Source organism: Pristiophorus japonicus, chromosome 1 (genome assembly GCF_044704955.1).
Source record: "Pristiophorus japonicus isolate sPriJap1 chromosome 1, sPriJap1.hap1, whole genome shotgun sequence".
NCBI lineage: Eukaryota > Metazoa > Chordata > Chondrichthyes > Pristiophoridae > Pristiophorus > Pristiophorus japonicus.
The window spans coordinates 479,152,330-479,296,508 of NC_091977.1; the positions used below are offsets into that span (position 1 = coordinate 479,152,330).

General features: G+C 48.3%; 1 protein-coding gene across 2 annotated transcripts; it reads right to left on the reverse strand.

Moving 5' to 3' along the window:
* Positions 1 to 25,449: 25,449 nt before the first annotated feature.
* Positions 25,450 to 87,584, reverse strand: LOC139276705 (myosin light chain 4-like). 2 transcript variants are annotated; one of them, XM_070894692.1, is made up of 7 exons: positions 87,391 to 87,584; positions 81,729 to 81,756; positions 79,355 to 79,504; positions 67,161 to 67,334; positions 32,586 to 32,663; positions 28,443 to 28,487; positions 25,450 to 25,705 (listed from the first exon to the last, which is right to left on the reverse strand). In XM_070894692.1, the coding sequence occupies exons 1-6, from the start codon at positions 87,496 to 87,498 to the stop codon at positions 28,459 to 28,461; spliced, it is 567 nt and encodes a 188-aa protein (XP_070750793.1). In that variant the 5' UTR covers positions 87,499 to 87,584; the 3' UTR covers positions 25,450 to 25,705; positions 28,443 to 28,458. The 2 variants fall into 2 exon arrangements, with proteins under 2 accessions (XP_070750793.1, XP_070750784.1); XM_070894683.1 differs by having other exon boundaries at positions 25,450 to 25,719.
* Positions 87,585 to 144,179: the final 56,595 nt, after the last annotated feature.

Below are 144,179 nucleotides of genomic sequence, written 5' to 3' on the forward strand. Positions count from 1 at the left end.
AACAACTTCACCTTCATCTGTGTCGGAGCCCCGGTGATCAGCCAACTCATCAGAGACGCGGTGAGTACAGCTTTTGCTGCACATCCTTTGAAGGTGCCTTTTCTCTTTACATGCATTGACTTTGTAGCGGCACTGGTGGGCCCTGTGGTTTGCTCCACAGCACCAGCACGAGGCTAGCCGGTTTGCCCATGTGGCAGACTCAAGGTTGCGGGACTCGGGGCAGCGTTTCTGCCCTTAGAAGTATCAATGCGGTGCATTGCTCTCGTCGGTTTAGAATTCCTTAGTGCTTCATTTAGGTGGTCGCCAAAGTCGCACGGTGCAGCCAGTCTCCTTAAGTGTTCCAATCTTTCTACAAAAGCGTCCCAATCTTCCCCATCGGTAAATTGCTAAAAGAGGCTGAGATTCAACATGCTGAGCTTGTGGTTCGTGACCTCGTATTCCCGTCACCAGTTGTAGTGTATGTAGGCACCTTTAGTAATGACTCCACGAGGCAGGGTATGATACTTAAACTGTGTAGACCTGTAGTCCTTTATTTGCAGCTCCTGAGTGAGGACAACAAGCTGTGTTCCTTTTTATACTGGATTACCTGCCGTGTGCAGGTAACCCTTAGGTCTCCAGCAGCAGCACCCTCTGGTGTACCGGTAAGGTGTGTACAGTATAAGGGTACATTCAGTGTGGCATAACAGTGTTACAGACATCACACAATAAACAGGCATGCATACACAACAGGGCCGATGATCACCTCCGCAGTGCCAACAGGGTATTAACTGCATTAACGATTGATGACGGACTCTGGGTTATCTGAGGTCGGGCTGCAGCAGCCAGCGTGTATATTCTGCCCTGTACATTTCTGCTCAAAACCGACGTTATTTTATGCACAGTACTGGCTGAAACTTCTTTATTCTGCGAAATCTGCTTGGTGTTGTCGCTGGTGGACATAAATGCCTGGGCTATCGTTATGGCTTTACTTAGATTTGGAGTTTCTACAGTCAACAGTTTGCGAAGGATTGTCTCATGTCCAATGCCCAGTACAAAAAAGTCTCTGAGCATTTGTTCTAGGAATCCCTCAAACTCACAATGTCCTGTGAGGCGCCTTAGTTCGGCGACATAGCTCGCCACTTCCTGGCCCTCCGATCGTTGACACTTGTAGAACCGATATCTCGCCATCAAAACACTTTCCTTAGGATTTAGCTGCTCCCAGACCAGCATACACAATTCTTCATTGGATTTCTCTGTTGGTTTTGCCGGGGCCAGGAGATTCTTCATAAGGCCATAGGTTGTTGCCCCACAGACAGTTAGGAGGATCGCCCTTCGTTTGATAACATTCTCGTCCCCTTCCAGCTCATTGGCCACAAAGTATTGGTCGAGTCTCTCCACGAAGGCCTCCCAATCGTCCCCTTCTGAGAACTTCTCCAGGATGCTGACAGTTCTTTGCATTTTCGTGCGGTTGTTCGTTACCTCGTCGCCAATTGTTACACTCACAATAAAGGGAGAAACTGAATACTGTGTGTAATGAGCAAGTGTGACCTTAGCTCCTTTAATAAGACTCTAGAGTGCAGGTACCTCGTGGGTGGCCTGCTTATATACTGTGCTCCCAAGGGATGCTGGGATCCATTGGGACTCCAACAGGTGTGCCCTCTGGTGGTCAGGTGTCATGCAGGTTACAAAGGGTTAAATACATAACAACTACACTTCAAAAAGTACATCTTTGGTTGTAAATTGATTTGGGATGTCCGGTGATCGTGAAAGGCACTATATAAATGCAAGCCTTTCTTTCTTTCAGCCGGGGATAGGCATAACCCTCAGAGATATGTCGTAAATGGCCAATTCTAACGGTCTCTCCGGGTGTGTCGCCCATCTCCTTCCCAAAATCCACATATACGAGCTGATGTAGAAAACACAGATGTAAACAGCACGCTTCCATTTTATTCCATCTAATACCTGTCAAGAGTCATTCTGACGATAATTTAATTAAAAGAAAGTCTAAGCATAGGCCTGGGAGCAGTAACAGTGAATCAATCTATACTATAGGATATTATTTTACATTAGGGACCCTGAGTACCAGGTATTACAGCACTAAAAATAGCTTCTGTATAAATGACTCTTAATCAGTCATTCCTCTTCAGCAAATACAGTTCAATTATAGGTCACAGGCGCCACCTGGTGGAAAACAGCTGAAGTTTAATTCAAACAATATTCATTTATATAGGACCTGTAACATAGCGAAACATCCCAAGGCGCTTTCACAGGTAATCAGACAAGCCAAAGTAGAAGATATTAAGATGGGTGATTAAAATCTTGATCAAAGATATAGATCTCAAGGAGGGTCTTAAAGGAGGTGAGTGTGCTGTAGAGGGAATCCCAGAGATTAGGGCCTAGACGGCTGAAAGCACAACTGTCAATGGTGGGGCATAGGGAGTAGGGGATGAACAAGACAACAGAGTTGGAAGAACCGAGAGTTCTAGGAGGTATATAGGGCTGGAGCAGGTTACAGACATAGGGAAGGGCGAGGCGATGGAGGGATTTGAACACAATGATGAGAACGGGCTAAGTTGAGAGGAAAGGAAAGTTGCAAATGCTGGAAATCTGAAATAAATTTAGAGGTCACGTAATTCGAATACGTAGCGCGGTAGTTTTGACCGGTTTTGAAGGAACCGCCCACTCCCACTGAACGGCATCTTGGTAAGGGCGATACTGCAGGCAGTATGAGTCATCATCCTCATAGGCAGTCCCTCGGAACCGAGGAAGACTTGCTTCCACTTCCAAAGTGAGTTCTTTGATGGCTGAACAGTCCAATACAGGTGGGACAGACATTCGTCGAGGGAAGGGGTGGATGGGGCTGGTTTGCCGCACGCTCCTTCCACTGTCTGCGCTTGACCGCTTCATGATCTTTGCGTTGAGACTCGAAAAACTCCACACCCTCCCGAATGGACTTTCTCCACCTCGGGCGGTCTGCGGCCAGGGTCTCCCAGATGTCAGTGGGGATGTCGCACTTTACCAGGGAGACTTTGAGGGTGCCCTTATAATGTTTCCACTGTCCTCCTTTGGCTCATTTACCATGAAGGAGCTCTGCATAAAGCATTTGCTTAGGGACTCTCGTATCTGGCATGCGAACTATGTGGCCTGCCCAGCGAAGCTGATCGAGTGTGGTCAGTGCCTCAATACTGGGGATGTTAGCCTGGTCGAGGACACTGATGTTGGTGCAGAGGATTTGCAAGATCTTGCGGAGACATAGTTAGTGATATATCTCCAGCGACTTGAGGTGAGTTATGTGTACACGCCGGCAGTATGCAGAGTCAGCAGATTGTTACATCAGTCAGCGTGTAATGCTGATTTGATGCACAACCTGCCATTTTCAACATTACCGCTTCATACAACGCCCTCTCCTAAACAGCAACAGCTGAACGGGATACATTCAACTTGCAGATTAGTTGCTATGTATTGGCTTTTTCAGAATTTGTAGGTGTACAGGGTTGCTGGAAGAGATTTGTGTTATGTTCAGAATAAATCCACAGGACTATATGGGCGACACATTGCGGCATCCTCCCGTGGTCTGGACGCACTCTCGTCCCGTGGTCTGGACGCACTCTCGTCCCGTTGTCTGGACGCTCTCTCGTCCCGTGGTCTGGACGCACTCTCGTCCCGTGGTCTGGACGCTCTCTCGTCCCGTGGTCTGGACGCTCTCTTGTCCCGTGGTCTGGACGCTCTCTCGTCCCGTGGTCTGGACGCTCTCTCGTTCTGTGGTCTGGACGCACTCTCGTCCCGTGGTCTGGACGCTCTCTCGTCCCGTGGTCTGGACGCTCTCTCGTCCCGTGGTCTGGACGCCTTCTCGTCCCGTGGTCTGGACGCTCTCTCGTTCTGTGGTCTGGACGCTCTCTTGTCCCGTGGTCTGGACGCTCTCTCGTCCCGTGGTCTGGACGCTCTCTCGTTCTGTGGTCTGGACGCACTCTCGTCCCGTGGTCTGGACGCTCTCTCGTTCCGTGGTCTGGACGCTCTCTCGTCCCGTGGTCTGGACGCTCTCTCGTCCCGTGGTCTGGACGCCTTCTCGTCCCGTGGTCTGGAGGCCTTCTCGTCCCATGATCTGGATGCATTTTCGTCCCGTGGTCTGGACGCACCTTCGTCCCGTGGTCTGGACGCCTTCTCGTCCCGTGGTCTGGACGCACTCTTGTCCCGTGGTCTGGACGCCCTCTCGTCCGTGTCCGTGATGCCGACTGCCGTGATCTTCCTCCCCAGGTATTTTGCCTCTGGCGTCGGGAAGACGCATTCGGATCATTTTGGCTGGAGTCCCACTCCGCATGGTCGACCTGGAGCCTCTTCCATCGTCGCAAAGAGGTCGTCGGCCTGGGTGGTGGGTGCTCGGTTGATCTTCACCTCCTCGTGGTCGTGATGAGTGACCTGTGCCTCGGGGATCTGCAATTGAATCTGCACTTCGATATCTGGTTCAGCTGAATGTGGGGGCTTGCTCAGCCTTTGAGAAGGGGAGACCTCGTTCGCCGGAGAAGGTACACAGAAGTCTTCCCAATTCCATCGAATCTTCCCCATCCACCTCCTGCCAAGCAGCGTTGGCCCATCACCTGAAACAATCCACAATGGTAAATCGTGCACCGCTCCTCATGGAATACTTTTATGTCCGCACTACCAATAACTGGTATCAGTTCCTTGGTGTAGGGGTGCAGCTTTGCCTGAATCGGGATCAGCTCGGGTCGCTGTGCTTCGTCGCCCCACAGCCCCTCGAAAACCTTCTGGCTCATAACTGATTGGCTCACCCCCGTGTCTAGTTCCATGGAGACTGGAGTGCCGTTAAGTTCAACTTTTAACATTATCGGAGGGCTTTTGGTGGTGAAGGTGTGTATCCCATATACTTCCTCTTCATCCTCAGGTTCTGTTGCCTCTCCTGCTCGTTCATCGTGATCCTCGCTGGATCGGTCATCTTCTCCTGACTCTGCCACGTGATGAGTCACAGATCGTTTGCACATTCGCTGGAGGTGCCCCATTGTTCCACGGCCCTTGCACACATAGGGCTTGAATCAACATTGATGAGCTCTATGGCTGTCCCCGCAGCGCCAACATGATGCTAATGGATACGCATTCATGCCCCACGGTGGGTCACTCTAGGCCTAGGTCTGGCCTCTGCAATCATGTGGGCCCTGCCCTGTGCCGTTCTGCCTGCTGAAAACATTATTTTGTGGACAGTACTTGCTGGTGAGCTTCGATTCTGTGAAGATATCTGTTTCGTGTTATCGCTCGTGGATATGAAACATAGAAACATAGAAACATAGAAAATAGGTGCAGGAGCAGGCCATTCAGCCCTTCTAGCCTGCACCGCCATTCAATGAGTTCATGGCTGAACATGAAACTTCAGTACCCCCTTCCTGCTTTCTCGCCATAACCCTTGATCCCCCTAGTAGTAAGGACTTCATCTAACTCCCTTTTGAATATATTTAGTGAATTGGCCTCAACTACTTCCTGTGGTAGAGAATTCCACAGGTTCACCACTCTCTGGGTGAAGAAGTTTCTCCTCATCTCGGTCCTAAATGGCTTACCCCTTATCCTCAGACTGTGACCCCTGGTTCTGGACTTCCCCAACATTGGGAACATTCTTTCTGCATCTAACCTGTCTAAACCCGTCAGAATTTTAAACGTTTCTATGAGGTCCCCTCTCATTCTTCTGAACTCCAGTGAATACAAGCCCAATTGATCCAATCTTTCTTGATAGGTCAGTCCCGCCATCCCGGGAATCAGTCTGGTGAACCTTCGCTGCACTCCCTCAATAGCAAGAATGTCCTTCCTCAAGTTAGGAGACCAAAACTGTACACAATACTCCAGGTGTGGCCTCACCAAGGCCCTGTACAACTGTAGCAACACCTCCCTGCCCCTGTATTCAAATCCCCTCGCTATGAAGGCCAACATGCCATTTGCTTTCTTAACCGCCTGCTGTACCTGCATGCCAACCTTCAATGACTGATGTACCATGACACCCAGGTCTCGTTGCACCTTCCCTTTTCCTAATCTGTCACCATTCAGATAATAGTCTGTCTCTCTGTTTTTACCAACAAAGTGGATAACCTCACATTTATCCACATTATACTTCATCTGCCATGCATTTGCCCACTCACCTAACCTATCCAAGTCACTCTGCAGCCTAATAGCATCCTCCTCGCAGCTCACACTGCCACCCAACTTAGTATCATCCGCAAATTTGGAGATACTGCATTTAATCCCCTCGTCTAAATCATTAATGTACAATGTAAACAGCTGGGGCCCCAGCACAGAACCTTGCGGCACTCCACTAGTCACTGCCTGCCATTCTGAAAAGTACCCGTTTACTCCTACTCTTTGCTTCCTGTCTGACAACCAGTTCTCAATCCACGTCAGCACACTACCCCCAATCCCATGTGCTTTAACTTTGCACATTAATCTCTTGTGTGGGACCTTGTCGAAAGCCTTCTGAAAGTCCAAATATACCACATCAACTGGTTCTCCTTTGTCCACTTTACTGGAAACATCCTCAAAAAATTCCAGAAGATTTGTCAAGCATGATTTCCCTTTCACAAATCCATGCTGACTTGGACCTATCATGTCACCATTTTCCAGATGCACTGCTATGACATCCTTAATAATTGATTCCATCATTTTACCCACTACTGAGGTCAGGCTGACCGGTCTATAATTCCCTGTTTTCTCTCTCCCTCCTTTTTTAAAAAGTGGGGTTACATTGGCTACCCTCCACTCCATAGGAACTGATCCAGAGTCAATGGAATGTTGGAAAATGACTGTCAATGCATCCGCTATTTCCAAGGCCACCTCCTTAAGTACTCTAGGATGCAGGCCATCAGGCCCTGGGGATTTATCTGCCTTCAATCCCATCAATTTCCCCAACACAATTTCCCGACTAATAAAGATTTCCCTCAGTTCCTCTTCCTTACTAGACCCTCTGACCCCTTTTATATCCGGAAGGTTGTTTGTATCCTCCTTAGTGAATACCGAACCAAAGTACTTGTTCAATTGATCCGCCATTTCTTTGTTCCCCGTTATGACTTCCCCTGATTCTGACTGCAGGGGACCTACGTTTGTCTTCACCAACCTTTTTCTCTTTACATACCTATAGAAACTTTTGCAATCCGCCTTAATGTTCCCTGCAAGCTTCTTCTCGTACTCCATTTTCCCTGTCCTAATCAAACCCTTTGTCCTCCTCTGCTGAGTTCTAAATTTCTCCCAGTCCCCAGGTTCGCTGCTATTTCTGGCCAATTTGTATGCCACTTCCTTGGCTTTAATACTATCCCTGATTTCCCTAGATAGCCACGGTTGAGCCACCTTCCCCTTTTTATTTTTACGCCAGACAGGAATGTACAATTGTTGTACTTCATCCATGCGGTCTCTAAATGTCTGCCATTGCCCATCCACAGTCAACCCCCTAAGTATCATTCGCCAATCTATCCTAGCCAATTCACGCCTCATACCTTCAAAGTTACCCTTCTTTAAGTTCTGGACCATGGTCTCTGAAATTACTGTTTCATTCTCCATCCTAATGCAGAATTCCACCATATTATGGTCACTCTTCCCCAAGGGGCCTCGCACAATGAGATTGCTAATTAATCCTCTCTCATTACACAACACCCAGTCTAAGATGGCCTCCCCCCTAGTTGGTTCCTCAACATATTGGTCTAGAAAACCATCCCTTATGCACTCCAGGAAATCCTCCTCCACCGTATTGCTTCCAGTTTGGCTAGCCCAATCTATGTGCATATTAAAGTCACCCATTATAACTGCTACACCTTTATTGCATGCACCCCTAATTTCCTGTTTGATGCCCTCCCCAACATCCCTATTACTGTTTGGAGGTTTGGGCTATCGTGATGGCCTTGCTCAGTTCTAGGGATTCGGCAGACAGCAGTTTGCGAAGAATGACCTCGTGGACAATTCCAAGCACGAAAAAGTCCCGCAACATTTCCCCCAAGGACCCTTCACTGCCCCGCAAGGCGTCTTAGGTCGGCGACAAAACTTGCCACGTTCTGGCCCTCGGAGCGACGGTGCGTGTAAAAGCGATACTTGGCCATCAGGATGCTCTCCTTTGGCTTGAGGTGTTTCCTAGCCAGCGTACACAGCTCTGCGTAAGATTTGTCCGTTAGTTTGACCGGTGCCAGCAAATTTTTAATGAGGCCATATACCGATCACCCTACATACGATGAGGAGAATCGCCCTGCACTTGATCGCTGTTTTAGCCGTGTCCAATTCGTTGGCCGCAAAGTATTGGTCGAGGCACTCAACGTAGGCTTCCCAATCATCACCCTCAACAAACCTCTCAAGAATACCAACGTGAAATACCAACAAGAATACTATTACCGCGTGAAAGTTCGTGATCGCATCCTCGTCGCCAATTTGTTATGTTCAGAATAAATCCATAGGACTATATCGCAAGCTCAAACTGTTGTGACCTTGGTCTCTTTATTCAGACTCCAGAGTGGAGAAGCAGCATGGTGAATCACCTTTTATACCTGCTTGCCCCAGGGTGCACAGGTGACCCTTAGGTCTCCCACAGGTGTGCCCCCTAGTGGCAAGTCTTACATTTTGGTAAGGTTTACATAGAAACATAGAAAATAGGTGCAGGAGTAGGCCATTCGGCCCTTCAAGCCTGCACCGCCATTCAATGAGTTCATGGCTGAACATGCAACTTCAGTACCCCATTCCTGCTTTCTCGCCATACCCCTTGATCCCCCTAGTAGTAAGGACCACATACATACATAACAATTTGAATAGTTGGTAAAGTGTGCAGTGAGAGCTGCTGGACGTTGGGAATACGTTGGCAGCTTCTGAGTACACCACTTGCTCCCAGTTGTGGGGGCTCTACTTGCAGTTCTCCATGCACTGCAGCATGACAGGGAGATGGAGCAGAAGCAGCAAAAAGACAAGCTGCTCGCAAAGGGAGAATAAGGAGGAGGGTTCTCAGCAGGAAGCATTGCCCACCTAGGGTCTGGAGCATTTCTACCTGCATCTAAGCCAGGAGCAGTGTGTTCGGCAGCTCCGCGTCACTAAGGAGGTGGTCACTGAACTCTGCCACCTCTTGCAGCTAGACTTGCAGCCTCAGACCAGGGCGACAATAGCACTGCCAGTGGCCCTCAAGGTGACCATGGCCCTGAATTTTTTCGTCTGCAGGCTGGAGCAGTCGACATAGCAAGCATCTCGCAGTTCACAGCTCATTCCATCGCTGCATCCAGGACGTCACAGAGGTTCTGTACACTGTGAGAAAGACTGGTATTAGAGATCCATATATATATTCAATTTGTAGTCATTGACCAAACTAATCTTACCCATGACTGTCTGTGGGTATGGGAATGTTAGAAGCTCCTCGAATGTACGCGAAGGCAGTCAAAAATAACAAACTGACACGAGCTGCTAACCAAGGTCACATTATTATAATAATAAAGTAGAAATTGGAGTTGGTCCAATCAAGCCTAACAGTTAGAATACAGGAGCATAAATAAGGCAAATTCCGAGGCGATGAAGGAATCTGTAAACAAAATAACATGGACAAGTAGCGTTGATGGAAAATTACTGGAGGCAGGAGTGGCCAGAATACGAGCTCGGGTCTGAGTGACAATGGTATTTTGAACATTAGAACCAATTGATTTTGTTAAAGTCCATGGGCCCAAGTTTCCACATGATTTGCTCCTGATTTTTAGGAGCAACTGGTGGAGAACGGACTATCTTAGAAATCGCAATTCTCCACATTTTTTTTTCTGCAGTTCTAGTCAGGTAGAACAGTTCTACTTTGGAACAGAATTTTTTCTTCAAAAGGGGGCGTGTCCGGCCACTGACGCCTGATTTCAAAGTTTCCACAGTGAAAACGTACTCCAAACTAAAGTAGAATGGAGCAAGTGAAGATTTTTGTAGAACTGAAAAAACCTGTTCTACACATTAAAAAATCAGGCGCAGGTTACAAATTAGGCGTCCAGAATGAGGTGGGGGGGAGGGGGGGAAGTCATTAAATTCTACAATCAATCCTTATTTATACTTATACAAATATTATACAAATAAATCCAACCTGAATAAACATTTATAAGCAAAGAAAAGATTAAATAAACCATCTTCCTACCTGTGTGAAAGTGCTTCAGCCATCGTTCGTTACCGTGGGGGGTGGGGAAGGAGACAGCGGGTTGTTGCCGCGGAGGGGAGGGAGAGGAAGGAGACAGCGGTTTGTTGCCGTGGAGGGGAGGGAGGGGGAGGAGACAGTGAGAAGGCTGCAGGAAGCCTCAGTGCTGATGTGCTGATGGCAATGTGCTTTTATTAAAAAATGTTCAAAAATTAAACAGCTACAAAGAACTACAAAAATGGCCGAGTGCCAATGTTTCCTTCACACTGCGCGTGCGCGAACGCTCCGACGCGCATGTGCAGCATTGCTGGCAGGAAAAAAACTAATTTAAATAGTACCCGCCCCCTCCCACTTACAAATTCGGCGCGAGTGTAGGCTCCGCCCCCCTGGGTGCCGCGCCAAACAGACAAGGAGCTGCAAAGCGCTCGAGAATAGTGCGTTTTATTTCTGGCGCCGTTTTAGGCGCGAAAAACGGGTGCCCAGCTCGGAGGGGCGCCCGTTTTTTATCCTGTGGAAACTTGGGCCCCATATATGGACATTGGCCAAATTAAACTTTGATAAGAAATTGATTAAAACAGCGATACTCAAAGAATACCTTTGCACAGAAACTGCTGGGATAGCATTGGACAGATTTAGGACAACATCGGCTGTGTCCGGAAGTAAAACAGGGACCTGGGCCTGCGAGCTTTTGTACAACTATCGCTTTTTGTTAGGTGTACTATTGTTGTAAGCTTAATAAACCTGATGTATTGCACAAACCATATGGACTGCTGCCTATTGGTATGTCTGGTTAAAGAACCCTTAAAAGTTGTTCAACACTAAGGCCCCTATTTTCCCCAATTAAGATTTCTGGCGTTCACTTACCTGCACGTTTTTCTCACCACCGTCAACATCGGAAAAAAACCCGCTAGTCTCCCCGAAACGAAAGCTATTTGTAACGCCGCACGACCGAGCATCTCGGGGAGCGGAGCTAACAATGTGCGCCGAAAATTCACTGCGCATGCGCTTAAATCATTTTTAAAAATAAAGAACCATTCACTGCGCAAGCGCATGCGCAGAAAAAAACAAAAACAAAAACTCTGTGCATGCGCTGTAACAAAAAAAAAATCAGCACAAGTAGGGTCTGTCTGGATCACCTGTGAGAATCCATTGGTGGCAGCAGTGGATTTGTAGGTAGGAAATACAGCTTCAATCAAAAGATGGATGAAAGGGAAGGGCGCAGAGAAGGCGAAAGGGTCAGAGACAGAGACGGAGAAGAGGAAGCTGTAAGGGCCAAGAGATTTTTCGCGGAAGAAATTGAGCCCCTGATAGACATAATTGAGAGGAGATGGGATGTGATTGAAAACAAAGGGAGCTTCAGTAAAAAGAAACTTAAACTCTTTGTACTCGCTAAAGTTTGGGACCAGGTTGCAGTAGAGTTTAATGCAATGTCCCATTACAGCTCAAAAAGTGGCAGCACCTCAGACAAGCAGTGACTGTACGTAATCATTTTAATTTAAATTTATTTATATTTTTATTTATATTTATATTTATGCACTGCAATAACATCTTTAAATGTCATTCGTGTGGTGTGTGTGTGTTCAGAAGGACCCTCTCTTAAAAAGTTCCATTTTCATCTTTGCAGAAGATGGTGTCACAGATCAACTGAGAACGGTCATAAACTGAAGGAGGTCCGGTAAGTAGGCTGCAACTAACAGCCGTGGAGCAGACGATAGCGTCAATGATTAAATCGTCCAGGAGCAGACCAACCATCAACGTGAAAGCTGGGCCCAGTTTCCCAAGAGAGGGTAAGCCCTGCAAATTGCACAGTCTGGGTTGGCTAAATGTGACATACTGAGTGTGCTGGCTACACTTCTCCTTCCTCCCTGCTGCTAACCAAGCATCCCTGTTATGTTTTGCAGATGTTGCGCATCAGGAGGAAACAGAAGGTGCACCTGAAGTAGAAGAAGGGCATGTTCAGGAAGCCATCAGTCCAGATATTGTTCATCTACATCAGGAGAATGAAGGGCAGCAGGAAGACTTCGACAACGAGATGGTTACCCTGGATTTGGAGATGGTGAACCCCCGAGGATTCCAAGCCCTTTCCTGAGTGAATCAACCGACGGGACATTTCTAGGTGTGCCGTCTAAGGCTGCGAGAGGAGGGTGGAAGGGAGAGCTGAAGCAGAAACACAGGATGCAGAGAACATAGTGGGAAGAGCATCCAACAATCGAGAATGACCCTGGAAACCTTTGATGGGGTGAGGGTGGAATTAGTGGATCTGAGAGATGAAGTAGCAACACTGGCTGGATGAATGGGTGGGGTGAAGGGAGAAATTGCGGGACTGTCATTAGAGGTGGTAAAACTTTCGGGACAGATGACTGAGGTAGTAGCAGCAATAAGGGGGCACACCCAGGCTGTCATTGCTGCCACTAACATTCTAACTCCCAGACCAAAGTCAGGGGTTGATCCACAGGCTGAGGGTGATTCCGAAGAGGAACCTGTTGTGTATGCATGCCTGTTTATTGTGTGATGTCTGTAACACTGTTATGCCACATTGAATGTACCCTTATAATGTACACACCTTACCTGTACACCAGAGGGTGCTGCTGTTGGAGACCTAAGGGTTACCTGCACACGGCAGGTAACCCAGTATAAAAAGGAACTCACAGCTTGTTGTCCTCACTCAGGAGCTGCAAATAAAGGACTACAGGTCTACACAGTTTAAGTATCATACCCTGCCTCGTGGAGTCATTACTAAAGGTGCCTACATACACCACAACTGGCGACGGGAATACGAGGTCACGAACCACACGCTCAGCATGTTGAATCTCAGCAACTTTCAGCAATTTACTGATGGGGAAGATTGGGACGCTTTTGTAGAAAGATTGGAACACTTAAGGAGACTGGCTGCACCGTACGACTTTGGCGACCATCTAAATGAAGCACTAAGGGACTCTAAACTAACGAGAGTAGTGCACCGCATTGATACTTCTAAGGGCAGAAACGCTGCCCCGAGTCCCGCAACTCTGAGTCTGCCACATGGGCAAACCGGCTAGCCTCGTGCTGGTGCTATGGAGCAAACCACAGGGCCCACCAGTGCCGCTACAAAGACTATGCATGCAAAGAGAAAAGGCACCTTCAAAGGATGTGCAGCAAAAGCTGTACTCACCGCGTCTCTGATGAGTTGGCTGATCACCGGGGCTCCGACACAGATGAAGGTGAAGTTGTTCAACCCCTGGAAGAAGAGTATGGAACTCATACCTGCTCCACCGAAAGTTCTCCATGGACGATGAAAGTAGACGTTGACGGGGTCCCAGTTTCTATGGCGATTGACACAGGGGTGAGCCAGTCTGTGATGAGCCAAACGACCTTTGAAAAAATTTGGATGAATCCTGCCACTCGACCAAAACTGTCTCCTGTCCAGGCGAAGCTGCTCACCTATACCAAAGGTAAAATCCAAATCATTGGCAGCGCAGATGTCCTGGTCTCCCAGGGTGGCGTGTTGAACAAACTCCCCCTGTGGATTGTAGCCGGCGACGGTCCCACGCTGCTAGGCAGGAATTGGAATAACCGGGTTCAGGCGAAGTGGCCCTGTGGAAGAAAAGACCACCACAGCCCTCCTGCAGGAAATGGCTGCAGCACCACAAGGAAAAAAACTTGTAATCAAAATGGCTGCCGCCATGCCACGAGGAGCATTGGAGGAGCATCATGTGACACCGAGCGGCCAATCGGATTTGAAGGCTCCCTTAAAGAAAACCGGTAACCAAAGAAATTTAAAGAGGAAGTTTCAACTATTTGAGTACACGGACTTTAAAGCTAAAGATGCGATTAAAGGGTGCAAGTATGAAAATGTATGCAATGTAACAATGAATTGTGATGCTGATTTAACTAATGTGACTAATGAGATGAATGCAGGTGTCAGTAAGGTTAAGAACAAGTTTATTATGCTTAACAATAATGATAGAGATTGTGAAATGCCTAACGTAACCATGTCTGTTGAAACCAGGACACCCAAAAGTGATGCAAATGCTAGAATGTATAATGCAGGCTCGATTATGTGTGATCAGAGCCAAGGTGTCATGTATACTGGTAGGACACTGCCATAGGACATTGGGTCCTACAGGGACCATGCTGATGCCAATGGAATCCCCCTGTGGGAGACCCCCAGGTCCAGCAGGCTACCTGACCATGTAGCCTGGACCTTTGGAACAAATGTGATGCCCCTTGCAGGACACACACACAGGTCAATGGGAGCAGACCCACTACAGGGACAGTGGTCAATGGGCAGCCCAGCCACCACCAATGGCAACCTGCACCAGACCAGCCCTACAGCCCCTGGCCACCAGGGCCAACACCAGGAGCATAAGGCCAATACCCTCCAGCTTCCCTGGCAAACCCTGGGATGACCTGACCCTCATACCAATTGGTGGACAAGGAGCCCACCCAGTCTTGTGGCCCTGCCCACCACCCCACAACTACCCACATCACAGTGTATACACACCACCCACTGCTGCCGTGGCTACCTCCCCGAGGGATCCCACAACAGTGACACCCACTTGGTTTGTGTGTGATGGAGGGGAAACATACGAGGCAAGCCTCAAGCACAGGGGTCACACCTGGCAACCACACAACCCTCACCACAACCTCCCATAGCCCACCACTGATCACCTCCCCTGGGCATGACAATAAGGATAAGAAAAATGCTCAGGGGGGAGTGTTGTTGTGTATGCATGCCTGCTTACTGTGTGATGTCTGTAACACTGTTATGCCACATTGAATGTATCCTTATAATGTACATACCTTACCTGTAGACCAGAGGGTGCTGCTGCTGGAGACCTAAGGGTTACCTGCACACGGCAGTATAAAAAGGAACCCACAGTTTGTTGCCCTCACTCAGGAGCTGCAAATAAAGGACTACAGGTCTACACAGTTTAAGTAACACACCCTGCCTCGTGGAATCATTACTAAAAGTGCCTACATATACCGCAGAACCCGGGCCTTCCACAATGACACACTTCTAGCTCTGTCCCTATCGTAACCCAACAACAAAAAACGCGCTGTCGGAATGGGGGGGTGGGGGGAGAGGCGAGGAAGCAGAAGTCTGCAACAACGGGCACCCGCAGGGGTAGCGGCATCAACAAGGGCGGGAGTGGCGCAAAGCACTAAGGAGGAGGATAGATGGCTTGTTTGTTTGTTTGTTTGTTTGGTTGTTCATTTAAAAGTTTGGCATAAAATTTATTAAAGCTATTAAAGGCAGCGTCGAGGAGCGACACGGGAGTTCGGAGGAGAGGCCGGACAACATTGGGCCATCACCTGGTACAATCCATAGTGATAAATCTTGCACAGCTCCATCGTACAATACCTCCTTCACTGCCGCACTGCCAATGACTGGTATGAGCTCTTTTGTGTTAGTGCGCAGCTACTAGGGGGATCAAGGGGTATGGCGAGAAAGCAGGAATGGGGTACTGAAGTTGTATGTTCAGCCATGAACCCATTGAATGGTGGTGCAGGCTCGAAGGGCCGAATGGCCTACTCCTGCACCTATTTTCTATGTTTCTATGTTTGTATAAATCAGGCTTAGTTTTGGCCTTTGTGCCTTGTTGCCCCACAGTTTCTCAAAAGCCTTCTGGCTCATAATTGACTGACTCGCCCCCGTGTCTAACTCCATGGAAACTGGGTGCCGTTTAATTTGACTTTCAACATTATCGGGGGGCTTTTGGTGGTGAACGTGTGTACCCCATACACTTCCTCTTCAGCCTCGGGTTGAGTTGCCTCTCTTACTCGTTCAGCGTGATCCGCGCCGGATCGGTCATCTTCTGCCGACTCTGTCACGTGATGAGTCCCAGCATGTCTGCACATTCGCTGGAGGTGCCCCATTGTTCCACAGTCCTTGCACATATAGTGCTTGAATCGACATTGATGGGCTCAATGATTACCCCCGCAGTGCCAACATGGTGCTAATGGATTCACATTCACGTCCCTCGGCGGACTCTGAGTCATCCTAGGTCTGGCATCTGCAGGCGTGTAGGCCCTGCCATGTACAGTTCTGCCTGTTGAAGGCATTATTTTATGCACAGTACTTGCCGGTGAGCTTCGATGATGAGAAGATATCTGTTTAGTGTTATCGTTCGTGAACATGAAAGCCTGGGCTATCGTGATGGCCTTGTTCAGATCTGGGGATTCGGCAGACAGCAGCTTGCAAAGAATAACCTTGTGGCCGATTCCAAGCACGAAAAAGTTCCGCAACATTTCCCCCAAAAATCCAGCAAATACGCATGGTCCCGCAAGGTGTCTTAGGTCGGCGACATAGCTCGCCATGTCCTGGCCCTTGGAGCGATGGTGCGTATAAAAGCGATACCTGGCCATTAAGATGCTCGCCTTCGGCTTGAGATGTTCCCGAACCAGCGTGCACAACTCTGCATATGTCTTTTCCGTTGGTTTCGTCGGTGCTAGCAGATTTTTGATGAGGCCATATATCGTAGACCCACAAACGGTGAGGAGAATCGCCCTGCGCTTGACCGCTTTGCTGTCCTCATCCAGCTTGTTGGCCACGAAGTACTGGTCAAGACGCTCAACGAAGGCTTTCCAATCACCACCCTCAACAAATCTCTCAAGAATATCAACGGCAGCCATAACCTTGTGAAAGTTCGTGATCTGTTACTCGTCGCCAATTGTTATGTTCAGAATAACTCCAAGACTGTATACTGTAAGCTCAAACTGATGTGACCTTAGTCTCTTTAATAAAACTCCAGAGTGCCAAAGCAGCATGGCAGACAAATCTTTTATACTTGATTGCACGAGGTGTGCAGGTGACCCTTGGGTCTCCAACAAGTGTGCCCTCTGGTGGCAAGTCTTACACAACCATGTCATCTCAGGGGGTGGCATTCCTCCATGTTTGGCCTCGCAAAAAAGAGGGTTGAAGTGCAAGCCTTAAGGTCTGCCCTGCAACTTGGTAAACTAGAGTAATTGAATGGCATCCTGCTTCCTGCAATCATTGTCGTCTTGCGATGGCTTGATGAGCGTCTTGACCAGTACTTCGTGGCCAACAAGCTGGATGAGGACAGTAAAGCGGTCAAGCGCAGGCCGATTCTCCTCACCGTTTGTGGGTCTACGATATATGGCCTCATCAAAAATCTGCTAGCACCGACGAAACCAACGGAAAAAACATATGCAGAGTTGTGCACGCTGGTTCGGGAACATCTCAAGCCGAAGGCGAGCATCTTAATGGCCAGGTATCGCTTTTATACGCACCATTGCTCCAAGGGCCAGGACATGGCGAGCTATGTCGCCGACCTAAGACACCTTGCGGGACCGTGCGTATTTGCTGGATTTTTGGGGGAAATGTTGCGGAACTTTTTCGTGCTTGGAATACACTGGATGGGAAGATATTCTTGATGAAGCAGATGACCTGAGGGACAAATGTGTGTTTCGTGCAACGCACCACACATGGCGTTAAAATTACACCCGCACAAACAGAGGGTCAACAATGTGAGTGTATTTACAAGTGCACAATGATAAATGTTACATAACATTATGACATATACAGACATTTACACGAGGAAGCAACACCCACCCCTCTCCCCGGCACCACCACCTCTCTTTCCCCCCCCCCTTGCAGCGATGCCCGTTTTCCTCTTCCTCCCCACGCTTACATGACAGAGTGGCCCTCCCCTGCCCCTCACTGCCTCTGGTTGAGGAGGTTGTGCAGGAGGGCAGCGGGATGTGCGCAGATGTGTGCGTATCGGTGAGAACGTAGGGCGCAGGACCGAAGGCACCGGGATCTCCTGCTCCTCTGCATCTGTCTGCCTTCAGGGTGTGGGGTCGGGAGCTTGCAGCAGGTGTGCAGAAGTCATCTCCTGCCTCATGGCCTCAACGCTTTCTGTTGTACGCTCCAACACTATGAGGAGGTGCTCCATCCTTTGATCATGCTGGGTGAATGTGGTGATGCTGCCAGCTATCCCAGCCATGGACTGCAGCATCTCATGACCTACCTCCACATTGGTGGTTGATAACTGCACCATTTGGCTCAATAGAGCGAGCAGTCCTGCATCCGCAGGTGGTTGCTCGATGCTGCTGGGTGCTGGGACCTTGCTTCCGTTTGAGCCACGGACTCTGTGCTTGCTTGAGCTTGCTTGAGTGGAATCTGTTGAAAACCTCAGGAAATCTGAGCCTGATGCCGAGGTTCTGCGGACACTTGGCTGACTTGGCAGGAGGCTGATGTCAGCCGCTTCCGGCTCCTCCAGGTGAAGGGGCGCAAATAGGGGCCCTTCTCCCTCCTCTCTCTCCTGTTCTTCCTGGCCCTGGGTGGCGGAGGTGGGAGCGGTGGACATGGGTGATGTGGGCTGGGGGTGCATGAAGGATCCATTGTCCTCAGGTGTGGGGAACGTCGGGGTGGGAGATGCTGCGGTGTGCCCTTGTGTAAAGGCCAGAGGTCGATGGTCTCTCCAGATCCGTGGTGTACGACTCAGCATCTGTAAGTAGAGGACAACATTTCAGTCTGTGGGGGGGGGGGGTGGGGGCGCGGTTGGTGGTGATGATGAAAATGAGATGTGAGCCGTTCCATCTCACATTATGCCAGAAAGGAGTTCCATCCCTACATGTCCACACCAATAATGGGCGACAAAGTGTGCATTCAACCACGAGTGCCTTAACATTGCATGTCCTTTCATGCCATGACCGTTGCTGACACCAGAGATGAGTGTAGCCTTACCTTGCGGTAGCACCAGATCTGCAGAAGCTTTTGTGGTTGGAATGTGGCGATACCCCACCACTGCCAACCCACGCTCCTCCAGCCTGGTGAATTGGACCACATCTTCTGGGCCGCTTCCGGTCGCACTCAGGCTTGCTTGTTTGGCTACTTGTTTTCCCTGCACAAAGAAACGTTGTAGCCTTTACCCCCTTTGTTCATGCCCCCCACACACACTCCCACAGACACACACATCTGGCGCACAACCTTTTTGGCCTTGGACAGGAGGGGGCGAATAAATTTGTGTTCCCTTTAGCTGCAGCCACCAAATCGTTCCAACGTTTGTGGCATTGGTCCCCATCCTGCTCCACGTTGCCCATTGCACTGACCTCTGACCTATGTCCATCCAAAGATGTGGGTATTGGGCTGGTGAAGGCTTGCCACGCCCATCCTGGGTGAGTTCGCTATACCTGCGCTCCACCTCTGTCACTAGCTCCTCCAACTCCTGCTCATTGAATCACGGAGCTCTGGGTCTGGTTTTGCCAGTCTTCATTGACGATTTCTGCCACTCATCCTCTGTGATGAGAGGACTGGCTGCTCAAGAGTCTGGATATAAATTGAAGGAGACTGCCCCCCTCTCCAATGCCACTTCTGCTCTCTAATCTCCAAGTCTCTTCTCTCTCCTTTCTCCTCTCTCCTCTCTCTCCTCGCTCAGGTGCAATTAAGTGCTCTCCTTTTATGACCATGAGCACTTCCTCACTTAGCCTACATGGACCACAAAGGACTACAGATCCCATCAACAAAACTACAAAAAAAAACGCCAAAATCATGCGCAGTGGAGGCCCTCCGAAAATATCCGAGTGGAGAGGCCTCCACCTGACGCACTTGAATGATGTTTGCCGCTGAGTCCCGCTCCCGCCCACTCCCGCCGAGTCCCGCTCCCGCCCACTCCCGCCCACTCCCGCTCCCGCCCACTCCCACTCCCGCCCACTCCCGCTCCCGCCTACTCCCGCTGAGTCCCGCTCCCACCCGTTCCTGCCAGTTGACTGCCGCTCCCGCCCACTCCTGCTGAGTCCCGCTCCCGCCCGCTCCCGCTCCCGCCCACTCCCGCTGAGTCCCGCTCCCGCCTACTCCCGCTCCCACCCGTTCCTGCCCGCCGACTGCCGCTCCCGCTGCCGCCCACACAACGGTGACGAAATCGGGCCAAAAATGGACCTCCTGCCCGGTGGCCACCGAGAAATGGGCGGCCACCAAAGTCAGCCCCTGTACCTCGATTTATGAAGCCCAGGATCCCATAAGCCTTTTTAACCACTTTCTCAACCTGTCCTGCCACCTTCAATGATTTGTTCACATATACCCCCAGGTCTCTCTGTTTGTGCTCCCCCTTCAGGATTGTACCTCATTCTTTCTACCAAAATGCATTACTTCACAATTTTCTGTGTTAAATTTCATCTGCCACGTGTCCACCTATTTCACCAGGCTGTCTATGTCTTCCTGAAGTCTATCACTCTCCTCCTCACTGTTCACTATACTTTCAAGTTTTGTGTCATCTGCAAATTTTGAAAGTTCTTGGGTATCTGAAAGGAGAAAGACACAAATTTAGGGTTGTGGTGAGGGGAGTGGGAAAGCAAGATGTGACAGCTTAGACCATCAGCAGCTTGTAAGTGAGAAGAGAATATGGGATGAGTGGGAAGTGGGATGTGAGAAGGAGGATTAGGTATTAGCATACTATCATCTTCAATGCTTTCAGCCTCACCGCTCGCCATGGCCTCAGTGACGGCCCCTCCAATAATGTCGAACACCTTCTCCTGCAGCTGGATAAGGCTTGTCTGTCCCCGCCAGAGGCCTCCTCGTGGGCCTGCTCCTGGGCATGGCCAAAGTGGCCATTAACCGGTCCAGGCAGCGGGCGGTAGAGGGGGTCATTCAGCCCAACTGCCTGCCTCTCTTCCGCTCTTACATTCGAGCCAAGGTGTCCCTGGAGATGGAGCATGCGGTGTCCACCAGTACGCTCATGGCCTTCCATGGCGGGCACCGGAGAGACTGGGATGTCATCACCTCCGGTAACCAAATTTGAATTTGAATTAAGTTTACTGTCAAAAGTTTAATTTGTTTAATGTGTCAGTTTTAGGGGGCACTTGATTTATGGTTTCAACTTAAAATAGTTGTCTGTCCCCGCCGGTTAGCTGCTGCTGCCTGCGATTATGAGCCACCATGCCCTGCAAGAGAGAGGAAAGTGCGTCAGTGAGTGTGGTGCAATGTGCTTGGGTGACGTGCCTGTCATGGTTGAACAGCTGGCAGTGTGTGAAAGATGTGAGATGTGGATGTAAGACTTGCAGCAGTGCTAAGTGTGTGAGGATGAGGTGAAGCAATGATTGTGAGGTGAATCGTCATTGCTAGAGATTGTTGGTAGGTGAGAGATGAGGGTCTGATGCATTGAGCAGTGTGTGAGGCTAGTGGTGCAGTTGGTAGGAGACGGCATTTGTCGATGCATTCACTGACCTTGACCTCTCGTGTGAGGTCATTGAACTTCTTTCGACATTGCACCCATATCTTCAGGGCAAGACTGCTGGCATTGACCTTGGCCAGCTAACTGCTCCCACTGCCTTCTGACTCAGGCAACAGTGTTACCATCGAGCCACAGCTGACACCTGGACGGATTTTATTGTATGTGTAGATTTATAAATCAGTTTCACCTGATTAATCAACTTAAAGTGGGTATAACTGATTTGAAAAATGGTGTGGGGCTCCATTAACCGAGATTTCCACCCTTTTGGCGCCCAAACCAATCTTCCAGGGGGTTTTGTACTGACACCTGAAGCACTTGATAATCTGCATTTAATACATTAAAATTTGCCCCTGATGTTTCGATGCCCTCATTTTCCCAGCATCTACATGTGTAGAGCACTCAGTCACCTACCCACCCATATAAAATGGCCATCCAGAGCTGCTAGTGACCCACAGTAAGATTTGTAGAAATATTTTGAGGCATTGTTTCCTTTCTGTTTTCATTCAGTTAGTCACACTAGAAATAAGAAAGAAAGACTTGCATTAATATAGTGCCCCCAAAATGTCAGTGCTCCTCTAATTTTGTCCTCTTGAGCATCCCTGATTATAATCGCTCAACCATTGGTGGCTGTGCCTTCTGTTGCCTAGGTCCTAAGCTCTGGAACTCCCTGCCTAACCCTTCCACCTCTCTACCTCTCTTTCCTCCCTCAAGACACTCTTTGGACCTCTATGACCAAGCTTTTGGTCGCCTGCCCTAATCTCCTCATGTGGCTCAGTGTTACATTTTTAATCTCATAATACTCCTGTGAAGCGTCTTGGGTCGTTTTACTTAAAGGCGCTATATAAATATAAGTTGTTGTTGTTGTTCACAACCTCAGGATGTCCAAAACACTTTACAGCCACTAAAGTAGAATTGAAAAGTAGGGAAGTTATGTTAAACCTGTATCGAATCTTGGTTAGACCACACTTAGAGTACTGTGTGCATTTCTGGTCACCATATTATAAAAACGATATAGAGGCACTGGAGAGGGTGCAGAGAAGATTTACAAGGATGACACCAGAAATGCGAGGGTATATCTGTCAGGAAAGGATGAACAGGCTGGGTCACTTTTCTCTTGAAAAGAGAAGACTGAGAAGTGACCTAATAGAGATCTTTAAAATTACAAGAGGTTTTTGATAGAGTAGATAGAGAGAATATTTCCACTTGTGGGGAAGAGCATAACTAGAGGCTGTCAATATAAGATAGTCACCAAGAAATCAAACAGTGAATTCAGAAGAAACTTATTTACCCAAAGAGTGGTGAGAATGTGGAACTAGCCACAGGGAGTGGTTGAAGCAAATAATATGGATGCATTTAGGGGGCGGTTAGATAAGCATATGAGGGAGAAGGGAATAGAGGGTTATGCAGATAGAGTTAGGTGAGGCAAGACGGAAGGAAGCTCGAGTGGAGCATAAACACGGCATGGACTGGTTGGGCCGAATGGCCTGTTTTTAAAAATTTGTTCACAGGATGTGGGCATCGCTGGCAAGGCCAACATTTATTGCTCATCCCTAATTGCCAACTTCAGAGGACAAAAGAGCTGAATTCCAGAGATGAGGTGAGAGTGACTACTCTAGAAAAATTGAAGTCAATGGAGTTTAGACCATGCAATGAGGTGTGGAGCCAAGAGGCCCTGGTGGAGCACAAACTGAGCACTGTCGATGACACCTTCTATCACTTTGCTGATGATTGAGAGCAAACTGATGGGTCGCTAATTGGCTGGATTGGATTTGTCATGCTTTTTGTGGACAGGACAGACCTGGGCAATTTTCCACATTGTCAGTAGATGCCAGTGTTGTAGCTGTACTGGAACAATTTGGCTAGAGGCATGGCTAGTTCTGGAGCACAAATGTTCAGCACGGCAGCTGGGATTTTGTCGGGGCCCATAGTCTTGGCTGTATCTAGTGCGCTCAGCTTTTTCTTGATATCGTGTGGAGTGAATTGAATTGGCTGAAGACTACCTTCTATGATGGTGGGGACCTCAGGAAGCCGAGATGGATCATTCACTCGGCACTTTTACATAGTATATATGATATATGGTACAGAAACAGGCCATTCGGCCCAACCAGTCCATGCCACTTATGGCTGAAGAGGGTTGCGAACGCTTCAGCCTTGTCTTTTGCGTGCTGGGCTCCGCCATCATTGAGGATGGGGATCTTCACAGAACCACCTGCACCCATTAGCTGTTTAATTGTCCATTCATGACTGGATGTGGCAGGACTGCATAGCGTTGATCTGATCCGTTGATTGAAGGATCGCTTAGCTCTGTCTATAGCATGCTGTTTGCACTGTTTAGCATGCATGTATTGTAGCTTCACCAGGTTCGCACTTCATTTTTAGGTACGCCTGGTGCTGCTCCTGCTTTGCTCTCCTCCTTGAACCAGGGTTGGTCCCCTGGCTTGATGCCAATGGGAGAGGGAGGGATATGTTGGGTCATGACATGGATAGATTGTGGTGGAATACAATTGTGCTGCTGCTGATGTCCCACAGCGCCTCATGATGCCCAATTCTGAGCTGCTAGATCTGTTCTGAGTCCCCTGTCTCCGACTCTGCTTCAGCTCACCTGCTGCTGAAACCCTCATTCATGCCTTTGTTACCGCTAGACTTGACTATTCTGGTGCATTCCTGGCAAGCCTCCCACATTCTACCCTACGTAAACTTGAGGTCATCCAAAATTTGGCTGCCCATGTCATAACTCGCACCAAGTCCCGTTCACACATCATCATTGTGCTTGCTGTCCTAAATTGGCTCCCGGTTAAGCAATGCCTCAATTTCAACATTTTTATCCTTGTTTTCAAGTCCCTCCGTGGCCTTGCCCCTCCCTATCTCTGTAATCTCTTCCAGCCCACAACCCCCCCGAGATTTCTGCTCTCCTCTAATTCTGTCCTCTTGAGCATCCCTGATGATAACTGCTCAACAATTGATGGCCATGCCTTCTGTTGCCTCGGCCCCAAGCTCTGGAATTCCCTCCCTAAACCTCTCCGCCCCTCTACTTCTCTTTCCTCCTTTAAGACGCTTGTTAAAACCTACATTTTTGACCAAGCTTATGGTCATCTGTCCTAATTGCTCCTTATGTAGCTCAGTGTCAATTTTTGTCTTCTAACACTCCTGTGAAGCTCCTTGAGATGTTTTACTACGATAAATGTGCTATATAAATACATTGTTACTGTTGTTATTCCATTTAGCACGGTGCTAGTGCCACATAACACGATGGAGGGTGCCCTCAGTGTGAAGACGGGACTTCATCTCCACAAGGTCACTCCTACTAATACTATAGTGGACAGATGCATCTGCAACACGAAGTTTGATGAGGACGAGGTCAAGTAGGTTTTTCCCTCACATTGTTTCTCTCACCAACAGTTGCAGGCCCAATTTGCTAGCTTTGTCCTTCATGACTCGGCCATCTCAATCAGTAGTGGTGCTACCGAGCCACTCTTGGTGATAGACATTGAAGTCCCCCACCCAGAGTACATTCTGTGCCCTTGCTACCCTCAGTGCTTCTTCCAAATGGTGTTCAACATGGAGGAGTATTGATTCATCAGCTGAGGGAGGGCGGTAGGTGATAATCAGCAGGAGGTTTCCTTGCCCAGTTTGACCTGATGTCATGAGACTTCATGGGGTCCGGAGTCAATGCTGAGGACGCCCAAGGCCACTCCCTCCTGACTATTCCACTGTGCCGCCCCCTCTGGTGGGTCTGTCCTGCTGGTGAGACAGGAAATACTCAGGGATAGTGATGGAGGACTCTGGGACTTGGCTGAAAGGTATGATTCTGTGCATTAAAAATTACCCTGTAAGCAAATTCCACTCTAAAAGTTAGCCAGTGAGTAACTAACCCTATACAGACTGGAAAGTGTGGAATTAGATCCTTGATCGGTAAAAATGTGAGCTGAAAGACTGATCAACATGTTGAACAAATTTCCAGATGAAGTAGAGGGGGCAAGAACCCTGGAATTATTTCATCATCATTATAGACTGTCCCTCGAAATTGAGGAAGACTAGCTTCCACTCTAAAAGTGGAACAATTAAGGAACAACTGGATGCTACAATGGGATGAATTAAAATGGATCAAATCACCTTCCCCCTCTGTAATTATCTTGTGATCTCAGGATAGAAATTGTAAAAACCATGAAAGAGTGCAACACAAGGTTAACTTAAACCTTTTGAAAGGTTAATTTTATTACACAGAAAATAATTACATTTGGGCCATTACAGGGAAATCCTTGACGTTAGTTACTGACAGGATTACAGAAAGGTCACAGATAACAGGACATTTTACAAATATAAACATTCTGTGGGATTTAAGGGCTGTTTCAGATCATCGGGGCTGTAAGGGGGAATGCGTTCACTGGGTGAATGTCCTGTCAGTTGAAAGGGAGGGATTCAACGTAAGTCTGGAGAAGTCCTGAAAAAAGAAAACTAACAAAAAGTTGGAGTTATAAAGAAAAGAAAGTCAAAGGGAACAAATTAAAACCGAAGAAAAGGAAATAAGATGCCTCGATACAGCTATCACCTTAGTACATTTCTTCAGATACATCTCAAAATGCTTCACATACAATAAATACTTTGCATTTCAGTGATGATTGTCACGTAGTTGAAGAGTCAGGTTCTCTATTTGGATGATCTTTTTAAAAATTCATTCTTAGGATGTGGGTGTCTTTGGCAACCGCCATTTATTGCCCATCCCTAGTTGCCCTTGACAAGGTGGTGGTGACCCATCTTCTTGAACTGCTGTAGTTCATGTGGTGAAGGTGCTCCCACACTGCTAGTAGGTTGGGAGTTCCAGGAATTTGACCCAGCAATGATGAAGGAACTATAGATGTCCAAGTCATAATGGTATATGGCTTGGAACTTGTAGGTGATGGTGTTCCCATGCACCTGCTACCCTGGTTCTTCTAGTTGGCGAACTATCTAGTTGTTGAAGAAGCCTTGGCAAATTGTTGTAGTACATCCTGTAGATAGTGCATACTGCAGCCACGGTTCACCGATGGTGGAGGGAGTGGATGTTTAAAGCAGCAGATGGGGTACCGATGTAGCAGACTGCTTTGTCCTGAATGTAGATGCCTCTTATTCTCTGTTGTCCGATAAGTTTACTACTCAAGTTTTAAACATTTGTTCTCAGGATGTGGAGCATTAATGCTCATCCCTTATTGCCCGTAAAAGGTGGCTGTGGACCTTCATCCAGCGATTGCTTTTACAAATAGGCAGCTTGATAAGCCACTTCAGATGCCACTAAGAGTCAACCAATTTGTGTGAGACTGGAGTGATGAGTAAGTCAGACCAGATAAGGACAGCAGGTTTCCTTCCCTGAAGGATGAGTATTAACTAATTGAGTATTTATGCCAGTTTCCTGGAAAATTTTCTGGTGCCACACCGCAAATTGCGGGTAAAGTAGTATAGCTATTATGTTACTGGACTAGTAATCCAGATGAATGTAACTTCAAATCCTACCGTGGGAGTTTGAGAATTTGAATTCAGTTTTTAAATAATTGGACATAAGAAGCTGGTATCAGTAAAAGTGACCATGAAGCTGTTGTTTTATCATAAAAACCCAACTGGTTCACTAATGTCCTTTAGGGAATGAAGCCTGCTGTCCTTATGCAGTCTGGCCTATATGTAACTCCAGTCCACACCAATGTGACCAATCAAGCCACTCAGTTGTATCAAAGCCCTGTGGTACAAGAAGGCCCATCACTACCTTCCCAGGGGCAACTAGGGATGGGCAATAAATGCGGAGAGCATCGAGCCAATCCCAATCCTGTTGTCACCTGACATCCACACACGCACTTATTGATTTGGAGCGGGAACCCTTACAGATTTTCCCTCCCCCAGCCCAGGGAGACAGAGTTTTAAATGTTGTCTTGGCTGAAATCAGCTAGCTCAACACAGATTGGAGATTGGACATGAGATTTTCCTGATTTGTATGGCTCACTGCTACACCAGCTAGTATCATTTTTTTCCTTCTTCACTGTGAGATATTAGTTAGCTTGTAGATGGGGTCAGCCATCAAGTTTTTAAACCTCTGCCTGTGATGGTTGGTATAAGGCTATTGAGGATCTGGTATAACTCAATTATTAATTTCCTCTCATTCCCCAAGTATGGCAGTGCATTGAAGCAAAGATGTGGATCGGTGAGATGTGGAGTTGTCTTCATGACCCCTCCCTCAGCACCACCAATAACCCAGTCTCATCACATTGCTGCGGAGAGGGGTCTGTCCCTTCATGAAGTGAAAGTCAACCTCACTTACCTCCTTACAACCAGGCCAGAGTAGTGTTGGTTTGGGAGAATTCTCACCAGGCCAGAGTAGTGTTGGTTTGGGAGAATTCTCACCAGGCCAGAGTAGTGTTGGTTTGGGAGAATTCTCACCAGGCCAGAGTAGTGTTGGTTTGGGAGAATTCTCACCAGGCCAGAGTAGTGTTGGTTTGGGAGAATTCTCACCAGGCCAGAGTAGTGTTGGTTTGGGAGAATTCTCACCAGGCCAGAGTAGTGTTGGTTTGGGAGCCTGGCCATCTGGTGCGCTGGACTCATTGTGATGTCCAGGAAGATATTCTTCAGAGCAGTGAGAGACAAATAGAATGTGGAAAAAATGCACAAGGGGTGGTCGTATCCTTGCAAACATTCTGGGATATGTCTGCCCAGGGCCTTTGCCTCTAACTCTATCAGAGGTCAGGGGGATTTCCTTAATTTAAATACTCTCAGTGAGAACCCACACATTTTGGGCACCTGCTTGACCAAGAAGCTGCAAACCAGTGGCAGAATTTGTAAATGGGTTGAATTTAAATAATTTAAAATTAAATTCCTTTTTCTTTTCATGGAGGTGAGGGGTGAGCAGATGGGGCCCACTTCCACCATTTGGCACCCTGGAACAGGTGTACTATCGCTCAAGAAATGGTTGGTCCCTTGGGAGTGGGGAATGTCCAGTGTTGGGAATCCCCAGCCCCACTTCTTCCTTGCCTTGCTTAGAGTAGGTGGAAGCTCCACACCGTACAAACTCACTGGAAGACTCCAACGATAGGGAAACCCCAGTAACATTTAACCCCAAATCCTGTGACACGAGTTGCCAAACTTGATTAATAGGTAACCTCAACAGCAAACACTTTAATAATTATAAACCAGTCTTCTCAGCAAGGAAACATGCTCACCAATCACTTCCATTCTTCAGCCAGCCATGATGTGCTTTACAAAAGCTGTGAAATAACAAAGAAGAAGATTAATTCTTTGATAACCTTAAAAGTAGAAGACTTAGCTTGTATATGAGGTGAGATTACAGCATTTATCAACTCTTTGGTTCCCAATAATCGATACTCGTATCCATTCTGCTGGGGTCTCAATGTTGTAAATAGGCCTATAGAATATAGTTCACTGGGAAGGCCATTGGCCTCCAGAGTGACCCAGGTGTCCAATGATGCTAGCATTGGCCTCCAGAGGGACCCACGTGTCCAATGCATTGGCCTCCAGAGGGACCCAGGTGACCAGTGTAGCTAACATTGGGCTCCAGAGGGACCCAGGTGTCCAATGATACTAGCATTGGTCTCCAGAGGGACCCAGGTGTCCAATGATACTAGCATTGGTCTCCAGAGGGACCCAGGTGTCCAATGATACTAGCATTGGTCTCCAGAGGGACCCAGGTGTCCAATGATACTAGCATTGGTCTCCAGAGGGACCCAGGTGTCCAATGATACTAACATTGGTCTCCAGAGGGACCCAGGTGTCCAATGATACTAGCATTGGTCTCCAGAGGGACCCAGGTGTCCAATGATACTAGCATTGGTCTCCAGAGGGACCCAGGTGTCCAATGATACTAGCATTGGTCTCCAGAGGGACCCAGGTGTCCAATGATACTAGCATTGGTCTCCAGAGGGACCCAGGTGTCCAATGCATTGAACTCCAGAGGGACCCAGGTGTCCAATGATACTAGCATTGAGCTCCAGAGGGACCCACGTGTCCAATGCATTGGCCTCCAGAGGGACCCAGGTGACCAGTGTAGCTAACATTGGGCTCCAGATGGACCCAGGTGTCCAGTGTAGCATTGGGCTCCAGAGGAACCAAGATGACCGGTGGATAGTATTGGGCTCCAGAGACTTAAGCTGACACTCCAGTGCAGTACTAAGGGAATGCTGCTTTGTGTTTCGGATGAAGTGGATGTAAAAGATTCCATGGCACAATTCGAAGAGCACTGGGATTTTTCCCAGTGTCCTGGCCAATATTTATCCCTCAACCAACATCACTAAAAAACAGATTATTTGGTCATTATCATGTTGCTATTGGTGGGACCTTGTTGTGCGGAAATTGGCTGTCATATTTCCTACATTACAAGGAGACTATACTTCAAAAGCACTTCATTGGCAGTAAAGCGCTGAGGTCATGAAAAGTCCTCTATAAATACAGGTTCTTTCTCTTTTTCTAATAGAGCAGTGCAAAGGAAGCTTTCAGTTCATAGTATCAGCGAGGCTTTAAGTCTACCAACTCTGGTTTGGATCAGACTCTATTTTAGTAAATTACTTATACTGTTCTGGTATTAGAGGCAATTCCTGGGAATATAATATTCATCACTGAGTACCTTCTAAATGTAACACTGCTATTCAGGAAAGGAGGAAGGGAAAAAACAGGGAACTATAGGCCAGTTAGTCTGACATCAGTTATTGGGAAACTACTGGAATCCATTGATAAGGAAGTGGTATCAGGGCACTTAGAAAATAATAACATGATTAGGCAGAGTCAACATGGTTTTATTAAAGGAAAATTGTGTTTGGCAAATTTATTAGAGTTTTTTTGAGGATGTATTGGTCTCCTTATCTTAGGAAGAATATATTTGCCTTGACGGCGGTGCAACGAAGGTTTACTAGATTGATTCTTGGGATGGGAGGGCTGTCTTATGATGAAAGATTGTGTAGAGTGGGCCTACACTCGCTGGAGTTTAGAAGAATGAGAGGTGATCTCATTGAAACATACAAGATTCTGAAGGGGATTGACAGGGTAGATGCTGAGAGGTTGTTTCCCCTGGCTGGAGTGTCTAGAACTGGGGGACATCGCACCTGGAGTACTGCGTGCAGTTTTGGACACCTTTCTTAATGAAGGATATACTAGCTTTGGAGGGGGTACAGAGACGATTCACAAGGTTGATTCCGGAGATGAGGAGGTTACCTTATGATGATAGATTGAGTAGACTGGGTCTTTACTCGTTGGAGTTCAGAAGGATGAGGGGTGATCTTATGGAAACATTTAAAATAATGAAAGGGATAGACAAGATAGAGGCAGAGAGATTGTTTCCACTGGTCAGGGAGACTAGAACTAGGGGGCACAGCCTCAAAATACGGGGGAGCCAATTTAAAACCGATTTGAGAAGGAATTTCTTCTCCCAGAGGGTTGTGAATCTGTGGAATTCTCTGCCCAAGGAAGCAGTTGAGGCTGGCTCATTGAATGTATTCAAATCACAGATAGATAGATTTTTAACCAATAAGGGAATTAAGGGTTACGGGGAGCGGGCGGGTAAGTGGAGCTGAGTCCACAGCCAGATCAGCCATGATCTTGTTGAATGGCGGAGCAGGCTCGAGGGGCTAGATGGCCTACTCCTGTTCCTAATTCTTATGTTCTTATGTATCGTCTCAGGATAAAGGGGCGGCCATTTAAGACAGAGATGAGGAGTAATTTCTTCACTCAGAGGATTGTGACTTTTTGGAATTCTCTGCTCCTGTGGGCTGTGAATGTTGAATCTCTGAATATATTCAAGAAATCAAGGGATATGGAGATTGGGCAGGAAAGTGGAGTTGTGATCGATGATCAGTCATGATCTTACTGAATGGCGGTACAGGTTCGATGCGACGTATGGCCTACTCCTGCTCCTTTTTCTTATGTTCTTATATTCTTATGTTCCAGGTCAGGTACAGCGCAGGTTAGATTAAGATCCTTTGGGGCTGAAATTGCCCCGCGACCGGTTTGGTAGCATTAACCTTCCGGGGCCAGGACTTTTACATCCAGACCGAAAGTACCACCCCGTGGGTGAATTCAGCTTAGTGTCCCTGAAATGAGGCAGAGCGCTGTCTCGGGCATTGTGCATTAATGGAGGGGCACTCCCAAGGCGTCAGTGTGGCATTGACGCTACACAACGCCCCTCCCCCTCATTTAAAGGGGAGGGCCTCTGTGGACTCTGCATGGCCCTTTGGTGATCACTACTGGGTCACCAGGGGTAATCTCGACTGGGCCAATGGCCCGTCACGCGAAAAAAAGTGCTGGGCTGCATGATAGCGGCCTAGTCGAGACATCGGCCCGCGCCAAACTCGCGGCCCTTGGGACAATTTCCCCCGCTGGGTGCAAAAGGGTCAGCGTGGGGCGGTGAGGGATTGACGCGCACGGTGATGACATCATCACCGAGTGCGCGCCGGCCCGGGACGGAAATCTGGGGGTGCAGCACTACCGGGACCTCGCCCCCAAAATGAGCGGGGCAATTCCGATCGAGGCGCTACTGCCACTCACCCTCGGGCGAAAATGCCCTCGCGGAGGTGCAAATGGGGCTAAAAAAAAGGGCAATTTCGCCTCTAAAGAATCTGCCCGACTGAACTGGTCTGAATTGAATGGTACTTTCCACACTGCTGGTCTCTGAAGGAGAATGAATTATCTGTGCTGTTTTGCCATATGCCTCATTCATTCAGAAATTTGAAAATTAATTAAAGTAGGGCCTTTATAGTCAGCTGATAAAGGAAACTTTCATTCCAGCAATCTGGGCTGAATCCAAGTTCCAGAGATGAAAGGACAGTACAAGCCAAACCCCGAAGAATAATGATCAAAATGGAACTTGTTCCTAAAGATCTGTGTGTACCTATGATAATTTCAGTAGTATCTACGTAAGCAAGCCCGTTAATGTCCTATGTCTCAGCCTACTCAGTATGTTGTACCTAGACTTCTAATGATTCCAGTTTTCTCACCTTCTTTCCTGAAGTTGCTGACTGGTGCTTGGGTATGTTTCCATACACTGATAGCCTTATGTGAACCAAGACAGGGCATGTCAGCAGGCTATTCGACTGTGGAAGGACATCACAGCCAAGCCTGATCCTGATCCTGTCATCACCTACAACCACACACGCACACACTGTCCAGCAGGATGCACCAAATAGCAATCAGGATGGAAAACCTCCTTCACCTAGAAGTGTTGAGGCCAGATGTTATATCTCAACTCAACACAAACTGCTGGTGTACAAACCGGGGACTTCCTGGCCCGAATGGCTTACCACAAAGGCCTTTGCTTTTATCTACTGTGCCATGGAGCCCAGTTGATTTTAATAACTTGCCTTCATAGTTGATGCATCCGTTGGCATCTTCATGCCCAGCCATCAGTTGCTCCACCTCGTCCTCAGTCATCTTCTCACCTGTTGGAAAAACGTGCATAGTGACGTTAGGAGAGCCCTCATTGTGAGTAATTGCTGCAGGCTCCAACTCCATCATCATCACTTTTACTCTCCCCTCACACCCTGTCTCTTTACTCCTAAACTACGCTGAACGGAGTTGGTGGGAAGAGTCACACAGGGCTGTCCCAGTCATCACTTGGTGCCGAGCAGGGGGGATCAGAGGGAGAAGCCTGGAGATAGGTCAGGCACCCGACCTGTTAGCTGCAGAGGGACAGAAGAAAATAAAAGAGAGAAAAATGGGTATGTTGGTGTAGTGGTTATGTTACTGGAGTAGTAATCCAGACAACGTGAGTTCAAATCCCACCATGGCAGTTTGAGAATTTGAATTCATTTTAAAAAAGGATCTGGCAATAAAAAGTTGGTGTCAGAAAAAGTGACAATGAAGCTATCGGATTGTCGTGAAAACCCAACTGGTTCATTAATGTCCTTTAGGGAGGGAAACCTGCCACCCTTACCCAGCCTGGCCTAAATGTGACTCCAATGGTTGACGCAACCTAGCAAGCTACTCGGGGCAACTAGGGATGGGTAATAAATGTCAACTTTGCCAGAGAGGCCTACATCCCGAGAATAAATAATAAAAATAAAAGGAAGGAAACTCTTCATTCCCCAGAAAGAAGCCGAGAGCAGAACGACAGAGGTTTGAGTTGTCTGCCTTAGGCTGGGTAAGGCAAAGCAAAGAGGATGGAAGGTGGGATCTTTAAAGGCTGCTCCCATGTGCCTCCTGGTGGCTGGCCGACAGAAATGTTGTTGGTAGTTTGATAGCCAACCACTTGACTCTTGGCTATAGGAGACAAATGATTCTTCGATTTGTCAACTAAAATTAGGAGAAATAAGGTTCCTGACCAAAATTACTGTATTTTTATCATTAGATTAAAATGATGACAACATTTATGAAAAGTCAATGTCTCAGTATTCCATGTGGCCTGGTGAGTTATAAGAAGTGAAGCAAAAATTAGGGAATATCTTAAATATGAATTTGAAAAATATTCCTAAAAATGCCAAAGGTAAAATGTGGAAAGTAGAAAAAAAAGACTACGGTCCTAAAAATACGCAGGCCGCAATCCCAGTAGTTACACCACGATCACCACCAAGGGTTTAATTAAGAGGGGGAAATAGAGTACGAGAGGAAGCTTGCAGGGAACATAAAAATTGACTGCAAAAGCTTCTATAAATATGTGAAGAGAAAAAGATTAGTGAAGACAGACGTAGGTCCCTTGCAGTCGGATTCAGGTGAATTTATAATAGGGAACAAAGAAATGGCAGATCAATTGAACAAATACTTCGGTTCTGTCTTCACGAAGGAAGACACAAATAACCTTCCGAATGTACTAGGGGACAGTAGGTCTAGTGAGAAGGAGGAACTATAGGATATCCTTATTAGTCAGGAAATTGTGTTAGTGAAATTGATGGGATTGAAGGCCGATAAATCCCTAGGGCCTGATAGTCTGCATCCCAGAGTACTTAAGGAAGTGGCTCTAGATATAATGGATGCATTGGTGATCATTTTCCAAAAGTCTATCGACTCTGGATCAGTTCCTATGGACTGGAGGGTAGCTAATGTAACACCACTTTTTAAAAATGGAGGGAGAGAGAAAACGGGTAATTATAGACCGGTTAGCCTAACATCAGTAGTGGGGAAAAAGTTGGAATCAATCATTAAGGATGAAAGCAATGACAGGATCGGACCAAGTCAGTCTGGATTTATGAAAGGGAAATCATGCTTGACGAATCTTCTGGAATTTTTTGAGGATGTAACTAGCAGAGTGGACAAGGGAGAACCAGTGAATGTGGTGTATTTGGACTTTCAAAAGGCTTTTGACAAGGTCCCACACAAGAGATTGGTGTGCAAAATCAAAGCGCATGGTATTGGGGGTAATATACTGACGTGGATAAAGAACTGGTTGGCAGACAGGAAGCAGAGAGTCGGGTTAAACGGGTCCTTTTCAGAATGGCAGGCAGTGACTAGTGGAGTGCCGCAGGGCTCAGTGCTAGGACCCCAGCTCTTTACAATATACATTAACGATTTAGATGAAGGAATTGAGAGTAATATCTCCAAGTTTGCAGATGACACTAAACTGGGTGGCGGTGTGAGCTGTGAGGAGGACGCGAAGAGGCTGCAGGGTGACTTGGACAGGTTAGGTGAGTGGGCAAATGCATGGCAGATGCAGTATAATGTGGATAAATGTGAGGTTATCCACTTTGGTGGCAAAAACACGAAGGCAGAATATTATTTGGATGGCAGCAGATTAGGAAAAAGGGAGGTGCAATGAGACCTGGGTGTCATGGTTCATCAGTCATTGAAAATTGGCATGCAGGTACAGCAGGTGGTGAAGAAGACAAATGGTATGTTGGCCTTCATAGCTAGGGGATTTGAGTAAGGAGCAGGGAGGTCTTACTGCAGTTGTACAGGGCCTTAGTGAGACCTCACCTGGAATATTGTGTTCAGTTTTGGTCTCCTAATCTGAGGAAGGACGTTCTTGCTATTGAGGGAGTGCAGTGAAGGTTCACCAGACTGATTCTAGGGATGGCTGGACTGTCATATGAGGAGAGACTGGATCAACTGGGCCTTTATTCACTGGAGTTTAGATGGATGAGAGTGGATCTCATCGAAACGTATAAGATTCTGACAGGACTGGACAGGTTAGATGCGGGAAGAATGTTCCCGATGTTGGGGAAGTCCAAAACCAGAGGACATAGTCTTAGGATAAGGGGTAGGCCATTTAGGACTGAGATGAGGAGAAACTTCTTCACTCAGAGAGTTGTTTACCTATGGAATTCCCTGCCGCAGAGAGTTGTTGATGCCAGTTCATTGGATATATTCAAGAGGGCGTTAGATATGGCCCTTATGGCTAAGGGGATCAAGGGGTATGGAGAGAAAGCAGGAAAGGGGTACTGAGGGAATGATCAGCCATGATCTTATTGAATGATGGTGCAGGCTCGAAGGGTCGAATGGCCTACTCCTGCACCTATTTTCTATGTTTCTATATTTCTATGATCGTCTTTACTGAGGTTTTCCAACAGCGTTTTCAGGTTAGTGGGTGTGCTTCTGTCTGGCGTGATTAATCCTCACCCTCCCTCTCCCCCAGGATTCCATTGGGTACCCCCTGCCCCTTCCACCTCTCTCCACTACCTCCCACCAGTGAGGCCCACTTGCACCCTTCCAGAAAGCCATATGTCTCATCTCTCTCAGTGTACTGGCCTCCAGTCCAGTCTTAGATGGGGAAGCGCGGAGTCACAGTGTATAGCATTCCTGCCCCAGGGACCGCCACATGACATCATTGCGAGGGGCGGGCTCCTTACATGACCGAACAAGAACTCCCAGGGGGAGAAATTTGCATCAGTTGCACCTCCTGTTAGCGCCCCTAGGGGGTGCTAACGGGGCACAAACGATTTACAGCCTGGGGCCGCTATCGCCTCCCGTGGGAGTTAGCAGAGTTGCAATCTGGTAGCGAACCGGGCCACTATGCACAGTGATGATGACGTTACCATCACCGTGCACAGCGACCCGTTGGCCCGGAGTGGAAATTGGGTAGCGCCCCATGAGGCCGCTGCGGGAAATGTTCGAGCCAGCTTTGTGGGTCGTGAACCGGAACGTACTCCGCTAGCGGGGCAAAAATTAAAGGGGAGGTGCGTGCCGCCATTTTGTTTAAATCGGCGACTTACCGGTCCGGTCTTTCATTGAAGATTTAGCAGAAGGAGAGGGCCCTGTTTTCCCGCCAGCGTAGCGCTGGAAAATTCCCGCGCTTATCGCCCCAGTTCCGCGCCCGACATTGCGCTCCACTTCCTCTTGGGGACGGTAACCCAATTTCGCGGCCGGGGTGTGACTGCCACGTCGCGTGCAGGAAGTCCCGCCTCGCCTTGGTTACTGCCCCCAAACCGACCGTTACCGAATTTCGGCCCCTAGAGTTGGCAGCGACCCAGCATATCTGGTCCCCGCCCAGTTCCAGAGCATTCCGCTGGAGTTATGCCAAGAGTTTGGCCCACATTTTTGATTGTATTCCCGCCATCCTACCGACTACAGCTAAAATATGACGACAATTTAGGAACAAAAGACCAATTAGGCCTAATTTTCGTCTAAAGGTCACAGGTAAAATCAGCCAAAAATCCGAGATCCCAGAGACTGGACTGAAACTAAAATAAAAATTATTTCTAAATGGACACTATGGACCTGAGTGCGTATTCTAGGCTGACATGTTAGTACAGCACAGAGGGAGTATGACACAGTCAGATGTGCCATCTTTTTGATGAGGCCCTATCTGCCTGTTCAGGTGGACTCAAAAAATCTCACAGCACTATTCAAAGAAGAGCAGGGAATTTTCCTGTGTCCTGGCCAACATTTCTCCTTCAACCTACAATAACAAAAAGAAACATAGAAACATAGAAAATAGGTGCAGGAGTAGGCCATTCGGCCCTTCTAGCCTGCACCGCCATTCAATGAGTTCATGGCTGAACATGCAACTTCAGTACCCCATTCCTGCTTTCTCACCATACCCCTTGATTCCCCTAGTAGTAAGGACTTCATCTAACTCCCTTTTGAATATATTTAGTGAATTGGCCTCAACAACTTTCTGTGGTAGAGAATTCCACAGGTTCACCACTCTCTGGGTGAAGAAATTCCTCCACATCTCGGTCCTAAATGGCTTCCCCCTTATCCTTAGACTGTGTCCCCTGGTTCTGGACTTCCCCAACATTGGGAACATTCTTCCTGCATCTAACCTGTCTAACCCCGTCAGAATTTTAAACGTTTCTATGAGGTCCCCTCTCATTCTTCTGAACTCCAGTGAATACAAGCCCAGTTGATCCAGTCTTTCTTGATAGGTCAGTCCCGCCATCCCGGGAATCAGTCTGGTGAACCTTCGCTGCACTCCCTCAATAGCAAGAATGTCCTTCCTCAGGTTAGGAGACCAAAACTGTACACAATACTCCAGGTGTGGCCTCACCAAGGCCCTGTACAATTGTAGCAACACCTCCCTGCCCCTGTACTCAAATCCCCTCGCTATGAAGGCCAACATGCCATTTGCTTTCTTAACCGCCTGCTGTACCTGCATGCCAACCTTCAATGACTGATGTACCATGACACCCAGGTCTCTTTGCACCTCCCCTTTTCCTAATCTGTCACCATTCAGATAATAGTCTGTCTCTCTGTTTTTACCACCAAAGTGGATAACCTCACATTTATCCACATTATACTTCATCTGCCATGCATTTGCCCACTCACCTAATCTATCCAAGTCGCTCTGCAGCCTCATAGCATCCTCCTCGCAGCTCACACTGCCACCCAACTTAGTGTCATCCGCAAATTTGGAGATACTACATTTAATCCCCTCGTCTAAATCATTAATATACAGTGTAAACAGCTGGGGCCCCAGCACAGAACCTTGCGGTACCCCACTAGTCACTGCCTGCCATTCTGAAAAGTCCCCATTTACTCCTACTCTTTGCTTCCTGTCTGACAACCAGTTCTCAATCCACGTCAGCACACTACCCCCAATCCCATGTGCTTTAACTTTGCACATTAATCTCTTGTGTGGGACCTTGTCGAAAGCCTTCTGAAAGTCCAAATATACCACATCAACTGGTTCTCCCTTGTCCACTCTACTGGAAACATGCTCAAAAAATTCCAGAAGATTTGTCAAGCATGATTTCCCTTTCACAAATCCATGCTGACTTGGACCTATCATATTACCTCTTTCCAAATGCACTGCTATGACATCCTTAATAATTGATTCCATCATTTTAGCCACTACCGATGTCAGGCTGACCGGTCTATAATTCCCTGTTTTCTCTCTCCCTCCTTTTTTAAAAAGTGGGGTTACAGTGGCTACCCTCCACTCCATAGGAACTGATCCAGAGTCAATGGAATGTTGGAAAATGACTGTCAATGCATCCACTATTTCCAAGGCCACCTCCTTAAGTACTCTGGGATGCAGTCCATCAGGCCCTGGGGATTTATCGGCCTTCAATCCCATCAATTTCCCCAACACAATTTCCCGACTAATAAGGATTTCCCTCAGTTCCTCCTCCTTACTAGACCCTCCGACCCCTTTTATATCTGGAAGGTTGTTTGTGTCCTCCTCAGTGAATACCGAACCAAAGTACTTGTTCAATTGTTCCGCCATTTCTTTGTTCCCCGTTATGACTTCCCCTGATTCTGACTGAAGGGGACCTACGTTTGTCTTTACTAACCTTTTTCTCTTTACATATCTATAGAAACTTTTGCAATCCGTCTTAATGTTCCCTGCAAGCTTCTTCTCGTACTCCATTTTCCCTGCCCTAATCAAACCCTTTGTCCTCCTCTGCTGAGTTCTAAATTTCTCCCAGTCCCCGGGTTCGCTGCTATTTCTGGCCAATTTGTATGCCACTTCCTTGGCTTTAATGCTATCCCTGATTTCCCTTGATAGCCACGGTTGAGCCACCTTCCCTTTTTTATTTTTACGCCAGACAGGAATGTACAATTGTTGTAGTTCATCCATGCGGTCTCTAAATGTCTGCCATTGCCCATCCACAGTCAACCCCTTCAGTATCATTCGCCAATCTATCCTAGCCAATTCACGCCTGATACCTTCAAAGTTACCCTTCTTTTAGTTCTGGACCATGGTCTCTGAATTAACTGTTTCATTCTCCATCCGAATGCAGAATTCCACCATATTATGGTCACTCTTCCCCAAGGGGCCTCGCACAACGAGATTGCTAATTAATCCTCTCTCATTACACAACACCCAGTCTAAGATGGACTGATCCTGTCACTGCTTTCCAAATGCTCTGCTATTTCATCTTTAATAATTGACTCCAACATTTTCCCCACTACGATGTCAGGCTAACCGGTCTATAATCCCTGTTTTCTCTCTCCCTCCTTTTTTAAAAAGTGGTGCTGCATTGGCTACCCTCCAGTCCATAGGAACTGATCCAGAGTTGATTGACTGTTGGAAAATGATCACCAATGCATCCACTATTTCTAGGGCCGCTTCCTTATGTATTCTGCGATGCAGACTATCAGGCTCTGGGGATTTATCGCCCTTCAGTCCCATCAATTTCCCTAACACAATTTCCTGACTAATAAGGATTTCCTTCAGTTCCTTCTTCTCACTAGATCTTCGGTCCCGTAGTATTTCCGGAACGTTATTTGTGTCTTCCTTCGTGAAGACAGAACCAAAGTATTTGTTCAATTGGTCTGTCATTTCTTTGTTTCCCATTATAAATTCACCTGATTCTGACTGCAAGGGACCTACGTTTGTCTTCACTAATCGTTTTCTCTTCACATATCTATAGAAGCTTTTGCAGTCAGTTTTTATATTCCCAGCAAGCTTCCTCTCATACTCTATTTTCCCCCTCCAAATTAAACCCCTTGTCCTTCTCTGGTGAATTCTAAATTTCTCCCAGCCCTCAGGTTTGCTGCTTTTTCTGGCCAATTTATATGCCTCTTCCTTGGATTTAACACTATCCCTAATTTCCCTTGTTAGCCACGGTTGAGCCACCTTTCCCGTTTTATTTTTACTCCAGACCGGGATGTACAATTGTTGAAGTTCATCCATGTGATCTTTAAATGTCTGCCATTGTCTATCCACCGTCAACCCTTTAAGTATCATTCGCCAGTCTATTCTAGCCAATTCAGGTCTCATACCATCGAAGTTACCTTTCCTTAAGTTCAGGACCCTAGTCTCTGAATTAACTGTGTCACTCTCCATCTTAATGAAGAATTCTACCATATTATGGTCACTCTTCCCCAAGGGGCCTCACACAACAAGATTGCTAATTAGTCCTTTCTCATTACACATTACCCAGTCTAGGATGGCCAGCCCTCTAGTTGGTTCCTCGACATATTGGTCGAGAAAATCATCCCTAATACACTCCAGGAAATCCTCCTCCACCGTATTGCTACCAGTTTGGTTAGCCTAATTTATATGTAGATTAAAGTCGCGCATGATAACTGCTGTACCTTTATTGCATGCAACCCTAATTTCTTGTTTGATGCTGTCCCCAACCTCACTACTACTGTTTGGTGGTCTGTACACAACTCCCACTAGCGTTTTCTGCCCTTTGGTATTCTGCAGCTCTACCCATACAGATTCCACATCATCCAAGCTAATGTCCTTCCTTACTATTGCGTTAATTTCCTCTTTAACCAGCATCGCTACCCCACCTCCTTTTCCTTTCTGTCTATCCTTCCTGAATATTGAATACCCCTGGATGTTGAGTTCCCAGCCTTGGTTACCCCGGAGCCATGTCTCCGTAATGCCAATTGTATTATATTCGTTAATAGCTGCCTGCGCAGTTAATTCGTCCACCTTATTATGAATACTCCTCGCATTGAGGCACAGAGCTTTCAGGCTTGTCTTTTTAACACATTTTGTCCCTTTAGAATTTTGCTGTAATGTAATCCTTTTTGATTTTTGCCTTGGATTTCTCTGCCCTCCAATTTTACTTTTCTTCTTTCTATCTTTTGCTTCTGCCCCCATTTTACTTCCCTCTCCTGCATACGTTCCCATTCCCCAGCGCGAGTCAGGGGTCGACGAGAGGCCTATAAAGGCCAGCTGGAGTCAGGCAGTTCGAGCAGTCGGTTGCGGAGGCGGGAGCTCGGAGCAGCGCGAGTCCGGGGTCGGCGAGAGGCGTACCGGTGCAGCTGCAGCAGGGACAGAAGGCAAAAAAGTAAAAAGAAATCGAACGGTGACGTCACAGCCAAGGGGGTAAGTGATTGGCTGGTGATTGGTAAGTAGTTTTTCTTTTTCTTTTCTATATCAGTAAGTAACATTTAGTGTTGTTGTTGCCAAATTAAGTTAATCTTGGGGTTAAGTCATGGCAGGAGAGCTCGGACACGTGTTATGCTCCTCCTGTACCATGTGGGAACTCAGGGATGCCTCCGGTGTCCCTGACGACCACATGTGCGGGAAGTGTATCCACCTCCAGCTCCTGATGGACCGCATTGCGGCACTGGAACTGCGGGTGGATTCACTCTGGAGCATTCACGATGCTGAGAATGATGTGAATAGCACGTTTAGTGAGTTGGTCTTACTGCAGGTAAAGGGTACACAGCCAGATAGAGAATGGAAGAGCAACAGGAAGAGCAGTGCTGGAAGGTAGTGTAGGGATCCCCTGCGATCATCCCCCTGCAAAACAGATACACTGCTTTGAGTACTGTTGAGGGGGATGACTCATCAGGGGAGGGCAGCAGCAGCCAAGTTCATGGCACCATGGCGGGCTCTGCTGCACAGGAGGGCAGGAGAAAGAGTGGGAGAGCGATAGTGATAGGGGATTCAATTGTAAGGGGAATAGATAGGCGTTTCTGCGGCCGCAACTGAGACTCCAGGATGGTATGTTGCCTCCCTGGTGCAAGGATCAAGGAGCAAGGAACAGGTGCAGGACATTCTGAAAAGGGAGGGTGAACAGACAGTTGCCGTGGTGCATATAGGTAGCAACAATATAGGTAAAAAACGGGATGAGGTCCTACGAGACGAATTTAAGGAGCTAGGAGCTAAAGTAAAAAGTAGGACCTCAAAAGTAGTAATCTCGGGATTGCTACCAGTGCCACGTGCTAGTCAGAGTAGGAATCGCAGGATAGCTCAGATGAATACGTGGCTTGAGCAATGGTGCAGCAGGGAGGGATTCAAATTCCTGGGGCATTGGAACCGGTTCTGGGGGAGGTGGGACCAGTACAAACCAGACGGTCTGCACGTAGGCAGGACCGGAACCAATATCCTCGGGGGAGTATTTGCTAGTGCTGTTGGGGAGGAGTTAAACTAATATGGCAGGGGGATGGGAACCAATGCAGGGAGACAGAGGGAAACAAAATGGAGACAGAAGCAAAAGACAGAAAGGAGAACAGTAAAAGTGGAGGGCAGAGAAACCCAAGGCAAAAAACAAAAAGTGCCACTGTACAGCAAAATTCTAAAGGGTCAAAGTGTAATAAAAAGGCAAGCCTGAAAGCTCGGTGCCTCAATGCGAGGAGTATTCGGAACCCAGGAGAGGGCTCTGAGCTAGTTAGAGTGGGTGAGAGCTCAGATGAACAGGACCCCAAGAAAGAATGCAAAAGGAAGGAGGCAACAGAGCAGAGTAGCACTGGGGTGAGTGTAAACCACAAGGTGATAGGAAGGGACAATATGTATGAATATAAAGGGGCTGCAGGAGGGGTCAAAATTAAAAATCATGGTTTAAAAACTAATAGTAAAACACTCAACCTAAACGCACACAGCATTCGAAATAAAGTAAATGAGTTGACGGCACAAATCATTACAAATGGGTATGATTTGGTGGCCATTACAGAATCGTGGTTGCAGGGTGGCCAAGACTGGGAATTAAATATACAGGGTTATCTGACAATTCGGAAGGATAGACAAGAAGGAAAAGGATCCTATGCTTTTTGGAAATAGGAGGTGGGTGGGGTGGTTTGACCCATCCACCTCCACGGAGGTGTGTGGGGGGCCTGATCCATCCACCTCCATGGCACGAACCTGGTATTGCAGTACTTCCAGGAATGGTGCAGTGGCTCTAGGCCTTTTGGCTAAGAGCATTGGCGCAGAGTGATCCTTGATGTGTGCAAAGTGACCTCTGGCGTTTGTGATTTGACAAAGAATTGGAAAGATTGGCAACGAATTAAAAAAAATAAAATAAAAGGAGGTGGGGTAGCTCTGTTAATAAAGGATGATATCAGGGCAGTTGTGAGAGATGATATTGGCTCTAATGAACAAAATGTTGAATCATTGTGGGTGGAGATTAGAGATAGTAAGGGGAAAAAGTCACTGGTGGGCATAGTTTATAGGCCCCCAAATAATAACTTCACGGTGGGGCGGACAATAATCAAGGGAATAATGGAGGCATGTGAAAAAGGAACGGCAGTAATCATGGGGAATTTTAACCTACATATCGATTGGTCAAATCAAATCGCACGGGGTAGCCTGGAGGAGGAATTCATAGAATGCATACGGGATTGTTTCTTAGAACAGTATGTTACAGAACCTACAAGGGAGCCAGCTATCTTAGATCTGGTCCTGTGTAATGAGACAGGAATAATAAACGATCTCCTAGTAAAAGATCCTCTCGGAATGAGTGATCACAGTATGGTTGAATTTGTAATACAGATTGAGGGTGAGGAAGTAGTGTCAGAAACGAGCGTGCTATGCTTAAACAAAGGGGACTACAGTGGGATGAGGGCAGAGCTGGCTAAAGTAGACTGGGAACACAGACTAAACGGTGGCACAATTGAGGAACAGTGGAGGACTTTTAAGGAGTTCTTTCATAGTGCTCAACAAAAATATATTCCAGTGAAAAAGAAGGGCGGTAAGAGAAGGGATAACCAGCCGTGGATAACCAAGGAAATAAAGGAGAGTATCAAATTAAAAACCAATGCGTATAAGGTGGCCAAGGTTAGTGGGAAACTAGAAGATTGGGAAAATTTTAAACGACCGCAAAGAATGACTAAGAAAGCAATAAAGAAAGGAAAGAATGATTACAAAAGTAAACTTGCGCAAAACATAAAAACAGATAGTAAAAGCTTTTACCGATATTTAAAACGGAAAAGGGTGACTAAAGTAAATGTTGGTTCCTGAGAAGATGAGAAGAGGGATTCAATAATGGGAAATGTGGATATGGCTGAGACCTTAAACAATTATTTTGCTTCGGTCTTCACATTGGAAGACACAAAAACCATGCCAAAAATTGCTGGTCACGGGAATGTGGGAAGGGAGGACCTTGAGATAATCACTATCACTAGGGGAGTAGTGCTGGACAGGCTAATGGGACTCAAGGTAGACAAGTCCCCTGGTCCTGATGAAATGCATCCCAAGGTATTAAAAGAGATGGCGGAAGTTATAGCAGATGCATTCATTATAATCTACCAAAATTCTCTGGACTCTGGGGAGGTACCAGCGGATTGGAAAGCAGCTAATGTAACGACTCAGTTTAAAAAAGGGGGCAGACAAAAGGCAGGTAACTATAGGCCGTTTAGTTTAACATCTGTAGTGGGGAAAATGCTTGAAGCTATCATTAAGGAAGAAATAGCGGGACATCTAGATAGGAATAGTGCAATCAAGCCGACGCAACATGGATTCGTGAAGGGGAAATGATGCTTAATTAATTTACTGGAATTCTTTGAGGATATAACGAGCATGGTGGATAGAGGTGTATCGATGGATGTGGTGTATCTAGATTTCCAAAAGGCATTCGATAAGGTGCCACACAAAAGGTTACTGCAGAAGATAAAGGTAAGCGGAGTCAGAGGAAATGTATTAGCATGGATAGAGAATTATTTGGCTAACAGAAAGCGGAGAGTCGGGATAAATGGGTCCTTTTCGGGTTGGAAATCGGTGGTTAGTGGTGTGCCACAGGGATCGGTGCTGGGACCACAACTGTTTACAATATACATAGATGACCTGGAAGAGGGGACAGAGTGTAGTGTAACAAAATTTGCAAATGACACAAAGATTAGTTGGAAAGCGGGTTGTGTAGAGGACACAGAGAGGCTGCCAGGAGATTTAGATAGGTTAAGCGAATGGGCTAAGGTTTGGCAGATAGAATAAAATGTCGGAAAATGTGAGGTCATCCACCTGGGAAAAAAAAACATTAAAAGGGAATATTATTTGAATGGGGAGAAATTACAACATGCTGCGATGCAGAGGGACCTGGGGGCCCTTGTGCATGAATCCCAAAAAGTTAGTTTGCAGGTGCAGCAGGTAATCAGGAAGGCAAATGGAATGTTGGCCTTCATTGCGAGAGGGATGGAGTACAAAAGCAGGAAGGTCCTGCTGCAACTGTACAGGGTATTGATGAGGCCGCACCTGGAGTACTGCGTGCAGTTTTGATCACCTTACTTAAGGAAGGATATACTAACCTTGGAGGTGGTACAGAGACGATTCACTAGGCTGATTCCGGAGATGAGGGGGTTACCTTATGATGATGATAGATTGAGTAGACTGGGTCTTTACTCTTTCGAGTTCAGAAGGATGAGGGGTGATCTTATAGAAACAATTAAAATATGAAAGGGTTAGACAAGATAGAGGCAGAGAGGTTGTTTCCACTGGTCGGGGAGACTAGAACTAGGGGGCATAGCCTCAAAATATGGGGGAGCCAATTTAAAACCGAGTTGAGAAGGAATTTCTTCTCCCAGAGGGTTGTGAATCTGTGGAATTCTCTGCCCAAGGAAGCAGTTGAGGCTAGCTCATTGAATGTATTCAAATCACAGATAGATAGATTTTTAACCAATAAGGGAATTAAGGGTTACGGGGAGCGGGCGGGTAAGTGGAGCTGAGTCCACAGCCAGATCAGCCATGGTCTTTTTGAATGGCGGAGCAGGCTCGAGGGGCTAGATGGTCTACTCCTGTTCCTAATTCTTATGTTCTTATATTAGTTTAACCCCTCCCCAACAGCACTAGCAAACACTCCTCCTAGGACATTGGTTCCAATCTTGCCCAGGTGCAGACTGTCTGGTTTGTACTGGTCCCACCTCCCCCAGAAAGCACAGATTATCAAGTAATTTGTCAATTTGCTGCTTGTGAGACCTTGTTGTGCACAAATTGGTTGCAGCATTTGCCTCTATAACAACAGCGACTGTACGTCATTGGGAAAGAAAGAAATAAAGAGAGAAAGAAAGAGAGAACGAGAGAAAGATAGAAATAAATAAATAAATTACTTAATAAATTAATAAATAAATACATGGATTTATATAGCGCCTTTCATGACCGCCGGACGGCTGAAAGCGCTTTACAGGCAATGAAGCACTTTTGGAGTGTATTCATGGTTGCAACATGGGTAACGTGGCAGCTAATTTGCGCACAGCAAGCTCCCATAAACAGCAATGTGATAATGAGCTGATAATCTGGTTTTTTGTTATGTTGATTGAGGGATAAATATTGATCAAGACATCGGGGATAACTCCCCTGCTCTTCTTCGAAATAGTGCCTTGGGATCTTTTACGTCCACTTGAGAGAGCAGACGGGGCTTCGGTTTAACGTCTCATCCGAAAGACGGCACCTCTGACAATACAGCACTCCCTCAGCACTGCACTGGAGAATTGTGAGGGGTGAAAGAATAGGAGGTGCAATATAAACACAGCTCGATACCTCACTTCATTAGTTTTAGGCTGACAGTAGCAGGGTAGTTTTAAGGGATTCAATGTGTATTATTTGCACTGGCTGGGGTCTAGAACATAAGAAGTAGGAGCAGGAATAGACCACCTGGCCCCTTGAGCCTGCTCCGCCATTTAATAAGATCATGGCTGATCTGATCATGGTCTCAGCTCCACTTTCCTGCACGCTCTACATAACCCTTTATTCCGTTATCGCTCAAAAATCTGTCCATCTCCGCCTTAAATATATTCAATGACCACAGCTCTTTGGGGCAAAGAATTTCATAGATATACAACCCTCTGAGAGAAGAAATTCCTCCTCATAGTTTTAAATGGTCAGCTCCTTATTCTGAGACTATTTTCTCATTGTTTTAATTTCCCCTATGAATGGAAATATCCTCTCTGCATCCACCTTGTTGAGCCCTCTCATTATCTTGTATGTTCGATAAGATCACCTCTCATCCTTCTGAACATCAATGTATATAGGCCCAACCTATCTCCGGAATCAACCTAGTGAGCCTTCTCTGAACAGCCTCCACTGCAAGCATATCCTTCCTTAAAACGGAGACCAAAACTGTACGCGGTACTCCAGGTGTGGCCTCACCAATAAATACCCTGTACAGTTGTAGCAGGACTTCTCTGCTTTAATACTCTCTTCCCCCTTGCAATAAAGGCCAACATTCCATTTGCCTTCCTGATTTCTTGCTGTACCTGCATACTAACTTTTTGTGTTTTGCACAAGGACCCCCAGGTCCCTCTGTACTGCAGCACTTTGCAATTTTTCTCCATTTAAATTATAATTTGCTTTTCTATTATTTCTGCCAAAGTGGATAACCTCACATTTTCCCACATTATACTCCATCTGCCAAATTTTTGCCCACTCACTTAGCCTGACTATATCCCTTTGCAGATTTTTTGTGTCCTCCTCACAATTTGCTTTCCCACCCATTTTTGTATCATCAGCAAACTTGGTTACATTACATTCGGTCCCTTCATCCAAGTCATTAATATAGATTGTAAATAGTTGAGGACACAACACCGATCCCTGTGGCACCCCACTAGTTACTGTTTGCCAACCGGAAAATGAACCATTTATTCCGACTCTCTGTTAGTTAGCCAATCCTCTCTCCATGCTGATATATTACCCCCAATCCCGTGAACTTTTATCGTGCAGTAACCTTTTATGTGATAGACACAGCAGAATAAGCTGACAGGATAGACCATTGCCCGATTAATACTGGCGACAGTGAGAGTGGAACACAGGGTTGTAAATCTCTCTGCTCTATGACCTTTATATGTGAGATTTCGGTTCTGAGCATTTCAGGTGTGAACAGTGCGAATAGGGCGAAAAGTTCATTATAGACTGGGTCAGCTGTTCTCAGCTGGGGGCAGTGGTTAGGGTGCTACAACTGGCCTCAGCATCTTTGGGCTAGGGTGAGAAACATCAACCAGGGTTCCTGCTCCTGATCGCTCTCCAGCGAGGCCTGTTAGAAATTGTGAGCGTATGTGAACGTCGATTGAGGAGAGGATTGGATTCTGCTGTGATGACCTGTGTGCTAAAATAGTCTGCTGACACTGAAGGGGCAGGTGGACAGTTAAAATCGGCCGTGTGACTCACCCGTTGTTGTCCCTAATGAATCCCGCTGCCTTCCATTGTAACCTGCTTTCCTGAGCCGGTGGGGTCCTTCTTTAAATATACAGATCGGAGTTAGCAGATATCATCGGGCCCGCACTGCAATTTTAATTCTGGCCTGAGTGGGTAAAACCTACCCCCAGTTAAAATTCCCCCATCACTGTCTAAGAAAGATAACATTTGCATTTATACAATGTCTTGTCACAACCTCATGACATTCACAAATATTTCAGAGCTAGTAGAATCAGAGTTAAAATGGCTGACATTTCAAGAGATACTTGGACTCCTTATACATAATGAGCCTCTTTGTGTTTCTGTTATATTGTTAGTTCCCATTTTAACTGTAATATCTTTCACAATTTTTTTTTAAAGCTTCAAATACTCGGGGCCACAAATGAAAGATTAGGAGGCTAACTGTCACATACACTGTAGAAAGTCACTAAGGCTTCTTCGGCAGCACCTCCTAAACCTACGACTTATTGTTTGGAGAAATGTTAGCAAGGTTGCTGGGAGAATACCCTGCTCCTCTTCCAATCCAAAGGGCGGCAGGAGATTGCAATGGATGGTATAAATAGGTTCAACAGACAATTGAGTGTGTTTCTGAAGTAAAAACAGAAGGGATATGTTGAAAAGGGATTTGGTGGGGTTGAACTATGAAAAAGGGACAGGCTTGTTGAACTTAATGGCATTTTCTTCTTCCTAAAAATGTTAATATAAAGCAGCCAATTGTCCAAACTTAGAAAGGTAGAGGTGAAGAGGATTGGTATTTGCAGCAAACTGTTACTGAGTTGCTTTGCTGTTTGTCAAACATTTGAGAAGGTCAGATATCTTCAAGGCGCTGTCCGTGATGCTGGAGGTCACCTTGTCTTAATGGCTGCAGTGATACATTTCCATTTTAGTTCCTCTGATTTAATTCCCAAAACAGCCATCGCCCCTCCCATCCCTCCCCCTCCAGCAGTAAGTTGGCAGATGTCCCAGGCAGGTGCAAGTAAAGAAACAGCCGTCTCAACCCATTCCAAGCAAATTTCTACGATGATATTGTTCTTCCATATTGGGAGTTTTACGAATGAGCTAAATTCTCAGCACAACCAGGAATAGACCTAGCCTTGGATGCCTGGAAGAGTGCCCAACCTTTGGTTAATCTCTCAGAGACTGAATCTACCACTGCGTTAACTATTTATGATGATTTTTTCCCCATAGTTCCTTTTCATAAGAAGGACTAGGGACAAGAAAAGGCCATTGGGTCCACTGAGCTCCATCCCAACCAAGCATCCAACAGCCCTTTTAGAACCTTATAATCACCCTATTACCTTACATGACAAGTTGTTCCAAACATTTGTCAGCCTTTGTATAAAGAAGTTTTTTCCGTATCTGTTCTAAGTTTATTTTTCACTTGTGCCTTATTTTATAGTAATATTTAGGGTTGGAGACAGCTCCTGCAGAGAACAAGCACAAGCACGATAGGGCCGATTTTAACCCAATGGCCAAGCAGTTAAAATGGCTGCAGCGACTTGCGCACTCCGCATCCAGCTGCCTCCCTGTGGGTTGTAATTTTGCCCTGCTCTCTTTTGAGCAGGTGAGCGGGACATCCAATAGAAGGTAGCGGGATCCTCCTTTAACTATGCAGATCAGGCTCCGATTATGTCATCTGGGCCTGACTGCAATTTTAACACGCGGTCTGCTCAAAGGAAGCTGATGTGGCTTCTCTATCAGGTCAACCTGCCGGCAAGCAGATCCAGGGCCAGAAGAGGTCCAGAAAGTCCTTGGGCCTGCTCCCCCCTAACCCCCACCCCCCCAGTTCAGGCAGCAGACTGACAAGGCTCATGCAGCTGAGGTCCAGGAATTAAATCTCCTGGGCCTCCTGCAGCAGAGGGCTGGACAGTTTCCTGTGCACCTCAGCCCACTACCCGCATGACTCTCGCCAGAAGTTAAAATTCGGGCTGATGTGTCTAATGGCCTCTTTCTGAGCTGTAAACAATGAGTCAGGTCTTTCGGTTCATCCCAGCTCCTCCAATAACAAAAACTTACATTTCCCCCATCACAGTTTCTTAAATAATTTTTAAATGGTGTTTAATCTCAAATGGTTATTGAGGCAGAGACTTTAAGATCATTTAGAAGCGAATTAAATAAGTATTTGAAAAAGAGCAAATTAAAAGGGTAGCAGGAAACTGGGAGAAAAATGGGTTCAGCCCAGCACTCATGAAGGGTGCTGAGTGGCTTCCTTCTGCACTGTAACTTCTACCATTTGTAGAATTTACCAATATCTTGCAAAGATTCCAGGTACCTTTCCCCTGCAGAGGAGAAGAATCCCTTTCTGGGCTTTTAAATTTAGTTTAAAGGGGATGCATTCATGGAGACCCCCCCCCAGTGTTTGGACTCATAGGAAAGGGAATTCAAAATGGACCTAAATTACAGAAGCTTGAGATCCCCTAAACATCTATGGGAAGGAGCATATCAATCTTAAGATTCTACAACATTTTGGCTACGAAAAAGAGTTACCAAATACAGGAGATGGAGCCAACCTCTGAGGCAATTCACTCCCAAAGAGATAATCAAATTACCCAATCAAGCAGAATGGAAATCATGGTCAGGAAACTGGACAATCCTAAAACAATGCAAAACCAGTGATAGCACATTCTCACACCCTAATCGAGTTACTGCTGACAAAGGAGACATTTGAAAATCAATGGACAGAACAGTTTAAACAGAGCCCAAGAGATTTGATGGGAGATAACGGAGCTTTTTTTTGGGATATATCTATCCCCCAGTTTTACAAGGAAAAACTAACAGAACACAGACTGGAACTCGCAGAGACTCGAACAGAACACAGACTCGAACAGAACACAGACTGGAACAGAACACAGACTCGAACAGAACACAGACTGGAACTCGCACAGACTCGAACAAGGACACAGACTGGAACACAGACACAGACACAAGCAGCCTGCTTGCTCTACAGTGAAGAAATGGAATAGTGAAGGAAACTACCAGAACTCATCAGGAACTGACCGAGCACGAGGCCCACGAAACGGAAGGTTGTCAGCAACCAAATTGACAACCACTCTACAATCTACTTCTGAACGGCCAACGGGGGAGAAATTACCAAAAGGGACTAACTAAAACTATTCCTAACCAAAGAAAGTGGGTACTTACCCCATACATCCAAAACGCAACTTAGCGCATCAACGGATGCACCCTAACCGAAGACTACGCAGTCCAAACTCCTCTCCTCTGTCCAGGGTATGGCTCGCCTAAGGCCAAGTGCAGCAAACCCCAAAACCGTGATTCACCGGCAACTGTCTAAAGGGATTGGTGAGCATAGCCCCTGAACCCTCAGAGCGAAAACTTAATTAGTTCGGGGAATTGGGAGGGGGGAGGCTGGGATAACTTGTATAAGTGTATCTGCATTCTCCTCTTTACCCCATTTAGAGTTTAAGCTGTATTCTTTTCCCCACAGGCTGTAATTTGACATTTTATTCAATGTGTTGTAGCCCTCAGTGTGTATTGGTCTGTGTGTGTTATTAAAGTTGTGCCTTTTATTTCTTTTTAAACACAATAAAGCCATACCTGCTTCCTACCTTGAAACCGATTGTCTGTCCAAGTCTGTCACAGTCCCTTCATAATTCCAGTGTCTATAACCAAGGGTGTGGGAGCGATTCGGAACCGCTCATATAAGGTCAGAAGGAAAAGCTGACCCCCTGCAAACCACCCCTTACACATGGCGACCCAGATGGGACACTGGTACAAGGGACGTGATAAGAGAGAAACTGGTTTCAGAAAGCAAAGCAAAATGGAAGAGGGGATTTCCTCGTATGTGTTTAAGAGGGTAAATGTGGCTAAGGAGTGGGTACTTGATCAATGTATGCTGAGCATCCAGAAGATACTGCAGCTCAATGGACCGAGAGCAAGGACCAAGTCGATAGAGAAGGCCATTTGGCTAATTTGCCTTCAGCGACAGATCCAGCTTCTAGATGAGGAGAATGAGAAATTAAAGGGAGTATTGAAACAGACAGAAGAGAGGTCCAGCGCAAGGGCCACTGTTGGGGGAAAGGCTGTGGACAGAGGTGAGACAGTTAAAGGAAAGTAGAGAGCTCACTAAAGAAAGGTACAAAACCCAACTGGACCTTTTACAGTGTCAGATTATTGAAGCCAAGAATAGCGAACTGGCATTGCGGGAAGAGAATTCCTGCCTCGCCAAGCAAGTTAAAGAGTACGGGGAGAGGGTGAGAGACATTCAGGTAGCCTATAAGGTAGTCAGTACCAGGGAATTTGAGGCAGGAGACCACGGCCCCTGCCAGCAGCAGATCCAAAGCTTGAACCTTGCTCTATCCCGGGATAAAGGCATGGTGTACCTGATAAACCCGGGTTTAGCCCAGGAACACCTGGTTGGGCAAGGAGAAACCCCTCAGTCACCGCCTGCAGCTCCCAGGAACGGCCCGGAGCAGCAGAGGTGTCAGCCAGAGTGCGGGGCAGGCAAGGATTGCGAACTACCAACACCGGCAGCCCCGAGTTTTAACTCGGCTTGGCAGCAGGGGGAAGAGGGCGAGCCAATACAAGAAGGGGCGGAACCAGGGCCAATGCACCCAGTCCGGCAGCAGAAGTTTGGCCCGCCTGATGCCAATGGGGCAGCAGGACCCCTAGAAAGCAACTTCGTCATCCCCCATGACACCCAAAAACTGAGGGCTATGATAGGGCACCTAAGTAAGCTCACCCAACAGGGGAATCCCTCGGTACACTTCCTGGAAGTGGAAATGGGTGCGATGATTCAGAGCAGGCTAAACTGTTGCTCTTCTCGCTAGACACCAAGCTGTGCCATTTCCTCTCTGCAGACAGCAGAAAGGGGCGAAACACGTACGCTACGGTTAAGGAGGTTGTTCTAGAGGCCATGGGTATGAACAACGGGAGTCCTTTCTCCCGAGTGGAGAAAACAGTGCAGCTCTATGGGGAGACTCCACAGGCTTTCGCTGACAGGTTGTGGCCGGTCTACGAAAGGGCCTGTAGTGGGGTTCTTGACCGGGCCTACCTGAACCCTAACGAGCTGGCTCACTGGCTCCGCAGCCTGGTGGCAAACAGCCTACCTGGAGTAAAGGCAAAAGCCAAGGTCTGGTTTGATCCAAGAGATCCCAGAACCACCGAGGAGACAGTGGTCAGACAGTTGACCCTGACTTACAGGAACGGTAGAGGGACAGAGGAGCCCTCCTCTAAAGGGAGGGTCCATGAGATTAAACCCAGCCAAGGCAAGAGACAGTGGCATCAGGAAGGTGGGAACCCTCCCCACAAAGGGAGCGAGTGTTTTGGGTGTGGGAAAAGTGGGCATTGGAGGAAGGACTGTAGGAACCCGTGGAAAGAGACTAAGGGAAGGGCCACTCCAGCCCCAGCCCGTAAGGCCGGGGCAGGAACACCCGACTCATATGAGACACTCGTAGCCGCCCTACAGACACTCATAAACGGACAGGGAATGGTAGCCATCGCAACCGGTCCAGTACCCTCTGCTCCAACCCACCCAAATGCATGACTAGAGCCAGCGCAGCCTGTGTACCTGTGTTCCGTAGAGTACGATGCCTGGAAGAGACCATGCGTTACGATGGAGGTGGAGAAAGTGAAAGGGACCTACCTGCTAGATACTGGTGCTTCCAGCACCCTTGTATATGCAGATAACCCAGCTACCTCACCTCTATCGAACGGAGTCCCATACAGTTTAGTGGGGTTCACAGGCAATGAGCAAACTGGTTCGTTTTCCATCCCGTTCACCATTCAGTTAGGGACACTCAAAACCAAATGGAAGTGTGTCCTGATGAAATGGGAGCAGAAGGGAAAAGGGATCCTGGGGGCTGATTTTATCATTGGCCACCAGATCCTAGTGGATCTCAGGAACCACTGTCTATGGGGAGCCATAGTGAATGACAGGGAAGGTGAGGTGGCGGTGATCCCAGAAAAAGGGGCCATGGGAACATTGTGTACCGTGAAGCCAAAGGAGGGTTATGACTTGGAATCACTGGTCAGTAACACCCCAGTGGAGTACCAGGCATATGTACGGGCACACCTTGCAGCATTCGCCACCCACAAACATGACTGTGGCAGGGTAACGGGGGTGGAAGTTAGTATAGTAGGGGACCCCATGACCCGACCACAAAAGCAATATAACTTCCCCGGGGAGGCAGAGGCAGACCTGACAATGGCGCTGGGATCACTGGTAGAGCAAGGGGTGTTAAGACCGATAGCAACCCATGTGAACTGTCCATTGTGGCCGGTTAAGAAACCGGACAACTCATGGAGGGCCACCGTGGACTATCGAGTACTAAATAAGAATATCCCTGCCTGTGCACCCACTGTAGCAGCCACAGCGGATCTCATAGGGAGTATTCCAGCATCTGCGACCACTTTCACGGTGCTGGATATTTCAAATGGGTTCTGGTCCATTCCTTTAAAACGGGAGGACCAGTACAAGTTCGCCTTTACCTTTAAGGGCCAACAATACACGTGGAACTGTCTTCCCCAAGGCTTCCACAATAGTCCCAGCATTTTTCACCAATGCATGGCGAACTGTTTAAAGGGCTTTAGCAGACCCCATCAGTTGGTGCAGTATGTGGATGACCTGCTCCTGTTCACCGATCAGGAGGAGGAGCATGGCCCACTGCTGACTGAGCTGCTGGAGCTGCTAAAAGAAGAAGGGTTTAAAGTAAACCCCAAGAAGGCACAGATCGGCCAGAAGGAAGTCAAATTCCTGGGGCTGACTGTGCGCGCTGGGGAAAGGGCCATAGACAAGGCTAGAAGGGAGGCAGTACAGGAGTTACCAGCCCCCAACACAGTGACAGGGGTAAGGTCCTTTCTAGGGCTCACCGGGTACTGCAGAGACTTCATTGAGGATTATGCAGCCACCGCAGCCCCTCTGCTCAGGCTCCTACACAAGAGTGTAGAGTGGGACTGGGATGAGGGTTGCGAGGCAGCATTTAATCAGCTCAAGAAGGACTTGCAGACTGCGCCAGCCTTAGGAGCGATAGATGTAAGAAAGGAGTTTTTCCTGGAGGTGGCAGCCAGCGGGGACAGTTTGAGCTCAGTGCTGCTTCAAGAGCGGCACGGCCAGCTGAGACCGGTGGTTTACTCCTCCAGGATCCTCACAGATGTGGAGAAGGGGTACTCCAACTGTGAGAGACATCTCCTAGCCACACATTGGGCAGTGAAAAGATCCTTGATCTTCACGGGAGGGTCTCCTCTAACACTCCTAACCCACCACATACCGACTCAGATGCTCCTAGATGGGAGGATTAAGGACGGGACGGTGAGCAGTGCCCGCATTGCTCGCTGGACCCTGCTCCTCTCCCAGATGGACCTCAGAGTAGAAGGCCCCCGCGAGCCAAGGCTCGCAGCCAACCTAATCTATCCAGGGAAAGCCCACAGGTGCTCCATAGAAGGGGTATTGGAGGTGAACATTGCCCTTCGGGTGAGGTTACACCCTACAGGCCGGGACATCTACGTGGACGGGTACAGCACGGTATCTGCTGGCGAACGACTCACTGGGTGCGGAGTCTATGACCCAAGGTATTGCCCTGGCAATCAAGCACCCCAGCACCATGAGCGCCCAGCATGCTGAACTGTCCGCCGTAATGTACGTGGTGACTCACCCCGAGGAATTCCCCACCCCGTACACGATTTGCTCGGACAGTATGTTCACCTGCAATTCATGTACGGAGTACCTGGCTATCTGGTCCCGTCGCGGATACACGTCCGCTGACGGGAGACCCCTGGCAATCAAGCCCCCGCTGGAGAAAATCATGACAGCGGTGGGGGAAGAGGGAAAGGTCTACATACATAAGGTGAAGGCCCATTCAAAAACCGAACCCCGTGCAGAGGGAAACCAACAGGCTGACAATCTGGCCAAAGAAGGTGCCCGCACGGGTAAGTTCTGGGACCCCTATGACACCGGCCTGATAGCAGTGGTCAAGAATAAGAACAGGGCAGCAAAGAGTATAGGGATAGCTTTGGCCCCGGACTTAAAAACAGTTCAGGCACAGGACCCAGTCCTGAAAGCTGTCCTGGATGCGCTAGCTAGAGGAGAGAGAGTAGAAGGTCCGTATGGCACAGCAGCCATTACCATTAAGGAAGGCATGCTGTTTAAAGAGGGACAATGGATCGTGCCACAGCAGCACCAGAGGGAATTCCTAAAACTGGCCCATGAGGGTCCAGGAGCGGGACACCCCGGGCCTGAGACCACCTGGCAACGGGTGGAACAGGCAGGATGGTGGCCGGGACTCAGGGAGGACGTCCGCGAGTTCTGTGCGAACTGCCTGGTGTGTGCTGCGAACAACCCTGACCCCCAGAAAAGGAAGGTGTCCCTAGGACACGTCAGGAGGGTAGAGGGACCATGGCAGTCAATCCAAATTGACTACATCGGGCCCCTACCCATCGCCCAGGGAGGCAACAAATACTGCCTAGTCCTGGTGGACGTGTTCTCAAAATGGGTTGAAGCCTTCCCCTGCCGAACAGCCACCGCACTAGGGACAGCTAAGATTCTAGTGAGGGAAGTGTTCTCCCGATGGGGACTCCCACAGTATGTGGAGGCGGACCAGGGGAGCCATTTCACCGGGCAGGTAATGCAGGCAACCCTTAAGGTGCTCGGCATTGAGGGGAAATGGCACGTTGCCCACAATCCACAGTCATCTGGTATTGTGGAGCGTTTAAACCGCACCATTAAAGAAAGGCTGCGGAAGGAAACGGGAGACTCACCCCAAAAGTGGGTGGAGGTCTTACCATTGGTCCTAATGGGGATCCGAGCTAGCCAGTCAAAGAGCACCGGGTATTCTCCATACGAAACCATGACTGGCCAGATCATGTGGACCCCCACCCATGTCCTAGCCCCGGTGCTCACAGAAGGTCAGCTCAGAGAGGTGAATTGTCCTCAGGACAAGGACCCTCCATTGGCCGCCCCCGATGGTGGAGGGCCCACAGGGAATGTGGCAAACTCAGAAACTGTGCCTATAGGGACGGTGAATTGCAGTACTGGAGGGGCTATCCCACCCATTGTCTGGGATTCGGACGCAACCCCAGTAACCCAAGCCCTGAGAAGGACCCTCCGTAAACCACGGCCAAAGATACCATGGTCACCGGCATCGGAGCCTCAGCGATTCTACCCTAGGAGAAGGGCAGCCCGATAGGAAAGGCCGAAGGTCAGAAGTACAGAAGCCGCTCAGAGTAGGGACTACCAGCCAGCCGCCTCCAGCGGTGAGGGTCTCACAGGAGCAGTAGCAACGAGCTGTCCCACAGACAAGGGTCTCCAGCTCACCGGCTGCGTGGAACCCTGGCATCTAGGTGGCTATCAGGCCGCACAAGGCATGGGCCTGACAGGGAATAACCAGGCCACCCGGAGACGGGTGGCGGTTGTACATAGCTCTAATTTTAGTTTAAGGCAGCACTGTACCATTTTACATTTTAAGGTTTAGTTTAGAATTGAGGGTAATGTTGCAGTAATGTTTAAGTGATTGTTTTGAGTTTGTCTTGTATGTCAGCCAGCCTGAGAGCAGTTCTCAAGGGCAGGATCCAGACATTACCTGGTGATGGACAAACCTAAGGAGGCCAATTGATGTTGTTTAATTTTAATCTATGTTTTTTTCCTTCTGTAATGTGGTTGTACGTTGCCTATATGCTGGTGAATATAATGTAACTGAAATGAAATGTAACTGTGCTGAAATGCAATTGTAGTGATTGAACCCCCTCCAAGCTGGGAGGGTATAAGTGTAAAAAGTTTGTACCTGTAAAGGGAAAAAAGTGTGTATCTATGGTGATGTTGCATAAATAATGCATTTTGGGTATTAGTTTAGTTAATTTATGGGGAAGGTTATCTCTTGGGAGTCAGGAACTTTGCTCACCTCGAAGATGATACGATAAGTGATATGGTATCACAGGGGGGAATGTAGAATTTACCAATATTTCGCAAAGATTCCCAGGTATCTTTCCCCTACAGAGGAGAAAAATCCCTTTCTTGGATTTTAAAATGAGTTTAAAGGGGCAGACGAAGCCTGCGGGGGATAAAAGGGGATGCATTCATGGAGATCCCCCCAGTGTTTGGACTCATAGGAAAGGGAATTCAAAATGGACCTAAATTACAGAAGCTTGAGATCCCCTAAACATCTATGGGAAGGAGCATATCAATTTTAAGATTCTACAACATTTTGGCTGTGAAAAAGAGTTACCAAATACAGGAGGTGGAGCCAACGTCTGAAGCAATTCACTCCCAAAGAGATAATCGAATTACCCAATCAAGCACAATGGAAATCATGGTCAAGAAACTGGACAATCCTAAAACAATGCAAAACCACTGATAGCACATTCTCACACCCTAATCGAGTTACTGCTGACAAAGGAGACATTTGAAAATCAATGGACAGAACAGTTTAAACAGAGCCCAAGAGATTTGATGGGAGATATCGGAGCCTTTTTTGGGGGCTATATCTATCCCCCAGTTTTTACAAGGAAAGGAGCAGCACGCAGACTAGCAGAACAAGGAAAACTAGCAGAATACAGAAACTAGCAGAAGACAGGAGAGAAGCAGAGCACAGACTGGAACACAGACACAGACACAAGCAGCCTGCTTGCTCTACAGTGAAGAAATGGAATAGTGAAGGAAACTACCAGAACTCATCAGGAACTGACCGAGCATGAGGCCCACGAAACGGAAGGTTGTCAGCAACCAAATTGACAACCACTCTACAATCTACTTCTGAACGAGCCAACGGGGGGAGAAATTACCAAAAGGGACTAACTAAAACTATTCCTAACCAAAGAAAGTGGGTACTTACCCCATACATCCAAAACGCAACTTAGCGCATCAACGGACGCACCCCAACTGAAGACTACGCAGTCTGAAGTCCTCTCCTCTGTCTGGGGTGCGGCTCGCCGGCAACTGTCTAAAGGGATTGGTGAGCATAGCCCCTGAACCCTGAGAGCTATAACTTAGTTAGTTCGGGGAATTGGGAGGGGGGAGGCTGGGATAACTTGTATAAATGTATCTGCATTCTCCTCTTTACCCCATTTAGAGTTTAAGCTGTATTCTTTTCCCCACAGGCTGTAATTTGACATTTTATTCAATGTGTTGTACCCCTCAGTGTGTATTGATCTGTGAGTGTTATTAAAGGTGTGCCTTTTACTTCTTTTTAAACACAATAAAGCCATGCCTGCTTCCTACCTTGAAACCGATTGTCTGTCCAAGTCTGTCACAGTCCCTTCATAATTCCAGTGTCTAGAACCAAGGGTGTGGGAGCGATTCGGAACCGCTCATATAAGGTCAGAAGGGAAAGCTGACCCCCTGAAAACCACCCCTTACACATTTTATAGAAATGCAAATATTCCACCCTTGTTCAAAAAAGTGGAGCAGGATAAACCCAACAATTACAGGCCAGTCCGTGATGAGAAAACTTTTAGAGACAATAATCTGGGGAAAAAATTAATTGGCATTTGAAAAATGATGGGCTCATGAATGAAAACCATCACGAATTTGTTAAAGGCAAATCATGTTTGACTAACTTGATTGAGTTATTTGATGAAGTAACAGAGAAGGTTTATGAGGGTACAGTGGTTGATATTGTGCATGTGGACTTTCAAAAGGGATTTGACAAAGTACCACAAAATAGACCTTAACAAAATTGAAGCCCATGCGATTAAAGGGACAGTTGCAGAGTGGGTACGAAATTGGCTATGGGACAGAAAGTCATCATCATCATAGGCAGTCCCTCGGAATCGAGGAAGACTTGCTTCCACTCTAAAGTGAGTCCTTTGGTGGCTGAACAGTCCAATACAAGAGCCACAGACTCTGTCACAGGTGGGACAGACATTCGTCGGGGGAAGGGGGGGGATGGAACTGATTTGCCGCACGCTCCTTCCGCTGCCTGCGCCTGACCTCTTCATGCTCATGGCGTTGAGATTCGAAGAGCTCCACACCCTTCCAGATGCACTTTCTCCACCTCGGGCGGTCTTCGGCCAGGGACTCCCAGGTGTCAGTGATGATTTCACACTTTACCAGGGAGGCTTTGAGGGTGTCCTTGTAACGTTTCTGCTGCCTACCTTTGGCTCGTTTCAACAAAGGCAGACATTGATGCAGAGATTCAACATCGCCTCCAGTGCACCAGTGCAGCCTTTGGCCGCCTGAAGAAAAGAACGTTTGAAGACCAGGCCCTCAAATCTACCACCAAGCTCATGGTCTACAGGGCTGTAGTAATACCCACCCTCCTGTATGGATCAGAGGCATGGACGATGTACAGAAGACACCTCAAGGCGCTGGAGATATATCATCAACGATGTCTCCACAAGATCCTGCAAATCCCCTGGGAGGACAGGCGCACCAACATCAGTATCCTCGACCAGGCTAACATCCCCAGCATTGAAGCACTGACCACACTCGGGACAAAACGTAGAAAGTAGTGGTGAACGGTTGTTATTCAGACTGGAGGCCAGTATACAGTGATGTTCCCCAAGGATTAGGATCAATGTTCCCCATAAGGTGGGTGGCTGTGTACCAATCGCGTGTTCCCGCAGGCCGCTCGCCAGCTGATGGCGCTGGAAGAGATACCGCATGGACGTGCAGCAAATTTAAAGAGCCCGCGAAGGAAAAAAAAGTTAGAGGGAAGATTGATTAGGACCACTGCTCTTCTTGATATTATATTAATGACCTGGACTTGGGTACACAGGGCACAATTTCAAAGTTTGCAGCTGACACAAAACTCGGAAATGTAGTAAACAATGAGGAGGATAGTAACAAACTTCAGGAGGATATAGACTGGTGAAATATAATGCAGAAAAGTGTGAAGTAATATATTTTGGTACGATAAATGAAGAGATGAAATATAAACTAAATGGTACCATTTTAAAGGGGTGCAGGAACAGAGATACCTATGGGTGTATCCTTAAATAAGAAGTTAAGGATAGTATTAGATTAAAAGAAGAGGCTTATAATGTTGCGAAGAATTGTAGTAAGCCTGAGGATTGGGAGGGCTTTAGAAACCAGCAAAGGGTGACCAAAAAATTGATAAAAAGGGACAAAATAGAATGAGAGTAAACTAGCAATAAATATAAAAACAGATTGTAAGAGCTTCTACAAGAATGTAAAAAGGAACGGAGTAGCAAAACTAAGCGTTGGAGGCTGATACAGGAGAAATTATAAGAAACACAAAAAGCATACCAAAAATAATAGGGAACCAAGGGGCTAATAAGAATGAGGAACTTAAATGAATTAAGATCAGTAGAGAAAAAGTACTTCAGAAACTAATGGGACTAAAAGCTGACAAATCCCCTGGACCTGATGGCCTACATCCTAGGGTTCTAAAAGAGGTGGCTGCAGAAATAGTGGATGCATTGGTTGTCATCTTCCAAAATTCCCCAGATTCTAGAATGGTCTCAGCAAATTGGAAGGTAGCAAATGTAACCCCACTGTTCAAAATGGAGAAAACAGGGAACTACAGGCCAGTTAGCCTGCCATCAGTCATCGGGAAAATGCTGGAGTCCATTATTAAGGAAGCAGTAGCAGGACATTTAGAAAATCATAATAAAGTCAAGCAGACTCAGCATGGTTTTATGAAGGGGAAATCATGATTGACAAATTTGCTGGAAGTCTTTGAGGATGTAAATAGCAGGGTGGATAAAAGGGAACCAGGGGATGTAGTATATTTGGATTTCTAAAAGGTATTCAATAAGGTGCCACCTATAAGGGGTCACAAGGTTGGGAGTAATATATTAGCATGGATAGAGGACTGGCTAACAGAGAATCAGGATAAATCAGTCATTTTCAGATTGGCAAACTGTAACTAATGGGGTGCCACAGGGATCAGTGCTGGGTCCTCAACTATTTACAATCTATATTGGATGAAGGGACTGAGTGTAATGTAGCCAAATTTTCTGATGATATAAAGATAGGTGGGAAAGCAAGTTGTGCGGAGGATGCAAAGAATCTGCAAAGGGATATAGACAGGCTAAGTGAGTGGGCAAAAATTTGGCAGATGGAGTATAATGTGGGAAAATGTGAGGTTATCCATTTTGGTAGGAAAAATAAAAAAGCAAATTATAATTTAAATGGAGAAAAATTGCAAAGTGCTGCAGTACAGAGGGACCTGGGGGTCCTTGTGCATGAAACACAAAAAGTTAGTATGCAGGTACAGCAAGTAATCAGGAAGGCAAATGGAATGTTGGCCTTTATTGCAAGGGGGGTGGAGTATAAAAGTAGGGAAGTCCTGCTACAGCTGTACAGGGCGCTGGTGAGGCCACACCTGGAGTACTGCATACAGTTTTGGTCTCCTTATTTAAGGAGGGATATATTTGCATTGGAAGCAGTTCAGAGAAGGTTCATAAGGTTGATTCCTGAGATGAAGGGGTTCTCTTATGAAGAAAGGTTGAGCAGGTTGGGCCTATACTCATTGAAATTTAGAGAATGAGGTGATCTTATTGAAACATATAAGATTCTGAGGGGGCTTGACAGGGTAGATACAGAGAGGATATTTCCCCTCGTGGGGGAATCTAGAACTTGGGGGCATAGTTTCAGAATAAGGGGTCGCCCATTTAAAATGAAAATGAGGAGGAATTTCTTCTCTCAGAGGGTCGTGAATCTTTGGAATTCTCTGCCCCAGAGAGCTGTGGAGGCTGGGTCATTGAATATATTTAAGGTGGAGATGGCAGTTTTTTGAATGATAAGGGAGTCAAGGGTTATGGGGTACGGGCAGAGAAATTGAGTTGAGGCCAAGATCAGATCAGCCATGATCTTATTGAATGGCAGAACAGGCTCGAGGGGCCAAATGGCCTACTCCAGCTCCTGTTTCTTATGTTCTTATATTAGCATGGATAGAGGATTGGTTAACGGACAGAAAACAGAGAGTAGGGATAAACAGGTCATTTTCAGGTTGGCAGGCTGTAACTAATGGAGTGCCACAAGGATCAGTCCTTGGACCTCAGCTATTTATCATTTATATTAATGACTTAAATGAAGGGACTGAGTGCAATGTATCCAAGTTTTATTGCGTCACAAAGCTAGGTGGGAAAGTGAGCTGTGAGGAGGACACAAAGGACCTGCAAAGGGATATAGACAGGTTAGGTGAGTGGGTAATAAAGTGGCAGATGGAGTATAATGTGGGAAAATATGAGGTTATTTACTTTGATAGGAAGAATATAAAAAAATAATATTTTTTAAATGGTGAGAAAATATTAAATGTTTGTGCTCAGAGAGATTTAGGTGTCCTTGTACAGGAAACACAGAAAGTTAGCATGCAGGTACACCAAGCAATTCGGAAGGCAAAAGGCATGTTGGTCTTTATTGCAAGGGGCTTGGAGTACAACAGTAAGGAAGTCTTACTACAATTGTACATGGCCTTGGTGAGAGCACACCTGGAATACTCTAGTTTTGCTCTCCTTATAGGAGGAAGGACAAACGTGTCTTAGAGGTGGTGCATTTAAGATTCACTAGATTGATTCCTGTGATGAGAAGGTTGTTCTATGAGGAGAGATTGTGTAGAATGGGCTGGGGTTTAGAAGACTGAGAGGTGATCTCATTGAAACATACAAGATTCTGAGGGGGATTGACAGGGTAGATGCTGAGAGGTTGTTTCTCCTGGCTGGGGAGTATAGAACTAGGGGCACTGTCTCAGGATAAGGAGATGAGGAGGAATTTCTTCACTCATAGGGTTGTGAATCTTTGGAATTCTCTATCCTAAAGGGTTGTGGATGCTGAGTCGTTGAGTTCATACATTTTTGGACTCTAGGGGTATCAAGGGATTTGGGGATCAGACGGGAAAGTCGAGTTGAGGTCGAAGCTCAGCCGTGATCTTTTTGATTGGCGGAACAGGCTCGAGCCGAATGACCTACTCCTGCTCCTAACTTCTTCTGTATGTACACAAATATTTGAAGGTGGAAGGACAAGTGGAGAAGGCTGTTAAAAAATCATGTAAGATCCTTGGTTTTATTAATCGAGGCATAAAGTATGCATTAAGCAAGGAGGTTATGCTAAACCACTGGTTAGGCCTCAGCTGGAGTATTGTGTTACATTCTGGGCACCATACTTTAGAAAGAAAGAAAGAAACCTTTCTACCTTTTAATCATTCTACCATACTTTTGGAAGGATGTCAAGGCCTGAGAGTGGGTGCAGAAGAGATTTGGTAGAATGCACCTGGGATGAGGAACTTCAGTTATGAGGATAGACTGGAGAAGCTGGGGTTGTTCTCCTTAGAGCAGAGAATGTTAAGAGGAGTTTTGATAGAGATGTTCAAAATCTTGAACAGTTATGATCAAGTAAATAAGGAGAAACTGTTTCCAGTGGCAGAAAGGTTGGTAACCAGAGGACACAGATTGAAGTTGATAGGCATAAGAACTAGAGACAAAATGAGGATTTATTTTATGCAGAAAGTTATTGTGATCTGAAATGTACTACCTCAAAGCAGATGGAACAGTAACTTTCAAAAGGGAATCGGATAAATACTTGAAGGGCAAACATTTGCAGGGCTATGGGAAAGAGCAGGGGAATGGGACTAATTGGAAAGTTCTTTCAAAGAGCCGGCACAGGTGCGATGAGCCGAAAGGCCTCCCTCTGTGTTGTTTGATTTTGTGGCACCAGGTCAAACAACAGCAAAGTGACTCACATGCTGCTTATAATCACAACTGATGAATCGGTGCTCTGTTGGAACATAATTTGGAAGAAGAATGCCAATTTCAATGTCCATGATCAAGAGTGGTTCGGTAGTACCACCACTGGCCAAACTGGATATGTCCTGAAGGACATAGCTGTAAGATCAAGCCTCCATCATGTGGTGAAGGGACCAACAACTCTATCTTACCACAACCTCTCTCAACCCTTCTACTGCCTCTGTGTTGTCAGGCGGCTTGTCTATTAGCCAGTCCTGGATGAGACGAAATTTCCTCTAATTAAACATTGGGAAGACAATGGCTTCGCCTCCCGCCACAAACTCCGTTTCCTAGTCCCCCTCCCTGGCCACTTAGACTGTTCATAGTCCTATTTGACCCTGAGCTGAGCTTACTACCTTAAAACCTCTCCGTCACCAAGACTTGCCTACTTCCACCTCCATAATATTGCCTGTCTCCGCCCTTGTTTCAGCCCATCTGCTGCTGAAACCCTCATCCATGCTTTTGTTACCTTCAGACACAACTATTTCAATGCTCCTCTGGCCAGCTTCTCATCTTCCACCCTCCATAAACTTGAACTCATCCAAAGCTCCGCTGCCTGTTTCCTAACTCACACCAAGTCCCATTCACCAATTAACTCTGTGTTCACTGACCAACATTGGCTCCCAGTCTCTGAAGGCTTCTATTTTAAAATTCTCATCCTCATGTTCAAATCCTTCCATGGCCTCGCCCCTCCTCATCTCTGTAACCTCCTCCAGTCCTACAACACACCGAAAGCTCTGCCTTCCTCCAACTGTGGCCTCTTATCCATCCCCCACTTCCTTCACCCCATCATTGGCAGCCATGCCTTCAGCTGTCTAGGCCTAAGTTCTGCAATTCCCTTGCTCTTCCACTTCACCTCTCAAACCCACCTTAAAACCTACATCTGACCAAGCACCTACATCTGGTCACCTATCTTAAAACGTTTCTTCTCTAGCTCATTGTTAATTTTTCTTTGATTATGTTCCCAGGATGTTTTACTATGTTAAAGTGCTTTAAAAATGCACATTGTTTTGTTGTTGGGAGTGACCTACCTGACCAGGGTTGATCTTCTTGTTTGATAGAGATGAAGGACGAGGGAAGTTACAGATTGTTGTGGTCTAAGTGGTGCCAATGCTTGCATGTAAAGCTGGTGCCAATACTTGCATGTAAAGAATGGGCACTTGGGCGAAGTACCAGTAAATTGCTGGCACCTGAGGAAGGGATAAGCATAACACCAGCAAGAGCCTTTAGGATGAAAGGAAAGCAAATTGGAAACAAATTTTTTAAAATTCTTATTGTAGATGCTGAAGAAGTTCTGTAATGGTAGAGCATCCAAGAACAATCTCCACTTTAACCAATAAAACCTCAACCTAACCAGTCCATATAAACAGTCATACCTGCGTCACATTTCATCTAAATGTTGCCTCTCCCTTGGTCTGTTTATGTGTTAACAACCTTTATTAGAACTAAGATCTCCAAGTCCATCAATATGATTCCCAATTCACTCAATATGAGTCTTCAGCTCCATCAGTCAGGGCCTGGAACTTTATCAGCCCAGGCCTAGAAATCTATCAGCCCAGGCCTAGAAATCTATCAGCCCAGGCCTAGAAATCTATCAGCCCAGGCCTAGAAATCTATCAGTTGGGACCTCCAGTTCCATCAACCAGAAATACCAGCTTAACCAACCAGGACATCCATGTCCATGAACTAGGGCCTCCAGCTACCTTGAATACAAATTTCAGGAGCTCTGATGGTGAATAATTCCTTCAGTTAGCTTCAACTCCACACAAATTAGAGTTCCTGTGGTCGTAGCTTGTCCAATCAACATAAATAGTGGACACTTCAAAGCAGAACAAGAAAAATAAACCTGCAAAGCCAAATAAATGGTTCAGTAGGGTTGAATCCCAGCATAATGATTACCAGTACCTTGATTCTCCTGATTAAGAACAGTTCGGAAATATTTTAAAAGGAGGAAAATAAACAAGCAAAGACAGGCAAAGAATGGGCAAAAGGCTTCGATCTGAAGGATTTAGACCAATGTTATCTTGTTCCCTTCCAATCCCATGAGTGCACAGTGACAGGAATGGCTTTGGATTTATACCTTTCATACGCTTTACCAGAAATCAGTTAGTCTTGAGATACAAACCCAGCGTAGCTAAGACATGGCGAAGTTCAGCCCCCATTACTGTGCCATTTCCTTCCTTATCGAACACTCTCAGACCCTCAACGAAGTCCTCAAATGTGCCCTGGTCCTTAACCTTGCAGATATGTTGATGCATCGGCAGAAAGGTCTCAAAGTCCAACATCTTTGTATTCATCTCTGCAAAATAAAGGAAATTAAAATTATTTTATTTAAAAAAATTATAACTATAGTATATAACTAGGTGTGACAGCGCATCACGAATCCCATGAATTGCTACATTTGCACTTCCATAATCACTGTCCAAGAACTATAATTTCACTTAAAACATTGTGAAGTGAAAATGTCGGGCACGGTGGATCTGAGCTCGAACAAATCAGTTGCCCTCCTTTATTGGACTTGGACCAAGGTTCCATGGGAGAGGGTTGGCCGAGGCAGGCAGCTGATTGTTGGTGCAGAGAAGGCTTCTGGGAATTAAATACAGACAGACCTTTGACCCTGTGCGATGACTTTGGTTTTATCAGTGTTGCATCCTCACCTGAAATCTTGAAAATGCCTTGGGAACGAACTACAAATCCCTGAGACCCAGACACACTGGGATAATTTTAACCCCTCCTCACCCCACCCACCCAGGACAGGAGGGAGAGGGTCGGGTGGCGGGGTTAAATCAGACATGCCATGAACGTGCCTACTTCTGATTTAACCGTGGCGGGTTTGGGGGTCGACCGAGTAACCGGTTTTGATGAGGCAGGTCAGTAATCATTATATTCAAATGGCGCTCTGGGCCTCAGATTTTGGGAGCCATTTGAATTTAATGGCTCAGCAGCTGAAAGGATGTGGGAGCTCTCACATCCAGTAGGTAAATGCTTTTCCAGCACTGCTTGTGGGTCAGGAGAAGGAGGAACAACAAGCAATCTCTACCCCACCGCGAATCCGATCTCTACCCCGCGATCTCTCCCTCCCCCGCGATCTCTCCCTCCCCGCGATCTCTCCCTCCCTGCTGTTGTGTATTGCTCTGGTACATTAAATGTATGATAAGTACAATGGTACACCACAGAGGGCGCTGTGGTGGGAGCCCTGAAAGTACCTGCATGAGGCAGTATAAAAGGCTGCCCACCACACTTGTGGAGCACTCTGGAGCTGTTCAATAAAAGACCAAGGTCACAGCAGTTAGATTAACACCGGACCTTGTGGAGTCAGTGATTTGTGTGCTACATACACTACATTGGCGACAAGGAAACGGACGAATTCCACGCAACCATGGCTACTCTGAGCTCGCTAAAGGATTTTACCGTGGGCAATGATTGGGAGGCCTTTACGGAAAGGCTTGAGTACTACTTCACAGCAAACGATCTGACGGAGGACACGGACGTAATGAGAGATAAGCGTAAGGCGATATTGCTCTCCAGTTGTGGCGATGAGGTTTACTGTCTCGTCAGGGATTTGCTGGCACCTGGGAGCGCCAGGGACAAGTCATACGAGGAGCTGATTGAACTCATTCGTGACCAGTTGAAACCGAAGGTGGGCATCCTCATGGCCAGATACAAATTTCACCATCACTGCAGACCCAAGGGCCAGGATGTCACCAAATATGCTGTGAACCTCAGGAGACTCGCGGCGCCGTGTGATTTTGGGGCACATCTTGATGAGGCGTTGCGGGACGTTTTCATCATGGGGATTGGCCATGAGGGCCTCCTTCACAAGCTGCTAGCCACGGAACCCACAGTCACCCTGACAAAGGCCATCACCATCAGCCGGGCATATATGACCTCGACGTGCAGCACCAAGCAGATGATCCACACAGTCTCGAAACCGGCAGGCACTGTGCACAGGATAGCGGCCACCATGGACAGAACTGCAGAATGTGGCTCTGCCCGGGGCAGAGAGCACGGACCTCGGGGTCCTGGGTCTCAGAGTCCGCTGAGGGGGGCCAATCAAGCAGCACCATGCTGGCGCTGCGGAGGAAGCCATGGGGCTCACCGGTGCAGGTTTGCGGAGTACACGTGCAATACCTGCCACATTAAAGGCCACCTTCAGCGTATGTGTAAAAGAAATCGGACTCACCATGTGGCTGAGGAGATGGGGGATGATCCACTGTTCGGTGAGGAGCAGGCAGAAGAAGATGAGGTGTTGGGCCTGTATACGTGCACTGACGATTCGCCCCCAGTGATAATGGAAGTAAAAATTGACGATGTCCCAGTGGATACGGGATCGGGTCCGTCGTTGATGAGTGAGAGAACTTTTGATAAACTGTGGGGTAACCCGGCTGCATGACCCAAGCTGGTCCCGGTCACGGAAAAGCTGCGTACCTACACCAGGGAACTGATACCTGTTCTCGGCAGAGCGGATGTGCAGGTATCTCACGGGGGCGAGACACACGGTTTACCTTTATGGGTCATTGCAGGCGATGGACCGACGCTCCTCAGCAGAAGATGGATGGGAAAGGTCCGTGGGAGCTGGGAAGACTTATTCACTCCTCCACAGACTGCTGCTCCCCGGGTTTCCAAAGGGCAGTGCCAACCGAGCTGGAGCTGCAGCAGCAGCCCAGAACTCCTGGCCCCAAGCAATCCTGCAGCCTCAGCCTCCACTCAAGGTTACAGGTGCAGACCCACTGCTGGGGTGCGGGCCGGCGGGGCGCTGCGGTCCATCGGTGGCCGGGGGACCCACGCAGCGGAATAGTCGGGCGGCGGCGGCAGCCGCGATGGTGGCGGCCACGGCGGGAGCGGAGGCTGTGGCCACGGAGGGAGCAGGAGAGGTGGCCACGGAGGCAGCAGGAGAGGTGGCCACGGCGGGAGCAGGAGAGGTGGCCACGGCGGGAGCAGGAGAGGTGGCCACGGCGGGAGCAGGAGATGCAGCCACAGAGGCAGCAGCAGAGGTGGCCACGGAGGGAGCAGGAGAGGTGGCCACAGAGGCAGCAGGAGAGGTGGCCACGGAGGCAGCAGGAGAGGTGGCCACGGCGGGAGCAGGAGATGCGGCCACGGAGGGAGCAGGAGAGGCGGCCACGGAGGGAGCAGGAGAGGCGGCCACGGAGGCAGCAGGAGAGGCGGCCATGGCGGGAGCGGAGGCTGTGGCCACGGAGGGAGCAGGAGATGTGACCACGGAGGGAGCAGGAGAGGTGGCCATGGAGGGAGCAGGAGAGGCGGCCACGGAGGGAGCAGGAGAGGCGGCCACGGAGGGAGCAGGAGAGGTGGCCATGGAGGGAGCAGGAGAGGTGGCCACGGAGGGAGCAGGAGATGCGGCCACGGAGGGAGCAGGAGAGGTGGCCACGGAGGGAGCAGGAGAGGCGGCCACGGAGGGAGCAGGAGAGGCGGCCACGGAGGGAGCAGGAGAGGCGGCCACGGAGGGAGCAGGAGAGGTGGCCATGGAGGGAGCAGGAGAGGTGGCCATGGAGGGAGCAGGAGAGGTGGCCACGGAGGGAGCAGGAGATGCGGCCACGGAGGGAGCAGGAGAGGTGGCCACGGAGGGAGCAGGAGAGGTGGCCACGGAGGGAGCAGGAGAGGTGGCCACGGAGGGAGCAGGAGAGGCGGCCACGGAGGGAGCAGGAGAGGCGGCCACGGAGGGAGCAGGAGAGGTGGCCACGGAGGCAGCGGGAGAGGTGGCCACGGAGGCAGCAGGAGAGGTGGCCACGGAGGGAGCAGGAGAGGTGGCCACGGAGGGAGCAGGAGAGGTGGCCACGGAGGGAGCAGGAGAGGCGGCCACAGAGGCAGCAGAAGAGGCGGCCATGGCGGGAGCGGAGGCTGTGGCCACGGAGGGAGCAGGAGAGGTGACCACGGAGGGAGCAGGAGAGGTGGCCACCGAGGGAGCAGGAGAGGTGGCCACCGAGGGAGCAGGAGAGGTGGCCACGGAGGGAGCAGGAGAGGTGGCCACGGAGGGAGCAGGAGAGGTGGCCACCGAGGGAGCAGGAGAGGTGGCCACGGAGGGAGCAGGAGAGGTGGCCACGGAGGGAGCAGGAGAGGTGGCCACGGAGTTAGCAGGAGAGGCGGCCACAGAGGGAGCAGGAGAGGTGGCCACGGAGGGAGCAGGAGAGGTGGCCACGGAGGGAGCAGGAGAGGTGGCCATGGAGGGAGCAGGAGAGGCGGCCACAGAGGCAGCAGAAGAGGCGGCCATGGCGGGAGCGGAGGCTGTGGCCACGGAGGGAGCAGGAGAGGTGGCCACGGAGGGAGCAGGAGAGGTGGCCACGGAGGGAGCAGGAGAGGTGGCCATGGAGGGAGCAGGAGAGGCGGCCACAGAGGCAGCAGAAGAGGCGGCCATGGCGGGAGCGGAGGCTGTGGCCACGGAGGGAGCAGGAGAGGTGGCCACGGAGGGAGCAGGAGAGGCGGCCACAGAGGGAGCAGGAGAGGTGGCCACGGAGGCAGCAGGAGATGTGGCCACGGAGGGAGCAGGAGAGGTGGCCACGGAGGGAGCAGGAGAGGCGGCCACGGCGGGAGCAGGAGAGGGGGCCACGGAGGGAGCAGGAGAGGTGGCCACGGCGGGAGCAGGAGAGGTGGCCACGGCGGGAGCAGGAGAGGTGGCCACGGAGGGAGCAGGAGAGGTGGCCACAGAGGGAGCAGGAGAGGTGGCCACCGAGGGAGCAGGAGAGGTGGCCACGGAGGGAGCAGGAGAGGTGGCCACCGAGGGAGCAGGAGAGGTGGCCACCGAGGGAGCAGGAGAGGTGGCCACGGAGGGAGCAGGAGAGGTGGCCACGGAGTTAGCAGGAGAGGCGGCCACAGAGGGAGCAGGAGAGGTGGCCACGGAGGGAGCAGGAGAGGCGGCCACGGAGGGAGCAGGAGAGGCGGCCACGGAGGGAGCAGGAGAGGTGGCCACGGAGGGAGCAGGAGAGGCGGCCACGGAGGGATGAGAGGCGGCCATGGAGGCAGCAGGAGAGGTGGCCATGGCGGGAGCAGGAGAGGTGGCCACGGAGACAGCAGGAGAGGTGGCCACGGCGGGAGCAGGAGAGGTGGCCACGGCGGGAGCAGGAGATGCAGCCACAGAGGCAGCAGCAGAGGTGGCCACGGAGGGAGCAGGAGAGGTGGCCACAGAGGCAGCAGGAGAGGTGGCCACGGAGGCAGCAGGAGAGGTGGCCACGGCGGGAGCAGGAGATGCGGCCACGGAGGGAGCAGGAGAGGTGGCCACGGAGGGAGCAGGAGAGGCGGCCACGGAGGGAGCAGGAGAGGCGGCCATGGCGGGAGCGGAGGCTGTGGCCACGGAGGGAGCAGGAGATGTGACCACGGAGGGAGCAGGAGAGGCGGCCATGGAGGGAGCAGGAGATGTGACCACGGAGGGAGCAGGAGAGGCGGCCATGGCGGGAGCGGAGGCTGTGGCCACGGAGGGAGCAGGAGATGTGACCATGGAGGGAGCAGGAGAGGCGGCCATGGAGGGAGCAGGAGAGGCGGCCACGGAGGGAGCAGGAGAGGTGGCCATGGAGGGAGCAGGAGAGGTGGCCACGGAGGGAGCAGGAGATGCGGCCACGGAGGGAGCAGGAGAGGTGGCCACGGAGGGAGCAGGAGAGGCGGCCACGGAGGGAGCAGGAGAGGCGGCCACGGAGGGAGCATGAGAGGCGGCCACGGAGGGAGCAGGAGAGGTGGCCATGGAGGGAGCAGGAGAGGTGGCCACGGAGGGAGCAGGAGAGGTGGCCACGGAGGGAGCAGGAGATGCGGCCACGGAGGGAGCAGGAGAGGTGGCCACGGAGGGAGCAGGAGAGGTGGCCACGGAGGGAGCAGGAGAGGTGGCCACGGAGGGAGCAGGAGAGGCGGCCACGGAGGGAGCAGGAGAGGCGGCCACGGAGGGAGCAGGAGAGGTGGCCACGGAGGCAGCGGGAGAGGTGGCCACGGAGGCAGCAGGAGAGGTGGCCACGGAGGGAGCAGGAGAGGTGGCCACGGAGGGAGCAGGAGAGGTGGCCACGGAGGGAGCAGGAGAGGCGGCCACAGAGGCAGCAGAAGAGGCGGCCATGGCGGGAGCGGAGGCTGTGGCCACGGAGGGAGCAGGAGAGGTGACCACGGAGGGAGCAGGAGAGGTGGCCATGGAGGGAGCAGGAGAGGCGGCCACAGAGGCAGCAGAAGAGGCGGCCATGGCGGGAGCGGAGGCTGTGGCCACGGAGGGAGCAGGAGAGGTGGCCACGGAGGGAGCAGGAGATGTGGCCACGGAGGGAGCAGGAGAGGCGGCCACGGAGGGAGCAGGAGAGGTGGCCACGGAGGGAGCAGGAGAGGTGGCCACGGAGGGAGAAGGAGAGGCGGCCACGGAGGGAGCAGGAGAGGCGGCCATGGCGGGAGCGGAGGCTGTGGCCACGGAGGGAGCAGGAGATGTGACCACGGAGGGAGCAGGAGAGGTGGCCATGGAGGGAGCAGGAGAGGCGGCCACAGAGGCAGCAGAAGAGGCGGCCATGGCGGGAGCGGAGGCTCTGGCCACGGAGGGAGCAGGAGAGGTGGCCACGGAGGGAGCAGGAGAGGCGGCCACGGAGGGAGCAGGAGAGGCGGCCACGGAGGGAGCAGGAGAGGCGGCCACGGCGGGAGCAGGAGAGGCGGCCACGGAGGGAGCAGGAGAGGTGGCCACGGAGGCAGCAGGAGATGTGGCCACGGCGGGAGCAGGAGAGGGGGCCACGGAGGGAGCAGGAGAGGTGGCCACGGCGGGAGCAGGAGAGGTGGCCACGGCGGGAGCAGGAGAGGTGGCCACGGAGGGAGCAGGAGAGGTGGCCACCGAGGGAGCAGGAGAGGTGGCCACCGAGGGAGCAGGAGAGGTGGCCACGGAGGGAGCAGGAGAGGTGGCCACCGAGGGAGCAGGAGAGGTGGCCACCGAGGGAGCAGGAGAGGTGGCCACGGAGGGAGCAGGAGAGGTGGCCACGGAGTTAGCAGGAGAGGCGGCCACAGAGGGAGCAGGAGAGGTGGCCACGGAGGGAGCAGGAGAGGTGGCCACGGAGGGAGCAGGAGAGGTGGCCATGGAGGGAGCAGGAGAGGCGGCCACAGAGGCAGCAGAAGAGGCGGCCATGGCGGGAGCGGAGGCTGTGGCCACGGAGGGAGCAGGAGAGGTGGCCACGGAGGGAGCAGGAGAGGTGGCCACGGAGGGAGCAGGAGATGTGGCCACGGAGGGAGCAGGAGAGGCGGCCACGGAGGGAGCAGGAGAGGTGGCCACGGAGGGAGCAGGAGAGGTGGCCACGGAGGGAGAAGGAGAGGCGGCCACGGAGGGAGCAGGAGAGGCGGCCATGGCGGGAGCGGAGGCTGTGGCCACGGAGGGAGCAGGAGATGTGACCACGGAGGGAGCAGGAGAGGTGGCCATGGAGGGAGCAGGAGAGGCGGCCACAGAGGCAGCAGAAGAGGCGGCCATGGCGGGAGCGGAGGCTGTGGCCACGGAGGGAGCAGGAGAGGTGGCCACGGAGGGAGCAGGAGAGGCGGCCACAGAGGGAGCAGGAGAGGCGGCCACGGCGGGAGCAGGAGAGGCGGCCACGGAGGGAGCAGGAGAGGTGGCCACGGAGGCAGCAGGAGATGTGGCCACGGAGGGAGCAGGAGAGGTGGCCACGGAGGGAGCAGGAGAGGCGGCCACGGCGGGAGCAGGAGAGGGGGCCACGGAGGGAGCAGGAGAGGTGGCCACGGCGGGAGCAGGAGAGGTGGCCACGGCGGGAGCAGGAGAGGTGGCCACGGAGGGAGCAGGAGAGGTGGCCACAGAGGGAGCAGGAGAGGTGGCCACCGAGGGAGCAGGAGAGGTGGCCACGGAGGGAGCAGGAGAGGTGGCCACCGAGGGAGCAGGAGAGGTGGCCACCGAGGGAGCAGGAGAGGTGGCCACGGAGGGAGCAGGAGAGGTGGCCACGGAGTTAGCAGGAGAGGTGGCCACGGAGGGATAAGAGAGGCGACCACGGAGGGAGCAGGAGATGTGACCACGGAGGCAGCAGGAGAGGTGGCCACGGAGGCAGCAGGAGAGGTGGCCACGGGGGGAGCAGGAGAGGTGGCCACTGAGGGAGCAGGAGAGGTGGCCACGGAGGCAGCAGGAGAGGCGGCCACGGAGGCAGCAGGAGAGGTGGCCATGGAGGGAGCAGGAGAGGCGGCCACTGAGGGAGCAGGAGAGGCGGCCACGGAGGGAGCGGAGGCTGTGGCCACGGAGGGAGCAGGAGAGGCGGCCACGGAGGGAGCAGGAGAGGCGGCCATGGCGGGAGCGGAGGCTGTGGCCACGGAGGGAGCAGGAGATGTGACCACGGAGGCAGCAGGAGAGGCGGCCACGGAGGCAGCAGGAGAGGTGGCCACGGAGGGAGCAGGAGAGGTGGCCACGGAGGCAGCAGGAGAGGTGGCCACGGAGGCAGCAGGAGAGGTGGCCACGGAGGGAGCAGGAGAGGTGGCCACGGAGGGAGCAGGAGAGGTGGCCATGGAGGGAGCAGGAGAGGTGGCCACGGCGGGAGCAGGAGAGGTGGCCACGACGGGAGCAGGAGAGGTGGCCACGGAGGGAGCAGGAGAGGTGGCCACGGAGGGAGCAGGAGAGGTGGCCACGGAGGGAGCAGGAGAGGTGGCCACGGAGGGAGCAGGAGAGGTGGCCACGGAGGCAGCAGGAGAGGCGGCCACGGAGGCAGCAGGAGAGGTGGCCATGGAGGGAGCAGGAGAGGTGGCCATGGAGGGAGCAGGAGAGGTGGCCACGGAGGGAGCAGGAGATGTGACCACGGAGGCAGCAGGAGAGGTGGCCACGGAGGCAGCAATAGAGGTGGCCACGGAGGGATAAGAGAGGCGGCCACGGAGGGAGCAGGAGATGTGACCACGGAGGCAGCAGGAGAGGTGGCCACGGAGGCAGCAGGAGAGGTGGCCACGGGGGGAGCAGGAGAGGTGGCCACTGAGGGAGCAGGAGAGGTGGCCACGGAGGCAGCAGGAGAGGCGGCCACGGAGGCAGCAGGAGAGGTGGCCATGGAGGGAGCAGGAGAGGCGGCCACGGAGGCAGCAGGAGAGGTGGCTATGGAGGGAGCAGGAGAGGTGGCCATAGAGGGAGCAGGTGAGGTGGCCACGGAGGGAGCAGGAAAGGCGGCCACGGAGGGAGCAGGAGAGGTGGCCATGGAGGGAGCAGGAGAGGCGGCCACGGTGGGAGCAGGAGAGGTGGCCACGGAGGGAGCAGGAGAGGTGGCCACGGAGGGAGCAGGAGAGGTGGCCACGGAGGGAGCAGGAGATGTGACCACGGAGGGAGCAGGAGAGGTGGCCACGGAGGGAGCAGGAGAGGTGGCCACGGAGGGAGCAGGAGAGGTGGCCACGGAGGGAGCAGGAGAGGTGACCACGGAGGGAGCAGGAGAGGTGGCCACGGAGGGAGCAGGAGAGGTGGCCACGGAGGCAGCAGGAGAGGCGGCCACGGAGGCAGCAGGAGAGGTGGCCATGGAGGGAGCAGGAGAGGTGGCCACGGAGGGAGCAGGAGATGTGACCACGGAGGGAGCAGGAGAGGTGGCCACGGAGGCAGCAGGAGAGGTGGCCACGGAGGGATAAGAGAGGCGGCCACGGAGGGAGCAGGAGATGTGACCACGGAGGCAGCAGGAGAGGTGGCCACGGAGGCAGCAGGAGAGGTGGCCACGGGGGGAGCAGGAGAGGTGGCCACTGAGGGAGCAGGAGAGGTGGCCACGGAGGCAGCAGGAGAGGCGGCCACGGAGGCAGCAGGAGAGGTGGCCATGGAGGGAGCAGGAGAGGCGGCCACGGAGGGAGCAGGAGAGGCGGCCACGGAGGCAGCAGGAGAGGTGGCTATGGAGGGAGCAGGAGAGGTGGCCATAGAGGGAGCAGGAGAGGTGGCCACGGAGGGAGCAGGAGAGGCGGCCACGGAGGGAGCAGGAGAGGCGGCCACAGAGGGAGCAGGAGAGGTGGCCACAGAGGGAGCAGGAGAGGTGGCCACGGAGGGAGCAGGAGAGGCGGCCACGGAGGGAGCAGGAGATGTGACCACGGCGGGAGCAGGAGAGGTGGCCACGGAGGGAGCAGGAGAGGCGGCCATGGAGGCAGCAGGAGAGGTGGCCACGGCGGGAGCAGGAGAGGCGGCCACAGAGGGAGCGGAGGCTGTGGCCAAAGAGGGAGTAGGAGAGGTGGCCACGGAGGGAGCAGAAGAGGCGGCCACAGAGGGAGCGGAGGCTGTGGCCACGGAGGCAGCAGGAGAGGCGGCCACGGAGGGAGCAGGAGATGTGGCCACGGCGGGAGCAGGAGAGGTGGCCATGGCGGGAGCGGAGGCTGCGGCCACGGAGGCAGCAGAAGAGGTGGCCACGGAGGGAGCAGAGGCTGTGGCCACAGAGGCAGCAGAAGAGGCGGCCACAGAGGGAGCGGAGGCTGCGGCCACAGTGGGCACGGCAGCAAGCAAACTGGCGCTGCCGCTGATGTTTGTTGTTCCTCATTCTGTAACGAAATGCCGCGCCGAGTTTGAGAGCGCCAGCATCGAGTAAGTCCAGCAGCACCAGAGGAAGAGGATCCTGGACAAATGCCTGAAACCTTTCCTAAAAATTCCCCCTCCCCATCTTCTGTGTTTCCCTTTCCCTTCTTCCGTGCTTCTTCTTTCTAGGCCAGCTGAACACCTAAGATGGCGGCGCCCAACAGAAGCCTCGTGGGAGCCACAAGATGGCGTCTTAAAAGGGAAATGCTCCCGGGCGTCTTAAAAGGGAAATGCTCCCGGGCGTCTTAAAAGGGCCTCACACCACTGCAGTCCCCACATAAAGACTTTTGGACTTTTGTAAGGCTAGAGCGAGTCTAAGTATGCCATGTGAATGTAGGATGATGGACTTATGACAAGAAATAATATTTTAATGCTGGGTGGTCACTGTGTTTAAAATAATGGACATGAATTGCAAATTATGACAAGAGTTAATATTTCAATGCTGAATGGTCACTGTGTTTAAATTCAGGGACGTGGATCCATGACTAACATTACCAATGGGCTAATGCGTTTTTCGATTTGGTGATTCAAGCAATGGCTTTTTGAACTGGGGGGGGGGGACAGTGATGTTGTGTATTGCTCTGGTACATTAAATGTATGATAAGTACAATGGTGCACTACAGAGGGCGCTGTGGTGGGAGACCTGAAAGTACCTGCACGAGGCAGTATAAAAGGCTGCCCACCACACCTGTGGAGCACTCTGGAGCTGTTCAATAAAGGATCAAGGGCACAGCAGTTAGATCAACAGCAGACCGTGTGGAGTCAGTGATTTGTGTGCTACATACATCACATGTGATCTCTCCCTCCCCGCGATCTCTCCTTCCCCGCGATCTCTCCTTTCCCCCATTCTACTGTGCTCCGTGCCCCCCGTCTCCCACTCCAACCCCCAATTTTCTCGATTTAGGGCACCGTCCCCAGCTGCTGCCTTTTACCATAGGCTTCCCGCCAGCCAACCTCTCAATCTGGCCGGCTGCCGGGCAGGAACTGGAATAAAAAGATTCTATTGAGATTCTGCTGGTAAATCCAGCAGGACCTCTGCCTTCCCTGTATATCTGGGTTTCTCGGCCACTGATAGGTGCCCGTGCTCCCTCTCCGACTTCCCATAAATATCGGGGCCTCTGAGACTGGGAATCTAGATTTCAGGCTAAGATTGATCTGCGGAAAATGTTAGTGAATCTGAGGAGCTTTTCGCCTCTCCCAATGGGAGTCAATTAGGCCTGCTCATTCAGCAAATTTAGTATCTCACCAAATTACATCAGATCCAATTGACGTTCTCCTTTACAGTTGTGTACTGGTATCTGAATCCCTGGATAGTTCTCGGATTGAATTCGTTTTACGGTTCATTAAAAATCCAATATTGAATGATAAACCTACTTTATTAAGATTGAAAACAACTTTATGCACAACTGCTCCTACTAGTTTACAAACTCCATCTTGCAGACTGCCTGACTTGTCCATTCTGGATCTAACGAGTTGTCTAATTGATACATTGTTGATTGTTAAGTGACTGTCTGTAAATGCTCATACCTGTACTATATCATTACAGCAGCAGAGGATGTTATAACTTTGAAGGGAGTGATGGATACATTTTTGGTAGACAGATTTACTGAACAAAATTGTGGAAGCTCCTTCACCATATGGAGGCAGGAAGGCAGCCCATATCACCTTTTCAAGGGTAACTAGGGATGGGCAATAAATGCTGGCCTTGCCAGTGACATCCACATCCACATCTCAAGAATGAATTAAAAAAACTTACACCATACTGTTCCCCCAAAGGGGGGAATCTAATTGCCCCAACATTGTTCTTTCACCAGACAGAGTTATTCTGCTTTTCATCTGTTTGTGTCTTTCTTTCAAACACTTACCATCTTGTTTGGGTCTTCCTAAGACCTTCATAACCTCTGCATTGGTTGGGTTCTGACCCAGAGCGCGCATGACATCACCACACTGGGCATAAGTGATCTTCATCTCTGAGGTGGGCGTTCTGTCGAACAGGGTGAATGCCTCTTTGAAATCTGAAAGAAAAAACAATCAGAGAAGTGAGACATGCCTTGTGGAGGCACGGACATTCTGTGCTACGCTCGTGATTTCCCTCACACCACTGAGTTACTGATTTTAGTCACGCTGAATCAAAGGCCATTTTTCTCATGGCAGGGGGAGGGCAAATTATTGTCAGAATTATCCCCCACCCCAGACTACTGTTACATGCTTCTTGTTAACTGGCTCACTCACTTAGATTAGGGGTTGTCTTGCACTAACACTGCTGACAATGTTTAATTTCAAGAATAAGGATATAGAGGCACTGGAGAGGGTGCAAAAAAGATTTAAAAGGACTGCAAGCAGCCTGAGTGATCTTTAAAATGATGGAAGGTTTTGATAGAGCAGACACACACTGAGTGTTGCGGGGAAGAGAATAAACTAGAGACCATCAATATAAGATAGTCACCAAGAAATCCAATAGGGAATCCAATAGAGAATCCAGAGAGTGGTGAGAATGTGGAACTTGCCACCATAGGGAGTAGTAGATGCATTTAAGGGGAAGCTAGATAAAGCATATGAGGGAGAAGGGAATAGAGGGTTATACTGATAGAGTTAGATACGGAAGGATGGGAGGAGGCTCAAGTGGAGCACAAACACCGGCCTGGACTGATTGGGCCGAATGGTCTGTATCTGTGCATATATTCTATGTAATTCTATGTAATAAGATATGCCAAAATAGGAGCCTTTATTAGACCCAAAGTGAGTGAGTCTCACTCCAAATGGATCAGAGACTTGGTAGATCTGGTCTGTGTGCCTAGGTCTGTATGTTGTATCGGTGTCTGTGGGGCCGGTGGAAGGCACAGAGGTAGATGCCTGCTCTAACCTGAGACTCTCTGAAATGTACATGGTTACCAGTGGAGACGGTGGGGAAATAGCTCTGTGCATTTGTACTAAACAGCCTTTCGCCTGAAACAGGCAGGCGCGCTGCTTGACCACCTGAACATTGGGCGTCAATGGGGTGGCTGTGGTACTGCCCCCTTGATTTTCAGCTGCTATCCTCTGCCACCCTCTATTTTCAGGTGGGAAACTGCTGGCAGTTGAAAATTGCTCCCACTGTGTCTGACTGTGGCCATCCCAAACTAGGTATAGAAGAAGTTCAGGCTCCAGGGCATTCCATAGCACAACTCTTGGCTGTAGAGGGCAGTGACTGAGGCTGCCTTGATGGTTTGGGCCTTTTTAATGTTATCCCACCATACCCCCACCACCCAGCCTGCACCATTCCAAAAGAGACAAGCACGGCAAAACAGGTGGAGGGGGGTAATAGTAAAAAGGTTGATGGCAAAACAGCATCTTATTCCTTTTTTCTACAATTTGTTCCCTCTTCTCACACCGACAGTGCTGACTCTAGCTGGGAGACCCTTGTTAAGCAGCCCTTCAGCACCTCACCCAAGTGGCCAACCTTAATGTGTGACCCCAGAAAATAAGTGCCAGCAGACATTTTAACAGTGGGTGGACTTCAGAGTCAAGCCCAATTGTCTTCTTGTCTGATACCCCTACTTTCTTACTGGATAATGATTAGGAGTGGAATCCCCGGCTAATTTTCCTTTCATAGGCCTGTAGGCACTGAGGCCAACAGGTAGTGATCCAATTGCTACTGCAGCTGGGAACAACTCACAGCGGGCTCCTCCTTGGTTCAGTGACAACACTTGCCGCTGAGTCAGAAGGTTGTGGGTTCAAGCACCATTTCAGGACTTGAGCACATAATCTAAACTGAGTGCAGTACTGATGGAATGCTGTAGTGTCAGAGGTGCCGTCTTTCGAATGAGACATTAAACCGAGGCCCTGTCTGCCCTCTCAGGTGGACATAAACGTTTCCACGACATTATTCAAAGAAGAACAGGGGAGTTCTCTAACATTTAGTCAACATCTATCCCTCAACTAAACCACCAATACAGTTTAACTGGTCATTTATTTCATTGCTGTTTGTGGGAGCTTACTGTGTGAAAGTTGTCTGCCACGTTTCCCTAACAGTGACTACAATTCAAAACATAATTTATTGTTTGTGAAGCGCTTTGGGATGCCCTGAGGTCCTGAAAGGTTCTATATAAATGTATTTTAAATCAACCCAGACTAGGTGTAGATCCTGGGACTTCAGTACTGTGCTCATCACACCTCTTCATTAGAAACAACCTCATGTTATTCATTTTCTCATGTAACAAAGCTGAGCTCATGCAGTGTCAGCCATTTCTGCATCCTCACCTTCGATCTGATCGGCAGTGAATTCAAGCTGTAAAGAAAAGAATACTTGTGTCAGGTGGAAATTTTACCAAACCTGCTCCTCTACTAAAAAAAAATCTAAATTTAAAAAAAAGAAAAAGATACACAGTAGCATAGTGGTATTTATGTCCCTGATTAGTAATAACAACAACAACTTGCATTTATATAGTGCCTTTAATGTAGGAAAATGACCCAAGGCATTTCACAGGAGCATTATCAAACAAAATTTGACACTGAGCCATACAGGAGATATTATGACAGGTGAGAGGTAGGTTTTAAGGAGCGACTTAAAGGAGGAGAGAGCAGTAGAAAGGTGGAGAGATTTAGGAAAGGAAGTCCAGAGCTTAGGGCCTAAGCAGATGAAGGCACGGCTACCAATAGTGGAGCACTGAAAATTGGAAAGAAAGAAAGAACTTGCATTTATATGGCATCTTTCATGACCTCAGGATATCCTAGAGCGTATTACAGCCAATGGACTACTTCCAAGGGGTAAGCCATTTAGGACCGAGATGCGGAGGAACTTCTTCACCCAGAGAGTGGTGAACCTGTGGAATTCTCTACCACAGAAAGTTGTTGAGGCCAATTCACTAAATATATTCAAAAAGGAGTTAGATGAGGTCCTTACTACTAGGGGGATCAAGGGGTATGGCGAGAAAGCAGGAAGGGGGTACTGAAGTTGAATGTTCAGCCATGAACTCATTGAATGGCGGTGCAGGCTAGAAGGGCCGAATGGCCTACTCCTGCACCTATTTTCTATGTTTCTATGTTTCTATGTTTCTTGAAGTATAATTAATGTTGTAATGTGGGGAAACACGGCAGCCAATTTGCTTACAGCAAATTCTCACAAACACCAATGAAATAAATGACCAAATAATCCATTTTGGTGATGTTGGTTGAGGGATAAATAGAAGTTGGCTAGGACACAGGGAGAACTCCCCTGCTCTTTGTCAAATAATGCCACGGAATCTATTATGTCCATCTGAGAGGACAGAGAATGCATCAGTTTAACGGTTCATCCTAAAGGTGGCACCTTCGACAGTGCAGCACTCCCTCAGTACTTCACTTAAGTGTCAGTCTAGGTTTTGTGCAAAGGCATACTCATTACTCAAGTGATGCAGAGAAAATCTACAAGGTTGACCCCCAGGGCCCGAAATTCAGTACCGCTGGAAAGTTGGTGCTCTCCCCACCTTTTTGTGGTCATTAGCGCCAAAATTTGGCTGGGCCACCCCATATTCAGCTCCAAAAGTGAACAAATGGGTTCCAGCGCTAATGAACCCTTCCAAAGTAGATCGTTCAGCGGTGTAAGAATATAAGAACATAAGAATTAGGAACAGGAGTAGGCCATCTAGCCCCTCGAGCCTGCTCCGCCATTCAACAAGATCATGGCTGATCTGGCCGTGGACTCAGTTCCACTTACCCGCCCGCTCCCCGTAACCCTTAATTCCCTTATTGGTTAAAAATCTATCTATCTGTGACTTGAATACATTCAATGAGCTAGCCTCAACTGCTTCCTTGGGCAGAGAATTCCACAGATTCACAACCCTCTGGGAGAAGAAATTCCTTCTCAACTCGGTTTTAAATTGGCTCCCCCGTATTTTGCGGCTGTGCCCCCTAGTTCTAGTCTCCCCGACCAGTGGAAACAACCTCTCTGACTCTATCTTGTCTATCCCTTTCATGATTTTAAATATTTCTATAAGATCACCCCTCATCCTTCTGAACTCCAACGAGTAAAGACCCAGTCTACTCACTCTATCATCATAAGGTAACCCCCTCATCTCCGGAATCAGCCTAGTGAATCGTCTCTGTACCCCCTCCAAAGCTAGTATATCCTTCCTTAAGTAAGGTGACCAAAACTGCACGCAGTACTCCAGGTGCGGCCTCACCATACCCTATATAGTTGCAGCAGGACCTCCCTGCTTTTGTACTCCATCCCTCTCACAATGAAGGCCAACATTCCATTCGCCTTCCTGATTACCTGCTGCACCTGCAAACTAACTTTTTGGGATTCATGCATAAGGACCCCCAGGTCCCTCTGCACTGCAGCATGTTGTAATTTCTCCCCATTCAAATAATATTCCCTTTTACTGTCTTTTTTCCCCAAGGTGGATGACCTCAAATTTTCCGACATTGTATTCCATCTGCCAAACCTTAGCCCATTCGCTTAACCTATCTAAATCTCTTAGCAGCCTCTCTGTGTCCTCTACACAACCCGCTTTCCCACTAATCTTTGTGTCATCTGCAAATTTTGTTACACTTCCAGGTCATCTATGTATATTGTAAACAGTTGTGGTCCCAGCACCGATCCCTGTGGCACACCACTAACCACCGATTTCCAACCCGAAAAGGACCCATTTATCCCGACTCTCTGCTTTCTGTTCGCCAGCCAATTCTCTATCCATGCTAATACATTTCCTCTGACTCCGCGTACCTTTATCTTCTGCAGTAACCTTTTGTGTGGCACCTTATCGAATGCCTTTTGGAAATCTAAATACACCACATCCATCGGTACACCTCTATCCACCATGCTCGTTATATCCTCAAAGATATAACGAGAATGGTGGCTGTCTTATTTTGAGCGTTATCACCACTGAGAAATTCAGCACGCGCTAAGGGTTTCTAATGAGCCAGCTGCTCCCTGGCCTTTTTAAAGGCCTGGGTTTGCAGCAAGGCCCTGAGGGGGGAAGGAGGTTGGAAGGATGGCTGGTGTAAGAGGTGCAAGGAGAGCCAACAGGTTCATATGGAGCCAGAAACACTGATGGACGGTGTGGAGGACAGAAGAAGAATACTGTTTCTTGACGTGGGGAGACCTGGCAGACAGGCAGTACATAATGCATGGTGGGAGATTGCAGGGGAGGTGTCAGGCACCTCCATATATGTGAGGATGCACCCTCCCAGGAGGGTGCTGGCCAGTCTGCACCCGGCCATTCCAGAGTGCCGATGGGTCGACGCCTCCTAGCTCTGGGGCGACGGGGATCCTCTTCCTCCTGCGCCTCCTCCTTCTCCTCAGGTGACATGCTGGCTCGACCTCCAGCGGCTGTCCTCCCATGATGGCCAGGTTGTGCAGCATGCAGCAGACCATGACGATTATGGAGACCCGTTGAGGAGATTACTGCAAGGTGTCACCAGGCCCCAGAATCTCTGCTTAAGGAAGCCTATGCACTGCTCGATGATGCACCTGGTGGCACTATGACCGTCATTGTAGGCATGCTCTGGCGCTGTCCTGGGGTTCCGCAAAAGAGTGAGTTGCCAAGTGGACAGGGGATATCCCTTGTCTCCAAGCAGCCAATCGCAATCCTGATTCGGGCCGGTGAAGATGCCAGGCACACTGGTCTGGCGCAGGATGAACAAATCATGGCTGCTGCCTCCCTTGCCCGCTGTCTGTCTGCACGGTGCTGGCAGCAATGCCTTTTCCTGCGTGCCACCCTGTTTCTGACCTCCCAACACTCCTCCCATCCTCAGGGTGAACCCTGACAAGCAGGTCTCTCCAGCCCACAGAACTCCACTAAAGAGTCAGACCTGAAAGTTGTACAAAAGTACAGGGGTATGTGCAAACCTCTGAGCAGCATCAGCAGGTTTAATGAATTTTGGGCCTCCAGGGGTCTGAGTTATGAAGAAAGGCTAATGAAACTTGGGCTTTTCAGCCTGGAAAGGAGGTGATCTTAAAGAAGTACCTGTGTATGAACTAGCTAAGAAATTGAAAAGATTAGTCCGCATTATCACTTTAAATTAAATTGAGAGAGTAGGGCAAGGGGACATCAATTCAAACTCGTAAAAGGTAATTCTTCTTCACATAAAAAGTGATCAATGTGTGGAATAAACTTTGGACCATGCTGTACACACAATGGCTGATGCATTTGTATATAAAACACATGTCCGATCTTCAGAAAAGTAATTAATTGGCTGTAAAGCGCTTTGGGATGACCTGAAGATGTGAAATGCGCTAAATGATTGCAAGATCTTTCACCACAGGGACCTGAGTTCAACTTGAATACAGACTTCAAAATAATTTCACTCTCCCACCTGTGTCTGGATTTGTAATTAGTTTGTGAACTGTTTTGATCTAATTTAGCTGCCTGGCCCTAGGCACTGGAATTCCCCCCTAAGCCTCTCCGCCTCTTCACCTCTCTGTCCTCCTTTAAGATGCTTCGTAAAACCTACCTCTTTGGCTAGGCTTTTGGTCACCTGTCCTCTCTCCACACTGCCCCATCAAATACTTTCAGGTCAGTTACAACATCACTAAGATGCAGAATAAAGCTCCCACTACACTGTCCCATCAAACATTCTCAGGGCAGGTACAGTACAAGTTAGATACAGAGTAATGCTCCCCCTACACTGCTCCATCAAATACTCCAAGGGTAGGTATAGTATGAGTTAGATAAAGAATAAAGCTCCCTCTTCACTGTCCTGTCAAACACTCCCAGGGCAGGTACAGCACAGGTTGGATACAGAGTAAAGCTTCCTCTACAGTGCCCCATCAAACACTCCCAGGGCAGGCATAGCACAAGTTAGATACAGAATAAAGCTCCCTCTACACTGTCCCATCAAATACCCCTAGGTCTTGTCACATGTTCAATCATATCTTTTATGCAACAAAACATCCCACGGTAACTCACAGGGGGAAGCAATGGATACGTAGTACTGCTTTAGCATTCCACTTTCTCAGTGTCCTATTCAAGGCTGAGCTTATCTTCAAACTCAAACTCCACATTAGAAGCGCAGCAATAGCCCCAATTTCCCTCTCTGCAATTTCTGTTCATTCTGCCAATCTCTCGCCCCCATTGCTTGGAAACCCTTATCCACAGTTCTCTATCGCAATGTTGCCCTCATTTTGCCTCCCCCTGTATCTGTAATTTAAAAAAAAAATTGTTCTTAGATATGAGGGCAATCATGGCAAAGTCCCATTTATTGTCTAGTTTCCTTGAGAAAGTTGTGGGGGGGGGGCGTGGGGGGACCCTTCTTGTTGAATAACAGCAATGGTTTTGCAAGTGAGTGGCTTGATAGGCCATGTCAGAGGGCATTAAGAGTTAACGAGGTAGAATCAGATTGGAGTCACATGTAGACCAGACTGGATAGGAGGGGCAGGTTCCCTTCCCTGAAGGACATCAGTGAGTGAACCAGGTTTTATGGTAATTTTTCTGGTGCCAGTCTATATCAAAGGAATGACTAAATTAAAAAAGACCAAGGTCCATCTAGTTCACCTTCTACCATCCTGGTAGTTGCATGATACACGTTACAAGATTTGTTGATTCAATTTCACAACTCAGTGGAATTTGAACTTCTGAGCTGCTAGTCCAGCACCATAACCACCACACGGTATATACTGCAGCTTGCCTAGAACTCTGCTGTCTACAAACTATCCCACACTGAGTTCTGCTTCTGCCCTTGACTTTAAAATCCTTGTCCTCATCTACAAGTCTCTCTGTGGCCTTGCCCCACCCCACCTGTGCAACCCCTGAAAGGAAGCATCTCACCCAAAAGGAAGGGTCGCCACCTGAAACCTTCATTATTTTTTATTTTCAGATGCTCTACGTGCCAAATTTTGACACTTTGTGCAGTTTTTCCCTTGTTAGAGTGTACCACTTTGAATCTTACATTGAAAGATACAGATTAGGCGTCCCTTGCTGATGGGGGGAGGTGTACTCACAGTTACTGTCTTGGGGTCGAACTCAGGCTCCTTAGGGATCTCTGGCTCAGGAGGCTTCACTTCCTTCTTCGGCTCCTCTTTCTTTGGTTCTGGTTTCTTGGGCGCCATGCTTGGGTGTCAGAAAGAGCTGACAGGACAGCGAGGGGAATGGACACAGGCTGAACAGAGAATGGGCACACGACGTCTAGGAGAGAGGCCTTTTATCTCCGGTCAGCTCTCCCAGGCATGCCACAGTGTCATTTCTCCATACATTCCGGGCCTGACAATGCAGCCTTCACTATAAATGGAAAAAGCATCTGTTGCTATTTAAAAGCAGCTGGACTTAGTATTGTTACCGATCAATCTTGGGAAAGAAAAGACTTTGAGTCGACAAATCATAGAAGTGACAAAGTCACAGTCCAGACTGTCAGTCACAGCAGCAGCCTCTTCAGAACATTTTAGATTTAACGGTGCTCATTAAACAGCAGCCTTCTGCAAAATAAAGTTTGTATTATTTTTTTCTGCTAGTTTTTGTTCCCTGCTCTCCTGACTCACGCATGGTTCAGACAGCCCCCTTCCAGTACCTTCTGGCCATTCTTTGTAGGTGGACCTAGACAGTGAGTGTTGCTTGGTTGGTGATATGGAATCCTCTGGATAAAAGGTTGTGAGTTCAAGTCCCACTCCAGGAATTGAGCATGTAATCCAGGTCAACACTCCAGTGGAATACTGAAGGGCTGTTGCACTGTTAGAGGCGTCATCTTTAGGGTGAGACCTTATACCTATTCCAGCAGTTCAGGTAGATGTTTAAGATCCCATGGCACTATTTGAAGAAGAGCACGGAAGTTCTGCCAATGTACTGATCAACATTTCTCCCTTAACCTGCACCAGCAAAAAATAGATTAACTGTCATTCACCTCAGTGATATTTTTTGGGATCTTGTTGTGTGTGAAATACTGCTGACTTTACTTACATTACTACATGTCAAAAGTAATGCATTGTGTGTCGTGTAAGATTGGTCGAAATTCTGCTGTAGATACCTTCTTAGGTTCAGTGGCATCAGCTGCTTCCTTAGTCGGTCTCAGTGTTTTACTTGTATAGGAGTTGACTCATACTGCCCTATATCACGGGGTTGGGGGTAATATATTAGCATGGATAGAGAATTGGCTAACTAACAGAGAACAAAGAGTCAGGATAAATGGTTCATTCTCTGGTTGGCAATCAGTAACTAGTGGGGTGCCGCAGGGATCAGTGCTGGGACCCCAACTATTTACAATCAATATTAACGACTTGGAAGAAGGGACTGAGTGTAATGTAGCCAAGTTTGCTGATGATACAGAGATGGGAGGAAAAGCAATGTGTGAGGAGGACACAAAAAATCTGCAAAAGGACATAGACAGGATAAGTGAGTGGGCAAAAATTTGGCAGATGGAGTATAATGTTGGAAAGTGTAAGGTAGAAAAAAAATCAAAGAGCAAGTTATTATTTAAATGGAGAAAGATTGCAAAGTGCAGCGGGATCTGGGGGTACTTGTGCACGAAACGCAAAATGCAGGTACAGCAAGTGATCAGGAAGGCCAATGGTATCTTGGCCTTTATTGCAAAGGGAGTGGAGTATAAAAGCAGGGAAGTCTTACTACAGCTATATAAGATATTGGTGAGGCCACACCTGGAATACAGGTGCAGTTTTGGTTTCCATATTTACGAAAGGATATACTTGCTTTGGAGGCAGTTCAGAGAAGGTTCACTAGGTTGATTCCGGGGATGAGGGGGTTGACTTATGAGGAAAGGTTGAGTAGGTTGGGCCTCTACTCATAGGAGTTCAGAAGAATGAGAGGTGATCTTATCGAAACGTATAAGATTATGAGAGTGCTTGACAAGGTGGATGCAAAGAGATGGGGGAGACTAGAACTAGAGGGCGTGATCTTAGAATAAGGGGCCGCCCATATAAAACAGAGATGAGGAGAAATTTCTTCTCTCAGAAGGTTATAAATCTGTGGAATTCACTGCCTCAAAGAGCTGTGGAAGCTGAGACATTAAATAAATTTAAGACAGAAATAGACAGTTTCTTAAACGATAAGGGGATAAGGGGTTAAGGAGAGTGGGCGGGAAGTGGAGCTGAGTCCATGATCAGATTGAATGGTGGAGCAGGCTCGAGGGGCCTTATGGCCTACTCCTGTTCCTATTTGTTACGTTCTTATGTTCTTATCTACTTGCTCGATAGCGTGACTAAGGGATGTAACAAAAACACCTCCTTGCAATTTTATCTGGATATTCATGCCTTTTGCATGTGTGTTTCTGCAATCTTTCCAAAGGTGGAGTGAGTTAGCACTAGATGAGCCGAGTTTTGGTTTGAATTGAAAGCTGCTCTATTCCCTAGCAAGATGACACATAGGAGCAAAGTAATTGCTAGATTAAATAAGACCAAGGTCTATCTAGTTTGTCTTCTACCCTTCTGGTAGTCACATGATACAATGATAATGGAGATGTTGACTAATCACAGCAATCGATCTCTAACATTTAATTTACTACAGACCGAGTCATGAGATGAGGAAATCCTCTGTGGTGGGGAGCTTTGGGAACTACAGGTCTAAAGTCACCTGTTCCTCCCAAGCACAGAACACTTATCACATGTCCTGTCTCAAATTACTCATATACTCTATCCCAAAATGTTATTTTCTGAAAGTTCTATCTAATTTGTATTTAAATTCATCAATACTAACTGCTTCCATTGTCTCCCTAGGGAGTCTGTTCCATTGATTGACTGTGCAGAAAATTACCGATCAACAGGTATGATCAGAGTCACTTAGTTCAATTGGTACAACGTATGTTGCTGCAATGGTAAAAAATAAAGACAAGACACAATCCTACTTTGGTGGATACTCAACTTAAACAGAATAACCCCTCAGTATTCTATCCTACAGTCCCAGGACAGAACCCCCTCTTTTCTCAGCCTTTTTTCAATCTGATTGCCTGTGCAGAGCCCTGCTTTCTGAAAGCCAGACTGCTTTTGGTGTCAGTGTCTCTTTTGTTTGAAGCCTGACTTCAGTGTCAACATTTAGTCAAAACTGACCTTTCCCCCTTCCCCCATCTACCCGCTCCCCAGACAGAGTCCACCAGCCTTAACTTGTCAATGACGCCTGCTGAGTTCAAATGAATAGCATTGTCAGAGCAGCAATGAGTATGAACAGTTGCTGCAAGATCAAATTATCCTTCATTGTCTCTAGGATACTAGGGCAGACATTCCGTATGAAATCTAATGGTTACCTGCCAGCCCTGCTGTCATTAAATCATAGAAGTTCACGGCACAGTGGATAGTCTAGGGGCTATAGTGGGGGGGGGGGGGGGGGGCGAGGAAGTTAACACAGTCACAATCACTAAGTAAATGGTACTTGATACGTCCTTACTATACAGTATAAATGCACATGAGGCCCATGCTTGAGAAGTCAGTCTGTGACCTGTCCTTTATTCCTTAGCACTCAAGTGATGAAGGTGGGTGGAGCTTCCCCTTTTATACCTGAAGGTCCAGGTTAGGAGTGTCTCCCACCTAGTGGTCAGTGTTCTCACGGTGTACAACTTACGTCAGTTTATACATGGGTTACAATGCTGGTTGAATACATGACATCACCTCCCCCCCCAAAGTCTTATTGGGATCACAGGTTGAGTCTCTCTGGTGGTTTACGCTCCCTTGTAGAGCGCCTGAGTTGGGGCTCCGGTTGTTGGGCGCTGGCCTGAGTGTCTGCTGTTTACAGTGCCTCAGGCCTGTCCGGACTGCCCACAGTGACTGGGCTATCTTCCCTTTGGTTCCGGTGTTCGGTCACCTGTGGCAGAGTGAACTCTATATTGTGTTCTTCCTCTGCTTCTTCTATGGAGTTGCTGAACCTCCTTTTTGTTTGATCCACATGTTTGCGGCAGATTTGTCCATTGGTAAGTTTAACTACCAGAATCCTATTTCCCTCTTTGGCAACCACAGTGCCTGCGAGCCATTTGGGCCCTGCAGCGTAGTTGAGGACAAAAACAGGATCATTTACATCAATACATCGCGCCCTCGCATTCCTGTCATGGTAGTCATATTGTGACTGGCGCCTGCTCTCGACAATTTCTTTCATAGTGGGGTGTATAAGGGATAATCGGGTTTTGAGCGTCCTTTTCATTAGTAGCTCTGCGGGTGGAACCCCTGTGAGCGAGTGTGGTCGGGATCTATAGGCCAACAGGAGGCGTGATAAGCGGGTTTGTAGGGAACCCCCTTGGAATCTGAGCATCCCCTGTTTGATTATCTGCACTGCTCGTTCTGCCTGGCCGTTTGAGGCCGGCTTGAACGGTGCCGTTCTAACATGGTTAATTCCATTGCCTGCCATGAAGTCCTGTAATTCAGTGCTTGTGAAGCACGGGCCATTGTCGCTGACCAAGATGTCCAGTAGACCGTGGGCGGCGAACATTGCCCGTAGACTTTCTACCGTGGCAGAGGATGTGCTTGAATTTAAAATGTCACACTCGATCCATTTGGAGTAGGCGTCTACTACAACCAAAAACATTTTCCCCATGAAAGGACCTGCGTAGTCGACATGGATGCGTGACCAAGGCTTGGCGGGCCATGGCCAGGGGCTAAGGGGGGCTTCCCTGGGCGCATGGCCCAGCTGGGCACACGTGTTGCACCTGCGAACACAAAGTTCCAGATCTGCGTCTATCCCTGGCCACCAAACGTGTGACCTGGCAATTGCCTTCATCGTGACAATGTCCGGGTGCCCATTGTGGAGTTCTCTGATGAACACCTCTCTGCCCATCTGGGGCATGACTACGCGGTTTCCCCACAGTAGGCAATCGGCCTGAATCGAGAGTTCATCCTTGCGCCTGTGAAATGGTTTAAATTTCTCAGGGCATGCCCTGTACGTGGCTGCCCAGTCCCCATTCAGGACACATTTATTGACCAGAGACAATAGCGGGTCTCTATTTGTCCAGACTTTAATCTGACGGGCTGTCACGGGTGAGCCTTCGCTTCCGAAAGCTTCAACAGCCATGACCATCTCAGCACCATGCTCGGTAGCCCCCTCAGTGGTGGCTAGTGGGAGCCTGCTGAGTGCATCGGCGCAGTTTTCGGTGCCCGGTCTGTGCCGAATTGTGTAGTCATAGGCAGCTAACGTGAGTGCCCACCTCTGTATGCGGGCCGATGCGTTTGCATTTATGGCCTTGTTGTCGGCCAAAAGGGATGTTATGGGTTTGTGATCTGTCTCCAGCTCAAATTTCCTGCCAAACAGGTACTGGTGCATTTTCTTTACCGCATATACACATGCGAGCGCCTCCTTTTCTACCATCCCGTAGCCCCTTTCTGCTTGGGACAGACTCCTGGAGGCATAAGCTACCGGCTGTAACTGACCCTTGGCATTGACATGCTGCAATACACACCCGACACCATAGGACGACGCATCGCACGTTAACACAAGTTTCTTACATGGGTCATATAGCGTTAACAGATTTTTGGAACATAACAAATTGCGTGCTCTATTAAAAGCCCTTTCCTGGCTGTCCCCCCAGACCCATTCGCGACCTTTGCGTAGGAGCATGTGTAGCGGCTCTAGCAGCATGCTCAATTTGGGAAGAAAGTTCCAAAATAGTTCAGGAGCCCCAGGAACGAACGCAGCTCCGTCGTGTTACAGGGTCTGAGTGCTCTCTGGATCGCTTCCGTCGTGGATGCAGTAGGGCTGATCCCATCTGCTGCTACCCTCATCCCCAGGAATTCTACCTCTGGAGCGAGGAAGTCGCACTTCGCCTTTTTCAGTCGCAGCCCTACCCGGTCCAGTCTGCGTAGCACCTCCTCTAGGTTGTGGAGGTGTTCTTCAGTATCGTAACCCGTAATGAGGATGTCGTCCTGAAAAACCATCGTCCCTGGAATCGACTTGAGGAGGCTTTCCATATTTCGTTGGAAGATCGCGGCAGCCGAGCGAATCCCGAACGGACATCTGTTGTACTCAAACAACCCCTTGTGTGTCGTGATGGTGGTCAGCTTCTTCGACTCACTCGCCAGCTCCTGGGTCATGTAAGCTGAGGTCAGGTCCAATTTTGAAAAAAGTTTGCCACCGGATAGCGTCGCAAAGAGGTCCTCCGCTCTCGGTAGCGGGTACTGGTCTTGGAGTGACACCCGATTGATGGTGGCCTTGTAATCGCCACATATCCTGACCACCCATCCACCTTGAGCACCGGCACAATCGGGCTCGCCCAGTCACTGAATTCGACTGGCGAGATGATGCCTTCCCTCAACAGGCGGTCCATTTCGCCTTCTATCTTTTCCTGCATCACGTACGGCACCGCTCTGGCCTTGTGGTGTACTGGTCTGGCGTCCGGGTTTATGTGAATCACTACCTTGGCCCCCATGAAAGTGCCAATGACGGGTTGAAATAATGAGTCAAATTTGTCCAGGACCTGTGAGCATGATACTCGCTCCACAGAGGAAATTGCATTGACATCGCCCCATTTCCAGTTCATGACAGCAAGCCAACTCCTCCCCAGTAGTGCGGGACCGTCCCCTGGGACAATCCAGAGTGGCAACCTGTTCTCCGAATCTTTGTGGGTCACGACTACCGTGGCGCTGCCTCGCACCGGAATGATCTGCTTTGTGTAAGTCCATAGCTGTGCGTCAATTGCCGATAATTTTGGCCTCCTGGCCTTGGATGCCCACAACTTTTCGAACTGTTTGATACCCATCAGGGACTGGCTGGCCCCCGTGTCTAACTCCATTGATACTGGGATGCCATTGAGGAGCACTTTCATCATTATCGATGGCGTCCTGGTGTATGAACTGTATACGTGCTCCACATCAACTCGCTGAACTTCAGCTTCCAGCGATTTCCCCCAGTGTCCATTTCTGCAATTTCTGCAGGTATTTTGCTCATCTCTGCAAACTCCGGCTGAGTGTGTGCCTCCACGCCTCCAGCATGAGTTGCGGTTTGAAACAAAAGGTCCCTTGCCAGTCGATCGTCCTTGACTGTCCCTGTTATTGTCCTTGAGTGCACCATTAACAGGTGTTGATGGCTCCATTACTGGCCGCATTGTCCCTTGCAATGGCGTGAATCGCTGTTCAGCTTGCCATTGTCTCTGTCGAACTCCCCCTCTGGGTTCGACTACATGTTGGGGCATGCCTGACTGCCCTTGTCTGCCTGGAGAACTGTGTGCTGCTTTAACAATGTTGAATCTCTGTCCCAACCATTCCTTAACACAGTACCTCTCGTCTGTTCTGCTAGTGGCCATGCTCGCGTGGTTTAAATCCCAGTTTCTTGTCGCCATTGATACGTCCTTACTACACAGTATAAATGCACATGAGGCCCATGCTTGAGAGGTCAGTCTGTGACCTGTCCTTTATTCCTTAGCACTCAAGTGATGAAGGTGGGTGGAGCTTCCCCTTTTATACCTGAAGGTCCAGGTTAGGAGTGTCTCCCACCTAGTGGTCAGTGTTCTCACGGTGTACAACTTAGCTCAGTTTATACATGGGTTACAATGCTGGTTGAATACATGACAGTACTCATTAAGATAATGGGACTAAAGGCAGATAAATCCCCTGGACCTGATGGCTTGCACCCTAGGGTCTTAAGAGAAGTAGTGGCAGGGATAGTGGATGCAGTGGTTATAATTTACCAAAATTCCCTGGATTCTGGGGAGGGCTCAGCAGATTGGAAAACTGCAAATGTAACGCCCCTATTTAAAAAAGGAAGCAGACAAAAAGCAGGAAACTATAGACCAGTTAGCCTAACATATGTGGTTGGGAAAATGTTGGAGTCCATTATTAAAGAAGCAGTAGCAGGACAGTTGGAAAAGCAAAATTCGGTCAGGCAGAGTCAGCATGGATTTATGAAGGGGAAGTCATGTTTGACAAATTTTCTGGAGTTCTTTGAGGATGTAACGTACAGGGTGGATAAAGGGAAACCAGTGGATGTGGTGTATTTGGACATCCAGAAGGCATTTGACAAGGTGCCACATAAAAGGTTACTGCACAAGATAAAAGTTCACGGGGTTGGGGGTAATGGATAGAGAATTGGCTAACTAACAGAGAACAGAGAGTCAGGATAAATGGTTCATTCTCTGGTTGGCAACCAGTAACTAGTGGGGTGCCGCAGGGATCAGTGCTGGGACCCCAAATATTTACAATCTATATTAACGACTTGGGGAAGAAGGGACTGAGTGTAACGTAGCCAAGTTTGCCGACGATACAAAGATGGGAGGAAAAGTAATGTGTGAGGAGGACACAAAAAATCTGCAAAAGGACATAGACAGGCTAAGTGAGTAGGCAAAAATGTGGCAGATAGAGTATAATGTTGGAAAGTGTGAGGTCATGCACTTTGGCAGAAAAAATCAAAGAGCAAATTATTATTTAAATGGAGAAAGATTGCAAAGTGTCGCAGTACAGCGGGACCTGGGGGTACTTGTGTATGAAACACAAAAGGATAGTATTCAGGTACAGCAAGTGATCAGGAAGGTATCTTGGCCTTTATTGCAAAGGGGATGGAGTATAAAAGCAGGGAAGTCTTAGTACAGCTATATAAGGTATTGGTGAGGTTGCACCTGGAATACTGCGTGCAGTTTTTGTTTCCATATTTACGAAAGGATATACTTGCTTTGGAGGCAGTTCAGAGAAGGTTCACTAGGTTGATTCTGGGGATGAAAGGGTTGACTTATGAGGAAAGGTTGAACAGGTTGGGCCTCTACTCATTGGAATTCAGAAGAATGAGAGGTGATCTTATCGAAACATCTAAGATTATGAGGGAGCTTGACAAGGTGGATGCAGAGAGGATGTTGTCATGTTTGTAACCTTCACATAACTGTAACCTTTATGTAACAACACTGCACACTGTATACACCTGATTAATGCACACCTTGACCACAGGGGGTGAACTTGTGGGAGACACTCCTCACCTGGTCATCCAGGTATATAAAGGGAGGTCCCACGCAGGGTCAACACTTCTTGGTCCTGTGAATAAAGGTTCAGGTCACGTAGTGACCTTGTCTACAGTACATGCCTCGTGTGATTCTATAGTAAGGTGCAAGGACACTACATTTGGCGACGAGAAATGGGAATCAACGACCCACGAGGATGGCCACCGGTAGCACAGAGGAACGGTACTGTGTTGGTGAGGACTGGGATGATTTCGTTGAGAGGCTCCAGCAGAGCTTTGTCACGAAGGACTGGCTGGGAGAGGAAGTGGCTGGCAAACGGAGGGCGCATCTACTGACCAGCTGTGGATCCAAGACGTGTGCGCTGATGAAAGACCTGCTCGTACCCGAGAAGCCAGCGGACAAGTCCTTTGAAGAGCTCAGCACTCTGATCGGTGAGCACCTCAAACCGGCGAGCAGTTTATATATGGCCCGGCACCGGTTCTGTACACACCGGCGTCGGGAGGGACAAAGCATATTGGACTTCGTTGCGGACCTTCGGCATTTGGCCAGCCTCTAAGTTTACAGACCCTTGCAGGGGGGAGATGTTAAGGGATTTCTTCATTGAGGGCATTGGTCATGCTGGGATTTTCAGGAAGCTTATTGAGACCAAAGACTTGACTTTGGAACGTGCAACGCTGATAGCTCAGACCTTCATGGCAGGGGAAGAGGAGACCAAAATAATTTACGCGCGCAGCCCTGGTTCCAACGCGGCGATGGTCCAAGGAGTTAACATTGTAAATGAGACACAGAATCCCGCAGGCAGGCAAGGACAATTCGACACCGCCCAGGCAGCAACAGGCTCTCGGGTGGGCCAGCAACAGAGACAATGGCAGGGGGATCGGCAATTCATGCCATCACAAGGGACAATGCGTCCCGGGATGGGACCATTGACACTGAGCAACAGAGTGCTCAGGAGTAATCAAAGAGACAATCAGAGAGGAATGCCTGTTAACAGTTCCTTTGTTCACAACAATCTCAGCTCATGCTGGAGGTGCGGTGGCAGACATGCTGCGAAAACCTGTAGGTTTCAACAATTTAACTGTAGAAACTGTAGCTTCAGTGGACATCTGGCCAGAATGTGCAGAAAGCCCATAGCGAGGCTAGTTTACGAGGCAGAGGAACCAGATGAGGGGTCTGCAAGGCAGGGTGAGGCTTGGGGCAAAACTATGGACGCTGAAGTCCAGCAGGTTCATGTGGCAGACGTCCACAGCTCGTACACCAAAATGCCATCTATGATGATGAAAGTTCTATTAAAAGGCATCCCGGTATGCATGGAGCGGGACACAGGAGCCAGCCAGTCACTTATGAGTGCCCAACAATTTGAAAAACTATGGCCACTCAAAGCTAACAGGCCCAAACTGGAACGCACTGACACGCAGCTATGGACGTACACCAGAGAGATCATCCCAGTATAAGGCAGTGCAAACTTGGTCACACACAATGGATCGGAGAATCGGCTGCCACTCTGGATTGTCCCAGGGAATGGTCCCGTGCTCTTGGGGAGGAGTTGGCTAACCGAGATGAACTGGAAATGGGGGGATGTGCACACCATTTCATCTGTGGAGCGAAGTTCATGCTCACAGGTCCTACGGAAATTCGAGCCACGTTTTCAACCAGGTGTCGGGGCCTTTAAGGGCACCAAAGTGGTAATACGCATCACCCCGGACTCCAGACCAGTGGACCACAAAGCCAGAGCCGTATGTGATGCGTGAGAGAATTGAGAATGAGTTGAACAGGCTGCTAAGAGAGGGCATAATTTTGCCTGTTGAATTCAGTAACTGGGCAAGCCCCATCGTTCCTGTCCTTAAAGTGGATGGCTTGGTCAGGATTTGTGGCGATTACAAGGCCACTATCAACCGAGTGTCACTACAGGACCAATACCCACTTCCGAGAGCGGAGGATCTTTTTGCCACGCTGGCAGGTGGCAAGCTGTTCACCAAGTTGGACCTCACTTCAGCCTACATGACCCAGGAACTGGCCAAAGAATCCAAGCTACTAACCACCATCACTACGCACAAGGGGCTATTCGTTTACAACAGGTGTCCATTTGGCATTCGTTCAGCGGCCGCTATCTTCCAGAGGAACATGGAAAGCTTGCTTAAATCCATCGCTGGAACAATCGTATTCCAAAATGACATCCTTATCACGGGTCGAGACACCGAGGAACACCTCCACAACCTGGAGGAGGTGCTACGCCGACTGGACCGGGTAGGCTTGTGACTAAAGAAGTCGAAGTGTGTGTTTTTGGCCCCAGAGGTCGAGTTTTTGTCCAGGAGGGTTGCCGCAGATGAGATCCGGCCTACCGAATCCAAAACGGAGGCGATCCGTCGTGTGCCCAGGCCCGGCAACATATCGGAGTTGCGTTCATTTCTGGGACTATTGAACTACTTCGGGAACTTTCTACTGAACTTAAGCACATTGTTGGAGCCGCTACACGTGCTCCTGCGTAAGGGTTGTGAATGGTTTTGGGGGGACTGACAAGAACGGGCTTTCAATCGGGCGCGGAATCTGCTTTGTTCTAACAAGCTGTTGACCTTGTACATCGCCTGTAAGAAATTGGTTTTGATATGTATTGCATCATCCTATGGGGTTGGGTGCGTGTTGCAGCAGAGTAATGATGAGGGCCAACTTCAACCTGTGGCTTATGCTTTCAGGTCGCTCTCCCAGGCAGAATGGGGATATGCGATGGTTGAAAAAGATGCACCAGTACCTTTTCGGCAGAAGGTGCGAGTTAGAAACGGACCACAAACCACATTAGCATCCCTGTTGTCCGACAGCAAGGCTGTCAATGCCAATGTGTCAGCTCGCTTACAGCGGTGGGCCCTTACGCTGGCTGCGTATGACTACACCATACGGCACCGGTCAGGCACCGAAAATTGCGTTGATGCGCTCAGCAGGCTCCCACTGGCGACCACTGAGGGGGCATCGGAGCAAAGCGCTGAGATGGTCATGGCCGTTGAGGCTTTCGACATCGCAGGCTCCCCCATCACAGCCCACCAGATCAAAATCTGGACCAACAGAGATCCCCTCCTATCCCCGATAAAGAAATGTGTCCTGACTGGGGATTGGGCGCCCGCACACGGAGCGTGCCCCGAGGAGGTCAGGCCATTTCACAGACGGATGGACGAGCTCTCCATCCAAGCCGACTGCCTGCTATGGGGCAGCTGGGTAGTCATGCCACAGAAAGGAAGGGAAGCATTCATCAGGGAACTCCACAGCGAGCACCCAGGCATCGTGCTAATGAAGGCCATTGCCTGGTCACATGTATGGTGGCCGGGAATTGACTCAGACCTGGAACACTGGGTTTACAGGTGCACGACATGTTCTCAGCTGGGAAATGCCCCCAGGGAGGCCCCACTCAGCCCGTGGCCCTGGCCCACCAGGCCATGGTTCACGGATTCACGTAGACTACGCGGGCCCGTTCATGGGAAAAATGTTCCTGATTGTTGTCGATGCATACTCGAAATGGATCGAGTGCATCATTTTGAATTCGTGCACAACATCCACCACCGTGGAAAGTCTGCATACGGTCTTTGCGAGCCACGGCTTGCCGGACATCCTGGTTAGCGATAATAGCCCGTGTTTCACGAACTATGAATTCCAGGAGTTTATGTTGGGTAATGGTATCAAACACGTCAGGACAGCACCGTTCAAGCCGGCTTCCAATGGCCAGGCGGAATGTGCGGTTCAAATCCAGATTCAAGGACCCTCCCTTCAGTACCGCCTATCGCGCCTCCTGCTGGCCTATAGATCCTGCCCGCATTCGCTCACGGGAGTCCCGCCCGCGGAACTACTCATGAAACGTACTCTTAAAACGCAGCTGTCCCTCATTCACCCAGATCTGTCAGACATTGTTGAGGGCAAGCACCAGTCCCAAATCGAGTGCCATGATCGCAACTCAGTGCGGAGATGCATAGAAATTGATGACCCTGTATTTGTTCTCAATCATGCTTTGGGACCCAAGTGGCTTGAGGGCACTGTAATTGGCAAAGAGGGGAATAGGGTCATAGTGGTCAGACTCAACAATGGGCTGATAGGCCGCAAACATCTGGACCAAGTAAAGAAAAGGTTCAGCATGGACACTGATGAACCTGAGGAAGATCATGAGATGTCACCCACACCACTGCCAGTGAACGAGCAACAAGGACATTCACCAGCATGCACAGTCCCTGCGGCCGGCCCAGGCAGGCCGGAATCACCTCAGGTGTCAGAGATGCATCACAAGGCCCAACCACCAGAGTCCCAACTGCGGCGCTCCACGAGAGAGCGTCGACCGCCTGAAAGACTCAATCTTTGACCCAAAGACGTTAGGGGGGAGGTGATGTCATGTTGTAACCTTCACATAACTGTAACCTTTATGTAACAATACTGTACACTGTATACATAGAAACATAGAAAATAGGTGCAGGAGTAGGCCATTCGGCCCTTCTAGCCTGCACCGCCATTCAATGAGTTCATGGCTGAACATGCAACTTCAGTACCCCATTCCTGCTTTCTCGCCATACCCCTTGATCCCCCTAGTAGTAAGGACTTCATCTAACTCCCTTTTGAATACATTCAGTGAACTGGCCTCAACAACTCTCTGTGGTAGAGAATTCCACAGGTTCACCACTCTCTGAGTGAAGAAGTTTCTCCTCATCTCGGTCCTAAATGGCTTACCCCTTATCCTTAGACTGTGACCCCTGGTTCTGGACTTCCCCAACATTGGGAACATTCTTCCTGCATCTAACCTGTCTGAACCCATCAGAATTTTAAACGTTTCTATGAGGTCCCCTCTCATTCTTCTGAACTCCAGTGAATACAAGCCCAGTTGATCCAGTCTTTCTTGATAGGTCAGTCCCGCCATCACGGGAATCAGTCTGGTGAATCTTCGCTGCACTCCCTCAATAGCAAGAATGTCCTTCGTCAAGTTAGGAGACCAAAACTGTACACAATACTCCAGGTGTGGCCTCACCAAGGCCCTGTACAACTGTAGCAACACCTCCCTGCCCCTGTGCTCAAATCCCCTCGCTATGAAGGCCAACATGCCATTTGCTTTCTTAACCGCCTGATGTACCTGCATGCCAACCTTCAATGACTGATGTACCATGACACCCAGGTCTCGTTGCACCTCCCCTTTTCCTAATCTGTCACCATTCAGATAATAGTCTGTCTCTCTGTTTTTACCACCGAAGTGGATAACCTCACATTTATCCACATTATACTTCATCTGCCATGCATTTGCCCACTCACCTAACCTATCCAAGTCACTCTACAGCCTCATAGCATCCTCCTCGCAGCTCACACTGCCACCCAACTCAGTGTCATCCTCAAATTTGGAGATGCTACATTTAATCCCCTTGTCTAAATCATTAATGTACAGTGTAAACAGCTGGGGCCCCAGCACAGAACTTTGCGGTACCCCACTAGTCACTGCCTGCCATTCTGAAAAGTCCCCATTTACTCCTACTCTTTGCTTCCTGTCTGACAACCAGTTCTCAATCCACGTCAGCACACTACCCCCAATCCCATGTGCTTTAACTTTGCACATTAATCTCTTGTGTGGGACCTTGTCGAAAGCCTTCTGAAAGTTCAAATATACCACATCAACTGGTTCTCCCTTGTCCACTCTACTGGAAACATGCTCAAAAAATTCCAGAAGATTTGTCAAGCATGATTTCCCTTTCACAAATCCATGCTGACTTGGACCTATCATGTCATCTCTTTCCAAATGCGCTGCTATGACATCCTTAATAATTGATTCCATCATTTTACCCACTACTGAGGTCAGGCTGACCAGTCTATAATTCCCTGTTTTCTCTCTCCCTCCTTTTTTAAAAAGTGGGGTTACATTGGCTACCCTCCACTCGATAGGAACTGATCCAGAGTCAATGGAATGTTGGAAAATGACTGTCAATGCATCTGCTATTTCCAAGGCCACCTCCTTAAGTACTCTGGGATGCAGTCCATCAAGCCCTGGGGATTTATCGGCCTTCAATCCCATCAATTTCCCCAACACAATTTCCTGACTAATAAGGATTTCCCTCACTTCCTCCTCCTTACTAGACCCTCTGACCCCTGTTATATCCGGAAGGTTGTTTGTGTCCTCCTTAATGAATACCGAACCAAAGTACTTGTTCAATTGGTCTGCCATTTCTTTGTTCCCAGTTATGACTTCCCCTGATTCTGACTGCATGGGACCTATGTTTGTCTTTACTAACCTTTTTCTCTTTACATATCTATAGAAACTTTTGCAATCCGTCTTAATGTTCCCTGCAAGCTTCTTCTCGTACTCCATTTTCCCTGCCCTAATCAGACCCTTTGTCCTCCTCTGCTGAGTTCTAAATTTCTCCCAGTCCCCGGGTTCGCTGCTATTTCTGGCCAATTTGTATGCCACTTCCTTGGCTTTAATACTATCCCTGATTTCCCTTGATAGCCACGGTTGAGCCACCTTCCCTTTTTTATTTTTACGCCAGACAGGAATGTACAATTGTTGTAGTTCATCCATGCTGTCTCTAAATGTCTGCCATTGCCCATCCACTGTCAACCCCTTAAGTATCATTCGCCAATCTATCCTAGCCAATTCACGCCTCATACCTTCAAAGTTACTCTTCTTTAAGTTCTGGACCATGGTCTCTGAATTAACTGTTTCATTCTCCATCCTAATGTAGAATTCCACCATATTATGGTCACTCTTCACCAACGGGCCTCGCACAATGAGATTGCTAATTAATCCTCTCTCATTACACAACACCCAGTCTAAGATGGCCTCCCCCCTAGTTGGTTCCTCGACATATTGGTCTAGAAAATCATTCCTTATGCACTCCAGGAAATCCTCCTCCAACGTATTGCTTCCCGTTTGGTTAGCCCAATCTATGTGCATATTAAAGTCACCCATTATAACTGCTGCACCTTTATTGCATGCACCCCTAATTTCCTGTTTGATGCCCTCCCCAACATCACGACTACTGTTTGGAGGTCTGTACACAACTCCCACTAACGTTTTTTGCCCTTTGGTGCTCTGCAGCTCTACCCATATAGATTCCACATCATCCAAGCTAATGTCCTTCCTAACTATTGCATTAGTCTCCTCTTTAACCAGCAATGCTACCCCACCTCCTTTTCCTTTTATTCTATCCTTCCTGAATGTTGAATACCCCTGGATGTTGAGTTCCCAGCCCTGATCATCCTGGAGCCACGTCTCCGTAATCCCAATCACATCATATTTGTTAACATCCATTTGCACAGTTAATTCATCCACTTTATTATGTATACTTCTTGCATTAAGACACAAAGCCTTCAGGCTTGTTTTTTTAACACCCTTTGTCCTTTTAGAATTTTGCTGTACAGTGGCCCTTTTTGTTCTTTGCCTTGTGTTTCTCTGCCCTCCACTTTTCCTCATCTCCTTTCTGTCTTTTGCTTTTTTCTCCTTTTTGTTTCCCTCTGTCTCCCTGCATTGGTTCCCATCCCCCTGTCATATTAGTTTAACTCCTCCCCAACAGCACTAGCAAACACTCCCTCTAGGACATTGGTTCCGGTCCTGCACAGGTGCAGACCGTTCGGTTTGTACTGGTCCCACCTCCCGCAGAACCGGTTCCAATGCCCCAGGAATTTGAATCCCTCCCTGCTGCACCACTGCTCAAGCCACGTATTCATCTGCGCTATCCTGCGATTCCTACTCTGACTAGCACGTGGCACTGGTAGCAATCCCGAGATTACTACTTTTGTGGTCCTACTTTTTAAATTCAGCTCATAGCTCCTTAAATTCGTTTCGTAGAACCTCATCCCTTTTTTTACCTATGTCGTTGGTACCAATGTGCACCACGACAACTGGCTGTTCTCTCTCCCTTTTTAGAATGTCCTGCACCCGCTCTGAGACATCCTTGACCCTTACACCAGGGAGGCAACATACCATCCTGGAGTCTCGGTTGCGGCCGCAGAAACGCCCATCTATTCCCCTCACAATTGAATCCCCTATCACTATCGCTCTCCCACTCTTTTTCCTGCCCTCCTGTGCAACAGAGCCAGCCACGGTGCCATGAACTTGGCTGCTGCTGCCCTCCCCTGATGAGTCATCCCCCTCAACAGTACTCAAAGCAGTGTATCTGTTTTGCAGGGGATGACCACAGGGGACCCCTGCATTACCTTCCTTGCACTACTCTTCCTGCTGGTCTTCCATTCCCTAGCTGGCTGTGGACCCTTCTCCTGCGGTAAGACCAACTCGCTACACGTGTGACTCACGTCATTCTCAGCATCGTGGATGCTCCAGAGTGAATCCACCCTCAGCTCCAATTCCGCAACGCGGTCCGTCAGGAGCTGGAGGTGGATACACTTCCCGCACACGTAGTCGTCAGGGACACCGGAAGTGTCCCTGAGTTCCCACATGGTACAGGAGGAGCATATCACGTGACCGAGCTCTCCTGCCATGACTTAACCCTTAGATACACTTAAATTGGTGACAACACTGTTACAGGTTACTTACTGATATAAAAAAGAAAAAGAAAAACTACTTACCAATCACCAGCCAATCACTTGCCTCTTTGGCTGTGACGTCACCTGAGTAATGCACACCTTGACCACAGGGGGTGAACTTGTGGGAGACACTCCTCACCTGGTCATCCAGGTATATAAAGGGAGGTCCCACGCAGGGCCAGCACTTCTTGGTCCTGGGAATAAAGGTTCAGGTCATGTAGTGACCTTGTCTGCAGTATATGCCTCGTGTGATTCTATAGTAAGGTGTAAGGACACTACAGATGTTTCCACTGATGGAGGAGACTAGAACTAGAGGTCATGATCTTAGAATAAGGGGCCGCCCATTTAAAATAGAGATGAGGAGAAATTTCTTCTCTCAGAGAGTTGTAAATCTGTGGAATTCGCTGCCTCAGAGAGCTGTGGAAGATGGGACATTGAATAAATTTAAGACAGAAGTAGACAGTTTCTTAAACGATAAGGGGATAAGGGGTTATGGGAAGCAGGCAGGGAAGTGGAGCTGAGTCCATGATCAGATCAGCCATGATCTTATTGAATGGCGGAGCAGGCTAGAGGAGCCAAATGGCCTACTCCTGCTCCTATTTCTTGTGTTCTTATGTAGAAGGAGACCGTTCGGCCCATGGTGCCTGTGCCGACCAAAAAAAGAGCTATCCAGCCTAATTCCACTTCCCAGCTCCTGGTCCGTAGTTTTCTAGGTTACGGCACTTCAAGTGTGCATATCCAAGTACTTTTTAAATGTGATGAGGATGTCTGCCTCTACCATAATTTCAGGCAATGAGTTCCAGATCACCACCCTCTGGATGAAAAAGATTCTCCTCAACTCCCCTCTAATCCTTCTACCAATTATTTTAAATCCCACACCTCTGCTCTCACCCCTTCCCCTCTCTCTCTCAGAACCATGACAGGGTTCCCCTTGTCCTCACCTTTCACCCCACCAGCCTCCACGTTCAACGGATCATCCTCCGCCATTTCCACCACCTCCAGCATGATCCCACCACCAATCACATCTTCCCCTCCCCTCCCCTTCCCTCTTAGCGTTCCGAAAGGATCAATCCTTCTGCGACACTCTGGTCCATTCCGCAGTCACCCCCAGCACCCCCTCCCCTTCCCACGGCACCTTCCTGTGCAAGCGAAGGAGATGCAACACCTGCCCTTTTACTTCCTCCCTTCCCACTGTCCAGGGCCCCAAATACTCCATCCAAGTGAAACAGCAATTTACTTGTACTTTCAATTTAGTATACTGTATTCGCTGCTCACGATGTGGTCTCCTCTACATTGGAGAGACCAAATGCAGATTGGCTGACCGCTTTGCGGAGCACCTCCGTTCAGTCCGCAAGTGTGACCCTGAGCTTCCAGTCGCCTGTCACTTTAATTCTCCACTCCACTCCCACTCTGATCTCTCTGTCCTCGGTCTCCTTCACTGTTCCAATGAAGCTTAATGCCAGCTCCAGGAACAACAGCTCATCTTTCGTTTAGGCACTTTACAGCCTTCTGGACTCAACATCGAGTTTAACAATTTCAGATCTTAACCACTGCCCATATTTTGTCTCCTCCCTTTTTTTATTTTTTACAAAAACTTCCCCCCCTCCCCTTTTTTATTTTTATTTTGTTTCACTCTCTTTCCCATGGACGCTGGTAATTATGCTGCCTTTCACACCCTATCTAGACTCATCTTTTGTTTCCTAACTTGTGCTATTGTCATCTCAATTTGTCCCATCATCCCTTTTGTCTCTCAAATCTCTTCTGCCTTCCACCCTATCACAGACTTTCCTTTTTGTTCTTTCCTCCCCTCCCCCTTCCCCTCCCTCTTTCAGCACTTCCTTAAGAATCTGTTACATTTCAAACTATTGCCAGTTCTGACGAAGGGTCATTGACCTGAAAAGTTAACTCTGTTTCTCTCCACAGATACTGCCTGACCCATTGAGATTTCCAGCATTTTCTGTTTTTATTTCAGATTCCAGCATCTGCAGTATTTTGCTTTTGTATTAAACCTATAACCCCTGGTTATTGGTCTCTCTACTACGTCCTTCCTATCCACTATATCTATCCCTCATAATTTTATACACCTCAATTAAATCTCCCTAAAGAAAACAACCCCAGCCTATCTTTCCTCATAGCTAAAATTCAACAGTCCTGGCAACATCCTTGCAAATCTCCTCTGTACCCTCTCCAGTGCAATCACATATTTCCTGTAATGTGGTGACCAGAACTGTATACAGTACTCTAGCTGTGACCTAACTAGTGCTTTATACAGTTCTAGCATAACGCCCCTGCTCTTATATTTTATGAATCAGCTAACAAAGAGAACTGTTCCATATGGCTTCTTAACCACCTCATCTACCTGTCCTGCTACCTTCAGGGATCTGTGGACATGCACTCCCAGGTACCTCTGTTCCTCTACACTTCTCAGTATCTTTCCATTTATTGTGTATTCCCTTGCCTTTCTGGTCCACAAATGCATTACCTCACACTTCTCGGGTTTGAATTCCATTTGCCACTTTTCTGCCCACTGACCAGTCCATTGATGTCTTCCTGCAGTCTACATCTATCTTCCTCACTAGCAACCATACTGTCCTATGATATTTACTCCCCTGAAGCGACATTTAATTCAACAATAGCATTTTAACATATATTATACCAAGTTACTCCTGTAGTGGAATCATTTGAAATTCTGAAACGTGAAAAGATCCTCTGATGTGATTATTGCAAGTGTTATTTTTATTATGTTGGCCAGATATTCAACCCCAGAGGGGCAGTCAATGCTGCTTTGCAACATCACTGAGAAAATAAAAACTGTTGGTTAAATGGCTCCCTTGCTAGCTGAGATGTAAATGTGCTGATCTGCACAGAGCAGAAAGTCTATTCTCTGTGCGGAGTTAACTGACCTCCATGAAGTCCGCAATTGGAGCTCTGCACTTGAACCCAATATTCCTGGGCTAAGGAGTTGAAGATTTAGCCAGAGTTCCCACTCCTGATCACTATCTAGTGATTCATGCTGGCAAGTATGTGTATAGATTACAGGAAAGGCCAGAAACAGAGTCAGCTCCAATGCCTTTCATGGTTGAATAGCTTGCCAACACTGTCTCGGCTCATACATGGAGAATGGCCACTTAGAAAAGGTATTGGAGGATTGTCAAGACCCATAGAATCATAACACAGCACAAAGCATTGCCCTCAGGAGAGCAGGAGAGACAACTTGGAGATCAGCACACTGAACAGACGCATTTGGTGCTTGTCGATTCTATTTATTCAATGGGTAAAAGTCTCTAGGTAGGAACTAGCCAGCACACTGACCAAATTCAGTGGGTGGGCTTTCAAATCTGGATAACTGTAGAACTGGACTGGGATTTTACATAAAACTTATTTGGATCAGAAATTCTACCTGCAGATGATAAACCAAGGAATGAGAAATGGTCACTCGAGCCTCCTTCCAAAGGCCATCCGATCTGGACTCTAACCCAAACTACTTTTTTTCCTTAAGAAAAATTCAGTAAAACCTCTCCCAGACCCCAGAGGTAAGTCAAGCAAAACTCACATTATTCACCCCAGACAAGTTCCCATCTTTGACACAACATGTCTCAACAGCAACAAAAACTTGCATTTATATAACGACTTTAATGTCGTAAAAATGTCCCAAGGCGCTTCACAGGAGTGCAATCAAACTAGATTTGACACCGATCCACATGTTCCAAGCGATATTTAATCACCTCTGTCTGTGCTTTTCCTTATATCCGTAAATCCCAATTCCTAATTAGATATCCATCCAGTTCTTTTATTGAAGTTGGCAACATGGCAATAACGGCTTTATCTATTCCATTTATTTGTTGATCTGTGGAGATTAAAAAAATGCAATCTAATCTTCATGCTTCATTTAATTTTGTTAATTTTGGACCTTGTGCTCAACGACCCAGTTAAATAACTAACTTGCATTTAAATTATTCTCAGACACAAAAATAACCGGGATCATGATCCATCATTATCCATCTACTCTCTAAAACAAGTTCATTTCTGTGAGTCTCTCCTAACAACTTAGAGCACTGAATCCTGGAGTCATCCTGTTTCTGAACCTGGTACAGAATATTCAGAACATTGCGTTCTATTATGCATGTCCTGGTATATCTTATAGGATGAAAAACACACTTCAAATGGTTGAACTAGCCAGCCCTGCAATGGTTAATGCTTCACAACAGGACTGAGCCAGAAACCTCAAATGTGTTAAGTTTCTTTCAGCTCAATGTGATGTCACACCAAAGTCATCCAAAGATAGCTGGAATCATCAAAATGTTGGCACAAAATGTCCCTCCTCTCTCCTTCCCCTTGTGTCTGTGACATGCCTGATGAAAGCTGTTTAAATAGCTTGTTCCACATCCTCAATCCAATTCTGGACTTTCCCGTGGGAGGCACCTGGCATTTGTCCTCTCAAAGGCATCGAGATTGACGACAACAGTGGTTACTCCCCCACCCCCACAGTAAATGACCTTTTATTCTAAGTGGACTATTTTGGAACCTGTGCGAACAGGTTCTCTTTTGTCCGAAGTACTAAATAGATGGCAAGTAAAGCATTCAGAACTCAAGCACCAAGAGATTCCTCCGGGTTTCTCATATTGCTTGATTTTATTGACACCAGTATGCTCAGTGTTTCTCTGAAATCTCTTATTCCTGCAAAGCTCCAAATACACCATCCTTTTCTTTATATCCTGTGTTGAAATCAAAGGAAAATTTCAGTGGGAATTACATGGGCACGGCTGAGAGATAGGGCTACAAAAAAAGTTCTCCAACCCGTGCTGCCATCGAGTGTGGCTCCTGTTGGGAGCATACAATTGCTGAACTTACCCTCTGGGCTCCCAGCATCAACATTGATTCATTCTTTCCCAGGGCCTCAAAGCTGTAAAACTCTTCACTTTCCTCCGCAATCTACAGGCTTTTAAACCCTCAGTGTTACATTTTTACTTGAGAGATTTTTTTCCCTCCGATTCAGAGGCTCAGACCAGTGTTCATTGAATCATAGATATTTACAGCACGGAAGGAGGCTATTTCGCCCATTGTGTGCCTGCCAGGCGACAAAGAACTATCCAGCCTAATCCCACTTTCCAGCTCTTGATCCATAGCCCTGTAGGTTACGGCACTTTAAGTGCACACCCAAGTACTTTTTAAATGTAGTGAGGATTTCTGCCATTCAGGCAGTGAGTTCCAGAGCCCCACCACCCTTTGGGTGAAAAAATGTCCCCTCAAATCCCCTCTAAACCTCCTATCAATTACTTTCAATCTATGCCCCCTGGTTGTTGTCCCCTCTGTTAAGGGAGGCGCTAACGGGGCAATAAAGACTTTTTGCCCAGTGGCAGGCAACAGAGGTGACCCGGCTGGAATTGCTCCCGGGATGGCGGGAATGAAAACAGCTTTGCACCGCGCCCCGTAGTTTTTTTGTCTTGGGCAGCGGTGCACACGGCTCTGACATCATCACCGTGCGCGCTGACCCCTTATCTCCTCGAAGGGGAAATTGCCCCACAGGTGCGAGGTTGGCGGGGGCAATGCCACCAACAGCTTTGCAGGTCGCAAACCTGGAGTGACTGGGGCACCCTGGCTGCCCTTAAATGGGAGGGCAATGTGCCGGGGCCACCATCTTTTTTTTTGTTGGCTGACTTTGCTGTCGCCCCGACAATGGTGCCCGCTGGTTTGGCCGGGCTGTCAACATGCAGCCTGGCACCCCCTCTTGGGTGCCCAGCTGCTGGCCCAGCCAAAATGCCTAGTGGGCGCTAGGAAAGGAGCTGAAGAATTCGCAGCAGCCTTCCCCTTTAAAAGAAGGGAAGGGACGTTGTGACGAGTCATCGTGATGTGGCATATCCGCGTCGCATTGACGTCATCAGCACGGTGCTACCGCCCCGCGGAGGCGAATTAAGCCTCCGATACTGCCCTGCAGATTTTTTTGATTCAAAGACCCAAATTCTGGGACATTTAGCTGCCCATCTCACTCGGCGCTAATTTTTCATTTAATTCGAATTGTGCACCCCAAATGGGGTACGGGACAATATCACCCCTTACGTGTGTTAAATGTTTGGATTTGAAATTTGTATGTATTTAACCCTTTGTAACCTGCATCATACTTGACCACCAGAGGGCACATCTGTTGGAGTCCCAAGGGATCCCAGCATCCCTTGGGAGCACAGTATATAAGCAGATCACCCGCGAGGTAGCTGCACTCTGGAATCTTAATAAAGGAGCTAAGGTCACACTTGCTCATTACACACAGTACTCAGTCTTACCATTTATAATGAGTGTAACAATTGGCGACGAGGTAACGAACAACCGCGCGAAAATGCAAAGAACAGTCGGCATCCTGGAGAAATTCTCAGAAGGGGACGATTGGGAGGCCTTCGTGGAGAGACTCGACCAATACTTTGTGGCCAACGAGCTGGAAGGAGACGAGAATGCTACCAAACGAAGGGTGATCCTCCTAACTGTCTGTGGGGCAACAACCTATGGCCTCATGGAGAATCTCCTGGCCCCGGCAAAACCAACAGAGAAATCCTATGAAGAATTGTGTACGCTGGTCTGGGAGCAGCTAAATCCTAAGGAAAGTGTTTTGATGGCGAGATATCGGTTCTACACGTGTCAACGATCGGAGGGCCAGGAAGTGGCGAGCTATGTCGCCGAACTAAGGCGCCTCGCAGGACATTGTGAGTTTGAGGGATTCCTAGAACAAATGCTCAGAGACTTTTTTGTACTGGGCATTGGACATGAGACAATCCTTCGTAAACTGTTGACTGTAGAAACTCCAAATCTAGTAAATCTATAACGATAGCCCAGGCATTTATGTCCACCAGCGACAACACCAAGCAGATCTTGCAGAACAAAGAAGTTTCGGCCAGTACTATGTATAAAGTAACGTCGGTTTTGAGCAGAAATATACACGGCAGAATGTACACGCCGGCTGCTGTGACCCGACCTCAATTGACCGAGTTTGCCATCAATCGTTAATGTGAGGCAGTTAACACCCTGTTGGTGCTGTGGAGGTGATCATCGGCCCCATCACTGCCCCTTTAAGCACTATGTGTGCAATGATTGCAGAACAATGGGACACCTCCAACAAATGTGCAGGTGAGCTGCAAACCCTGCAAACCACCACATCACAGAGGAAGATCGATCTACAGTGGATCAGGCTGAATTAGAAACTCATACTGAGGAGGCAGAGGTGTACGGGGTACACACGTTATCGATGAAATGCCCACCAATAATGTTGAAAGTTGAACTGAACGGCATTCCAGTATCTATGGAACTGGACAGGGGGCAAGTCAGTCCATAATGAGTAAAAAGGCCTTCGACAGGCTGTGGGGAAAGAAGGCACGCAGGCCCAAGCTCAGCCCTATTCACACCAAACTAAGACTTACACCAAGGAACTAATTCCTGTAATTGGCAGTGCTGAAGTCAAAGTCTCCTATGACGGAGCAGTACATGAATTCCCGCTGTGGATTGTGCCGGGGATGGCCCCACGTTGTTTGGCAGAAGCTGGCTGGGAAAAATCAGCTGGAACTGGGACGACATCCGATGCCACCACATGTACCCATGTTCTAAGCAAGTTCCCATCATTATTCGAGCCAGGCATTGAAAGCTTCTCGGGGGCACAAGTGCAGATCCATTTGGTTCCCGGTACGTGACCATCCACCACAAGACTCAGGCGATACTGTACATGATGCGTGAAAAAGTAGAAATTGAGCTGGACAGGCTGCAGTGAGAAGGCATCATCGCACCGGTGGAATTCAACGATTGGGCCAGCTCAATTGTCCCAGTACTTAAGGAGGACGGTACGGTTAGAATTTGCGGGGACTATAAAGTAACGATTAACCGTTTTTCACTGCAGGACCAGTACCCGCTACCCAAGGCAGACGACCTATTTGCGATTCTGGCTGGAGGGAAGACGTTCACCAAGCTGGACCTGACCTCGGCCTACATGACGCAGGAGCTGGAGGAGTCTTCAAAAGGCCTCACCTGCATCAACACGCACAAAGATCTGTTTATCTACAACCAGTGCCCGTTCGGGATTCGATTGGCCACAGCGATCTTGCAGTGGAACATGGAAAGCCTACTAAAGTAGTCTTCCAGAATGACATATTGGTTACAGGTTGGGACACCATGGAGCACTAATTCAAAGAAAGCGGAGAAAATAGAACCACAGGATACAAACTGAAATTGGTGAAAAAATAAAGTCAAAGTGAATATTCATAAGGAACTTGCTTACTGAGACATCTGCTGGAGGGGAGTAGATTCAGATAGCAGCCTCTGGAGGAGGCTCTTAGTCGGTTGGACCACGTGGGGTTCAGGTTGAAACGCTCGAAGTGTGTTTTCCTGGCACAGGACTTGAATTCTTAGGAAGGAGACTCGCAGCAGACGGCATCAGACCCACCGACGCCAAGACGGAGGCCATCAAGAACGCGCCGCGACCACAGAACGTGACGGAGCTGCGGTCGTTCCTGGGACTCCTTAACTATTTCGGTCATTTCCTACCTGGGTTAAGCACCCAGCTAGAACCCCTACATGTGCTACTGCACAAGGGAGGCGACTGGGTATGGGGGAATTCACAAGAGGCTGCCTTTAAGAAAACCAGAAATTTATTGTGTTCTAACAAACTGCTTGTCCTGTATAACCCGTGTAAACGATTGGTGTTAGCTTGCGATGCGTCGTCATACAGGGTCAGGTGTGTGTTACAACAGGCTAATGAATTGGAGAGTTTGCAACCGGTTGCGTATGCATCCAGGAGTTTGTTCAAGGCCGAAAAGGCCTACATCATGGTTGAAAAAGAGGCTCTGGCATGCGTTTACGGGGTAAAAATAATGCACCAGTACTTATTTGGCTTCAAGTTCGAGCTTCAAGCTGACCACAAGCCGCTCATCTCAGAGAGCAAAGGGATTAACAGTAATGCCTCTGCCCGCATCCAAAGATGGGCGCTCACGCTGTCGGCATACAACTATGTAATCCGCCACAGACCGGGCACAGAGAACTGCGCAGATGCTCTCAGTCGGCTACCATTGCCCACCACCGGGGTGGAAATGGCACAGCCAGCGGACTTGCTCATGGCCATGGAGACATTCAAGAACGAGAAGTCCCCCGTTATGGCCCGCCAGATCAGGACCTGGACCAGCCAGGATCCTTTACTGTCCTTGGTAAAAAAAACTGTGTCCTCCATGGGAGCTGGTCCGATGTCCCAGTGAAGAAGATGCAGGAAGCGATTAAGACGCTCCACAGACGCAAAGACGAGCTGCAGGCGGACTGTCTTTTGTGGGGCAATCGCATAGCCTTGCCCAAGAAAGGCAGAGACACATTTATTTGCAAACTGCACAACACCCACCCAGGCATTGTAATGATAGAAGCCATAGCCAGATCCCACTTATGGTGGCCTGGCATCGACTGAGATTTAGAGTCATGCGTGCGCCAGTGCAACACTTGCTCTCAGTTGAGCAATGCACCCAGAGAGGCACCATGGTTTGTGGTCATGGCCATTCAAACCGTGGTCGAGGATCCATGTAGACTATGCGGGCCCATTCCTAGGCAAAATGTTTTTAATTGTTGTGGACGCTTACTCAAAATGGATTGAATGTGCAATAATGTCTGTAAGCACATCCACGGCCACCATTGAAAGCCTACGAGCCATGTTTGCCACGCACGGCTTGCCTGATGTCCTAGTCAGCGACAATGGGCCATGCTTCACCAGTGGTGAATTCATGGAATTCATGACCCACATCAAAAATGTCACATCTGCCCCGTTCATTCCCACATCCAACGGCCAGGCAGAACGGGCAGTTCAGACCATCAAGCAAGCTTGAAACGTGTGTAGGAAGGTTCCCTGCAGACCCGGTTGTCCCGAGTACTGCTCAGCTACCGCACCAGACCCCACTCACTCACCGGGTACCCTCAGCTGAGCTGCTCATGAAAAGGGCGCTAAAAACAAGGCTCTCTCTGGTCCACCCTGATCTCCATGATCACGTGGAGGGCAAGCGGCATCAACAAAGTGTGTACCATGACCACGCAAATTTGTCACACGATATTGAGATCAATGATCCTGTGTTTGTGCTCAATTAGGGACATGGTCCCAAATGGCTCGCTGGCACGGTCACAGCCAAAGAGGGGATTGGGGTGTTTCAGGTCAAATTGACCAATGGCCAAATGCACAGAAAATATTTGGACCAAATCAAATTGCGGTTCACCAACAGCTACGAACAACCGGAAGAGGACACCACCAACTTTGACCTTCCAACACACACACACACATGGCAACTGACATCACAGTTGACCACGAAACCGAACTCATCATCCCCAGCAGCCTGGCAAGGCTGGTTGCCCAACAACCCAGTGAAGAACTGACCAACCCACCCACACCAGCATTTGTACCCAGACGATCGACAAGGGAGCACAAAGCCCCAGATCGTCTCACCTTGTAAATAAGTGTACTGTTGACTTCACGGGGAGTGATGTTATGTATTTAACCCTTTGTAACCTGCATCACACCTGACCACCAGAGGGCCCACCTGTTGGAGTCCCAAGGGATCCCAGCATCCCTTTGGAGCACAGTATATAAGCAGGCCACCCACGAGGTACCTGCACTCTGGAATCTTGATATAGGAGCTAAGGTCACACTTGCTCGTTACACACAGTACTCAGTCTTACCATTTATTATAAGTGTAACAGAAATCATTAACAATCACTGATTACCATATTGATATCAAGACCGAAACTATCTCATAATAGTACACATCTTTATGGACTAATAAAAGGAGAGCCAGCATGGATTTGTTCAGGGCAAATCGTGCTTAACTAACTTAATTGAGTTTTTTGATGAGGCAACCGAGAGGGTGGATGAGGGCAGTGTAGTTGATGTTGTGTATATAAACTTTCAAAAGGCATTTGATAAAGTACCACACAATAGACTTATTAGAAAAATTGAAGCCCAGTAGCAACATGGATGCAAAATTGGCTAAGGGATAGAAAACAGAGTTGTGGTGAATGACTGTTTTTCAGACTGGAGGGAGACAATGTTCCTCCTAAATTTTTTTTTCCAATAAATCTATATCAATAATTTGGATGAGGGAACCAAATGTAATATATCTAAGTTTGCTGATGACACAAAGCTAGATGGGAATGTAAGTTGTGAGGAGGATGCAAAGAGACTTCAAGGGGATATAGACAGGATAAGTGAGTACTGGGTACAGGTTTGGTCTCCTTATTTAAGGAGGGATATACTTGCATTGGAGGCAGTTCAGAGAAGGTTCACTCAGGTGATTCCTGAGAGAAGGGGTTGACTTATGAAGAAAGGTTGAGCAGGTTTGGCCTGTACTCATTGGAGTTCAGAAGAATGAGAGGTGATCTTATTGAGACATATAAGATAATGAGGAGGCTCAATAAGGTAGATGGAGAGAGGATGTTTCCATGCATAGGCAAATCTAGGGGGTATAGTTTTAGAATAAGGGGTCGCCCATTGAGCTGAGGAGGAATTTCTTCTCAGGGTTTGTAAATCTGTGGAATTCTCTGCCCCAGAGAGCTGTGGAGGCTGGGTCATTGGATATATTTAAGGTGGAGATAGACAGATTTTTGAGCGATAAGTGAGTAAAGGGTTAGAAACATAGAAACTAGGTGCAGGAGTAGGCCATTCGGCCCTTCGAGCCTGCACCACCATTCAATAAGATCATGGCTGATCATTCCCTCAGTACCCCTTTCCTGCTTTCTCTCCATACCCCTTGATCCCCTTAGCCGTAAGGGCCATATCTAACTCCCTCTTGAATATATCCAATGAACTGGCATCAACAACTCTCTGCGGCAGGGAACTCCACAGGTTAACAACTCTCTGAGTGAAGAAGTTTCTCCTCATCTCAGTCCTAAATGGTCTACGCCTTATCCTAAGACTGTGTCCCCTGGTTATGGGGAGTGGGCAGGGAAGTGGAGCTGAGCCCATGATCAGATCAGCCATAATCTTATTGAATGGCAGAGTAGGTTCGAGGGGGCAAATGGCCTATTCCTGCTCCTATTTCTTATGTTATAGGAGCAGGAATAGGCCATACGCCCCTCGAGCCTTATGTTCTTATGAATATTTCAGCTGAAGAGCTGAGGCAGGGGCGGAGGCGGGCAATGTTACGGATGTGGAAATAGGCGGTTTTAGTTATGCCATGGATATGTGGTCGGAAACTCATTTCAGGGTCAAATATGACACCTAGGTTGCGAACAGTCTTGTTCACCCTCCGATTGATGTTAGGAAGAGGGATGGAGTCAGTAGTTAGGGAACACAGTTTGTGGTGGGGACCAAAGGGCTTCGCTCTTCCCAATATTTAACTAGAGAAATATTTTGCTCATCCAGTACGAGATGTCAGACAAGCAATCTGACAATTTAGATACTGTCATGTATTTTACATGGCCACTGTTGGTACCATATCAAGGTGTGCCACTAGAGGGCAGTGGGAGACTTGTAGGTTACCTGTACAGGTGTGGCTGGCCTAGTATAAAAGGCAGGCCGCCAGGTGTGATCCTCACTCTGGAGTTAACTAATAAAGGACTAAGGTCACTACAGTTCAAGTACAACATACTGCCTCGTGGAGTCATTATTAGAGCATCTATGGACACAACAACTGGCGACGAGATTACGAACTATCACGCGGAAATGGCTACCCTTGGTACGTTGCAGCAGTTTGCCGAAGGTGATGATTTGGACGCCTTTGTGAAAAGGCTAGAACACTTTTTCACAGCAAACGACCTGGCAGGAGATGATCTGGCCGCACTGGCTGATAAGCGCCCTGCTATCCTGCTAACCAGTTGTGGGCCCAACGTCTATGGCCTTATCAGGAACTTGCTGGCACCAAAGACAACGACCAAGTCGTACCAGGAGCTTGTAATCCTGATCCATGAGCAACACAAGCCCAAGGAGAGCATCCTCACAGCCAGGCACCGGTTCTATACCCACCGACGGGCCGAAGGCCAGGAAGTCGCGAAGTACGCCGCAGAGCTCAGGAGGCTGGCGGCACCGTGCGAGTTCAGCACACACCTTTCGTCATTGGAATTGGCCATGAGGGCCTTCTTCACAAGCTACTGTCGGCAGATACCACAGTCACACTGCAGAAGGTCATCATTTATGACCTCGACCTGCGGCTCTAGGCAGATGTCTCACCCTCAGGACTCAAACCCGGCAGGTACTGTGCACAGAGTATTGCTGTTCAGGAGCTGGACTGCAGAGCGCGAACCCTCTCAGGGAAGAGAGAACAGGCCCCTGATTCCCTTAACTCAGAGTCCGCTGAGAGGGGCTAATCGAGTAGCACCATGCCGGAGATGCGGAGGGAATCACAGGGCTCACCAGTGCCGTTTTAAAGACTATGTTTGCAAAGGCTGCGGCATAAAGAGCCACCCCCAGCGAATGTGTAAGAGAAATAGGACTCACTGTGTCGATGAGAAGTCCACAGATGGCCATGAATCCAGCGTGGATTATGAAATGATAGGCAGAGAGGCAGCCCAGTCCCATGGGGAGGTACAACGCATGTTTACCTGCACCGAGTGCTCCCCGCGGAAGATGGAAGTCGGGATAGAGGGAAGTCCAGTATTCATGGAAGAGTACACGGGGGCGAGCCAGTCAGTAATGAATCAAGGAGCCTTTGAGAGGCTATGGGACAATCTGGTCGAACGACCAGAGTTGGCCCCGGTTCAGGCAAAGCTGCGCAGCTAAATCAATGAAATCATCCCAGTTGTTGGTAGTGTGAATGTAAAGGTACTCCATGATGGCACGGTGCACAAGTTACCTCTGTGGATTGTTGCAGGTGATGGACCAATGCTGCTTGGCAGAAGGTGGATGGAGAAGATCCATTGGAAGTGGGAAGATTTCACCCCTACAGCGATCGAAGCTCTCTGCGCTCAGAGGCAAAGCAAGCTCTCACCTGAGGGTGGACCCAACACCAATGAACTGACTAGCACGGCATCCGAGACACAGACCACCCAGCATGACTGCATGGAGATGATCCAGCTGGGACGACCCGAACGCACCTTCCAGGCTCCAGTGGCAGGCTCAGGAGGGAGAAAATCGGATCCAGCAGTGACTTCCCAACTGTGAAGGCAGAACCCGGGGAGAAGAGGATCGCCGCAGTCGACATCATGGATGAAGCAAAGATGGTGCCCGCACCATGAGGCAATGCGCTAAAGACAAAGATGGCCGCGGCCAGACCACAAAGTGCAGCGCTGATGGAGCAACACGTAGCACCAAACAGAGAAGCGGATTGGGGTAAAGCAAGCAAGGCTCTCTTAAAGGAGGCCGGCAACCCACTCCAATTAAAGGGACAGTTCCACACAAATAAACAATGTAACAAGAATTGTAAGTTAGAGACTAAAGGTGTTACAGATTATGTAAAGTGTGTAACTGACCATGTAAAATGTCTAACCGATAATCGGAATTGTATACATGCAACCAGCGAGGAAAAGTTGCGCGATTATGTACAATGTGTAATTGATGATTTGAACTGTGCATATGCAACCAGTGAGGAAAAGTCACGCGATCATGATCGGACCCCTAGAGTGTCAATCATAAGTAAGGAAAAGCTGTGCGATGTAGGATTCCCACCACACGCAGCCAATGCAGGGGACAGACACCCATCGGGTGCACACAGGTCCAGCAAGCTACCCAATGCAGTAGCCTGCGTCCCGGGGACCAGAGTCATGCACCATGAAGTGTGGCCACAAGCAGCCAATACACACAAGCTGCGAAGCAAGCGACCACAGCAGGGCAAAGGCACTGGTGGTGATACCATGCCCTGGGTCGGCTCCATCTCTCGGGCAATCGATGGCACCAACTGCCACGAGCCTGAAGGAGCAGACTGCACTAAGGCCATACCCCGAGATGTAGGGTCACCCATCACTGTCTCCACAGAGAAAACAAGAACCAGTCAGGATCTCAAACCAAGCGACGCTCAGGCCAGCGAGTCAGCGGTTCCCTGTGCACTGCTAGACGACAGTTCCTCAGGGAGCAGCTGGGACCCAGGGTGTAAAGAAAGGATGTGGGGGGGGGGGTTCACATCGAACCTGCCTGACGCTAGGAACCACGGCAACAGCCCCGAGAGCAGGCTACACGAGCGAACCGGCTTCCCACTGCCAGTACCGGGCACTGAACCCCCACAGAACTGCAGGGACACCACACAGCAGCTCCAGAACTAGCTTGTCCCTACACACTGGTCACCGCATCGACAAGGCACCTAACGCTCATGTCGCAGCATGGAAACACTTAAAAAAAAAACATGCAAAACCCACTTACCTGAACTTGTGTGCACATAAAGGTACAGCAGTTATCATGGGCGACTTTAATCTACATATTGATTGGGCTAACCAAGCTGATAGCAGTGTGGTGGAGGAGGATTTCCTGGAGTGTATTAGGGATGGCTTTCGAGACCAATATTTTGAGGAACCAACTAGAGAGCTGGCCATCCTAGACTGGGTGTTGTGTAATAAGAGAGGACTAATTAGCAATCTTGTTGTGCAAGGCCCCCCAGTGAAGAGTGACCATAATATGGTAGAATTCTTTATTAAATTGGAGAGTGACAGTGTTAATTCAGAGACTAAGGAAAGGTAACGTCGATGGTATGAAGCGTGAATTGGCTAGGATAGACTGGCAAATTATAGTTAAAGAGTTGACAGTGGATAGGTAATGGCAGACATTTATAGATTACATGGATGAACTTCAACAATTGTACATCCCTGTCTTGAGTAAAAATAAAACGGGGAAGTTGCTCAACTGTGGCTAAAAAGGGAAATTAGGGATAGTGTTAAATCCAAGGAAGAGGCATATAAATTGTCCAGAAAAATCAGCAAACCTGAGGACTGGGAGAAATTTAGAATTCAGCAGAGGAGGACAAAGGGTCTAATTAGGAGGGGGGAAATAGAGTATGAGAGGAAGCTTGCAGGGAACATAAAAACTGACTGCAAAAGCTTCTATAGATATATGAAGAGAAAAAGATTAGTGAAGACCAATGTAGGTCCTTTGCAGTCAGAATCAGGTGAATTTATAATGGGGAACAAAGAAATGGCAGACCAATTGAACAAATACTTTGGATCTGTCTTCACTAAGGAAGACACAAATAACCTTCCGGAAATACTAGGAGTCCGAGGGTCTAGCGAAAAGGAGGAACTGAAGGAAATCCTTATTAGTCAGGAAATTGTGTTAGGGAAATTGATGGGATTGAAGACCGAAAAATCCCCAGGGCTTGATAGGCTGCATTCCAAAGTACTTTAGGAAGTGGCCCTAAAAATAGTGGATGCATTGGTGATCATTTTCCAACATTCTATTGACTCTGGATCAGTTCCTATGGACTGGAGGATAGCTAATGTAACACCACTTTTTTAAAAAGGAGGGAGAGAGAAAACAGGGAATAATAGACCAGTTAGCCTGACATCGGTGGTGGGGAAAATGTTGGAATCAAGTATTAAAGATGAAATAGATTAAAGATAAAAGATGCATTTGGAAAGCAGTGACAGGATCAGTCCAATTCAGCATGGATTTATGAAAGGGAAATCATGCTTGACAAATCTTCTAGAATTTTTTGAGAATGTAACTAGTAGAGTGAACAAGGGAGAACCAGTGGATGTAATGTATTTGGACTTTCAAAAGGCTTTTGACAAGGTCCCACACAAGAGATTAGTGTGCAAAATTAAAGCACATGGTATTGGGGGTAATGTATTGACATGGATAGAGAACTGGTTGGCAGATGGGAAGCAGAGAGTCGGAATAAATGGGTCCTTTTCAGAATGGCAGGCACTGACCAGTGGGGTGCCGCAGGGTTCAGTGCTTGGACCCCAGCTATTTACAATATACATCAATGATTTAGATGAAGGAATTGAATGTAATATCTCCAAGTTTGCAGATGACACTAAGCTGGGTGGTGGTGTGAGCTGCGAGGAGGATGCTAAGAGGCTGCAGGGTGACTTGGACAGGTTAGGTGGATGGGCAAATACATGGCAGATGCAATATAATGTGGATAAATGTGAGGTTATCCACTTTGGTGGCAAAAATAGGAAAACAGAATATTATCTGAATGGTGACAGATTAGGAAAAGGGAAGGTGCAATGGGACCTGGGTGTCCTGGTACATCAGTCATTGAAGTTTGGCATGCAGGTACAGCAGGCGGTGAAGAAGGCAAATGGCATGTTGGCCTTCATCGCTCGAGGATTTGAGTATAGGAGCAGGAAGGTCTTATTGCAGTTGTGCAGAGCCTTGGTGAGGCCACACCTGGAATATTGTGTTCAGTTTTGGTCTTCTAATCTGAGGAAGGACGTTCTTGCTATTGAGGGAGTACAGCGAAGGTTTACCAGATTGATTCCTGGGATGGCAGGACTGATATACGAGGAGAGACTGGATCAACTGGGCTTGTATCCATTGGAGTTTAGAAGAATGAGAGGGGATCTCATAGAAACATATAAAATTCTGATGGGATTGGACAGGCTAGAAGCAGGAAGAATGTTCCCGATGCTGGGGAGCTCCAGAACCAGGGGTCACAGTCTAAGAATAAGGGGTAAGCCATTTAGGACTGAGATGAGGAGAAACTTCTTCACTCAGAGAGTGGTTAACCTGTGGAATTCTCTGCTGCAGAGAGTTGTTGATATATTCAAAAGGGAGTTAGACATGGCCCTGACGGCCAAAGGGATCAAGGGGTATGGAGAGAAAGCAGGAAAGTGGTACTGAGGTTGAATGTTCAGCCATGATCTTATTGAATGGCGGTGCAGGCTCAAGGGGTCGAATGGCCTGCTCCTGCACCTAATTTTTATGTTTCTATGAATGCCAGGAGTCCCCGCCACACCAATGTGGGAAGGGGGGAGAATGGAGTGGTCAGGAACGCACACACACATACAAACAGCAACCACCAGCACACTACTGCACCAACTACCCACCCAAGGTTGAATCGGCCCGTTAGAGGTCTACCAGACAGAATCCACATGGGGCTCTAAGCCCAGAGCATAAGTAATGCAGAGGCGATTTTCACTGAGGGTTCAGGGGGGGTGAGTGATGTCATGTATCTTACATGGCCAATGTTGGTACCATATCAAGGTGTGCCACCAGAAGGCACAGCAGTGGGAGACTTGTAGGTTACCTGTACAGGTGTGCCTGGCCTAATATAAAAGATCGGCCACCAGGTGTGATCCTCACCCTGGAGTTAACTAATAAAGGACTAAGGTCACTACAGTTCAAGTACAACACACTGCCTCGTGGCGTCATTGTTAGAGCATCTAAGGACACAACAGATACCAAGCAATGGTCGAGAAAAGTGGTGGAGAGGTATAGCTGGTTGTCGTTCACGTACATGTGGAAGCTGACTCCGTGATTTCAGATGATATCGCCAAGGGACAGCATATAGATGACAAATATGAGGGGGCCAAGGATAGATCCTTGGGGGACACCAGAGGTAACGATGCGGGAGTGGGAAGAGAAGTCATTGCAGGAGATTTTCTGGCTACGATTAGATAGATAGGAATGGAACCAGGCGAGTGCAGTCCCACCCAGCCGGACGATGGTGGAGAGATGTCGGAGGAGGATGGAGTGGTCATCTGTGTCAAATGCTGCAGACAGGTCCAGAAGGACGAGGAGGAATAGTTTACCTTTGTCACAGTCACAAAGTATGTAATTTGTGACTTTGATGAGAGCAGTTTCAGTACTGTGGCAGGGGCGAAAACCAGATTGAAGGGATTCAAACATTGAATTCAGTTAAAGATGGACACGGATGTTCAAGTTCTTTGGACAGAAAAAGGAGGTTGGAGATGGGGTAAGCTAACAAGTGAAGTGGGGTCAAGGGTGTTGACAGCAGATTTGAAGGAGAGGGGAACAGTATCTGATGAGAGAGAACCATTAACAATGTCGGCTAATATGGGAGCCAGAAAGTGAAGTTGTGTGGTCAGCAATTTAGTGAGAATAGGGTCAAGGGAGCAGGAAGTGAGTCTTATGGACAGGATGAGCTTGGAGAGATCAAAAGAGGAGATCAAGTAGAAACTAGAGAAAGAAGTGAGTTTAGAGCTAGGGCAGTGGGAACCTCAGAGGATGTTTGGCCCGGTGGGCTAGGTGAAGGAAGGGAACTCGCAGAGGCAGCTGATTGGATGGTCTCAATCTTTGAGTGATCCTGGAATAGTGAGCAGTTTTTTTTAGACAAGAGTAGGGCCCTATAATGTTTTGTGTGTTTGAGCCAGATCTGGTGGTGAATGGTTAAACCAGTTGTCCGCCACATCCGAACAAGCCTGCGCCCTTTTGACTTCAGGGTGCGAAGGTGAGGGCTGTACCAGGGGGAACGGCCAGCGTGGGAGAGAGTAATCTTTTTAATAGGTGGTGGTGATGGTGAGATTGAGCAGATCGGTGGCTGCAGAAATGTCATTGTTAAAAGAGGGCCAACGGTTGGACAGTTTTGAGTTGATAAGTGCAGTTGTAAGAGAGTTTGGAGAGAGTTTTTTCCAGGGGCGGATGTAGAAAGAAGTAGGTTTGGTTTGGGGAAGGGGGATGTGGGTCGAGAGCTATACAAGGAAATGGTCAGAGATGGTTTTATCTTTAATTGACACAGTTAAAATAGCAAGGCCATGAGAGATTGCAAGGTCAAGGGGGTGTCCATGAATATGGGTTGAGGAATTTACATGGAGGGAGAGATTAAGGGAGGACAGGAGGATAGTGAACTTAGAGGAGAGAGCATGAAGAACTGAGCTGGAGGTTTAAGTCACTGAAGATGAGAAGTTGCTCGGTGCATAGGCTGAGGGAGGAAAGCAGTGAGGATATATCCGTGATAACATTTTTATCATACTTGGATGGGCGGTAGAGAACAAGATTTTGAATGAGAGGTGAGAGGAGTGGAATAAGGCGAGATGTTCAAAAGATGAGGAAGTGCCGGAGGACTAAGGGGACAGGCCAAGGTATGATTTGGTGATGAGAGCTATACTACCATCATGGCGGTCTGGGTGGGGCAAGTGGTGGAAGGTATAGCCGGGAGGGGAGATTTTGATTAAAGGTTATTATCCCTCAGCCAAGTTTCTGTTCGTGCCATGATGTCGATACAGTCATCCACGATAAGGTCATGGATGGCAAGAGCCTTGTTTCCAAGTGAATGGACGTTCTGCAAGGAGATTTTAGAGGATCCGTGATGGCTGATCTACTGCCAGTATACAGATGGTCATTGCTTGGAGGGATGAGTTGGACAGGGAGATTTTCAAGGTTAGCCCTCCCAGGACAAATTGGGCAGTAAGGTCGGTGAGAGAGTTGGTTAAAAAATCTAACGCATTTGTCAAACATGATTTCCTCTTCATAAATCTGTGTTGACTCTGCTCAATCCTATTATTATTTTCTAAGTGTCCTGTTACCACGTCCTTAATAATAGATTCTAGCATTTAGATGTCAGGCTAACTGGTCTGTAGTTCCTAGTTTTCTCTCTCCCTCCTTTCTTAAATAGCGGGATTACATTTGCTACCTTCCAATCTGTGGGAACTATTCTAGAACCTATGCAAGTTTAGAAGATGACAACCAATATATCCACTAGCTCTATAGCCACCTCTTTCAAAACCCTAGGATGTAGGCCATCAGTTCCAGGGGATTTATTGGCTTTCATTCCCATTAATTTCTCCAGTACTATTTTTTTACTAATAGTAATTTCTTTCAGTTCCTCATTCTCGCTAGACGCTTGGCACTCCACTATTTCTGGGAGGTTTTTCATGTCTTCTTCTGTGAAGACAGACACAAAGAGCTAGAATTTGCACTGCATCTCTGCCTGGTTTCTCGGCAGTATTGGTCAGTTTAGGCGAAAACCAGGTTGGCGAAAATTTGCATAAAGAGTTCCACCGGTGGTTTTGATATGCCACTGGGGAGCGAACCGCCAGCGTGCACCGTCCATAGACCGCCATCGCCTGATTTTTGACTCAGTGGTGACCTGTAGGTAAGTAAAAAAAAATGCCCACAAGAACCAGTGGGAGCTGGGCAGTAGGTAAGTAGCCCTGCAAAAAAAGGTAAGTTAATGCGTTTTAATAATTCTTTTAAAATTCTTTTACAGTGATTAAGGTGAAAAGGGTCCGGAGAATGTTTGCTGATTTTTTATTGTATGTCTTTTGAAAAAAATATTTTTTGTGTTTCCCCCCCTTCAGGGTCCAATCCTCAGCCTCGGTCTAAATTTTAGTAATTACCACCTATTTTGTTTAAGATCTGTCCAATTGGCCCAAGTGTCCATTTTCCGCCAAGAATCAGGGTGTAAGGTCCATTTTTTTTGACGGGCAGAAATTTTTCCTTTTTTTGTGTAATTTTGTGCCAGTGATAATTTTTAAATCTTAGCGGTATTTTGAGTGGCAATCCAGCGCTGGCAGATTTTTTGGAAATTCTAGCCCAAAGTATTTGTTTAATTTCTCAGCCATTTCCTTATGGCCCATTATAATTTCTCTTGTCTCAGCCTGTAGGGGACCCACATTTACTTTTGCTAATCTTTTCCTTTTTGCACTCCTATAGAAGCTTTTACAGTCTGTTTTTTTTTGTCTCTTGCTAGCTTACTCTCGTTCTATTTTCTCCTTTTTTTTTATCAATTTCTTGGTCCTCCTTTGCTGAATTCTAAAATCCTCCCAATTCTCAGGCTTACTGCTCTTTTTGGCAACATTTTAAGACTCTTACTTTGATCTAATACTATCTTTAACTTCTCTTGTTAGCCACGGTTGGACCACTTTTCCTGTGGGGTTTATGTGCCTTAAAGGAATGTATGTTTGCTGTAAATTATGCATGAATTCTTTAAATGTTAGTTTACCATCATAATATATTTTCCCAATCTACCTTAGCAAATTCTCCCCTCATACCTATGTGGTTTCCTTTGTTTAGATTTAAGACCCTAGTTGCAGATTTAACTAAATCACTTTCAAAGTTAATGTAAAATTCTATCATATTATATTATGGTCATTTCCCTAAGGGCCCCTTTGCTGCAAAGTTATTAATGAACCCTTTTTCATTGCACAATATTAGATCTAAAGTAGCCTGTTCTCAAACATGACGGCCCCTTCATAAATCCATGCTGACTCTGCCTGACCGAATTATGCTTTTTCAAATGTCCTGCTACTGCTTCTTTAATAATGAACTCCAACCACAGACGTTAGGCTAACTGGGCTATAGTTTCCTGCTTTTTGTCTGCCTCCTTTTTTAAATAGGGGCGTTCCTCAACATACTGATGTAGAAAACCATCTTGTATACATTCCATGAATTCATCCTCCACAAAATTACTGCAAATTTGGTTTACCCAGTCTATGGGACCGAAATTCAGGGTCTAGATAAGGCCCGTTAACGCCATTTTGCAGCGGCCATGTGATGGAGTCGAGCGGCTGCTATGATTGAATTTCACCTCGGGGAATTTTCTGGCAGTCCCCAATTCCACCACACTGTTGCTGACCGTGCGAAGCGCATCATCAAAGCGCGCACCGCTGATCTCCTGCACTTCCATGGCACCCCTGTGAAATTTAGGTCCAAAAATATACGAGCCGCCACGTGGTGCCCCCAACAGCTTTTTCTGTCGGTGCACCTTACTTTCCGTGTGTGAGCAGCACGTTGGCCCTTCAAGGGGAGGGCGCACTGTTGCGTCATGTTTTTTTTTGCCAGCCGACTTCCCGATCATCCGGACAATTATCGCCCCAGTTTTGGCCGGGCCGCAATAGGGCGTCAGGGCAACAAGGGTCTCTTGGGTGCCAGGCCGCTGGCCCGGCCGAAACCTTCCCTGGTGGCCCAGTGGCCTAAGCTAAACAATCACTCTTTCTCTCCCCTTTAAATGAGGGGAGAGACGTGGTGACGCAGATGCGAAATGACATCACCACCACTCCGCCGCTGACAGCGGTGGAGACTCTGTCCCGCCCACATTTCCGTCTCTCACCAGCACTTACCGCCGCACTTCTGCCCCCATCTGGTCCGCTCAAAAAAAATTGCCAAGGGCCTGAATATCAATCAAGAGTCGACCTCTTCCGAGATGGCGGTAAAAATACTTAAAAAATCATAAATGCGCTAGCTTTCTGGCGGTTACTGAATTTCGTCCCCTATATGTAGATTAAAGTCCCCCATGATTATTGTACTACCTTTGTTACATGCACCTCTATGTTCATTTATACTGTGTCCTACATTACCACTACTGTTTGGGGGGCCCATAAACCACTCCCACCAATGTTTTCTGCCCCTTGCTGTTTCTTAGCTCCACCCAAATTGATTCTACTTCTTGATTTTCCTAGCTAAGATCCTTTCTCTCGACTGTCTTTATCCCATCCTTTATTATCAGGGCTACCCCTCCTCCTTTTCCATTTTGCCCATCCCTTGTAAAAGTTAAGTATCCTAAAATATTTAGTTCCCAACTGTAGTCATCTTGCAACCACGTCTCCGTAATGACTATTAAATCAAACCTATTAATTTCTATCTGCGCTATTAATTCATCTATTTTGTTACGAATGCTTTGCGCATTCTGATATAGTGCCTTCAGCGTTTGATTTTTTCTATTTTTTCCTGATGTCACCTTAGTCAGTGATGCCCTATTACCTTTGTTACTCTCTCTGTCCCTTCCTGACCCACTGTGCTTATTTTTACCGAAAACTCTGATCTGCTCTAGAGCCTTGACATTTCTCTTGCTGCTTTTAATTTTACTCTTTCCTAAATCCTCCTACCTTCTTGTCACTCTCTCTATAAGAGTAGCAAAAGTAATTGTTCATCCCTTAGAGGCTGAGACAGGAGAAATTATAATAGGAAATAAGAAAATGGCAGAGACTTTAATTTTATATGACCTCACAGTAGAAGGCACAAAAATCATACCAAAAATAGTTGAGAACCAAGGGGCTAAAGAGAGTGAGTATCTTAAAGTAATTAAGATCAGTAGAGAAAAAGTAATTGAGAAACAAATGGGACTAAAAGCTGACAAATCCCCTGGACCTGATGGCCTACATCCTAGGGTTTCAAAAGAGGTGGCTGCAGAGAGAATGGATCCATTAGTTGTGATCTTGCAAATATACCTAGATTCGAGAACGGTCTCAGTGGATTGGAAGGTAGCAAATATAATCCTGCTATACAAGAAAGGAAGGAGAGAGAAAACAAAGAAATACAGGCCAGTTAGCCTGCTATCAATTGTCGGGAAAAATGATGGTATCCATTATTAAGGAAGTGGTAACAGGGCACTTGGACTGCTGCCAACGAACTGGAAGCTGCGTAGAAGCATTCTGCGCCTGCGTGCTTCCTGTTTGTTACAGGAGCAGGCTCGTTAGAAAAAAATTGAGAATGCCGGGAGGGAGCAGGCTCTGGGGACAAATGTCGGGGAAGGAGTGAGCTATGGGGAAAAATACCAGGAGGGAGTGGGCTCCTTGAAAAATTGTTAGGAGGGAGCGGGCTTCGTGAGAAAAATAGTGGGAGGGAACGGGCTTCTTGAAAAAATGCCGGGCTCGTGTTAAAAAACCAGAAACGTCATGCTTCTGGTTCCAGATTAATGCACAGTACGCTTCTGTGCAGCTTCCAATCGTTGGCAGCAGTCACTCTGTTTAGAAAATCATCATATGATTAGGCTGCATCAAGGTGGTTTTATGAAAGGGAAATCATGTTTAACAAATTTATTAGAGTTTTTGAGGATATAACTAGCAGGGTAGATAAAGAGGAACCAATGGATGTAGTATATTTGGATTTCCAAAAGACATTTCAATAAGGTGCCACATAGAAGGTTGCTATGCAAGTTAAGGGCAAGATAAGGGCTCATGGGATTGGGGTAATATATGAGCATGGATATAGGATTGGTAAGCGGACAGAAAACAGAGTAGGGATAAACAGGTCATTTTCAGGCTGGCAGGCTGTAACTAGTGGGATGTCAAAGATCAGTGCTTGGGCCTCAGTTATTTACAATTTATATTAATGACTGAGGTGAAGGCACCAAATGTAATGTAGAAATGTGGAATCATAGAATGGTTGTAGCACAGAAAGAGGTCATTCGTCTCGTCATGCCCGTGCCAGCTTTCTGCAAGAGCAACTCAGCTAGTCTCACTCCACCACCCTTTCCCCGCAGCTCAGCAATTTTTTTTCCTTCAGGTGCTTATCCAATTCCCTTTTAAAAGCCATGATTGAAACTGCCGCCAATATCCTTTTATGCAGAGCATTCCAGATCTTAACCATTCGCTGAGTAAAAAGGTTTTTCTTACATCGACTTTGGTTCTTCTGCCAATCACTTTAAACCTGTGTCCTCTGGTTCTCGACCTTTTTGCCAATGGGAACAGTTTCTCTATCTACTCTGTCTAGACCCCTCATGATTTTGAACACCTCTATCAAATCTTCTCAACTTTCTCTGCTTCGAGGAGCACAACCCCAGCTTCTCCAGTCTATCCACGTAACTGAAGTCTCTCATCCCTGGAACCATTCTTGTAAATCTTTTCTGCACCCTTCCTAAAGTGCGGTGCCTAGAATTGGACACAATACTCCAGCTGAGGCCAAACGAGTGTTTTATAAAGATTTATCATAACTTCTTTGCTTTTCTACTCTATGCCTCTATTTTTGAAGCCCGGGATACTGTAAGTTTTTTTAACATCTTTCTCAACCTGCCCTACCACCTTGAACAATTAGTGTACATATACCACTGGGTTTCTCTATTCATGCATCCACTTTAGAAGTGTACTCTTTAGTTTTCCTACTTCTTCTCCTCGTTCTTCCTACCAAAATGTATCACTTCACACTTTTCTAGTTAAATTTCATCTGCCACATGTCTGCCCATTTCACCAGCCTGTCTGTCCTCTTGAAGTCTATCACGATCCTCCTCACAGTTCACTATACTTCCAAGTTTTGTGTCATCTGCAAATTTTGAAAGTGTACCCTGTACACCTGTCCAAGTCATTAATATATATCAAGGAAAGCAGTGTTCCTAGTACTGACCCCTGGTGAATACCACTGTATACCTTCCTCCAGTCCAATAACCAACCGTTTACCACTACTCTCTGTTTCCTGTCACTTAGCCAATTTTAGTCCATGGTGCGACTATCCCTTTTATTCCATGGGCTTCAGCTTTGCTGGCAAGCCTATTATGTGGCACTTTATCAAACGCCTTTTGGAAGCCTATATACACTACATCAACTGCATTGTCGTCATCAACCTTCTCTGTTACCTCATTAAAAAATTCAATCGTTCGTTAAATACAATTTGCCTTTAATAAATCCGAGCTGGCTATCGTTAATCAATCCACACTTGTTCAAGTGATTGTTAATTTTGTCCCGGATTATTATTTCTAAAAGCTTCCCTATCACTGAGGTTAAACTGCAGTTGCTGGGTTTACCCTTACACCCTTTTTTGAACAAGGGTGTAACATTTGCAATTCTCCAGTCCCCTGACAACACCGCCCCCATAGCTAAGGAGTATTGTAAGATTATGGCCAGTATCTCTGCAACTCCCATCTCGACTTCCCTTAGCATCCTAGGATGCATCCCATCCTGGTGACTTATCTATTTTAAGTACAGCCAGCCTTTCTCGTACCGCCTCTTTATCAATTTTTAACCCATCCAATATCTCAACTACCGCCTGTAAGAGTTACACATTTCATGATCAAGGCACAGCAAGAGTCCACATACGAAAATGGTTTAAAAAAGAAAACCTGTGGGCCTGTTGAGGGAAAAAAGAGCGCCAGCTTGGGGCAGGTGGTGATTCATATCTGATTAATGCAATATCTGTGGTCAGGAGCAAGACCCGGTTAACATCGAGACAAAGGGTTTTGATAAAATCAAGCAGAGAAGCCCATGGAGGGGAAAAACCAGTTCCCTATGGAGACGACAAGTCTGCGAAAACCCAGGACAACAAAGGATCCCACAAGGCATGCATTTTTGGATAGCGAGGCACAAAATGTAGAAACATAGAAAATAGGTGGAGGAGTAGGCCATTCGGCCCTTCGAGCTTGCACCACTATTCAATAAGATCATGGCTGATCATTCCCTCAGTACCCCTTTCCTGCTTTTTCTCTATACCCCTTGATCCCTTTAGCCATAAGGGCCATATCTAACTCCCTCTTGAATATATCCAATGAACTGGCATCAACAACTCTCTGCAGTAGGGAATTCCACAGGCTAACAACTCTCTGAGTGAAGAGGTTTCTCCTCATCTCAGTCCTAAATGGCTTACTCCTTATCCTTAGACTGTGTCCTCTGGTTCTGGACTTCCCCAACATTGGGAACATTCTTCCTGCATCTAACCTGTCCAGTCCCGTCAGAATTTTATATGTTTCTATGAGATCCCCTCTCATCCTTCTAAACTCCAGTGAATAAAGGCCCAGTCGATCCAGTCTCTCCTCATATGTCAGTCCTGCCATCCCGGGAATCAGTCTGGTGAACCTTTGCTGCACTCCCTCAATAGCAAGAATGTCCTTCCTCAGATTAGGAGACCAAAACTGAACACAATATTCCAGGTGAGGCCTCACCAAGGCCCTGTACAACTGCAGTAAGACCTCCCTGCTCCTATACTCAAAACCTCTAGTTATGAAGACCAACATAGCATTTTCCTTCTTCACCGCCTGCTGTACCTGCATGCCAACTTTCAATGACTGATGTACCATGACACCCAGGTCTCGTTGCACCTCCCCTTTTCCTAATCTGCCGCCATTCAGATAATATTCTGCCTTCATGTTTTTGCCACCAAAGTGGATAACTTCACATTTATCCACATTATACTGCATCTGCCATGCGTTTGCCCACTCACCTAACCTGTCCAAGTCACCCTGCAGCCTCTTAGCATCCTCCTCACAGTCCACACCGCCACCCAGCTTAGTGTCATCTGCAAACTTGGAGATATTACACTCAATTCCTTCATCTAAATCGTTAATGTATATTGTAAAGAGCTGGGGTCCCAGCACTGAGTCCTGCGGCACTCCACTAGTCACTGCCTGCCATTCTGAAAAGGACCCGTTTATTCCGACTCTCTGCTTCCTGTCTGCCAACCAGTTCTCTGTCCACGTCAGTACATTACCCCCAATACCATGTGCTTTAATTTTGCACACCAAACTCTTCCGTGGGACCTTGTCAAAAGCCTTTTGAAAGTCCAAATGCACCACATCCACTGGTTCTCCCTTATCCACTCTACCAGTTACATCCTCAAAAAATTCATGAAGATTTGTCAAGCATGATTTCCCTTTCATAAATCCATGCTGACTTGGACCAATCCTGTCACTGCTTTCCAAATGCGCTGCTATTTCATCTTTAATAATTGATTCCAACTACTGATGTCAGGCTAACCGTTCTATAATTCCCCGTTTTCTCTCTCCCTCCTTTCTTAAAAAGGGGTGTTACATTAGCTACCCTCCAGTCCATAGGAACTGATCCAGAGTCGATAGACTGTTGGAAAATGATCACCAATGCATCCACTATTTCTAGGGCCACTTCCTTAAGTACTCTGTGATGCAGACTATCAGGCCCCGGGGATTTATCGGTCTTCAATCCCATCAATTTCCCTAACATAATTTTCCGTCTAATAAGTGTTTCCTTCAGTTCTCCTTCTCACTAGAGTCTTGGTTCCTTAGTACCTAGCACAACAAAGTGGGAATGCATTTTAATGAATTGGGAACAGCCCGGTTCGGGAGTTCTCGGGGCCGACTACATGTTAGCACATCAGGCCATAGTGGATATGAAGAACAATTGTCTATGGGGGGCAGTTGATGCGGATAGGATAGGGGAGATTGTAGTGATTCCCAGGGACAGTACAGATAAAGGCAGCACCTGCACGATGAAGCCAAAAGGGAGTTATGATTTAGAAAGATTAGTTGATAATGTTCCGGTCAGGTATCAAGGGCACGTATGGGAGAATATAGATGCATTTGCAATGCACAAGCATGATTGCGGGAGAGTAACTGGGGTAGAGGTGAAGATAGACGGGGACCCGATGACACAGCCCCAGAAACAGTATAATTTTCCCCGGGAAACAGAAAAAAATTTGGAAATTGCTATAAATTCCCTGGTGGAGCAAGATGTGTTAAGAACTATAGCCACACGCGTAAATTCACCCCTATGGCCAGTAAAGAAGCCAGATAACTCATGGAGGGCCACGGTAGATTACCGAGTCCTGAATAAAAATATTCCAGCCTGTGCACCCACGATAGCTGTGGAAGCAGATTTGATAGGGAATATTCCTGCGGCCCCAGCAACTTTTACCGTGCTGGATATTTCAAACGGGTTTTGGCCCATTCCCCTGAGACGGAGGACCAGTATAAATTTGCCTTTACCTTTAAGGGTCAGCAGTACACGTGGACATCTCTTCCACAAGGGTTCCACAACAGTCCCTCAATCTTTCACCAGAGTATGGCCAAGGCACTAAAAGGTTATAGTCAGTCGAATCGGTTTGTTCAATATGTGGACGACCTGTTGTTATTCTCCAAAAGTGCAGAGGACCACAGGCCATTATTGAGTGAATTGTTGCATTTGTTAAAAGAAACAGGTTTTAAGGTGAATCCAAAGAAAGCTCAAGTCGGCCAAGAGCAGGTGCAGTTTCTAGGATTGACCATTAGGAGAGCAGGAGAGAGAGCTATAGATGGAGCTGAGAAAGGCAGTCCAGGAGCTATCCGTTCCCAAGGATGTGTCTAGGGTAAGGTCTTTCCTGGGAATAACCGGTTACTGCAGGGAATTTATCAAAGAACACGTGGCAGATGCAGTATAATGTGGATAAATGTGAGGTTATCCACTTTGATGGCAAAAACACAAAGGCAGAATATTATCTGAATGGCGGCAGATTAGGAAAAGGGGAGGTGCAACGAGACCTGGATGTCATGGTACATCAGTCATTGAAGGTTGGCATGCAGGTGCAGCAGACGGTGAAGAAGGCAAATGGCATGTTGGCCTTCATAGCTAGGGGATTTGAGTATAGGGGCAGGGAGGTCTTACTGCAGCTGTACAGGGCCTTGGTGAGGCCTCACCTGGAATACTGTGTTCAGTTTTGGTCTCCTAATCTGAGGAAGGACGTTCTTGCTATTGAGGGAGTGCAGCGAAGGTTCACCAGACTGATTCCTGGGATGGCAGGACTGACACATGAGGAGAGACTGGATCGACTGGGCCTGTATTCACTGGAGTTTAGAAGAATGAGAGGGGATCTCATAGAAACATATAAAATTCTGACGGGCCTGGACAGGTTAGATGCAGGAAGAATGTTTCCAATGTTGGGGAAGTCCAGAACCAGGGGTCACAGTCTAAGGATAAGGGGTAAGCCATTTAGGACCGAGATGAGGAGAAACCTCTTCACTCAGAGAATTGTGAACCTGTGGAATTCTCTACCGCAGAGAGTTGTTGATGCCAGTTCATTAGATATATTCAAGAGGGAGTTGAATATGGCCCTTACGGCTAAAGGGATCAAGGGGGCTGGAGAGAAAACAGGAAAGGGGTACTAAGGTGAATGATCAGCCATGATCTTATTGACTGGCGGTGCAGGCTCGAAGGGCCAAATGGCCTACTCCTGCACCTATTTTCTATGTTTCTATGTAAATCGTCGTGCATCACTGAGCTGGCGCACCAGGCAGAACTTTTGGCCACAACGCCTGATTTAACGTCTACCCGGGAACCCGCCAGCAAAGAACAGTTGCACCCTGGGAGCACCAGTGGCACCAGGACTGCACTGCCCGTCAAGGTGAAGGTGACTGCGGCACTTGCCTTCTATGCCTCTGGCTCCTTTCAGGCATCAGCGGGGGACATATGCTCCATCTCCCAGCACGCTACACATTGCTGCATTCGGCAGGTGACTACTGCACTGTATGCATGCAGGATGGACTTTGTAACTTCCCAATGACCAAGGAGGCCCAAAATGAGGGCTGTAGGTTTTGGACAATTTTCTGGCTTTGCCCTGCGAGCACTTTTACTCAATGCAGAGGTTTATCGAAAGAGAAAGGGATACCACTCCATGAACGCACAGATCGGCTATGACCACACTCAGCACCTCATGACAGTCAATGCCCAATTTCCATGATGCTTTCATCTTGCGTGAGAGCACTGTCTCAGGCCTGTTCCAGCTTCAACCACAAGACTGGAGCTGGATGCTGGGGAACAAAGGTTACGGTTTCGCCACCTGTCTCATGAGCCCCCTCCGGAACCCTCAGACACAAGCCGAGCAGCACTATAATGAGAGCCATGCAACCACACGCAACATCGTCGAACAGACAATTGGAGTGCTCAAGCAGCGCTTCCGATGCCTGGACCACTCTGGAGGCTGCCTGCAATATTCCCCTCAGCAGGTGTATGAGTTCACTGTGGTGTGCTGCATGCTACACAACTTAGCCACCATGAGGGGACAGGATTTGCCAATGGGAATTGCAGGAGCACCTCAGGAGAGGAGGTGGAAGGGGAGGGGGAGGGGTGTGGAGGAGCCTGGTGAGAAACCTACGCCATCACCCCCACCACCACGACCACACGGGAGGCATTGTGGAAATTTCACCGCTGCAAAAGCTTTATGTCAGCAGCTCATAATTGAACACTTTGCTTGAAGAGTGAAGGACACGTTTGACCGTTGCCTGGCCACTCTATCCCACCATATTGACCATTCCCCCTCTTATTCTGCAAATGAGACACTACATAAGAATGGTTAAGATGAACAAAAGAATTTATGAAACATTGTAAACTTTTATAACTTTGTTAACATAATTTGCAAAAGTTGAAACTTTAATAAAGTAACATAAATTGTGATTAAACAACATTATAACCAACACCCCTGCCCCACCAGCTTTCCCCCCTTACCCTTAGCCCCCTCCCTCACCTGTTCCTCGTACCCAAAATGGCACCATGATAGCGTGCAGCAACATTGTCAGAGCGCTGCTGTGTTTGGGGGAGGGGGGGAAAAGGACATTGGAGACGCCTCCTGGGCTTACACTGAATCAGCTCATGACGTGGAAGGCCTGGCTTCTGACTGGCGAGTCTCTCCATCGGCGTCGCCAGTCACAGGTGGTGTGGGGGTGTGTCTGGGTGTCACACTGGGGAACTTGGAAAGGCTGCTCGCCATACTCTCCGGAACTCCAGTGTGACTGGTGGAGGCCACCAGCCTCGTGTAGGCACCAGCAATCTGTGACACCACCTCCGTTACGGCCACAGTGAGATTCTCAATGCTCGCGTGAATCCTACCCAGGACATGAAGGAGCTGATGCTCTCCCTGGACAGTCCCACCATGTCCAGTTCCGCGTCTGCCTGTCTGTCAGCAGACCGACTTTGCCAACTCACCCTCCGGAGAGATGGCATACAGGATTCGATCCTAGAACTGCGTTGCTGCATGACACTAGTTCCAGGAGCCTCAGAGATCTCAAAGCCCGGGAATGTAAGATCAGCCTCGGACGAGATGTTTACCAGTGGTAAAAGAGGTGCAGACAGCATCTGTCCCGCCGGAGTCAGCTGCTCTGTCAACTCCTGCTCCTCCTCCACATGATAGCATGACGTGGAGGGTTGATTCCAGGGATTCGGTGCCTGCGATTGGTCATCTGGAAGTAGAAAGCAACAGACGAGTGGTTAACAGCAGGGGAGGGGGCAGGGTGACATGAGGAAGGTCACATAGCACAGGCTCATTTGAAGGACCACCGCTACTCCATTATATCTAGTCCACAGACACTGCATCACATTGCCCCAAGCCTAATCCACAGACACTGCATCACATTGCCCCAACCCTGCCCAGGCAGTATGCTGGACTTATCCTCAAGACGCAAGCGGGGGTCAGCGCCACCACTGGCAGTTGCCGAGTTGAGATGCCGATGAGACCTGCCACTCGCTCCTCCAGGTTCGTAAGTGGCAGGGTCTGAGGCCGCCTGTCTGCACCTGTTCACAGCAGTTGTGGGACTTCTCTGCCTGCAGAGATTAAAATGGGAATGGTTACCAGAGGGTCCATCTGCTCTTGTGGCACAGATAGCCACCGAAGCACTTACACCATACTGTCTGAATGCAACACAGTCCTCTGTTTAATGGCCTTGGAAGTTGCAAGTGGTTCATCAGGAGGACATCGAAGTGCGGAAACATCTGATCAGATCTCAGAAAGCAATCTTAATAATGTGTAAAGATCATTCATGGCAAATAGGATGCCACACTAAGCCTACCTATGTGTCATGAATTTTATGAGGCAACCCACAGAGTGCTCAGAGACAGCAACAGGAGAACAAATAGTGTATCAGATTTATAATTTAAGTAATAACCCTAAATGCATCAATAAAGATTGTACTCTAATGACCTTCGAAAGATTAAACTTTTTCCGGCACTGTGTGCCAGCATCTCCTCAGCCAGCTTCCTCCAGATTCTGTTAAAAAAGGCTGGCAGGGGTCTAGATCCAGCCATCCTGTGTAGTTCCAGTCATCTCCACTTCACAGCCTCCACGAGAGCTTCGCTAGCCTCCTATGAAAAGCGTCTGGCATGCTGCCTGCTATCCTCCTCCATCAAAATCGAATAATAAAATGGCTGATTCAGCATTGGTGTTTGCGATCGGACACCAGTCCAGAAGTGCGGGAAAAAAAAAATTTGCACATGCGCAGAACGGGCGTTTTTTTTTACGGTCGGAACTTTTGGCTTCAGCGCACAAATTCAGTTGTGCAACGCTGGAGTGAGATCTAACAAATGCCGTGAACTTTCATTTGGCGAAGTTTGCACGCTCTGGCGCCAAGGCTAACCCGGTGCTAAAATTTTGATTATGCTGTGATTTGGGCCCGAAAATGGGCAAAATCGCAAAAAGCCAAAAATCCAGTCCCAAAACTGTACACAACACTCCAAGTGGTCTCACCAAGACCCTATATAATTGCAGTAAGACATCTTTACTCTTGTGCTCAAATCCTCTTGTAATAAAGACCAAAATACCATTTTCTTTAATTGCTTACTGTACCTGCATGTTAACTTTCAGTGATTCATGTACAAGGACACCCAGGTCCCTCTGACCACCACCATTTCACAATCTCTCACATGGCTATTCTGCACAAGTGAGTGTTGTCAGGCTATTTTGTTATGGTTGGCATCACAGTTGCTGCTACTATCATGACCGCCATCATCTTAGGCAGTTCCTTGGAGTCGAGGATGACTTGCTTCAATACTAATACGAGTTCTCAGATGACTGATGAGGCCAATGCGGGACTTACAGTCTTTGTCACAGGTTGGGCAGCTGGTGCTTGGGTTGTAATGCGCTCCTTCCGCTATTTGCACTTGGCTTCTGCTTGCTCCCAGTGAAGAGACTCTAGGTGTTCGGCACCTTCCCAGATGCTTCTCCTCCACGTTGAGCGGTCGGACCAGTGAGGATGTTGTACTTTTTCAAGGTGGCTTTGAGGGTGTCCTTGAAGCGTTTCCTCTGCCCATCTGGGACTTGCTTGCTGTGTCGGAGCTCTGAGTAGAGCACTTGTTTTGCGAGTCTAGTATTGGGCATGCGGACGACGCGGCCCATCCATCGGAGCACTGACCACGCTCGATCAGCTTCGATATTGCGGATGTTGGTTTGAGCGAGAACACGAACATTGGTGCGCCTATCCTGCCAATGGATTTATAGGATCTTGCGGGGGGTAGTATTGGTGGTACTGCTTCAGTGCTTTGAGGTGCCTACTGTACATGGTCCATGTCTCTGAAGCAGATAGGAGGGTGGGCATCACTGCTGCTCTGTAGACCATGAGCTTGTTGCCAGGTTTGAGGTACTGGTCTTCAAACACCCTCTTCCTCAGGCGACCGAAGGCTGCACTGGCACACTGAAGGCGGTGTTGGACTTGGTCATTGATGTCTGCTCTTGTTGACAGTAGACTCCCACAGCATGGAAAATGGTCCACGTTGTCAAGGCCACGTCGTGGATTTTGATAATCAGGGGGCAGTACTGAGTGGCAGCGGCAGGTTGGTAGAGGACCTTTGTCTTACAGATGTTTAGTATAAGGCCTATGCTCTCGACCGCTTCGGTGAAGGTGTTGATAGTTTGGAACTCGACCTCCGAGTGTGCGCAGACGCAAGCGTCATCTGCATATGTAATTCAATGACACAGGATGGAATGACCTTGGATCTGGAATGGAGGTGACGGAGGTTGAACAATTTCCCATTTGTTCTGTAGATTAGCTCCACTCCAGCGGGGAGCTTACTGAGGGCGAGATGGAGCATTGCAGCAAGGAAGATCAAGAGCGTTGGTGCAATAACACAGCTTTGCTTGACCCCAGTCCATATGTGAATTGGGTCTGGTGGATCCATTGGTCAGGATCACGACTTGCATGTCATCGTGAAGCAGGTGGAGGATCGTGACGAATTTGAGAAGGACGCTCCATAATCCCTTACGGTTGACCGTGTCGAAGGCCTTTGTGAGTTCAAAGAAGGCCATGTACAGAGGTTGGTGCTGTTTCCTACATGTCTCTTAAATTTGACGCGTGGTGAAGATCATGTCCATTGTGCCCCTTAGCGAGCAGAATCCTCATTGCGACACTGGGAGAAGCTCTTCAGCCGTTGGGAGAAGGTAATTGAAGAGAATTCTTGAGATGACTTTTGCTGTGGCAGACAGCAGTGAAACTCCTCTGTACTTACTGCAATCGGACTTGTCACTTTTCTTGAAGATGGTCACGATTACGGCATCTGAGATCCCCTGGCATGCTCTCCTCCTTCCAAGAGAAATAAGCTCATGGATTCACACCAATAGTGCTTCTCCGCCATGCTTTAGTGCTTTGGCAGGGATTCCATCTGCTCCGGAGGCCTTGTTGTTCCTCAGTTGTCGGATGGCCTTTTTAACTTCATGCCAGGCTGGGGTTGTGCTGAGGTGGTGACAGGTAGCATGCTGCAGGATGGAGTTGAGGACACTCATGTCGAAGGCAGAGTGTCGGTTAAGGAGATCTTCAAAGTGCTCCTTCCAGCGGGCACTGACTGCCTTTCTGTCCTTGATGACTACCTCTCCGTTCTTGGCCCTCAGTGGGGTAGAACCTTGGTGCTTGGGCTGTAGGTAGTCTTGACTGCGCTAAAGAATCCAGCAACTAACTGACAACCACGATGTGCTTTCTCCACCCACCATCTGCTCTTTAGGTCGGGAGTTTTGTGTTGGACCTCGACCTTCAGATGTCTATAGAGCTGCTTTCTTGCTCTCGAGTTGTCTTGCTGATTCTACTTCAAGAATGCCTTACGCTTACGGCTTATAAGCTCCTGGATCTCCTGATCATTCTCATCGAATTAGTCTTGATGTTTCCTTGTCGAGGGACCAAGCATCTCTTCACAGGTTCTAATTATGGAGGCCTTGAGGGAAGACCAGGCACTGTGGGCACTCTGTGTCTCTGTGTCTCTGGGAGTAGTCAGTTTAATTGTGAGGTGCTGGCTGAATAGGGCTTTCTTTGAGTGCTCCAGCGTTGATTTTCCTATGGCAGCATTACTGCTGCCGCCACTGTTTTGGGGCTACATTGATGGAGATGACAGAGCGGATTAGGCAGTGATCCATCGAGCATTGGTCAGCTGCTGTCATGGCGCGGGTGACGCGGACGTCCTTGCGGTCCCTCACTTGGACGACGACGAAGTCTAGCAGATGCCAGTGCTTTCAGCGAACACACATTGATCACTGGATAATAATTAGTGACAAGAACCCTGGATGAATTGTTTTCTTCCTCCCTGACCCAGGGGTTCCGAACCCAACTGTAGATCAGCTAAGTCAACACAGACTAGGAAAGAATGAACTTGCATTGGCATAGCACCTTTCACAACCTCAGGACATCCCAAAGCGCTTTACAGTTTTACAGAATAGACAGTTTCTTAATGTCCCAGCTTCCACAGCTCTCTGAGTCAGCAAATTCTAGAGATTTACAACCCTAAGAAATTTCTTCTCATCTGTTTTAAACGGGCGGCCCCTTATTCTAAGATCATGCCCTCTAGTTCTAGTCTCCCTCATCAGTGGAAACATCCTCTTTGCATCCACCTTGTCAAGTCTCCTCATAATCTTATACATTTCGATAAGATCACCTCTAATTCTTCTGAATTCCAATGAATAGAGGTCCCACCTACTCAACCTTTCCTCATAAGTCAACACCCTCATCCCCGGAATCAACCTAGTGAACCTTCTCTGAACTGCCTCCAAAGCAAGTATATTCTTTCGTAAATATGAAAACCAAAACTGCACGCAGTATTCCAGGTGTGGCCTCACCAATACCTTATATAGCTGTAGCAAGACTTCCCTGCTTTTATACTCCATCCCCTTTGCAATAAAGGCTAAGGTACCATTGGCCTTCCTGATCACTTGCTGTACCTGCATACTATCCGTTTGTGTTTCATGCACAAGTACCCCCAGGTCCTGCTGTACTGCAGCACTTTGCAATCTTTCTCCATTTAAATAATAATTTTCTCTTTGAAACAGCCGTTTCAGTAAGGATTATTTCAAACAAAATACAGAAGAGATGAAACTGGGTTTGTCCAGTGTGTAGCTGAGCCACACAGACCAGGTTCGATCTCTGGTCCACGTTCAGTTGGCAATAAAAGACCCACAGTTGGCCCCAGGACCCTGGAATTGAGAAATCAGTTCAAGTTCTTGCTACTGATCTTTATCCAATGGGCCTTTTTGAAGCGGCGTGTGGAAATTGGGCAAGGACAGGATCGAGCTCGACTATGATCAACAACTGGATCAGTTCATTTGATGGTGCTCACAATATATGTTCAGAGATTGAGAACAAGATGAGGCACCAAGCACGAAGTCTCTACTTTCAGGAGAGCAGGCCACTAGAAAACATTTGTAAAGGAAAAGGTGCAGAAAACAGGTAAGAACAAAAAAAGATGTTGAAGCCAATCAGAATTGTTTTTTTTTTAAAAAAGGGGTTCGTTTAGTTATTACATCCTGATTGGAGAGACTCTCAATGTCGCTACATTAACAGCAGCATGAGTGACTGCCACCTGTTGGCTGGATATTGTATGCATCTCCTTGTGTGATTTGTAAGGAAGTGACTTGGTACAGGGACAGGGACTAGTAAACTGAAGCTGCCACATGAACTTTCCCACAGGATGGGTATAGTGTTTGAAAACATTTTTTTCAAACATTCTAGTTGATGAAGAACTTGCCTAATTCCTACTCAGTGAAGAACTATTTTCAATATAATTATCTGGTGTCATTTATAAAACCTGCTGTAAATGGATTAAATACTGACCTTTCAACTCTGCATTCAAAATCCAGTGCAGATTGGCAACTATTAGCTGTAAGGGTCTGATATGTAATGAGAATGGGATATTGATCCATTCCTGAGGGGGACACGGACCTAGAGTACAAAACTTGACCCCAAATTGAGCCAATTCGCAATTCTGTTCAAAGGCCATAGTACAGTGGTTGTGGGAAAAATTCCAAGAGGTGTGATAAGGGAGCGCTCTTCTAAAGTTAGAATGGAGTACATTGCTGGAGCAGTGTAATATAAGTTTTACTCTGCACCTAACACGTGCTGTACCAGCCCTGGGAGTGTTTAATTGGGTAGAGGGAACTTTACTCTGCTTCGAACCTGAGCTGTACCTGAGAATGATGCAGGACAAGATGTAATAGACTTTCAGCTGGAGGATTAAAGGCGAGACTGTTCTTTGAACACAAGGACCTAAGAAATAGGTGTAGGCCATTTGGCTGTTCGAGCCTGCTTTGCCATTCAATAAGACCATGGCTTATCTTCTACCTCAACTCCACTTTCCTGCACTAACCCCATATACCAAATCTAGCAATCTCAGTCTTAAATATAAACTATTCAAGTATATTCTTGTATAGTTGAGTATGTTCAAGACTGAGCATCCACAACCCTCTGGGGAAGAGAATCCCAAAGACTCACAACCCTGAGTGAAGAAATTTCTCCTCATCTCAAGTCCTAAATGGCCGATCCCTTATTCTGAGATTGTGACACGTGGTACTAGACTCCCCAACCAGGGGAAATATCCTCCTTGCATCTACCCTGTCAATCCTCTTAAGAATGTTATATCTTTCAATGAGATCACCTCTCCTTCTAAACTCTAGGGAATATAGGCCTAGCCTACTCAACCTCTCCTCATGGGACAATCCCTCGCCCCCAATCACAAAGATCAGTCTAGTGAACGTTCATTGCACTCCTTCTTTAGGTAAGGTCTCACCAAGGCTCTATATAACATTGCAATAAGGCTTATTTACTCTTGCGCTCCAATCCTTTTGTAATAAAAGCTAACATACTATTTGCTTTCCTAATTGCTTGCTGTACTTGCTTGTTAACTTTGTGATTCGTGTGCAAGGACACCCAGATCTCTCTGAATACCAGCATTTTTCAATCTCTCGCCAATTAAAAAATATTCTGCTTTTCTATTTTCCTACCAAAGTGGATAACCTCACATTTCTCCACATTATATTCCATCTGTCATGTTCTTGCCCAATCACTTAACCTGCCAAAAGTCCTTTGCAGACGCCTTACAACTTACTTTCTCACCTTGCTTTCTATCAGCAGCAAACTTGGATATTCATAAGAGGTGGGAGGGAAGACCCAAGGGCTAATCACCGTGACCGAGCTCAGCAACTGCAACACAAGGCCTCCTGCAGCCTTCGCCTCACCC

What these genes read in the sequence shown, in the direction of transcription:
- LOC139276705 (XM_070894692.1), bottom strand. Translation starts at nt 87,498, where the DNA reads ATGGCGCCCAAGAAACCAGAACCAAAGAAAGAGGAGCCGAAGAAGGAA. An exon ending in TCGACCCCAAGACAGTAACT is followed by an intron (nt 81,757 to 87,390) that starts GTGAGTACACCT and finishes TTTTCTTTACAG; the next exon opens with CTTGAATTCACTGCCGATCA. An exon ending in CGGATGCATCAACTATGAAG is followed by an intron (nt 28,488 to 32,585) that starts GCAAGTTATTAA and finishes GTTATTTCACAG; the next exon opens with CTTTTGTAAAGCACATCATG.